The sequence below is a fragment of the Somniosus microcephalus genome, chromosome 27 (genome assembly GCF_052327205.1).
Source record: "Somniosus microcephalus isolate GS21.2 chromosome 27, FLI_Smic_1.0, whole genome shotgun sequence".
NCBI classification, from domain to species: domain Eukaryota; kingdom Metazoa; phylum Chordata; class Chondrichthyes; order Squaliformes; family Somniosidae; genus Somniosus; species Somniosus microcephalus.
The window spans coordinates 49,284,173-49,428,351 of NC_141013.1; the positions used below are offsets into that span (position 1 = coordinate 49,284,173).

The 144,179-nt window shown below is 48.9% G+C and overlaps 1 protein-coding gene across 8 annotated transcripts; it reads right to left on the reverse strand.

Annotated features, from left to right (window-relative positions):
- Window positions 1-692: 692 nt before the first annotated feature.
- spg21 (SPG21 abhydrolase domain containing, maspardin) lies at window positions 693-81,620 on the reverse strand. Of its 8 annotated transcripts, none has more exons than XM_085968945.1 (11): window positions 81,536-81,620; window positions 79,891-79,980; window positions 65,480-65,580; window positions 55,432-55,525; window positions 41,351-41,512; window positions 38,783-38,863; window positions 35,911-36,056; window positions 17,067-17,175; window positions 15,081-15,188; window positions 6,940-7,080; window positions 693-1,880 (listed from the first exon to the last, which is right to left on the reverse strand). In XM_085968945.1, the coding sequence occupies exons 4-11, from the start codon at window positions 55,492-55,494 to the stop codon at window positions 1,761-1,763; spliced, it is 930 nt and encodes a 309-aa protein (XP_085825071.1). In that variant the 5' UTR covers window positions 55,495-55,525; window positions 65,480-65,580; window positions 79,891-79,980; window positions 81,536-81,620; the 3' UTR covers window positions 693-1,760. The 8 variants fall into 8 exon arrangements, with proteins under 8 accessions (XP_085825071.1, XP_085825070.1, XP_085825068.1 ...); XM_085968944.1 differs by having other exon boundaries at window positions 79,891-80,090; window positions 81,536-81,610; XM_085968942.1 differs by having other exon boundaries at window positions 65,480-65,630; window positions 79,891-80,090; window positions 81,536-81,610.
- Between the last annotated feature and the right edge of the window lie 62,559 nt (window positions 81,621-144,179).

Consider the following 144,179-nt stretch of genomic DNA (forward strand, 5'->3'; position numbering starts at 1 on the left):
AGGTGGAGTTTAACCAGAGAGCTTCAAAAAGCTTGAAGATGCTGGTGTTAGTACAAGCGCAAAGAAGGGAGGCAGCTGGAGTCCGCAATACATCGGAACATGCCATTCAGTCCCAAGCTTGTTCCTGCATTCAGCTAGATCATGGCTGATCTCTACCTCAACTCCACTGACCTGCTTTTGCACCATACCCCACGATATATCCAAGAAATATCGACTGATCTCACTCCTGAAAATTTCAGTCGACTCCCAGCATCCACAACCTTTTGGGGAAGAGAATTCCAGATTTTCACTACTCTGTGATGAAGTGCTTCCTGATTTCATTCCTAATTAGCCTATCTCTAATTTTAAGACTATGCCTCGTTTCCCCACTAGAGTCAATAGTTTCTCTGTATCTACCCTATCAAATCCCTTTATCTTAAGATTACCCCTCAACCGTCTAAACTCAAGGGAATACAACCCAAGTTTATGTGACCTATCCTCATAATTTAATCCTTTTAGCATTTAAGTAGTTAAATCATTCTGGTGAATCTGTGCTGCACCCCCACCAAGGGGGAGGGAAAGAGGGGGCGCGGCGAGAAGAGGGGGTGCGAAAGAGGGGGCCCTGGGGGCGCAGGATTCACCGAATGACGGAAAGTAGTCGTGAATCTTGAATCTTCAAACAGCAGATTTAAATGAGAAATAAAAACAGAAAATGCTGGAAATACTAAGCATCTGTGGAGAGAGAACTAAAGATGCTGTTTTACTATCAACATTTACTACGACATTCCACATTTAAACAATCAGACAATTTATTAGTCAGCATAATGCACTAATGCAAAATCCTCTGAGAGGGGCTCAGCCCCCAAAGATATTTTTAAAAGTTCTGGATTCTAGTTATTGCAGGTTAAACGTGCCCTTCATTCACAGAATGCAGCAACACATCGATGGTATTCGTACACCATAGTATAATCTGGACAACTGCTTCCAGCAAGTTATTTTCTCCCAATACAAATATTCAGCAAAGCTCAACATGTTCAACAATAGGTTTACAGAACAGAGTATTTACACTTCAAACCATTGTCTTGTAAGTAATCAAAGCTATACACACAGCAAGTTTTCAAATCCTAGCTTTATATTTGCAGGAACTGCAAACAGAATCACTGGTGAATGAAAATGAAAGGTTAATGACATTACAACCTATTATGTGCATTTATTTTAATAGATTATTTACATGAACTTCAAAACAAATTATGGCAACATTTTAAACAATAAATGACTTAAAATATTTGCAGTGTAAGAAATCAAATCAGGCACAAGTACAAAAAGAAAAGCTCCAACATTACCATTTCAGGTACCTAACTAAAATATAATCCAGTACCAAGGAACCATAAGGCGATTGGCCCACAGGCAAGTTGCATCGGAAACATTTAACTGGTCACATGTCGTATCAAAGAGTGAATTCATACAAAATGGGCTTGAACAAAATGGAATTGATGTAAGGAGAGTTTGTACTTTGCATTCAGAGTTGGTTACCTATGGCTTCGGTTGCATAGCTCTAATGAGACAGATTGTCTAACACTGCCCACAAAGCAGGGTTGGTAACAGATACTTTCTGGGACTAAATTCATTAGAATTAAAGAACAAAAATAATCGGACAGACATCTCAACTGCTGTGCCACAAATACACCTTTAAAAAAGGCACTGCTGACACTTCAAAAAAACCCGCAGAGTTCACAGTTCAGTGCCTTCATGTGGAAAATTGCTCCTTTCTTCAAGGGAGGTCACAGCTCTTCCTCATTCCCATTTTCAACCCTGGCTTTGTGTACCTCAAGCTCTTCAGCACTCACCATTGTCGGGTCAATTGCAGCAAATCGTGTGCCATGGAACTGGCGCAGGTGGATCTGAAAATAAAGGTGAGAACAAGTTGAGGTTAGAACATAAGAAATAAGAGCAGGAGTCGGCCACACGGCCCCTCCAGCCCGCTCCGCCACACAGCCCCTCCAGCCCGCTCCGCCACACGGCCCCTCCAGCCCGCTCCGCCATTCAATAAGATCAGGGCTGATCTTCGACCTCATCTCCACTTTCCTGCACTATCCCCATATCCCTTGATCCCCTTAATATTCATAAGGTTAAACATCCTGATGCATTGTGCCTTTACTGACCCAAGTTACTGCAGTATTCAACAAACCAAGAAGCAAAAGCTTTTAGAGCATTAACAAAATTAAATTAAATCTAATTACGATTAGAAACAAGACTACTGTGGTTGCCCACTTAAACAGTTGTGAATTCCCGTATTACCCATTATATATCCATCTGAACTAGTAAAGAAAATAGGAAATGTAGGCAACCTTTATTAATGGGTATGGCATGGTGGGACAGATTACCAGATGAAATAAAAAACCAGGGCAGAGTTCAAATAAAAGACTGGAGGGTACGGGGTTACTGAGGGGACAGGGTTACGGGGTTATTGAGGGGACGGGGATACGGGGTTATTGAGGGGACGGGGATACGGGGTTATTGATTCCAGGACCACAATTCCAGGAGGCTTCACTGCTTGGTGAAGCATTTCCGATCGAAAGTAACTTGCATTCCAGAGATTCTCACACATGGTAAGCACAATGATGACACAGTAACACACTGCATTTCAGATTCTGGATAAACAGCAGCAAAACGCAATTCCATTTTGTTTAAATTGCTTCCTATACCAATTTCATAAATCCTAACAGTCCAAGTTAATTAGGGGAGTCCAAGAAGCCACTTAATTTTTTTCATTAGTTCTTGGGATGTGGGCGTCGCTGGCAAGGCCAGCATTTATTGCCCATCCCTAACTGCCCTCAAGGTGTTGGTGAGCCGCCTTCTTGAACCGCTGCAGTCCGTGTGGTGAAGGTGCTCCCACAGTGCTGTTAGGTAGGGAGTTCCAGGATTTTGACCCAGTGACAGTGAAGAAACGGTGATATATTTCCAATGCAGGATGGAGGGTAACTTGGAGGTGGTGCTGTTCCCATGCGCCTGCTGCCCTTGTCCTTCTAGGTGGTAGAGGTCGCGGGTTTGGGAGGTGCTGCCGAAGAAGCCTTGGTGAGTTGCTGCAGTGCATCTTGTAGATGGTACACACTGCAGCCACGGTACGCCGGTGGTGGAGGGAGTGAATGTTTAAGGTGGTGGGTGGGGTGTCAATCAAGCGGGCTGCTTTGTACTAGATGGTGTCAAGCATCTTGAGTGTTGTTGCAGCTGCATTAATCTAGGCAAGGAGAGTGTTCCATCACACACCTGACTTGTGCCTTGTAGATGGTGGAAAGGCTTTTGGGAGTCAGGTGGTGAGTCACTCGCCGCAGAATATTCAGCTTCTGACCAGCTCTTGGTTGGTCCAGTTAAGTTTCTGGTCAATGGTGACATAAGAACATAAGAAATAGGAGCAGGAGTCGGCCATTTGGTCCTTTGCACCTGCTCCGCCATTCAATGAGATCATGGCTGATCTTCGACCTCAACTCTACCTTCCCGCCTGTCCCCATGTCCCTTGATTCCCTTAGTACCCAAAAATCTATCGATCTCTGTCTTGAATGTACTCAACAACTGAGCATCCACAGCTCTCTGGGGTAGAGAATTCCAAAGAGTCACAATCCTTTGAGTGGATACATTTCTCATCTCAGTCTTAAGTGGCCAACCCTTTATTCTGAGACTGTGACCCCTAGTTCTAGACTCCCCAGCCAGGGGAATCACTCCCAGCATCTGCTTGGTCAAGCCCTTTAAGAATTTTATGTTTCAATTAGATAACCTCTCATCCTTCTAAACTCTAGGGAATATAGACCTAGACTACTCAATCTCTCCTCATTCCAGGCATCAGTCTGGTGAACCTTCATTGCACTCCCTCTATGGCAGGTATATCCTTCCTTAGGTAAGGAGACCAAAACTGTACACAATACTCCAGGTGTGGTCTCACCAAGGGCCTACATAAGTGTAAGACTTTTTTACTTTCATATTCCAATCCCTTTGTAATAAAGGCCAACATACCATTTGCTTTCCTAATTGCTTGCTGTACCTGCATATTAACTTTTAATGATCCGTGTTCAAGGACACCCAGGTCCCTCTGAACACCAACATTTCCCAATCTCTCACCATTTAAAAAATACTCTGCTTTTCTATTTTTCCTACCAAAGTGGCTAACTTCACACTTCTCCACATTATATTCCATTTGCCATGTTCTTGCCCACTCACTTAACCGGTCTATATCCCTTTGCAGCCTCTTTGCGTCCTCCTCACAGCTTACCGTCCCTCCTAACTTTGTATCGTCAGCTAACTTGGATACATTACACTCTGTCCCCTCATCTAAGTCATTGATATAGATTGTGAATAGCTGAGGGCCAAGCACCGATTCTTGCGGTACCCCACTAGTTACAGCCTGCCAACCTGAAAATAACCCGTTTATTCCTACTGTTTTCTGTCCATTAACCAATCCATGCTAGTATATTACCCCAAACCCCTTGAGCCCTAATTTTATGTAATAACCTCTTGTGTGGCACCTTATCAAATGCTTTTTGAAAATCCAAATGCACTACATCCACTGGTTCCCCATAACTACCCTGCTAGTTGCACCCTCAAAAAATTAAGAGATTTGTCAAACACGATTTCCCTTTCATAAATCCGTGCTGACTCTACCCAATCTTATGATTTTCTAAATGCCTTGTTACCACGTCGCTAATAATAGATGTAGCATTTTCCCTACTACTGTTGTCCGGTTAACTGACCGATAGTTCCCTGTTTTCTCTCTCCCTCCTTTCTTGAATAACGGGGTTACATTTGCTACCTTCTAATCTATAGGGACCATTCTAGAATCTAGGGAATTCTGGAATATCAAAACCAATGCATCCACCACCTCTGTAGCTACCTCTTTTAAATTCTTAGTATGTAGGCCAGCAGGTCCAGGGGGTTTGTCGACTTTTAGTCCCATTAATTTCTCCAGTACTATTTCTTTACTAATACTAATTTCTTAAGTTCCTCATTCTCGCTAGACCCTTAGTTCCCCACTATTTCCATAATGTTTAATTTCTCTGCCATTTCCTTATTCCCCATTATAATTTCTCCTGTCTCTGCCTTTAAGGGACCCACGTTTACTTTCGTTAATCTCTTTTTACATACCTATAGAAGTTTACAATTATTTTTAATTTTCTTGCTAGTTTACTCTGGTATTCTCTTTCTTTATCAATTTCTTGGTCATCCTTTGCTGAAGTCTAAAATCCTCCCACTCAAAAGCTTTCCATTTTTGGCAACATTGTAGCCCTCTTCCTTTAATTGAATACTATCTTTAACTTCTCGTTGGACTACTTTTCCCGTGGGGTTTTTATTCCTCGACGGAATATGTATTTGTTGTGAATTATGAATTGTTTCTTTAAATGTTTGCCATTTTCCACTGATGGGTGAGACTAGAACTAGGGGGCATAATCTTAGAATAAGGGGCTGCCCTTTCAAAACTGAGATGAGGAGAAACTTCTTCACTCAGAGGGTAGTAAATCTATGGAATTTGCTACCCCAGAGAGCTGTGGAAGCTGCAACATTAAATACATTTAAAATGGAGATAGACATTTTCCTAGCAGATAAGGGAATTAGGGGTTACGGGGAGAGGGCAGGGAAGTGGACGTGAGTCTAGATTCAGATCAGCCATGATCCTATTGAATGGCGGAGCAGGCCCAAGGGGCTGTATGGCCTACTCCTGCTCCTATTTCTTATGTTCTTATGCTCATCTACCGTCATATTTTTAAATCTACCATAGCCTACTTGCCTCTCATACCTACGCAATTTGCTTTGTTCAGATAGAAGACCCTAGATTCGGACTTAACTAAATCACCTCAAACTCAATATAGAATTCTATATTATGATCGCTCTTCCCCAGAGGCTCCTTTACTACAAGGTTATTAATGAACCCTTTCTCATTGCTCTAAACTAGATCTAAAATAGTCTGTTCCCTAGTTGGTTGCTCGGCATACTGATCTAGAAAACTATCTTGTATACATGCCACAAACTTGTCTTCCACGCTATTACTGCAAATTTGGTTTGCCCAGTTAGAGAAAATTAATGTCCCCCATGATTACTGTATGACCCTCGTTACAGGTACCTCTAATTTCCTGATTTGTACTCTACCCGACACTACATTGACTGTTAGGGGGCCTATAAACTACTCCCACCAGTGTTTGCTGCCCCTTGTTTTCTTAGCTCCACCCAAACTGATTCTACATCTTGATTTTCAGAGCTAGATCCATTCTCCCTACTGTCTTTATCCCATCCTTTATTAACAGGGCTACCGCAAGCACCCCCCCCCCCACCCTACCTTTTTTATTTTGCCTACTTCTTCTAAAAGTCAAATAACCTGGAATATTTAGTTCCAAACCTTGGTCACTCTGCAACCACGCCTCTGTAATGGCCATTAGCTCAAACTCATTTATTTCTATCTGCGCAATTAATTCATCTATCTTGTTGCGAATGCTTTGTGCATTAATATAGTGCCTTTAGCTTTAACTTTTTTCCCTGATGTTACCTTAGTTACTGATGGCCTATTACCTTTGTTAAGCTCTTTGCCCCTTCCTGACCCACTCTGCTTATTTTTTGTACCCAAATCACTACTCTGCCCTTGACATTTCTCTTACTGCTTTTGAATTTACCCTTTCCTGAATCCTCCCACCCTCTCCATTAGTTTAAAGCCGTTATCTATTGCACTAGTTATTTGATTTGGCAGGACACTGGTCCCAGCCCTTTAAGCAGAGCCCATCCCAGAATGTTGTGGTGGGGGATTCAACTATAGTAATGCCGTTTAATGTCACGGGGAGGTGATTGGACTCTCTCTAGTTAGAGATGGTCATTGCCTGGCACTTGTGTGGTGCAAATGTTACTTGCCACTTATCAGCCGAAGCTGTCTGTGACTTCATGTTCTTAGATTATGTGCATGATAAGAAAAACTTTTTGACATTTCACCTGTACGTAAAGGTTAACTTCAGCACTCCGACACAAATAGGGAAAGTTGCCACCAGTTTTAAGATGTGCCCGCCTCGCGTTTGGGTACAATTTGTACATTTCTTCTTTGGCTTCTTGAGAAAGTGCACTGTGGTCAAAGACCTGAAACAGAAGAGTTGGAACAAGAGGCTTGAATTCTCAGAAGATACTCAGAGATTTTTTATAAACATAGAAAGAGTAGGATAGTCAAAGGAAGGGTGGGGCCAATAAAGGGCCAAAAAGGAGATCATCTTGTAAAGGCAGGGGGCATGGCTGAGTTACAAAATAAGTACTTTGCATCTGTCTTCACTAGAGGAGCGGATGTTGCCAATGTACCAGTAAAGGAGGCAGCAGCGACATTGGACAGGATAAAACTAGATAAAGAGGTGGTACTTAAAAAGTTGGCACTGCTCAAAGTAGAAAAGTCACCCGGTCCGGATATGATACATCCTCGGTTACTGAGGGAAGGGTGAAAATTGCAGGGACTCCGGCCACAATCTTCCAAACCTCCTTGGATATGGGAGTGGTGCCAGAGGATTGGAGGATTTCATATGTTACATCCCTGTTCAAGAAAGGGATAAACCCGGCAACTACAGGCCAGTTAGCCTAACATCGGTGGTGGGGAAACTTCCAGAAAGCATATTCCAGCACAAAATTAATTGTCATTTGGAAGGAAATGGGTCAATAAATGACGGCCAACACAAATCTGTTAAACAGAGGCCCCCGTCTGCCCGCTCAGGTGGACGTCACTGATTCCATGGCACTGTTTAATGCACTGAAACATTACGACACCCCCCCACCTCACTCTCAGCCCTCCTCCACCCCCACACCGCGCTCGCGACCCTCCTCCACCCCCCACCTCACTCTCAGCCCTCCTCCACCCCCACACCGCGCTCGCGACCCTCCTCCACCCCCCACCGCGCTCGCGACCCTTCCCCAACCCCCACACCGCGCTCGCGACCCTCCTCCACCCCCCCACCGTGCTCGCGACCCTCCTCCACCCCGTCACCGCGCTCGCGACACTCCTCCAACCCCCACACCGCGCTCGCGACCCTCCTCCACCCCCCCACCGTGCTCGCGACCCTCCTCCACCCCGTCACCGTGCTCGCGACACTCCTCCAACTCCCACACCGCGCTCGCGACACTCCTCCACCCCCCACACCGTGCTCGCGACACTCCTCCACCCCCCACACCGCGCTCGCGACACTCCTCCACCCCCCACACCGCGCTCGCGACCCTCCTCCACCCCCCCACACCGCGCTCGCGGCCCTCCTCCACCCCCCCACACCGCGCTCGCGGCCCTCCTCCACCCCCCCCACACCGCGCTCGCGGCCCTCCTCCACCCCCCCACACCGCGCTCGCGACCCTCCTCCACCCCCCCCACACCGCGTCCGCGACCCTCCTCCACCCCCCCCCACCGCGCTCGCGGCCCTCCTCCACCCCCCCACACCGCGCTCGCGGCCCTCCTCCACCCCCCCACACCGCGCTCGCGGCCCTCCTCCACCCCCCCACACCGCGCTCGCGGCCCTCCTCCACCCCCCACACCGCACTCGCGGCCCTCCTCCACCCCCCACACCGCGCCCGCGACACTCCTCCACCCCCCACACCGCGCTCGCGACACTCCTCCACCCCCCACACCGCGCTCGCGACCCTCCTCCACCCCCCCACACCGCGCTCGCGGCCCTCCTCCACCCCCCCACACCGCGCTCGCGGCCCTCCTCCACCCCCCCCACACCGCGCTCGCGGCCCTCCTCCACCCCCCCCACACCGCGCTCGCGACCCTCCTCCACCCCCCCCACACCGCGTTCGCGACCCTCCTCCACCCCCCCCCACCGCGCTCGCGGCCCTCCTCCACCCCCCCACACCGCGCTCGCGGCCCTCCTCCACCCCCCCACACCGCGCTCGCGGCCCTCCTCCACCCCCCACACCGCGCTCGCGGCCCTCCTCCACCCCCCACACCGCGCTCGCGATCCTCCTCCACCCCCCCCACCACGCTCGCGATCCTCCTCCACCCCCCCCACCACGCTCGCGATCCTCCTCCACCACCACCCTCCCCAACCTGAAAGGGTGGTAGAAGCAGATTCAATAGTAACTTTCGAAAGAGAATTGGATACTTAAAGGGAAAAAATTGCAGGGCTCTGGGGAAAGAGGTGAGTGGGACTAAGTGGAGAGCTCGTTCAAAGAGCCGGCACAGGCACGATAGGCCGAATGGCCTCTGTGGGAGTGAAAGTCCGTATTGCCTGAATACCTCACTCTTCTTTCTGCGCAATGTGCGAGACCAGCACACGCTGGGTTAAAAGTTAAAACAGCTTTCTGCTGAGCCTGGGTTGTAAATTGGGGAAGAGATCGAAGCAGAGGAAGTCTCAGAGGAAGTCTCACAGGAAAGAAGATACTCGAAGGTGTAAGAGCCATTCAGCCATATCCAAATGTGTCAACTTGATCACTGTGTTAGGGAGGGGAAGGTTTTATTGCAGCAGTAAAACAATGAGAAAAGTTGAGTGCCTCGATGTTTAGTTGATGTTTTTCTGTTGCCATTTGTATGGAGCAGGATTTATTGATAGTATGCAGGAAATGTAGTGATCAAAGGCAAGATTTAGTATAAGAAATGTAAGGAATAGTGGTCCAACCGTGGCTAACAAGAGAAGTTAACGATAGTATTCGATCAAAGGAAGAGGCTTATAAAGTTGCCAAAAAGAGTCGTCAGCCTGAAGATTGGGAGGATTTTAGATTTCAGCAAAGGAGGACCAACAAAGGGAAAATAGAATGAGTAAACTAGCGAGAGACATAAAAGCAGACTGCAAAAGCTTCCATAGGTATGTAAAAAGGGAAAGATTAACGAAAGTAAATGTGGGTCCCTTACAGACTAAGACAGAAGTTATAATGGGGAATAAGGAAATGGCGAGAAATTAAACAAATACACGGAAGAAGACGCAAAACAATTCCTGGAAATAGTGGAGAACCCATGGTCTAGCGAGAACGAGGAACTGAAAGAAATTATTAGTAAAAACATAGTACTGGAGAAATTAATGGGGCTGAAAGCCGATAAATCCCCTGGACCTGATGGCCTACATCCTAGGGTTTTGAAAGAGGTGGCTATAGAGATAGTGGATGCATTGGTTGTCATTTTCCAAAAATCCATTGATTCTGGAACGGTTCCCGCAGATTGGAAGGTGGCAAATGTAACCCCACTATTTAAGAAAGGAGGGAGAGAGAAAACAGGAAACTACAGACCAGTTAGCCTGACATCAGTAGTAAGGAAAATGCTAGAACCTATTAAGGACGTGGTAACATGGCACTTAGAAAATAATAATAGGATTGGGCAGAGTCAACACGGGTTTATGAAAGGGAAATCATGTTTGACAAATCTGTTGGAGTTTTTTGAGGTTGTAACTAGCAGAATTGATGGGGGAACCAGTGGATGTGGTGTATTTGGATTTTCAGAAGGCATTCGATAAGGTGCCACACAAGAGGTTATTAAACAAAATTAAGGCTCATGTGATTGGGGATTGGTTAATGGACAGAAAACAGAGAGTAGGAATGAACAGGTCATTTTTGGGTTGGCAGGTTGAGGTACCACAAGGATCAGTGCTTGGGCCTCAGCTGTTCACAATCTATATCAATGATGGATGAGGGGACCAAATGTAATATATCCAAGTTTGCTGATGATATAAAGCTGGGTGGAAATGTAAGTTGTGAGGAGGATTCAAGGAGGCTTCAAGGGGATATAAACAGGCTAAGTGAGTGGGCAAGAACAAGGCAAATATAATGTGGAGAAATGTGAAGGTATCTACTTTGGTAGGAAAAATAGAAAAGCAGAGTATTTTTTAAATGGTGAGAGATTGGGAAATGTTGGTGTTCAGAGGGACCTGGGTGTCCTTGTACACGAATCACTGAAAGTTAACATGCAGGTACAGCAAGCAATTAGGAAAGCAAATGGTATGTTGGCCTTTATTACAAGGGGATTTGAGTATAAGAGTAAAGACGTCTTACTGCAATTACATAGGGCCCTGGTGAGACCACACCTGGAGTATTGTGTACAGTTTTGGTCTCCTTACCTAAGGAAGGATATACTTGCCATAGAGGGAGTGCAACGATGGTTCACCAGACTGATTCCTGGGAGAGATCGAGTAGACTAGGCCTATATTCTCTAGAGTTTAGAAGAATGAGAGGGGATCCCATTGAAACATACAAAATTCTTACAGGGCTCAACAGGGTAGATGCAGGGAGGATGTTTCCCCTGGCTGGGGAGTCTAGAACCAGGGGTCAGAGTCTCAGAATAAGGGGTCGGCCATTTAGGACTGAGATGAGGAGGAATTTCTTCACTCAGAGGGCGGTGAATCTTTGGAATTCTCTACCCCAGAGGGCTGTGGAGGCTCAGTCGTTGAGTATATTCAAGACAGAGATCGATAGATTTTTGAATATTAAGGGAATCAAGGGATATGGGGATAGTGCAGGAAAGTGGAGACGAGGTAGATGATCAGCCATGATCTTATTGAATGGTGGCGCAGGCTCAAGGGGCAAAATGGCCGACTCCTGCTCCTATTTCTTATGTTCACTGTTCAGCAGCTCACTCACTGGAATCGGACAGTGTGTCTCAGCAGCTCACACTGGAATCGGACAGTGTGTCTCAGCTCACTCACACTGGAATCGGACAGTGTGTCTCAGCAGCTCACACTGGAATCGGACAGTGTGTCTCAGCTCACTCACACTGGAATCGGACACTGTCTCAGCAGCTCACACTGGAATCGGACAGTGTGTCTCAGCAGCTTACACTGGAATCGGACACTGTCTGAGCAGCTCACACTGGAATCGGACAGTGTGTCTCAGCAGCTCACACTGGAATCGGACACTGTCTCAGCAGTTCACACTGGAATCGGACACTGTCTCAGCAGCTCACACTGGAATCGGACACTGTCTCAGCAGCTCACACTGGAATCGGACAGTGTGTCTAAGCAGCTCACACTGGAATCAGACAGTGTGTCTCAGCAGCTCACACTGGAATCAGACAGTGTGTCTAAGCAGCTCACACTGGAATCAGACAGTGTGTCTCAGCAGCTCACACTGGAATCGGACACTGTCTCAGCAGCTCACACTGGAATCAGACACTGTCTCAGCAGCTCACACTGGAATCAGACAGTGTGTCTCAGCTCACACACACTGGAATCGGACAGTGTGTCAGCAGTTCACTCACACTGGAATCGGACACTGTCTCAGCAACTCACACTGGAATCGGACACTGTCAGCAGTTCACTCACACTGGAATCAGACAGTGTGTCTCAGCTCACACACACTGGAATCGGACACTGTCAGCAGTTCACACACACTGGAATCGGACAGTGTGTCAGCAGTTCACTCACACTGGAATCGGACACTGTCTCAGCAGCTCACACTGGAATCGGACACTGTCTCAGCAGCTCACACTGGAATCAGACACTGTCTCAGCAGCTCACACTGGAATCGGACACTGTCTCAGCAGCTCACACTGGAATCGGACAGTGTGTCTCAGCTCACACACACTGGAATCGGACAGTGTGTCAGCAGTTCACTCACACTGGAATCGGACACTGTCTCAGCAGCTCACACTGGAATCGGACACTGTGTCTCAGCAGCTCACACTGGAATCGGACACTGTCTCAGCTCACTCACACTGGAATCGGACACTGTCTCAGCAGCTCACACTGGAATCGGACACTGTCTCAGCAGCTCACACTGGAATCGGACACTGTCTCAGCAGCTCACACTGGAATCGGACACTGTCTCAGCAGCTCACACTGGAATCGGACACTGTCTCAGCTCACTCACACTGGAATCGGACAGTGTGTCTCAGCTCACACACTGGAATCGGACAGTGTGTCAGCAGTTCACTCACACTGGAATCGGACACTGTCTCAGCAACTCACACTGGAATCGGACACTGTGTCTCAGCTCACTCACACTGGAATCGGACAGTGTGTCTCAGCTCACTCACACTGGAATCGGACAGTGTGTCTCAGCTCACTCACACTGGAATCGGACACTGTCTCAGCAGCTCACACTGGAATCGGACAGTGTCTCAGCTCACTCACACTGGAATCGGACAGTGTGTCTCAGCTCACTCACACTGGAATCGGACAGTGTGTCTCAGCTCACTCACACTGGAATCGGACACTGTGTCTCAGCAGCTCACACTGGAATCGGACAGTGTCTCAGCTCACTCACACTGGAATCGGACAGTGTGTCTCAGCTCACTCACACTGGAATCGGACAGTGTGTCAGCAGTTCACTCACACTGGAATCGGACAGTGTGTCTCAGCTCACTCACTGGAATCGGACAGTGTGTCAGCAGTTCACTCACACTGGAATCGGACAGTGTGTCTCAGCTCACTCACACTGGAATCGGACAGTGTGTCTCAGTTCACTCACACTGGAATCGGACAGTGTGTCTCAGCTCACTCACACTGGTTGTGTGTAGTCTGACAAGACTTGTGCACTCTAACTGGTTGTGGATGGTATGTGGTTTCAATAAAGTCCTGATCCTGCATTGCTACAACGGAGTGTGTGTGTAATCTGGCATTTAAAGCAACAAAACGAAAAAGAAGAAAGTAGTCCAACAGCCTCCTGCTGTGCTGGATCATTCTATGATTGGGAGTCCTGGCCAATATTTATCCCTCAACCAACATCAATAAAATAGATTATCTGGTCATTATCACATTGCTATACACAAATTGACTGCCGCGTTTCCTACATCACAACAGTAACTACACTTCAAAAGTACTTCATGGGCTGCAATGCCCTTTGGACGACCGGTGGTCATGCAAATCTTTCTTTCTCTTCAATGAAATAATGGAGAGGGTTGATGAAGGTAGTGCAGTTGATGTTGTGTCTATGGACTTTCAGAAGGCATTTGAAAAAGTGCCACATACTAGACCTGCTAGAAAAATTGAAGTCCGTGAGATTAAAGGAGCTGTCAGCTGGACACTAAACTGGCTAAGGGACAGAATGCAGAGAGTGGTGGTGACGGCTTTTCTCAGACTGGAGGGAAGCGTGCAATGGTGTTCCCCAGGAGTCAGTATTAGGACCACTGCTCTTTTTGCTGCATATTAATGATCTAGACTCGGGTATACAGGGCTTGGAAATGTAGTAAATAGTAAGGTGGATACTAACAGACTTCAGGAGGATGTAAACTGGTGAATTGGGCAGACATGTGGTGGATAACATTTAATGTGATGTTTGAACTGATGCATTTTGGTAGGATGAACGAGGAGAGGCAATATAAATTAAACGGTACAGTTTTAAAGGGGATGCAGGAAGAGAGAGACCTGGGCTTCACATACACAAATCGTTGAAGGTGACAGGACAAGTTGATAAAACTGTTAAAAAAGCATCCGGGGTCCTGGGCTTTATAATTAAAAGTTGTGCTAAACCAATATAAAACACTGGTTAGGCCCCAGCTGGAGAATTGTGACCAATTCTGGACTCCGCACTTTAGGAAGGATGTCAAGGTTTTGGAGAGGGTACAGAGAAGATTTACTAGAATGAGGGTCTTCAGTTATGTGGAAAGACTAGAGAAGCTGAGATTGTTCTCCTTAAGCAGAAGGTTAAGGGGAGATTTAATTTAGGTGTTCAACATTATGAGTGGTTTTGATCGAGTAGATAGGGAGAAACTGATTCCAGTGGCAGAAGGCTTGGTAACCAGAGGACACAGATTGAAGGTAATTGGCAAAAAAGCCAATGGGGGAAGATGAGGAGAATGTGTGTTTTTACACGACTTATGATCTGGAATGCACTGCCTGAAAGAGTAGTGGAAGCAGATTCAATAGTAACTTTCAAATGGGAACTGCATAAATACTTCAAAGGAGAAAGTTGCAGGGCTCTGGGGAAAGAGTGGGACTAATTGGAGAGCTCTTTCAAAGAGCTTTCAATGGGCTGAATGGCCTCCTTCTGTGCTGTCTGATTATATAAATACACTTAACAGATAATTACAAAGCATTACAGGAAATCTGAAGATGAAAGAGATAAAGAGAAGTAACACTTCTCAAAGCTTCACCAGATCAGTCAGTTAATGCATCGACAAATGTGCAGCTCCCAGCAGCTGGGGGAATTCAGACTCCTGGATACAGGAAAACAAACTCACACATACTTACATCCATTATGGTTACAGGAACGTCTTTGATCTTGTGAGGCTCTACATAGGAATTCTGGCAATTAAGAGTGAGACGAGAGGCCAACTCACCCTGTCCTAAACTCTCCAACTGTTTTTGCACAAAATGAGAGAGAAATTAGGGAAGTCCATGAGACAAGCAATACAAAGTATGGGTTCGTTAAGTAAACACCCTGCACTGCACAGTAACTCGTGGCTCTCCCTGTAGATTGATGCCCTGTTTTATAATACTAGGGGAGTTAATGCATTGTGCATTACATGACCTATCAGAGTCACTGCTTCAGAGTTCAAGAAATTATGGCGAATGAACATGAATAGACTTAACAAGTGGGGGGGGGGGGGGGGGGGGGGGAAAGAGAGAGCACACACGAGGGAGCGGGGTACACACCCCACAGCGCACACCCGCCCTCCCAACAGCTCACAGACCCCTCCGACGGCACACAGGCTCGCAAAGTACTGTGAGCTAAAATTAAAGTTCATGGAATTGAAGATAAATTATTGACCTGGTTAGGAGATTGGTTAGGCAGTAGAAGACAGAGTAGGGATAATGGGTATGTACTCAAATTGGAAAGAAGAACTGGTGTCTAACAAGGATCCACACTGGGAGCTCAAATATTCATTAATGTCTTAGATAACACAATAGAGAGCCGTATATCCAAGATTGCCGTGACACAAAGATTGATGGTAGAGTAAGTAGTGCAGATGCGAGCATAAAATTACAATGACACATTGACAGATTAAGTGAGTGGGCAAAACTGTGGCAGATGGATTTCAAAGCAGGATGGATTTGATTATTATTTAAATTGTGAAAAGCTAGGAGCAATGAAGGTCCAAAGAGATGTAGGGGCCGTGACCGCTGCTGCGACTTCTGCCCGGGACAGGGGCTCGGACCCGGGGCCCGGGGGCTCGGACCCGGGGCCCGGGGACAGCGGCTCGGACCCGGGGCCCGGGGACAGCGGCTCGGACCCGGGGCCCGGGGACAGCGGCTCGGACCCGGGGACAGCGGCTCGGACCCGGGGACAGCGGCTCGGACCCGGGGCCCGGACCCGGGACAGCGGCTCGGACCCGGGGCCCGGACCCGGGACAGCGGCTCGGGCCCGGGGCCCGGACAGCGGCTCGGGCCCGGGGCCCGGACCCGGGACAGCGGCTCGGACCCGGGGCCCGGACCCGGGACAGCGGCTCGGACCCGGGGCCCGGACCCGGGACAGCGGCTCGGGCCCGGGGCCCGGACCCGGGACAGCGGCTCGGACCCGGGGCCCAGACCCGGGACAGCGGCTCGGACCCGGGGCCCGGACCCGGGACAGCGGCTCGGACCCGGGGCCCGGACCCGGGACAGCGGCTCGGACCCGGGGCCCGGACCCGGGACAGCGGCTCGGACCCGGGGCCCGGACCCGGGACAGCGGCTCGGACCCGGGGCCCGGACCCGGGACAGCGGCTCGGACCCGGGACAGCGGCTCGGACCCGGGGCCCGGGTCTTTTGGTGTGGGGATTTGCTTGGCCCATTGCATTTGATCGGCCCATTGCATTTGATCTGCCATCGGCTCAAGTGTTGTAGTACAGTGGTTTAAGAAGCTCCCTTGGATACATCACTGGTCCCAGTCTTGTTCACAGAAATCACAGAAACCCCACAGTGCAGATAAGAGGCCATTTCGGCCCATCGAGCCTGCACCGACACATATCCCACCCAATCCCCGTAACCCCACATATTTAATCCCCCTAACACTAAGGGTCAATTTATCATAGCCAATCAACCTAACCCGCACATCTTTGGACTGTGGGAGGAAACCGGAGCACCCGGAGAAAACCCACGCAAACACGGGGAGAATTGTTCTTGGTCTTGTTCTCTCCATGTTTGTTTTCATGCTCAGTGGATTACTAGCTGCAGGTTTTATGCTCAACCGATTCAGACTCGAACACTTGGATATGGCAGCATTTTAGATAGCAAACTCTGTTCAATTATTTGGCTTACCCGATCCACCATGAAATCGATTGCGTCTGCCATTTTTGGATCCACGGGACCAGTTGTGAAGTTTCCAAGAACAATCTTTTTTAGCATAAATCCAGGCATCAGCCAAAAGCTAAAAGAAAAGTTTCAGTAAACATCAGAGTCCCACAGAGAGAGCACATTGAATAAAATAGACAAACAATTAACACAAAAATCTTAGTGGGGAAACAGATCAAAATGTGTTTACAGATGGTGCACGAAGGTCACCGTGAAGAACCAAATCGGAGTAAACTGACCATCAGATGTTTCTGCAATATATCACTTAGGCTGGAAAAAGCAAGATTTCATAAATTCTTCTGCCTCGCAATAAATTTGAGCTGTACAAAAATTGCATGATTTGTCAGGCAAGGTAAAATAAAGAATGTATTGAAATGCAGAAGCACGATTACATCGTGTGGGCTGTGAGCAGAGTCGGATTAAACTCGATGTGGATTGGCCCATTTCTGTGCTGAACATTCTGATTCTATATATTACACAGAACTTGGGGGCAAAGAGGGAAGGCCAAGTGTGACAAAAACAAAGCAGTTTGGTCCATGTATTGACCTCTTGTTGGTCACAGGATTCAAGTTAGACATCGTTAGATAATTCATTAATGTAGAATACATGTAGGAAACTCGTTTAAACGGCACCTAATTATCTGGAATTCTCTAATAACCGGCAAAATTCTGGAGTAGGTTTTGAGGCTTCCGTATACTGTATCCCCGCGCTTGGTGGGACGGGGCTCCGGCCCCCGCGCCTGGTGGGACGGGGCCCCGGCCCCCGCGCCTGGTGGGACGGGGCCCCGGCCCCCGCGCCTGGTGGGACGGGGCCCCGGCCCCCGCGCCTGGTGGGACGGGGCCCCGGCCCCCGCGCCTGGTGGGACGGGGCCCCGGCCCCCGCGCCTGGTGGGACGGGGCCCCGGCCCCCGCGCCTGGTGGGACGGGGCCCCGGCCCCCGCGCCTGGTGGGACGGGGCCCCGGCCCCCGCGCCTGGTGGGACGGGGCTCCGGCACTTGTGGCTGTGGAATGGGGCTCTCGTACCTTGGGCCATTGTCACTCCATGTCCCTTCTTCGTTATACGGAATTTTTAATCAACCGGCACCATCCCGGTCCCCTAGGTGCCAGATACGAAAGTGTTTCTTTCCTGTATATAGTCGGATATGCTGATGCCATGGATGTGTATTTGTCATTTGTTCCTATGGGATTAATATGCCAATGTCATAGAATCATAGAAACTTACAGCACAGCAGGAGGCCAGTCAGCCCATCGTGCCTGTGCTGGCCCATTGAAAGAGCAGTTGTGCTCAGTCCCACACCCCCGCTTTTTGTCCGTGACCCTGTCAGTTTCTCACCCTCCAGAACCGTCCAACTCCCTTTAAAATTATTGATGGAATCAGCTCCCACCACCTTTACAGGTCGAGCGTTCCAGGTCCCCAGAACTCTCCGAGTGAACACATTCTCCTCATCTCCCCTCGAGATCTTTTGCCAGTGATTTTGAATCGATGGCCTCTGGTTATTGATTCACTCACCAGAGGGAATAGTTTTTCTCTCTCTACTCTATCGAAAGCTCTCACCATCCTGTAAACCTCGATTCGGTCGCCTCTTCACCTTCTCTGTTCCAAGGAGAAAAGTCCGAACTTGTCCAACCTCTCCTCAGAACTGAAGTCCCTCATCCCTGGGAACATCCTGGTAAACCTCCTCTGTCCCCTTTCTAAGGCCTTTACATCTTTCCTGAAGTGTGGAGCCCAGAATTGTCCACAATACTCCAGCTGAGGCCTAACCAGTGATTTATAAAGTTCCAGCGTGATCTTTGCTTTATATTCTATTCCTCTATTTATAAACCCAACTAACCCAGAGGCTTTTTTAGCCACAACTTGTCCTGCCATCTTTAAGAATTTGTGTATCTGGACACTAAGGTCTCTCTGCTCATCTGCACTTTTCAAAATCGTGCCATTTATTGTCCAGTCTTTCCATATCAGTCCTTCCAAAGTGCATCACTTCACACTTCTCCACATTGAACTCCATCTGCCATGCTTCTCCCCATTTCACCATCCTGTCTATGTCACCCTGAAGCCAATAACTTATCTACTATCTACTACATTACCAAGTTTCGTACCATCTGCAAACTTTATAATTCTGCTCCCTACACATGAGGATTTGTGTATAGAATCATAAGAATGGTTACAGCACAGAAGGCGGCCATTCAGCCCATCATCCCGTACCGGCTCTCTGTAAGAGCACTTCAACTCGTCCCACTCCCCCACCCCTTCCCCACAGCCCTGCAAATTTCTTTGCTTCAGATACTTATCCAATTTCCTTTTGAAAGCCACGATTGAATCTGCCTCCAACACCCTTTCAGGCAGTGCATTCCGGATCTTAACCACTCACTGCGTAACAAAGGTTTTTTCTTACATCGCCTTTGGTTCTTTTGCCAATCACCTTAAATCTGTGTCCTCTGATTCGCGACCCTTCTGCCAATGGGAACAGTTTCTCTCTGTATCTGTCCAGACCCCTCATGATTTTGAACACCTCTATCAAATCTCCTCTCAATCTTCTCTGCTCCAAGGGAGAGCAACACCAACTTCAGTCTATCAACATAACTGAAGTCCCTCATCCCTGGAATCATTCTCGTAAATCTTTTCTGCACCCTCTCTAAGGCCTTAACATCCTTCCTAAAGTGTGGTGCCCAGAATTGGACACAATACTCCAGTTGGGGCCGAACCAGTGTTTTATACAGGTTCATCATAATTTCCACACTTTTGTACTCTATATTTATGAAGCCCAGGATCCCTTAAGCTTTTTTAACTGCTTTCTCAACCTGCCCTGCCATCTTCAACGATTTGTGCACACATACCCCCAGGTCTCTGTTTGTGCCCCCCCCTTCAGGATTGTATCATTTAATTTATATGTCCTTTCCTCATTCTTTCTACCAAATTGTATCACTTCACACTTTTCTGCGTTAAATTTCATCTGCCACGTGTCCACCCAGTTCACCAGCCTGTCTCTTCCTGAAGTCTATCACTCTCCGCCTCACTGTTCGCTATACTGCCAAGTTTTGCCTCACATGCAAATTTTGAAATTGTGCCCCATACACCCACGTCCAAGTCATTAATATATATCAAGAAAAGCAGTGGGCCTAGACCGACCCCTGGGGAACACCACTGTATACCTTCCTCCAGTCCAAAAAACCAACCGTTCACCACTACTCTCTGTTTCCAGTCACTTAGCCAATTTCATATCCATGCTGCCACTGTCCCTTTTATTCCATGGGCTTCAACTTTGCTGGTAAGCCGATTATGTGGCACTTTGTCGAACACCTTTTGGAAATCCATGTACACCACGTCAACTGCATTACCCTCATCAACCCTCTCTGTTACCTCATCAAAGAACTCAATAAAGTTAGTTAAACACAATTTGCCTTTAACAAATCCAGGCTGGCTTTCCTTAATTAATCCACACTTGTCCAAGTGACTGTTAATTTTGTCCCTAAAAGTTTCCCCACTACCGAGGTCAAACTGACTGGCCTGTAGTTGCTGTGTTTATCTTTACACCCTTTTTTGAACAATGGTGTAATATTTGCAATTCTCCAGTCCTCTGGCACCACCCTTGTATCGAAGGAGGATTGGAAGATTATGGCCAGTACCTCCGTGATTGCCTTCCTCAATTCGCTCAGCATCCTAGGATGCATCCCATCTGCTCCTGGTGGTTTATCTACTTTAAGTACAACTGGCCTTTCTAATACCTCCTCTTTATTAATTTTTATCCCATCAAGTATCTCCACTACCACCTCCTTTATGTTTATGGCAGCATCCTCTTCCTTGGTGAAGACAGATGCAAAATACTCGTTTAGTACCTCATCCATACCCTCTACCTCCATGCATAGGTCTCCTTTTTGGTCCCTAATTGGCCCCACCCCTCCTCTTACTACCCTTTTGCTATTTATATGCCTATAGAAGACTTTTAGATTACCTTTTATGTTGGCTGCCATAGAAACATAACATAGAAGATAGGAGCAGGAGTAGGCCATTCGGCCCCTCGAGCCTGCTCCGCCATTCAATGAGATCATGGCTGATCATCCAAATTCAGTACCCTGTCCCTGCCTTCTCCCCATATCCCTTTAGCCTTAAGAAATATATCCAACTCCTTCTTGAATATATTTAATGAATTGGCCTCTACTGCCTTCTTTGGCAGAGAATTCCACAGGTTCACCACTCTCTGGGTGAAGAAATTCCTCATCTCTGTCCTAAATGGCTTACCACTTATCCTTAGACTGTGACCCCTGGTTCTGGACACCCCGACCATCGGGAACATCCTTCCAGCATCCAGTCTGTCTAGTCCTGTTAAAATTTTATAAGTTTCGATGAGATCCCCTTTCATTCTTCTGAACTCCAGCGAGTACAAGCACAATCAACCCAATCTCTCCTCGTACGTCATTCCTGCCATCCCAGGTATCAGCCTGGTGAATCTTCACTGCACTCCTTCCATGGCAAGAACATCCTTCCTCAGATAAGGCAACCAAAACTGCACACAATACTCCAGATGTGGTCTCACCAAAGCCCTGTACAACTGGAGCAAGACATCCTTGTTCCTGTACTCAAACCCTCTCGCTACGAAGGCCAACATACCATTTACCTTCTTAACCGCCCGCTGCACCTGCAGGTTTACTTTCAGCGACTGGTGCACAAGGACGCCCAGGTCTCGTTGCACTTCCCCTTCTCCCAATCTATTGCCATTTAGATAATAATCTGCCTTCCTGTTTTTGACACCAAAGTGGATAACCTCGCATTTATCCACATTATATTGCATCTGCCATGCTTCTGCCCAATCACCCAACCTGTCCAAATCATCCTGGAGTTTCTTGGCATCCTCCTCTCAGCACACACGCCCACCTAGCTTTGTGTCGTCTGCAAACTTGGAGATATTACATCTAGTTCCTTCGTCCAGATCATTAATATATATTGTGAATAGCTGGGGTCCAAGGACCGATCCCTGCAGTACCCCACTAGTCACTGCCTGCCACTCGGAAAAAGAGCCATTTATTCCAACTCTTCGCTTTCTGTCTGCCAACCAGTTCTCTATCCAAGTCAACACCTTGCCCCCAATCCCATGTGCCTTAATTTTACATGCTAATCTCTTATGCGGAACCTTATCGAAAGCCTTTTGAAAATCCGAATACACCACATCCACTGGTTCTCCCTTATCTGTTTTACCAGTTACATCCTCAAAAAATTCCAGTAGATTAGTCAAGCACGATTTGCCTTTTGTAAAGCCATGTTGACTTTGTCCGATCCGGTCACTTTTTTCCAAGTGCTCTGCTATTACATCCTTTGTAATGGACTCTAGCATTTTCCCCACTACCGATGTCAGGCTTACCGGTCTGTAATTCCCCGTTTTCTCTCTACCACCCTTTTTGAACAGTGGGGTAACATTAGCTACCCGCCAATCCATGGGTACTGTTCCAGTGTCTATCGAATTTTGGAAGATGACCAGCAATGCATCTACTATTTCTAGGGCCACTTCCATAAGTACCCTAGGATGTAGATTATCAGGCCCTGGGGATTTATCGGCCCTCAATCCCATCAATTTCCCCAACACCATTTCCCTACAAATAGTGAATTCTATCAGTTCCTCCCTTTCATTAGACCCTATGTTCCCCGACATCTTTGAGAGATTATTTGTGTCCTCCTTTGTGAAGACAGAACCAAAGTATGTATTTAATTGGTCTGCCATTTCTTTCTTCCCCATTATAAATTCCCCCGATTCTGACTGCAAGGGACCTACGCTTGACTTCGCCAATCTTTTTCTCTTCACATATCTATAAAAGCTTTTACAGTCAGTTTTTATGTTCTCTGCAAGCTTACTCTCATACTCTATTTTCGCCCTCTTAATTAATCCCTTTGTTGGATCCTAAACTGCTCCCAATCCTCAGGTTTACTGCTTTTTCTGGCCAATTTGTATGTCCTCTCCTTGGATCTTATACTATCCCTAATTTCCCTTGTTAGCCACGGTTGAGTCACCTTTTTTGTTTTATTTTTATGCCAAACAGGGATGAACAAATTCTGTAGTTCATCCATGCGATCTTTGAATGTTTGCCATTGCCCATCCACCGTCAACCCTTTGAGTGACATTCCCCAATCAATCCTACCCAACTCGCACCTCATGCCATCGTAGTCTCCTTTATTTAAATTCAGGACCCTAGTCTCTGAGTCAACTATTTCACTCTCCATCTTAATGAAGAATTCTATCATATTATGATCGCTCCAACCCAAGGGGCCTCGCACAACAAGATTGCTAATTAATCCTCTCATTACATAATACCCAGTCTAAGATGGCCTGATCTCTAGTTGGTTCCTCGACATATTGGTCCAGGAAACCATCCCGTATACACTCCAGGAATTCCTCCTCCACAGTATTGTTACTAATTTGGTTAGCCCAATCTATGTGTAGATTAAAGTCAACCATGATAACGGCTGTGCCCTTATTGCACGCTTCTCTAATTTCCCGTGTAATGCCATCCCCGACCTCCGCATTACTGTTTGGAGGTCTATATACCACTCCCACTAACGTTTTCTGCCCCTTGGTATTTCTCAGTTCTACCCATACAGATTCCACATCATCAGAGCTAATATCCTTCCTTTCAATTGTGTTAATCCCCTCTTTAACCAGCAATGCTACCCCACCTCCTTTTCCTTTGTGCCTATCTTTCCTGAATATTGAATAACCCGGGATATTGAGTTCCCAGCCTTGGCCACCCTGGAGCCATGTTTCCGTAATCCCAATCATATCATATTCGTTTACCTCTATTTGCGCAGCTAATTCATCCACCTTATTACGAATGCTGCTCGCATTAAGACACAAAGCCTTCAGGCTTGTTTTTTTAATGCTCTTAGATCTTTTAGAATTATTATTTACTGTGGCCACGTTTGATTTAAACCCTTGATTTCTCTGCCTGTCACTTTTGTTTTTCTCCTTCCTGTCTTTTGCTTTTATCCTCGTTTCCCCTTCCTCTGTTCCCCCGCTCAGGTTCCCAACCTCCTGCCATTTTAGTTTAAACCCTCCCCAATAGCACTGGCAAACACTCCCCATAGGACATCGGTCCCGGCCCTGCCCAGGTGCAAACCGTCCGGTTTGAACTGGTCCCACCTCCCCCAGAACCGGTTCCAATGTCCCAGGAATTTGAATCCCTCCCCCTGGCACCATTCCTCTCGCCACGTATTCATCTGAAATATCCTTCTATTTCTACTCTGACTAGCAGGTGGCACTGGTAGCAATCCTGAGATTACTACCTTTGAGGTGCTTTTTTAAAATTTACCTCCCAACTCCCTACATTCAGCTTTTAGGGCCTCATCCCGTTTTTTACCTATATCGTTGGTACCTATATGCACCACGACAACTGGTTGTTCACCCTCCCCCTCCAGAATGCCCTGCAGCCGCTCCGAGACATCCTTGACCCTTGCACCAGGGAGGCAACACACCATCCTGGAGTCTCGTTTGCGGCCGCAGAAACGCCTATCTATTCCCCTTACAATAGAATCCCTATTACTGTAGCTCTCCCCTTTCTGCCTGTGCCACCTTTATCTGCGGTGTGACCAACTGATTAAACGTGCTATTCACGACGTCCTCAGCATCGCAAATGGTCCAGTATGTATCCAATCGCTGCTCCAGCACCGCAATGCGGTCTGCCAGTAGCTGCAGCTGGACACACTTCCTGCACACATAGTTGTCAGGGACACAGGAAGTGTCCCTGAATTCCCACATAGCGCAAGAGGAGCATACCACAGGGCCAAGCTGTCCTGACATGACTTACCCTTTAATTAATTGAAATTAAATGAAATCAGATCAATCCGACCAATTACACTACAGATAAATGATATATTTTAGGGCCCTGGTTTCCCGCCGCCGCTGCTGATGCTATGAGGCCTACCTGGTCTCTGGGGGCGTTTCCCGCTGACGCTATTAGGCCTACCTAGTCTCTGGGGGCATTTTAACCCGCCGCTGCTGCTGCCGACTTCTCCTCTGACCTTTCTAGATGTATTTGCAACCTGACATCCGTCATACGCACTCTTTTTCTGCTTCATAATATTCTCTATGGCCCAGAAATTCGGCTCTCCACTGGTGAGTACGCACAGGGTACTCACCCGTAGGCCGAATGGAAATGCCGGTTTCCTGCATGCACTGCCCATGCGTGGGAAACCGGCACTTCCGATCCTCTGAACGAAGGGGTTCAGACGTCGAACGTGCGCGCAGGGGAGGCTGCGCGTGCGCTTTGAACTTAGTTTTTTTTTTTGCAGGTTTTCATGCGAGGTTAAGCCTGCAGGATTTACACATTTAAAAAGCAGGCGTAAGGCCTGCTTTTCACAAGGTAAGTGGTCAATTAATTAAAATTGAAACATTTTTTCCCACAGGTTTATTATTTTTAAATACTTTAAAGCAAGGTAAGTTTATTTTTAGCCCTGTTTTTTTATAAAATTATTTTTCAAAAATTTAAATGATTGTTTAAAATAGTTATTTAATGTAATTTATAGTTTATTTAAAAAGTGTGATTTAAAAAAAAAATTATTTGAAGGTTTACTGCTATTTTGGGACCCGTAGTATTCATAAGTTTTCACAGGTCTTCCCGTCAATCTTATGAATGGGCTTTTCCCTCCTTCGATTGGCTGCCCATGGCTCACGTGATCCCAGGGGACGCATCGCACTAACTACGCCCCGGGACACGCAAGCACAGCGCGCCGGCAGCTGGGCCAGGCCCCGGAGCGGAATTCCACGGGGCCCTAGAGTTCAACTGCCGGCGCGCAAGTTAAGTGCAGGTCGGGGGCTTGCACCCGTGGGAAGCCCCCGACCCGAATTTCTGGGCCTCGCTCTTTCCTCATCCAGAGAGCCCTGACTTTTTCCCCCTAGTGGGAATGTACCTTAACTATCTCCTCTTTAAAGACAGCCCATTGTTCCATTACAGTTTTGCCTGCCAATCTTTGATTCCAGTTTACCTGGGCCAGATCCATTCTCATCCCACAGAAATTGCCTTCCCCCAGTTAAACATTCTTGCTCCCTGTCTTTTACCATAGTTAATCTAAACCTAATGATACTATGATCACTGTATAAGAGTAAAGACATCTTACTGCAATTATATATGGTGCTGGTGAGACCACACCTGGAGTATTGTGCACAATTTTGGTCTCCTTACCTAAGGAAGGATATACTTGCCATAGAGGGAGTGTAGCAAAGGTTCACCAGACTGGTTCCTGGGATGGGGGGATTGTCCTATGAGGAGAGATTGAGTAGACTAGGCTTATATTCTCTAGAGTTTAGAAGAATGAGAGGTGATCTCATTGAAACATACAAAATTCTTACAGGGCTTGACAGGGTAGATGCATAGAGGATATTTTCCCCTGGCTGGGGAGTCTCGAACCAGGGGTCACAGTCGCAGAATAAGGGGTCAGCCATTTAGGACTGAGATGAGAAATTTCTTCACTCAGAGGGCGGTGAATCTTTGGAATTCTCTACCCCAGAGGGCTGTGGAGGCTCAGTCGTCGAGTATATTCAAGACAGAGATCGATAGATTTTTGGATATTAAGGGAATCAAGGGATATGGGGATAGTTCAGGAACGTGGAGATGAGGTAGATCAGCCATGATCTTATTGAATGGCGAAGCAGGCTCCAGGGGCCAAATGGCCGACTCCTGCTCCTATTTCTTATATTTTTGAGAGTCTAGGTCGATCATAAAAATTGAAAAGTGCAATGGACCCAAAACTAACCACGGGGAACACGACTGCAAACCATCCCTCCCCCATCACCCTTTGCTTCCTGTCAGAGCTAATTTTGTATCCATACCGCCACTTTCCTCTTAATTCCATCTTGTTAACAAGCCTCCTGTGTGGTATTTTGTCAAATAACTTCTGAAAGTCCATATATACATCTACTGCACTACCTTGAGCAACCTTCTCTGTTACCCCATCAAAGAATTCAATCAAGTTAGTCAGACACGATTTGCCTTTAACAATTCCATGCCAGCTATCCTCGATTAACCCATTCCTTTCCAAATGAAAGTTTATTTTGTCCCTGATAGTGGTTTCCAATAACTTCCCCACCACTGATGTTAAGCTGACTGGTCTGCAGTTTCCTGGTTTATCCCTCTCCCCTTTCTTGAATAGTGGTATAACATTAGCAACCCTCCAGTCCTCCACCACTACTCCTGTATCCAATGAGGATCCAACAAGCTGGCCACCAAACTCCAAACTCTTGGCCTGAACACTTCCCTCTGCAACTGGACCCTGGACTTCCTAACAAACAGACCCGTCTGTCAAATTAGGTAACCACACCTCCCCCCCCCCCCCCCCCCCCGACCCTGAACACGGGGGCCCCACAAGGATGTGTGCTGAGCCCCCTCCTCTACTCCCTCTTCACCCACGACTGTGTGGCTGTTAATGGTTCCAACACCATCATCAAGTTTGCGGATGACACCACGGTAGTAGGCCAGATCACCAACAGCGATGAGTCAGCCTACAGGGAGGAGGTCCAGCATCTCGTGAAGTGGTGCGCCGATAACAACCTGGCCCTTAACACCAAGAAAACAAAAGAAATCATTGTGGACTTCAGAAAGTCCAAAGGCGGAAGTCACACCCCCATCCACATCAATGGGGCTGTGGTGGAAAGGGTGGACAGCTTTAAGTTCCTTGGAGTCCACATCACGGAAGACCTCTCCTGGTCCCTCAACACCTCCTCTCTGGTGAAGAAGGCCCAGCAGCACCTATATTTCCAAAGGAGGCTGAAGGGATGTAATCTGTCACCCCTGATCGTCTCTAACTTTTACCGCTGCACTATAGAGAGCATCCTGACAAACTGTATCTCAGTATGGTATGGCAGCTGTAGCTACTATGACCGGAAGGCCCTGCAGCGGGTAGTCAAAACTGCCCAACGCATTACCGGCACCCGGCTACCGACCATAGAGCACATATACCAGAAACGTTGTCTACGGAGGTCACGGTCCATCATCAAAGACCCTACCCACCCCAGCCACAGTCTGTTCGCCCTCCTGCCATCTGGGAGACGCTACAGATGCATTCGCACCCGTACGACCAGATTTAGAAACAGCTTCTTTCCCAGGGCTGTCATCCTACTGAACTCCACAAATAAACTCTAAAGCCTGCACATCTGCCAATGCACTTTATTATGGTTATATTTATGTTAATATACTACAAGCCAAATGTATGTTGAATGTTTAAATGTCTTAATCCAAATGTACACTCTCGGGAGCCGCAAGCCTACATTTCGTTGTACTGCACTTGTGCACTAACAATGACAATATAAGTTGATTTGATTTTTTTTTTTGATTTGATTTTTGTTGATGAGCTGGAGTCCGAGCTTCAAACACTGCGACACATCAGGGAGGGGGAAGAGTTACCTGGACTCTGTGTTCCAGGAAGTAGTCACGCCAATTAGATTAACTAATTCAGATGTAGTGGTCAGGGACAGGAGGGTGTGACTATGAGTGAGGCAGGTACGGGGGTCCAGGAGGTAGTGTTGTAGGAGCCGCAGCCCTTGCTCTTGTCCAACAGGTTCAAGGCTCTTACTCCCTGTGAGGACGGGAACGGGGACTGCAGGGAGGATGAGCAACCTGGCAACAGCACCGTGGAATGAGGGGCCATTCAAGTGGGGGGAGTAAAAAGAAATGTTGTAGTGGTAGGGAATAGTATCATTAGGGGGATAGATAGTTCTTTGCAGCCGAGAGCGAGAGTCCCGAAGGCTGTGTTGCCTGCCCGGTGCCAGGGTTAAGGACATCTCCTCTGGGCTGGAGAGAAACTTGGAGTGGGTGGGGAAGGATCCAGTTGTCATGGTCCATGTTGGTACCAACGACATAGATAGGACAAGGAAAGAGGCTCTGCTGAGGGAGTATGAGCAGCTAGGGGCCAAATTAAAAAGCAGAACCACAAGGGTAATAATCTCTGGATTACTACCTGAGCCACGAGCAAATTTGGCTAGGGTAAATAAAATCAGAGAGTTAAATGCGTGGCTCAAAGACCGGTGTGGAAGAAATGGGTTTTGCTTCTTGGGACACTGGCACCAGTACAGGAGAGAGCTGTTCCGTTGGGACAGATTTCACTTGGCCAGTGCTGGGACTAGAATCCTGGCGAATCGAATAACTAGGGCTGTAGAGAGGGCTTTAAACTAATTACTGAGGGGGGGGGGGGGGGGGGGTTTCAAGAGAGCGAAAAATAAAAATGTCAGCAGAGAAGGCAATAGAGCAAGGTAGCAGTGGGGGAATTAAAAACCAGAGCGTGTCAGGAAGGGACAGAATGTATAAAGATAAAGGTAAAGGAGTAAAGGGGGTAAAAGCAGGAATAAATTGTCACAAAACATATTTAAAAGTTCTTTATCTGAATGCACGCAACATTCGTAACAAAATAGACGAGTTGACGGTACAAATAACTACACATGGGTATGATCTGGTGGCCATTACAGAAACATGGCTGCAAGGTGACCATGACTGGGAACTAAACATCCAGGGGTATTTGACTATTAGGAAGGACAGACAGGAAGGAAAGGGAGGTGGGGTGGCTATGTTAATAAAGGATGGAATCACTGCAATAGTGAGAAATGATATTTGGTCAAAGGATCAGGATAGTGAAACAGTTTGGGTGGAGATAAGGAATAATAAGGGGAAAAAGTCACTAGTGGGCGTAGTCTACAGGCCTCCTAACAGTTGCAGCTCTATTGGTCGGAGTATAAATCAGGAAATAGTTGGGGCTTGTAATAAGGGAACAGCTATAATCATGGGAGATTTTAACTTTCATATTGACTGGACAAATCAAATTGGGCAGGGCAGCCTTGAGGAAGAGTTCATAGAGTGCATTAGGGACGGGTTCCTTGAGCAGAATGTTACTGAACCAACCAGGGGGCAGGCAATCTTAGATCTGGTCCTGTGTAATGAGACAGGATTAATAAAAAATGTCCTAGTAAAGGATACCTTGGAATGAGTGACCATAACCTGGTTGAATTCCAAATTCAGTTGGAGGGAGAGAGAGTTGGATCTCAAACCAGCATACTAAGCTTAAATAAAGGAGACTATGAAGGTATGAGAGCAGAGTTGACTAAAGTGGACTGGGAAAATAGATTAAGGTGTAAGACGGTACAGGAGCAGTGGTGTACATTCAAGGAGATATTTCACAACTTTCAAGTAAAATATATTCCACTGAGGAAAAAGGGGCGTAAAAGAAAAAAGACAGCCATCCGTGCCTAAGTAAAGTAATTAACGATAGTATCTGACTGAAAACAAGGGCATATAAAGTAGCCAAATCTAGTGGGAGGATAGAAGAATGGGACGCATTTAAAAGCCAGCAAAGAATAACTAAAAGATTAATTAAGAAAGAGAAGATAGATTATGAAAGTAAACTAGCAAAAAATATAAAAACAGATAGCAAGAGTTTCTACAGTTATATAAAAAGAAAAAGGGTGGCTTAAGTGAATGTTGGTCCCTTAGAGGACGAGACCGGGAAATTAGTAGTGGGGAACATGGAGATGGCAAAAATGCTGAAGAAATATTTTGTATCAGTCTTTACAGTAGAGGACACTAAAAATATCCCAACACTGGACAAACAGGAGGCTACAGGAGGGGGGGGGGGGGGGGGGGGGAAAAAGAGCTAAACACAATTAAAATCACTAAGGAGATGGTACTCGGTAAGATAATGGGACTTAAGGCGGATAAATCCCCTGGACCTGATGGCTTACATCCTAGGGTCGAGAGAAGTGGCGGTAGGGATTGCGGATGCATTGGTGGTAATTTTCCAAAACTCCCTGGATTCAGGAAAGGCCCCAGCAGATTGGAAAACTGCTAATGTACCGCCCTTATTTAAAAAGGGAGGTAGACAAAAGGCTGGAAACTATAGACCAGTTAGCCTAACATCTGTGGTTGGTAAAATGTTGGAGTCCATTATTAAGGAAGCAGTGACAGGACATTTGGATAAGCATAATTTAATCGGACAGAGTCAGCATGGTTTTATGAAGGGGAAGTCACGTTTGACAAATTTGCTCGAATTCTTTGAGGACGTAACAGGGTGGATAAAGGGGAACCAGTAGATGTGGTGTATTTGGACTGCCAAAAGGCATTTGACAAGGTGCCACACAAAAGATTACTGCACAAGATAAAAAATCACAGGATTGGGGGTAATATACTGGCATGGGTGGAAGATTGGCTATCTAACAGAAAACAGAGAGTTGGGATAAATGGTTCATTCTCGGGTTCGCAATCAGTAACTAGTGGTGTTCCGCAGGAGTCAGTGCTGGGACCCCAACTCTTTACAATCTAGATTAACGATTTGGAGGAGGGGACCAAGTGCAACATATCCAAGTTTGCCGACGATACAAAGATGGGAGGGAAAGCAGTGAATGAGGAGGACATAAAAAACCCGCAAAAGGACATAGACAGGCTAAGTGATGGGTGGAAATTTGGCAGATAGAATATAATGTTGGAAAGTGTGAGGTTATGCACTTTGGCAGAAAAAAATCAAAGAGCAAGTTATTATCTAAATGGAGAGAAACTGCAAAGTGCTACAGGACAAAGGGATCTGGGGCTCCTGGTGCATGAAACACAGAAGGTTAGTATGCAGGTACAACAGGTGATCAGGAAGGCCAATGGAACCTTGGCTTTTATTGCAAGGGGGATGGATTGTAAAAGAAGGGAAGTCTTGCTTCAGTTATACAGGGTACTGGTGAGGCCACACCTGGAATACCGAGTACAGTTTTGGTTTCCATATTTAAGAAAAGACATACTTGCTCTCGAGGCCGTTCAGAGAAGGTTCACTCGGTTGATTCCGGAGATGAGGGGGTTGACTTATGAGGAAAGGTTGAGTAGGTTGGGCCTCTACTCATTGGAATTCAGAAGAATGAGAGGCGATCTTATCGAAACATATAAGATTGTGAAGGGGCTTGATCGGGTGGATGCGGGGAGGATGTTTCCGCTGATGGGTGAAACTAGAACTAGGGGGCATAATCTTAGAATAAGGGGCTGCCCTTTCAAAACTGAGATGAGGAGAAACTTCTTCACTCAGAGGGTGGTAAATCTATGGAATTTGCTACCTCAGAGCTGTGGAAGTTGCGACATTAAATAAATTTAAAACGGAGATAGACAGTTTCCTAGCTGCTAAGGGAATTAGGGGTTACGGGGAGCGTGCAGGGAAGTGGACGCGAGTCTAGGTTTGGATCAGCCATGATCCTATTGAATGGCGGAGCAGGCCCGAGGGGCTGTATGGCCTACTCCTGCTTCTTATGTTCTTATGTACTGCCCCTCCGACAGTGCGGCGCTCCCTCGGTACTGCCCCTCCGACAGTGCGGCGCTCCCTCGGTACTGCCCCTCCGACAGTGCGGCGCTCCCTCGGTACTGCCCCTCCGACAGTGTGGCGCTCCCTCGGTACTGCCCCTCCGACAGTGCGGCGCTCCCTCGGTACTGCCCCTCCGACAGTGCGGCGCTCCCTCGGTACTGCCCCTCCGACAGTGCGGCGCTCCCTCGGTACTGCCCCTCCGACAGTGCGGCGCTCCCTCGGTACTGCCCCTCCGACAGTGCGGCGCTCCCTCGGTACTGCCCCTCCGACAGTGCGGCGCTCCCTCGGTACTGCCCCTCCGACAGTGCGGCGCTCCCTCGGTACTGCCCCTCCGACAGTGCCGACTAAAGCCATTCCCCTCAATTCCACACATCCTGTGGGACTGTTACAGGGCAGGTGATTTGGATACCACATTGTGTAGCTGTTTTTAATCCTATGACATTTTGACCACCTCTTACTTGTTTGGTTTGAATCCGGAGCTTTGTATTGGCAGTGTTGCAAGCAGAAGTCAATGAGACTCACAAAACTAACCAGTCGGCTCATTGCAGCAGCTTATTATGTAAATAGTGAGCTGCTGTACTTCAAGGGTCAATGGTGCAGTTAACGGACACAAAGCATCTTTGTTGCCTAGATATTGAGGTGAACAATGATGTTTATAACTGCTTGCTGCTCATTAAAATCTTTCGGTTTCAACTTGAGCCGCAGTCTGATAAAAATGTACATTGATCGGCAGACGGGCAGCGCGCCCTTACATGGCAGACGGGCAACGTGTTTTGATACTGCAATAGCCAGAGTGCAGTGACAAGAGCTCTGTTCGTGATCCCAGGGAGTTTTATATTTATGCAATACAGGACAGGTAATGACTTACTCTTGTATGGGGGAACCTGTGGTTTGATATGCAATTGGTCAGTGATACTGAACGCAAAGTAAATATCGAGCATAGAAACCCAAACACTTAACACAGAGATCATTTAAACCTTGTTTATCAAGGAACAGGATTTTGCCAAAGCCATGGTAAATGAGGAGGCTGCCGAGATACTGGACGAGGTAAAAACAGCAGGTACCAGAAAGGCTGGCGGTAATTAAAGTGGCTAAGTCTCCTGGTCCGGATGGGATGCAGCCTCAGTTGCTGAAGGAAGGGTAGAAATTGCAGAGGTGCTGGCCACAATCTCCCAATCCTCCTTAGATACAGGGGTGGTGCCAGAGGACTGGAGGAATGCAAATGTTACATCCTTGTTTAAAATGGGGAGAAGGATAAACCTTAGGCCAGTCAGTTTAACGTCGGTGGGGAAGCTTCTAGAAATAATCATCTAGGAGAAAATTAACAGCCGCTTGGACAAGCATGGACTAATAAAGGAAGGCATTTGTTAAGGGCAAATTGTGTTTGACTAACTTGATTGAGTTTTTTTGATGAGGGCAGTGCATTTGATGTATATATGGATTTTTAAAAGGTGTTTCTAACCAGGCTGCTGCACCATATGCCAGAATTTGGAATTTTTGTAACAAATTTCGAGAGACTTTATTGAACAGATTTGAAAATCCATATACACAGCTACTGCATTCTTTATCTATCCAATCAGTCATCCTTTCAACACTGTACCCACGTCTCACTTTGGTGCCTTTTGATGCCATCTCTGCCATTATCGATGCCCCATTACCACCACTGCTACTCCCAGCACACCCATCGCCAATGTGCCCTTGGCCATTAGCCAGGGGTTACAGCATGAAGTATATGTTCATCTCTGAACACCCCAAGTCTGAGGGACTGCTGGACACCATTTCAACATTGGTGCAAAAAAGGCCGCGTCCTGGTTGGTTTAAAGGCACCAATCACAGAACAGCCTTTTCTAGTGCACAAGGCAGACAGTCTTGGCTGTGCACAAACTAATAGGATTCGGGTGAAATGAGCCCTGTGGCAGACTCGGCCCACAGGCCACGCCTTGAGCCCCAGTGAATCCAGAAATGCTCTCAGATAAACGAAAGCAGCAGGACAAGAGAGCACAGCTTCAGGACTGCACAGGGAAAGGTTAGGACAGATGTTAGGACTTATAAAGTTAGGACTTATAAAGCGCTGGTTAGGCCACAACTGGAGTATTGCATCCAGTTCTTTAGGAAGGATGTGAAGGCCCTTGAGAGGGTGCAGAGATTATTTACCAGAATGGTCCCAGGGATGGGGGATCTTAGCTATAAGGACAGGTTGGAGAAGCTGGATTTGTTTTCATTAGAGCAAAGGAGGTTGAGGGGTGATTTGATAGAGGTGTACAAGATTATGACAGGTTTGGATAGGCTAGACAGGGAAAGGCTGTTCCCACTAGTTGATGGTACAAGGGCCAGGGGACACAGATTTAAGGTTTTGGGCAAGAGATACAATGTGGGGATGTGAGGAAAACCTTTTTACACAGCGAGTGGTGAGGACCTGGAACTCGCTGCCGATGGAAGTGGTGGAAGCGGAGACACTCAATGTTTTCAAGGGGAGGCTGGATAGGCACTTGAGGGAAATAAATTTGCAGGGCTCCGGGGATAGAGCGGGGGAATGGGACTGGCTGGATTGCTCTACAGAGAGCCGGCACGGACTCGATGGGCTGAATGGCCTCCTTCTGTGCCGTTATGACTATGTGAGAAGGTATTCCTTTTCATAAAGTTCAACAGCTGGAATGGGCTCCCAGGAGTGGGGGCTTGAAGGCAGGACACTGAAATCATTTAAGAAATAGTTTGATGCTGTAATCGGGAGGCAGTCAGGTTGGTGTTCTGCAAGAATGAAATCAAATGGGATGAAAGGTCTTCTTCATCCAAACCCAAATAGGCCAGAAGAGATTGAGGGAGTTGATGACAAGGGAAGGTTGAGAGTAATGAAACAAAGGCCAGTTTTCCAAGCCAAAATACCCAAGTCCATTTCTCATCAACCATCATTATGGCCTCAAGTTTTTCTTCAAAAACAATACTGTGGCTTGTAGCTACTAGACGCAGTATTGAACTTACAACGCTGCGAAACAACGAGATTCTAATGAGGTGACGGACGACTGCACATGTGCAGTGAAACGCTGAAATCAGGGATTTGCTGTCCGAGTTGCCCTGTCCCTCCTAAAGCTGCGTGCTAACAGTATCTCGCTGAGAGGCTCACCACTGAAATACATTGAACAGCGTGAAGTTGCTGTACTTACCTGATATATATGCACTAAACTCAACAGAAAAAGTTGGGGCTAGTCCATTCCAGTGGAAGTACTCTTAATGGCGTGATAAGTGTTGATTACTGCCAAACAACCTCTCTGGCAATGAAAATTAACTTTTACAAGTGTGGATTCTCATTCCTTCAGATTTTAATTATTGTTGAGATTTATAGTAAAAAAAAAACACAATTAGAGGGCAAACCCGGGGTTGGGGGTGATTTCACAATTAGAGGACAAAACACCCGGCAGAATGCAAGATTCGACAATGCTACCTTATCCAAATGGGTTCCTGGAGATGATTAGAAGTAAATGATTATACGAGCAAGATAAAAACTTTACCATTAATTTCTTACCTGTTGGCAGTCCAAGACTGGTTGAAGATAGATGTGTCGCTGAATGAGTTGCACAGGATGAGAGAATGAACTCTGGGTGATTTATATGCATATTCTGCAAACTTCTGTGCCAAAAATCCTCCCAAGGAAGCACCAAAAATGTGAACCTACACAAGATAGATTTGGCTGGCGTTAGTTTATTAAGGACTTGCGGCTATTTTGACATTAAGTCTTAGGTCAACTTCTACAATTTATCTTTTCAAAGGAATTCCACTTCATCCGATTTTAACAAAAGGTTACGTCGAGTCTACAGCCCAGAAACAGGCCATTCGGCCCAACCAGTCCATATCCTTCTTGTTCCTCTCTCCCTCATGTTTATCGAGATTTCCCTTAAATGTATCTCTGCTATTTGCCTCAACTACTCCCTGTGGTGGTAGCGAGTTCCACATTCTCACCACTCTCTGGGTAAAGAAGTTTCTTCTGAATTCCCTAATGGATAGGAAAATTGGTGTTAGGAAAATTGATGGGACTGAAGGCCGATAAATCCCCAGGGCCTGATAATCTACATCCCAGGGTACTTAAGGAAGTGGCCCTAGAAATAGTAGATGCATTGCTGGTCATCTTCCAGAACTCAATAGACTCTGGAACAGTACCCAGGGATTGGAGGGTAGCTAATGTTACCCCACTATTCAAAAAAGGTGGTAGAGAAAAAGCGGGGAATTATAGACCGGTAAGCCTGACATCGGTAGTGGGGAAAATGCTAGAATCTATTATAAAAGATGTAACAGCAGAGCACTTGGTAAGCAGTGACAGGATCGGACAAAGTCAACATGGATTTACAAAAGGTAAAGCATGCTTGACTAATCTACTGGAATTTTTTGAGGATGTAACTGGTAAAATAGATAAGGGAGAACCAGTGGATGTGGTGTATTTGGACTTTCAGAAGGCTTTCGATAAGGTCCCGCATAAGAGATTAGCGTGCAAAATTAAGGCACATGGGATTGGGGGCAAGGTATTGACTTGGATAGAGAACTGGTTGGTGGACAGAAGGCAGAGAGTTGGAATAAACGGGTCGTTTTCCGAGTGGCAGGCAGTGACTAGTGGGGTACCGCAAGGATCGGTCCTAGGACCCCAGCTGTTCACAATATATATTAATGATCTGGACGAGGGAATTGGATGTAATATCTCCAAATTTGCAGACGACACAAAGCTGGGTGGGAGGGTAAGCTGTGAGGAGGATGTCGTGAAACTCCAATACGATTTGGACAGGTTGGGTGATTGGGCAGAAACATGGCAAATGCACTATAATGTGGATAAATGTGAGGTTATCCACTTTGGTGGCAAAAACAGGAAGGCAGATTATTATTTGAATGGCAATAGATTGGGAGAAGGGGAAGTGCAAAGAGACCTGGGTGTTCTTGTGCACCAGTCGCTGAAGGTAAGCATGCAGGTGCAGCAGGCGGTTAAGAAGGCAAATGGTATGTTGGCCTCCGTAGCAAGAGGGTTCGAGTACAGGAACAAGGATGTCTTGCTACAGTTGTACAGGGCCTTGGTGAGACCGCACCTTGAGTACTGTGTGCAGTTTTGGTCGCCTTACCCGAGGAAGGACGTTCTTGCCATGGAAGGAGTACAGCGAAGATTCACCAGGCTGATACCTGGGATGGCGGGAATGACGTATGAGGAGAGATTGTGTCGATTGGGCTTATACTCACTGGAGTTTAGAAGATTGAGAGGGGATCTCATCGAAACCTATAAAATTCTGTCAGGCCTGGACAGACTAGATGCAGGAAGGATGTTTATGATGGCCGGGGAGTCCAGAACCAGGGGTCATAGTCTAAGGATAAGGGGTAAGCCATTTAGGACTGAAATGAGGAGGAATTTCTTCACCCAGAGAGTGGTGAACCTGTGGAATTCTCTGCCACAGAGGGCAGTGGAGGCCAGTTCATTAAATATATTCAAAAAGGAGTTGGATATATTTCTTAAGGCTAAAGGGATCAAGGGATATGGGGAGAAGGCAGGGACAGGGTACTGAATTTGGATGATCAGCCATGATCTCATTGAATGGCGGAGCAGGCTCGAAGGGCCGAATGGCCTACTCCTGCTCCTATCTTCTATGTTTCTAGATATAGTAGTTATAGACTATAGATTAGATTAGATATAGAATTGGATATAGTGACTATCTTATATTGATGGCTCCTAGTTTTGGACTCCCCCACATATTCTCCACATCTACCCCATCAGAGCCTTACATTACCTTAAAAATCTCGAACAGGTTGCCCCTCAACTTTTTCTTTGCTAGAGAAAAGAGCCCCAGTCTGTTCAGTCTTTCCTGATTGTTATACCCTCAGTTCTAGTAACATCCTTGTAAATCTTTTTTGCACCTTCTCCAATGCCTCTATATCCTTTTTGTAATATGGAGACCAGAACAGTGCAAGTGTGGTCGAACCAAGGTTCTATACAAGTTTAACATAACTTTGCTGCTTTTCAATTCCACTCCTCTAGAAATGAACTCTTGTGCTTGGTTTGCTTTTTTAAAAATGGCCTTATTAAAATTTGTCGTTATTTTTAGTGAATTGTGTCTCTGTACCCCAGACCGCTTTGCTCCTCTACCCCATGCAGTATGGAACCTCCTTATTCCTCCTACCAAAATGCATCACCTTACACTAACCTATATTGAAATTATTTGCCAATGAAATGTCCATTCCGCAAGTTTATTAACGTCTTGTATTTTGTTGCATTCTTCCTCTGCATTAACTACACCCCCAATTTGGTGTCATCAGCAAATTTAGAAACTGTACTTCCAATTCCCGAGTCCAAATCATTAACGTATCCGACCAAATATGTTTTGTAACCTAATGAAGCCGACACAAATCCAGTGGTCACTTGTACTGACCTTATCCAGCTGTAGATGATCTAAAAGCTTCCTGAATCCATCACAAAATTCAAGGAGGTCCCAGTAAACAGGATACTGGAGCTGTGAGATATTTAAAAATAGTAAAACAGGTCTTGTGTGCAGTTCAAAGAAATGTGCGCAAGCTATAGAATTTCCAGTACAAAAGGAGGCCATTAGGCCCCTGCACTGGAGCCGTCTATTCTTATTTCCTGCATCCTTTTATATTCTTCCTTTTCAAAGACTTATCCAATTTGCTGTCTCAATAGCCCCTTGTGATAAAGCATTCCATGTGCTAATAACCATTGGGACACAAGTACTCATTTAGTTATCTGATTGTAATTGGCGGCAGATTGATTCCACTTCAGCTGTTCTATATTAAGAGCTGTTCAAACCTGTTTATTTGGTACCTCAGCTGTAGGTTGGTTTGAGCTGGTACTCTTAATTATTTGATTAACTAGGTGAGCTAAACTGCAAGGGAGCAGAGGAGTGTAAGAAACAAGAGTGGGTAGTTCAACCTCAGTAGGTGTTCACACATTATAGAAAAACTGCTCAGTTGAAGTGAGCAAGAGGCATTTGATTTTAGAGAGTTAATTGGTGGTGGGAGTTCACGTTAACATTGTCTCATTTGTAAGTTAAACACAGATATGGGGGTGCAGGGATCCCGCGTGGTGTGTGTGGTATGTAATATGGGGGCCAGTGTGGATTCTCAGTGTACAGCACAGAAAGAGGCCATTCGGCCCATCGAGTCTTCGCCACCCTTTCGAAGAACAATCCAGTAAGATCCATTCCCCCCGGCTCTTTCCCCAAAACCCTGCAATTTTTTCTCCTTCAAGTGTTTCTCCAATTCTCGTTCAAAGGCTACTATTTAATCTGTTTCCACCACCCAATCAGGCAGCGCATTCCCAATCCTAACCACTCGTTGCTTAAAAAGGTTTAAAAAGTGGAAGTGGGGCACTACATTTACACTAAGTATCGGAAACTTGAATCCCTGGAGCTGAGGATCTCTGCTCAAGGAGCAACAGGCCGCACTCCGCAGCTGAGATTGTACTCTCCGGAATGTGGTCACCCGAGAGACCATGCCCGACAGTTCAGAGCACTGGGATAGTGAAGAGCGAGAGAGAGAAGTGAATGACAATCCACCGGGGGAGACGGCACTGACCGGGGAGGGGGGGTCGGGGGAGACGGCACTTACCGGGGATTTGGGGGGGGGGGGGAGACGGCACTGACCGGGGAGAGGGAGGGGGAGGGCTGGGGGAGAGACGGCACTGACTGGGGAGAGGGAGGGGGAGGGCTGGGGGAGAGACGGCACTGACTGGGGAGAGGGAGGGGGAGGGCCGGGGGAGAGACGGCACTGACCGGGGAGGGGGGGCCGGGGGAGACGGCACTGACCGGGGAGGGGGGGCCGGGGGAGACGGCACTGAGCGATGCCTGAACTACTAGAACTGTCCCATAGATACAGTTTGGGACCTGCGTGAGGTGAAGACGAAGGCAACAGTTTTAAGAATTTTTTTTTTTCGTTTATGGGATGTGGGTGTCACTGGCAAGGCCAGCATTTATTGCCCATCCCTAGTTGCCCTCGAGAAGGTGGTGGTGAGCCCCCTTCTTGAACCGCTGCAGTCCGTGTGGTGAAGCTGCTCCCACAGTGCTGTTAGGTTGGGAGTTCCAGGATTTTGACCCAGTGACAGTGAAGGATCGGCAATATACTCATAAGTCAGGATGGGGTGTGATCTGAGGGGAACTTGGAGGTGGTGGTGTTCCCATGCACCTGCTGCCCTTGTCCTTCTAGGTGGAAGAGGTCGCGGGTTTGGGAGGTGCTGCCGAAGAAGCCTTGGCGAGTTGCTGCAGTGCATCTTGTAGATGGTACACACTGCAGCCACGGTGCGCCAATGGTGGAGGGAGTGAATGTTTAAGGTGGTGGATGGGGTGCCAATCAAGCGGCCTGCTTTGTCCTGGATGGTGTCGAGCTTCGAGTGTTGTTGGAGCTGCATTCATCCAGGCAAGTGGAGAGTATTCCATCGCACTCCTGACTTGTGCCTTGTAGATGGCAAAGGCTTTGGGGAGTCTCATCATTCCAAATATATCAACACACCACCCATGGAAGGCATTCACTCGGTTACTAATTAGCATGATGCTTACAGACAGAACATTGCGATTTGGTTTACATAAGGAATACCCTCAAGTGGTTGAGTATTAGATCAACATAACCAAGTAATTCCTTTCCTTGTTTTCGTATCTTACTACACTTAAATAGTAACGGCTGCAATTAAATGGAATTTAACATTACTAGTTCAGTAACAATCTGAACTTCCTGTGTAAATGTTGTTGAAATGTAAAGTCACACATAACTATTATTATATACCTCAAGACATGCACCAATGCAGGTTACTGTAGTAGTCCCTATTAAGTATCTTAAATAATCACTGCTTTAGTATGTCAGAATTATCAAAGCCAAGATTGTTAATCTGTGGTTAAATGATCATTTGGAACAAAGCAACTAAGTTCTCTTCTAAGATTATTATACCTCATAGAATGATACAGTCAGGAGGCCGCCATTCTGCCCATACTTACCGCGATAACTCTATAACCCCATCCAGTTAGGGCCAAAATCTGCTGGAAAAACACATCTGAAGTTCCACTGACCGGGGGGAGAAATATAACCGGGCACCTTATGTTTCTGGGCCCTGCATCATAAAGGGACCAGACTTTACTGTCATCATCATCCACTATTATCTGTAAGATGGAATACAATTAAAAGCAAGTTATTCAAAACCTGAACTAGATACAGACTCAAAATACCCCAAAACAGTGTTTAGTTCTGGATGAAGGCATTGTGGAAACTGTCCGAAAGTTCGCAGATGACACAAAGATTTATGCTGGTGATAGAAACTTGGATGAGAAAAATCAGATCTAGTTGCAATGGGCCCACGTCTGGTAGACGAGATTTAATGTAGATTAATGCAGTGTTAGGCATGTGGGTGGAGCTAAAGCCAAGCTCGAGGCTAAAGTTTGTTAAGTGGGAAAGAGTGTTATAATGCATGGGTCTCTAAAGGTTTATGATCACTGCCGTGAGGCTATAGTAAGGCTAACAAAGTACTGGAATGGATTGTGAGGAGAATCCAATATAAAACAAACATTTAGTGTCCTTGGTTAGGTCTCATCTGGAATATGGTGTCCAGTTTCGGTCCCTTCATAAGGTCGATGATAGCATGGTCCTACAAAAGGTCCAGAGGCATGCCACTAGATTGATAGCTAGTTTAAAAGCTCTGAAAGTGATGTTAGACATTAGGAGGATTTTCTTGCGCAGAGGGTCACTGACCTCTGGAACAAGTTCACTGCTAACGTTCAAAAGGGAGCTGGGTGAGTTTGTGGCGGATATCTGCGTGTAGATGTTGGGTGATGTGCCTCACAGTCGCTGCAACTCGTTTGGATTGCCTTTGGTGGTTGGAGAGAGGGTTTCCCAGAATTCTTCTACCCTGAATTGGCCAAGGGTTTTTTTGGTCTGGTTTGTGCCTCTCGGGAGAATGCACAGCTGCTGGTGGCTGGGAGCACCAGGTCATGATGCTTAATCACATGACTGCAAGGGACAAGCTTGATGGACTAGCTGGTCTTTCTTGGCAATCATTTTTGTAGGTTTGCTTTGAACCTTTTTGTGCCAAGTATGTGTTCTCAAAACAGCCAAGCTATTGGTAAAGTGTGTGCCACTACAGATCAAATAAACAATGCCACCAGCTTCACTTTATAAAGGAATCTTGGCTAAACATTTGAATATAGTGCAGCACAAACACTTAAAATCACATTCCCACTAGCTTCTTTAAGCAGCTGTGAGCCTTGAGCTGTAAATAGTGCTTCAATAGGATGCTGCTTATGAGGTTTACACGATATCTTTGAATTCCAGTAAAAGAGGTCCCGTTTACAAAAATGCTTGTGGTTAAAAACATATTGCAACCCAATGTTCTCCATCTCTTCTCTGGTTTGACAATCGAGAGCGCTTCCCCCACTCATTCAGCATCTCGGAGGCTGAGGCTAGCGTGAGCAGTCAAGATGGCACGCTTATGACTTGCTAAGGCGTTCTCTGCATCCGAATTACAATCAGTACCAGTCTCACTTGGCACTGCATGTAAGGGGTGGTGTTACATCATTTATTGGATAAATAAAAGAGCTTTAACCAGATGTCTCAATGTTTCCTCGTCCACAAACTTGTTTTAGGGGTAGAGGATAAATGAGTATCCTATAATAACGCAACATAAGGACAAAGGATACATGACAATATCCTAGAATACCCAACAGTTAGTCTGTGTGGTTAGAGACCACTCACTTTAATTCTGCACGTAATCACTTCTCTCCCTCACTCGCAGTTCCCCTTTTAGAGAACTATGCAGAGAGGGTTAAATTGAGGTGCTTGGAAGGTGTTCAATTTCCCAGGCTGAAATTCTCAGAAGCATGGATGCTGCATTCATGAGCTCGACGGCCCAACAGCCTTGGCTCCAAGGAAATTCCTCTTCAGATTCAGAAACATCGAAGGGAATTTTAGCCCCAGAGGACACCAGTGACCCTGTTTGCCCACACTGAATTTCAGCCCCGCTCAGAAACTGATTTTACACACTCTCATTTTCCTCCTCTTTCCCAGACCATCTTATATTCTCCTTCGTTAAATAATTCTCCAGCACCTTTAAATGCTGAAATTAATGTGACAATGCATTCCATATTCTGATAACTGCATAAAAACAATTCTTCTAATCTCTAGCTCCTTTTATTGTATACAGTTCATCTTCAATCTCTCTGCTTTACTGGTCTATTCTGTTTATCATTTATAACTTATCAAATCCTGGCCAATCCCTCAACCAACATAACAAAAATAGATTATCTGGTCATTATCATATTGCTGTTTGTGGGAGCTTGCTGTGCACAAATTGACTGCCACGTTTCCTACATTACAACAGTGACTCCACTTCAAAAATACTTCATTGGCTGTAAAGTGCTTTGAGACGTCCGGTGGTCATGAAAGGTGCTATATAAATGCAAGTCTTTCTTTCTGTCAAATCCCTCCTCAATTCTAGTTTTCCTTTGCACCTTTCTCTCAGACTTCTCTCCTATAGCCTGGAGTCCAAAATTACAAAGTATCCCAGATGTGACCCAGCCATTACTGTGTACAGGAAGCTTTGTGTTATCCGGAGGCTAAATGTCCGGCAAGCTCAAGCCACCGGCAAAAATCAGGAGCCGTTTCGTTAGGTTCTTTTTCTTTTTGTTGCTTTTTCTTTTTGTTGCTTTTTTCTCAACAGTCAAGCTCTACAAGGTCTCGCTGAAGCTGTTGCTAAGCTACAGAGACGCTTGCAAGGTACGGCCGACTGTTTAGAAGCTGTTGCTAAGCAACAGGGTTTGTTGCCAGATATGGAGCTCAAAATCTCCGTATGTTTCAACATTAGTGCTGGTTTGTCCACCAGTTTTGATGGGACGGCAACAGCTCGGTCCTGTCGGTGCCGGATAGCACAAAGTTTCCTGTATATATTTGTGGCTTCTTTGCTTTTGTATTCAGACCCCCTCAGCTTTTGTATTCAGACCCCCTTGGAGAGGCAAGGATTAATCGGGGATAGTCAGCATGGCTCTGTCAAGGGTAAATCATGTCTGACCAATCTGATTGAATTTTTCGAGGGGGTGACTAGGTGTGTGGATGAGGGAAATGCTGTGGATGTGGTTTACATGGACTTCAGTAAAGCTTTTGACAAAGTCCCGCATAGGAGACTGGTCAAGAAGGTAAGAGCCCATGGGATCCAGGGTGCCTTGGCGCGTTGGATCCTAAACTGGCTGAGTGGCAGGAGGCAGAGGGTGATGGTCGAAGGTTGCTTTTGTGACTGGAAGCCTGTGTCCAGTGGGGTACCTCAGGGATCGGTGCTGGGTTCCTTGCTGTTTGTGATCTACATAAATGATTTGGATGAGAATGTAAAAGGTATGATCAGTAAGTTCGCAGATGACACGAAAATTGGTAGGGTGGTAAATTGCGAGGAGGAAAGCCTCAGGCTACAGGACGATAAACGGGTTGGTCAGATGGGCGGAAAAGTGGCAAATGGAATTTAACCCTGAAAAGTGCGAGGTGATGCATTTTGGACGGACAAATAAGGCAAGGGAATACACAATGAGTGATAGGACCCTAGGAAGTACAGAGGGTCAGAGGGACCTTGGTGTACATGTACATAGATCCCTGAAGGCAGCGGAACAGGTAGATAAGGTGGTTAAAAAGGCATATGGGATACTTGCCTTCATTAGCCGAGGCATAGAATATAAGAGCAGGGAGGTTATGATGGAGCTGTACAAAACGCTGGTGAGGCCACAGCTGGAGTACTGTGTGCAGTTCTGGTCGCCTCACTATAGAAAGGATGTGATTGCTTTGGAGAGGGTGCAGAGAAGATTCACCAGGATGTTACCTGGGATGTAGCGCCTCAGCTATGAAGAAAGGCTAAACAGGCTGGGGTTGTTTTCCTTGGAGCAAAGAAGGCTGAGGGGGGACCTGATTGAGGTGTACAAAATGATGAGGGGCATAGATAGGGTGGATAAAGAGGAACTTTTCCCCTTAGTAGGGGGGTCAATAACAAGGGGGCATAATAACAAGGGGGCATAGATTCAGGGTAAGGGGCAGGAGATTTAGAGGGGATTTGAGGAGGAACTTTTTCACCCAGAGGGTGGTTGGAATCTGGAACTCACTGCCTGAAAGGGTGGTAGAGGCAGGAACCCTCACAACATTCAAGAAGCATTTGGATGAGCACTTGAAATGCCATTGCATACAAGGCTATGGACCAAATGCTGGAAAATGGGATTAGACTGGACAGGGATTGATGGACGGCGCAGACACGATGGGCCGAAGGGCCTCTTTCTGTGCTGTAAAACTCTATGACTATGAGTACAAGCCCTAAAATACCACTTTTTTTTAACCTGTCCATCCACATTTCTGCATTTGTATGCCTAGATCTGGTTGCTCCTCCACTGTATAGAGAAATTCACCCTTTGAGGAATATTTCCACCCTCTTGTTCTCAAACTATCTTACCGCACATTTTCCGGCATTAAACTGCACCTGCCATTCTGCTAGCCTATTTACATCATCCTGCATTTCTGGCAGTTTGGCATCCTTACCAAGCTTTGACATTCACCCTTCATGTTCAAATTCAGATAACATAGGGAAAAAGTGATCCCAACACTCATTGTTGATCAGTCCACTAGTCGCTGCCTGCCAGTCTGAGAAAACACCTGTTACTGCAATCCTTTACTGTCTGCCTTTCAGCCAACTTATACAAACCCTTTCACTTTTGTTATGGGCTCTAATTTTCCCAACCAATTTCTTACATGACCCTGTAGCAAATGCTTCCTAGAAGTCCAGCTGACCATGTTCCCTGTCGATACTTCGTTGTTGTCTCAAACTTCTAGTCAAACATGACCTACCCTTACAAATCCACTTCCCAAACTGGCTAATACCATGTCCAGACAATCCATCGCTAAGCTACCAGATGCAGTTAGACTGTCATACCCTGGTATAAACCCATCCCCATTAATAAACAAACAGCAACATTCTGTTGAGATGTTTGGAGAAAGTTCATTTGTCCCTCACCCCCTTATCAAGTGTTCATCTTATGAAACAAAAGCACTATATCAAACAATCTAGGGGTCCAAAGGGTCAGTGCTGTGGGGGCCAGGGGTCAGTGCTGTGGGGGGGCAGGCCCTGGGGTCAGCGCTGTGAGGGGGGGAGGGGGGGGGGGCAGGCCCAGGGGTCAGTGCTGTGGGGGCCTAAACTGCTCCCAATCCTCAGGTTTGCTGCTTTCTCTGGCCAAATTATATGTCCTCTCCTTGGGTCTTATGCTATCCCTAATTTCCCTTGTTAGCCACGGTTGAGTCACCTTTTTTGTTTTATTTTTATGCCAAACAGAGATGAACAAATTCTGTAGTTCATCCACGCGACCTTTAAATGTTTGCCATTGCCGATCCACCGTCAACCCTTCAAATAACGTTCCCCAATCTATCCTAGCCAACTCGTGCCTCATACCATCGTAGTTTCCTTTATTTAAATTGAGGACCCTAGTCTCTGAGTCAACTACTTCACTCTCCATCTTAATGAAGGATTTTATATTATGATCGCTCCTCCCCAAGGGGCCTCGCACAACAAGATTGCTAATTAATCCTTTCTCATTACATAATACCCAGTCTAAGATGGCCTGATCTCTAGTTGGTTCCTCGACATATTGGTTCACAAAACCATCCCGTATACTCTAGGAATTCCTCCTCCACAGTATTATTACTAATTTGGTTAGCCCAATCTATATGTAGATTAAAGTCCCCCATGATAACTGCTGTGCCCTTATTGCACGCATCTCTAATTTCCCGTTTAATGCCATCCCCAATCTCAGCATTACTCTTTGGGGGTCTGTATACAACTCCCACTAACGTTTTCTGCCCCTGGGTATTTCTCAGCTCTGCCCATACAGATTCCACATCATCAGAGCTAATATCCTTCCTTATTATTGTGTTAATCTCCTCTTTAACCAGCAATGCTACCCCACCTCCTTTTCCTTTTTCCTGTCCTTCCTGAATATTGAATACCCCTGGATGTTGAATTCCCAGTCTTGGTCACCCTGGAGCCATGTCTCCGTAATCCCAATTATATCATATCCGTTTACATCTATTTGCACAGCTAATTCATCTCCCTTATTACGAATGCACCTCGCATTAAGACACAAAGCCTTCAGGCTTGATTTTTTAACACTCTTAGTCCTTTTAGAATTCTTATTTACTGTGGCCCTGTTTGATTTACACCCTTGATTTCTCTGCCTTCCACTTTTGCTTTTCTCCTTCCTGTCTTGTGTTTCTATCATTGCTACCCATTCCTCTGTCTCCTTGCACAGGTTCCCAACCCCCTGCCATTTTAGTTGAAACCCTCCCCCAGAGCACTAGCAAACACTCCCCCTAGGACATCGGTTCCGGTCCCGCCCAGGTGCAAACCGTCCAGTTTGTACTGGTCCCACCTCCCCCAGAACCAGCTCCAATGTCCCAGGAATTTGAATCCCTCCCCCTTGCACCATTCCTCTAGCCACGTATTCATCTGAAATATCCTTCTATTTCTACTCTGATTAGCACGTGGCACTGGTAGCAATTCTGAGATTACTACCTTTGAGGTCCTATTTTTTAAATTAACCTCCTAACTCCCTATATTCAGCTTTTAGGACCTTATCCCGTTTCTTACCTATAGCGTTGGTACCTATATGAACCATGACAACTGGCTGTTCACCCTCCCCCTCCAGAATGCCCTGCAGCCACCCAGAGACATCCTTGACCGTTGCACCAGGGAGGCAACATACCACCCTGGAGTCTCGTTTGCAGCCGCAGAAACGCCTATCTATTCCCCTTACAATAGAATCCCCCATCACGATAGCTCTCCCACTCTTTTTCCTCCCGTCCTGTGCAGCAGGACCACCCATGGTGCCAGGAAGTTGACTGCTGCTGCCTTCCCCTGATAAGCCATCTCCCTCAACAATATCCAAAGTGATATATCTGTTTGAGAGGGGGATGGCCACAGGGAACTCCTGCACTACCTGCCTGTGCCTACTACTCTGCCTGGTGGGCATCCATTCCCTTCCTGCCAGGCCCAGGGGTCAGTGCTGTTTGGGGGGGGGGGGGGGGCAGGCCCGGGGTCAGCGCTGTGAGGGAGAGGGGGGGGGCCGGCCCGGGGGCCAATGCTGGGTGGGGGCTGATAATGAGTCTGCACAAGGCACAGGTACCCCACACATCGAGCACTGGGTACAATCCTGGGCATAGTTACCATACACCTGGAGCACTGGGTGCAATCCTTGGCACAGGTACCCCACACCTGGAGCACTGGGTACAATCCTGAACACTGGTACCCCACACCTGGAGCACTGGGTACAATCCTGGGCACAGGTACTCCACACCTGGAGCACTGGATACAATCCTGGGCACTGGTACCCCACACCTGGAGCACTGGATACAATCCTGGGCACTGGTACCCACACCTGGAGCACTGGATACAATCCTGGGCACAGGTACCCCACACCTGGAGCACTGGGTACAATCCTGGGCACTGATACCCAACTCCTGGAGCACTGGGAACAATCCTGGGCACTGGTAAGCACACCTGGAGCACAGGGTACAATCCTGGGCACTGGTACCCCACAGCTGGAGCACTGGGTACATTCCTGGGCACTGGTACCTGTAGTGCATGTACCTCCTGTTCCTGGGACTAGGGACAGGGTCACTGGCAAGGCTTGGAAGCTAAGCAGAGCCAGGCCTGGTTAGTACCTGGAGGGGTGACTATCAGGGAAGACCAGGTGCAGAAGGTCACGGAAGGAGCCCCGAGGAGGGGCGGTTGGTGAGAAGGTCACGGAAGGAGCCCCGGGAGGGGCGGCTGGTGAGCAGGCCCGGGCGTTGGGCTGAAGATTGTCGGACAGGAGGAATGGTGGAAATGGAATGGCGGCGCGCACAGACGCAGCGGCTTTGCTTCTCCCAGGACGGTGCTATTTACGTTTAATGTTAATGTTATTTGTACTGGACTCATGGGAGCTTGCAAGATCACATTTCGTTGTTCATGTACTTGTGCATTGTACAATGACAATAAAGTTGAATTATTATTATTATTTAAGAGGAACTATGTTTTTGAAGCCCCTGTATACTGTAGTACCAGTAGTGACCACTCGGGTATATAAGCCTGTGTAGCATCTTGTGTTGTTAGTTCACCTCCAGACTTTGTTCAGTAAACACTTGTTAAATCAACTCCTGCATTCCGTGTCTCCATTAACACACGGATCTAACAGTGGCGACGAGTTAGAAACGAACTTACCTGCAATTCGGCAGCACCTCAAGGGGATCGATTCCTCAGACGAAGGTCGAAGCCAGAAAAAAAAAATAACTCGAAGAAACTCGAAAACGAGGGCCAGGCTTGGTCTCCAGTCTGTGGTTTCCCCAGCTAAACGGGCTGGTGGCAGGTAGTGCACTGATCCTTCCTGGGCTGCGGCGGGCTAGAGCTCGATCGGGTGGCTCTGCAACGGGGCCGGGCAGCGAGTCGGGAAACAGAAGCAGAGAGAGAGAGAGAGGGTGGAGCACTCAGGGCGCAGCCGGTGCTGCAAAGCAGGTCGGCGTTCGGACCGAGCAGAGGGAGGGGAAAGTCCCAGAGGGTCCGCTCCACGACGGGAACGGTTCTCCAAGTAACGGAGAAACTACTGAAGCGATATATAAAAAAAAATAGAAATACCGCGAAAAGCTGCAGGTCGCAACGGGAACCGCGGAGAACAGCGTTGGCAGCAGCGGCAGCGGCGGGAAAGCGCGGGAGGCACCATCTTAACTCGGCGGGGAAGAAAGAAAAGCGCGGGAAGCGCCATTTTAGATTTTCAAGATGCCGAAGGCTGGCAATATTACTGCTTTCGATAGTGATATAGAAGATTGGACCACATATGTGGAAAGAGTGGAGGTATATTGCAAGGCGAATGAAGTAGCGGATGATAAAAAGGCATCGGTACTTCTAAATCTGATGGGCGCAAGGACATACGGGCTGTTACGAAACTTGATCACTCCAGCCAAACCGATGGACAAGAATTTTAAGGAGATTGTTGATACCTTACAGGAGCACTTAAACCCAACACCGCTGCTGATAGCAGAACGATTCAAATTCTTCAGGAGGAATCAGCACAAGAATGAAAGTAACGCTGATTACCTCACCGAATTACGAAAGCTGTCAAAGCACTGCCAATTCAGGGCAGGACTGGCAGATTCTCTACGAGACAAATTCGTCTGCGGTCTCCTAAGCGAAGGAACACAGAAAAGACTACTTTCTGAGAAAGATTTGACACTGGACAAGGCTTTCAGTGTGGCTGTATCATACGAAGCAGCAGCAAGAGGAGCTGCAGAGATACAGCAAAAGCCACAGGACTTCGGCACCCATGAAATGACACGGGGTTTCGACAGATGTTATCGCTGCGGCAGATCCACCCATGACCAGAAGGACTGCTGGTTCAAGGACAAAGCATGCAGGCAATGCGGAAAGATGGGACACATTGCACGTGTATGCAGATCTGGAAAAAAATCCGCTGACATTAAAAAGGTCAATAAGGAAAAGTACAGAAAGGTACAAATGATGACGGACAGTAGCTCCGAAGACCAGAAGAACGATAGCGACTCCGGAAACAAGAGACTAAGCTGTCTCAAATTAAATAATGTAATTGCCAAAGAAGATTACCAGACCATTTGGGTTACCCTCACGATAGCGGGGTCCCCAGTCAAAATGGAGCTAGATACAGGATCAGCTCTAACTGTCATGAGTCGACGGGATTACGAGCGGCTATTTCCGCATATACCTTTGAAAGACACATCCATTGTCTTGAAGACATATACGGGGCAGAAAGTATACCCCAGAGGGAAAATAAGGGTGCCTGTTGTATACAACGGCAAGGAAATACAGAAGTTGTATTTATACGTTCTGCAAGATGGTGGTCCGCCGTTGTTGGGACGTGAATGGATCAGAAAGATACGTTGAGACTGGCAGTCCATTCAGGCACTGACGGTGACCAGTAAGACAAAAAACGATGATGACGTCATACCTGGACGATTAAAAGAAATCTTGGTTAACGCCAAAGAAGTGTTTCAACAGGAACTAGGAACCCTGAAAGGCGCCACCGCCTCAATAAAAGTGGAAGATGCGGCAATTCCCAAGTTTTTTTTAAGGCAAGGCCGGCGCCATACGCAATTCGTCCAGCCGTCGAGGCAGAGCTGGAGAATTTGGAAAAAGCAGGCGTATTATCCAAGGTAGATTGGAGCGAGTGGGCAACACCCATCGTCCCAGTCATGAAGAAAACATTGAATAATGATAAATCTGAAGAACAAGAGAAAAGTTCGCATCTGTGGGGACTTCAAGGTGACTGTAAACCTGGTTCTTCACACGGTACAGTATCCTCTTCCGAGGATAGAAGATATTTTTGCCTCACTATCCGGAGGGAAACGTTTCACCAAAATTGACTTAGCACAGGCATATCTACAGGTGGAGGTTGAGGAGGCCTCTAAAAAGTATCTCACGATAAACACACACAAAGGCCTGTACCAGTACAATCGACTGGTTTTCGGAGTGGCATCAGCTCCGGCTATCTGGCAAAGAGCTATGGAGCAAGTCCTGCAAGGGATTCCGGGGACTCAATGCTACCTAGACGACATCCTTGTAACAGGAGAAAACGACAACGAGCACCTTGCCAACTTGGAGCAGGTGCTCACGAGGCTGAAAGAACGGGGCCTATGAGCAAATCGCCCCAAATGCGAATTTTTCCAGAAACAAATATCATATTGTGGCCATGTCATTAACGAAGAAGGGTTGCATAAGTCACCTGAAAAAATTGAAGCGGTCGTAAAGGCCCCAGCGCCTGAAAATGTCTCACAATTAAGGTCGTTCCTGGGATTAGTAAATTACAATCATAAATTTTTACCAAACTTTATGTCGACGGTTCTGCACCCGCTTAACGCACTGCTACAAACAGGAGTAGTTTGGAAATGGAGCGAAGACTGTAAACGTGCCTTCCATAAATGCAAAGGCTTGATCATGTCCAGGGAAGTGTTGGCTCATTACAACCCATCACTGCCAATCAGACTGGCGTGCGATGCATCCCCTTATGGCGTGGGAGCGGTATTATCGCATAGATTCCCTGATGGCTCGGAGCTGCCGATAGCTTTTACGTCACGCTCATTGAACTCAGCTGAGCGTAACTATGCCCAGATCGACAGGGAGGCACTCAGCCTGGTGTGGGGGGTGAAGAAATTCAACCATTACCTACACGGACAAAAGTTTACCTTGTTGACTGACCATCAACCCCTCGTCTCCATATTCAACCCTAAAAAGGGCGTTCCCATTATGACAGCGCAAAGGCTACAGAGGTGGTCCCTTTTCCTAGGGGCACACCAATATGACAGAGTACAAAGGAACAAAACAGCATGGGAATGCTGACGGGTTATCGCACCTACCGTTGCCAACGGTGGAAGAGGCGCCTACAGTGGACCCAGTGGAGATATTCCACTCGATCATAGTGGAATGTCTACCGGTGACAAATTCGACCATTGAAAAGGAAATGCGACTCTCTCACGAGTCTACGATTTAACAGTGAAGGGATGGCCAGCACATGGCGAACCACTGTTGCCAGCATTCTCGCAAAGAGGAGAACAGCTGTCAGTGTGCCGAGGAACCTTGATGTGTGGATCCAGAGTGGTGATTTCACCCAAACTCAAGGATAGAGTGCTAAAGGAGCTTCACGAGGGGCATCTGGGTGGAGTGAAAATGAAGAACTTAGCCAGAGCATTTGTGTGGTGGCCAGGTATCGATGGAGACATCGAAGAAATGACCAAGAGCTGTCTAGGATGCCAGAAGGTCCAAAACGCCCCACCACAAGCCCCTCTACATCCATTGGAGTGGCCCTCATCTCCATGGCAAAGGGTACATATCGACTTTGCTGGTCCATTTATGGACTCAATGTTCTTAATCGCAGTGGATGCACACTCCAAGTGGCCGGAGGTAATAAAGATGTCCTCCACCACCACGGAAAAAACCATCACAGTATTAAGGACCACATTCGCCAGGAATGGGCTGCCTGAACAGATCTGTTCTGATAATGGACCGCAATTTGTATCCGAAGAATTCAGGAAGTTCTTAAAAAACAATGGGGTTAAGCACTACACGTCCGCCCCATACCATCCCGCCACCAATGGATTGGCTGAAACGTTTGTCCAGACCTTCAAGAAGGCCATAAAGGCCATGGGTAATAAAGACATAAATCTACAACATAAGGTAGATAACTTCTTGTTTGCGTACAGGAATGCTACACATGTGGTTACAAACCAAACCCCCGCCATGATGTTTTTCAATAGAAGACTAAGATGCCGGCTGGATTTGGTCAAGCCAAACGTCAGAAGGGACGTAGAGAACCGGCAATTTCAAAGCATGAATGAAAGGCCAACTAGAACCTTCCAGATAGGTCAACCAGTTTTGGCCCGGGACTACCGTACCGAGAAATGGCAGCCTGGAACTATTTGCACACGACTAGGACCGCTGATGTATACCGTGGACATTGGAGAAAGCATAATAAGGCGCCATGCTGACCAGATCATAGAGTCATCCGAAAAAGGACAACCTACACCACAACTCTATACGCCTAGTGATGAAGCAGAGATACCCATAGTATCTACCTCCGATCCGGTGATACTGGAACCAGATGAACCCGACACTAGCATTGAAGCCGAATCGACCTTGCCAAAAGAACCTACTACACCACCGAGGCGTTATCCGGACCGAGTCAGGAAGCCTCCAGAGAGACTGAATTTGTAATTGATTAACTTCAGCAAATGTGTATATTATTGTTCTTGTAAAAATGTTATTTAATGATTACTTAAAATGTTATGTACTATTTATCTAAAAGGGGAGGAATTGTAGTGTATGTACCTTTAAGAGGAACTATGTTTTTGAAGCTCCTGTATACTGTAGTACCAGTAGTGACCACTCGGGTATATAAGCCTGTGTAGCGTCTTGTGTTGTTAGTTCATCTCCAGACTTTGTTCAGTAAACACTTGTTAAATCAACTCCTGCATTACGTGTCTCCGTTAACACACGGATCTAACAGTGCCCCACACCTGGAGCACTGGATACAATCCTGCGCACAGGTAGCCCACACCTGGAGCACTGGGTACAATCCTGGGCACTGGTACCCCACACCTGGAGCACTGGGTACATTCCTGGGCACTGGTACCCCACACCTGGAGCACTGGATACAATCCTGGGCACTGGTACACACACCTGGAGCACTGGGTACAATCCTGGGCACAGGTACCCCACACCTGGAGCACTGGGTACAATCCTGGGCACAGGTACCCCACAACTGGAGTACTGGGTACAATCCTGGGCACAGGTACCCCACACCTGGAGCACTGGGTACAATCCTGGGCACAGGTACCCCACACCTGGAGTACTGGGTACAATCCTGGGCACAGGTACCCCACACCTGGAGCACTGGGTATAATCCTGGGCACAGGTCCCCATACCTGGAGCACTGGGTACAATCCTGGGCACAGGTACCCCACACCTGGAGCACTGGGCACAATCCTGGGCACTGGTACCCACACCTGGAGCACTGGGTACAATCCTGGGCACAGGTACCCCACACCTGGAGCACTGGGTACAATCCTGGGCACAGGTACCCCACACCTGGAGCACTGGATACAATCCTGGGCACATGTATCCCACACCTGGAGCACTGGGTAAAATCCTGGGCACATGTATCCCACACCTGGAGCACTGGGTACAATCCTGGGCACAGGTACCCCACACCTGGAGCACTGGGAACAATCCTGGGCACAGGTACCCCACAGCTGGAGCACTAGGAACAGGTACCCCACACCTGGAGCACTGGGTACAATCCTGGGCACTGGTACCCTATACCTGAAGTACTGGGACGAATCCTGGGCACAGGTACCCTATACTTGAAGCACTGGGTATACACGCAGATGCCATTTGATCAGTTTTCATGTAAAAGAAGTACAGAAAAACAAAAATTAATGATACTTTATACAAAATTAGTAGAGCTCATCCCTCTGGGATCAAACAATCACATCGAGGGGAACAAAAAGTAGTACTTGCCTTTTTCAGTGGAACTGTACTCCGGAACCAGTTATAATCAGGGGAGACCTTTATCTCACCCATTGTGACTGGAACATCTAACGTTGCAGAAAATCTGTATAAAGCACAACAAAATACAAGGTATTGTGTTATTTATTTCAAATCGTAATTTAAAAAATATTTAGTGGGATTGATTGATTTAATTTAAACTCAATTAATTAAAGGGTAAATCATGGCAGGACAGCCCGGCCCCGTGATCTGCTCCTCCTGCTATATGTGGGAACTCAGGGACGCTTCCTGTGTCCCTGACAACTACGTGTGCATGGAAGTGCACCCAGCTGCAGCTACTGACAGACCGCATTGCGGTGCTGAAGCTGCGATTGGATGCATACTGGAGCGTTCCACAGGTAGAGGTTGGACAGGAAGAAAGGGAACGGGTGACCAACAGGCAGAGTACTAGGTGCAGGCAGGTAGTGCAGGGGTCCCCTGTGGCCATCCCCCTCTCCAACAGATATACCACTTTGAGTACTGTTGGGGGGGATGGCTTATCGGAGGAAGGCAGCAGCAGCCAACTTCCTGGCACCAGGGGTGGCTCTGCTGCACAGAATGGGAGGAAAAAGAGTGGTAGAGCTATAGTAATAGGGGATTCAATTGTAAGGGGAATAGATAGGCGTTTCTGCGGCCGCAAACGAGACTCCAGGGTGGTGTGTTGCCTCCCTGGTGCAAGGGTCAAGGATGTCTCCGAGCGGCGGCAGAACATCTTGGAAGGGGAGGGTGAACAGCCAGTTGTCGTGGTGCATATAGGCACCAACGATGTAGGTAAAAAGCGGGATGAGGTCTTAAAAGCGGAATATAGGGAGTTAGGAGGTAAATTAAAAAATGGGACCTCAAAGGTAGTAATCTCAGGATTGCTACCAGTGCCACGTGCTAGTCAGAGTAGAAATAGAAGGATACTTCAGATGAATACGTGGCTAGAGGAATGATGCCAGGGGGAGGGATTCAAGTTCCTGGGACATTGGAACCAGTTCTGGGGGAGGTGGGACCAGGTCAAACCGGATGGTCTGCACCTGGGCAGGGCTGGAACCGATGTCCTAGGGGGTTTGTTTGCTAGTGCTGTGGGGGAGGGTTTAAACTAAAATGGAAGGGGGTTGGGAACCTGAGCAGGGAGACAGAGGAAAGGGAAACAAGGATAAAAGCAAAAGATAGGAAGGAGAAAAACAAAAGTGGCAGTCAGAGAAATCAACGGTTTAAATCAAACATGGCCACAGTAAATAATAATTCTAATAGGTCTAAGAGCGTTAAAGAAACAAGCCTGAAGGCTTTGTGTCTTAATGCGAGGAGCATTTGTAATAAGGTGGATGAATTGGCTGCGCAAATAGAGGTAAATGAATATGATTTGGTTGGGATTACGGAAACGTGGCTCAAGGATGGCCAAGACTGGGAACTCAACATCCAGGGGTATTCGATATTCAGGAAAGATAAGCAAAAAGGAAAGGGAGGTGGGGTAGCATTACTGGTTAAAGAAAGGATTAACACAATTGTAATGAAGGATATTAGCTCTGATGATGTGGAATCTGTATGGGTAGAATTGAGAAATACTAAGGGGAAAAAAACATTAGTGGGAGTGGTATATAGACCTCCAAACAGTAAGGTGGAGGTTGGGGATGGCATTAAAAGGGAAATTAAAGAAGCGTGCAATAAGGGCACAGCAGTCATCATGAGTCATAGAGTTATACAGCACAGAAAGAGGCCCTTCGGCCCATCGTGTCTGCGCCGTCCATCAATCCCTGTCCAGTCTAATTCCATTTTCCAGCATTTGGTCCATAGCCTTGTATGCAATGGCATTTCAAGTGCTCATCCAAATGCTTCTTGAATGTTATGAGGGTTCCTGCCTCTACCACCCTTTCAGGCAGTGAGTTCCAGATTCCAACCACCCTCTGGGTGAAAAAGTTCCTCCTCAATTCCCCTCTAAACCTCCTGCCCCTTACCTTGAATCTATGCCCCCTTGTTATTGACCCCCCTACTAAGGGGAAAAGTTCCTCTTTATCTACCCTATCTATGCCCCTCATCATTTTGTACACCTCAATCAGGTCCCCCCTCAGCCTTCTTTGCTCCAAGGAAAACAACCCCAGCCTGTTTAGTCTTCCTTCATAGCTGAGGCGCTCCATCCCAGGTAACATCCTGGTGAATCTTCTCTGCACCCTCTCCAAAGCAATCACATCCTTCCTATAGTGAGGCAACCAGAACTGCACACAGTACTCCAGCTGTGGCCTCATCAGCATTTTGTACAGCTCCATCATAACCTCCCTGCTCTTATATTCTATGCCTCGGCTAATGAAGGCAAGTATCCCATATGCCTTTTTAACCACCTTATCTACCTGTTCCGCTGCCTTCAGGGATCTATGTACATGTACACCAAGGTCCCTCTGACCCTCTGTGCTTCCTAGGGCCCTACCACTCATTGTGTATTCCCTTGCCTTATTTGTACGTCCAAAATGCATCACCTCGCACTTTTCAGGGTTAAATTCCATTTGCCACTTTTCCGCCCATCTGACCAACCCGTTTATATCGTCCTGTAGCCTGAGGCTTTCCTCCTCGCAATTTACCACCCCACCAATTTTCGTGTCATCTGCGAACTTACTGATCATACCTTTTACATTCTCATCCAAATCATTTATGTAGATCACAAACAGCAAGGGACCCAGCACCGATCCCTGAGGTACCCCACTGGACACAGGCTTCCAGTCACAAAAACAACCTTCGACCATCACCCTCTGCCTCCTGCCACTCAGCCAGTTTAGGATCCAACGCGCCAAGGCACCCTGGATCCCATGGGCTCTTACCTTCTTGACCAGTCTCCTATGCGGGACTTTGTCAAAAGCTTTACTGAAATCCATGTAAACCACATCCACAGCATTTCCCTCATCCACACACCTAGTCACCCCCTCGAAAAATTCAATCAGATTGGTCAGACATGATTTACCCTTGACAATGCCATGCTGACTATCCCCGATTAATCCTTGCCTCTCCAAGTGGAGACTAATTTTGTCCCTCAGAATTTTTTCCAATAATTTCCCTACCACAGATGTTAGGCTCACTGGCCTGTAATTCCCTGGTTTATCCCTGCTACCCTTCTTGAATAATGGTACTACGTTAGCTGTTCTCCAGTCCTCTGGTACATCCCCTGTGGCCAGAGAGGTTCTGAAAATTTGTGTCAGAGCCCCTGCAATCTACTCCTTTGCCTCACACAACAGCCTGGGATACATCTCGTCCGGGCCTTGGGATTTATCCACTTTTTGGCCTGCTAAAACCGCGAGTACCTCCTCCCTCTCGATGCTAATATGTTCAAGTATGTCACAGTCCCCTTGCCCAATTTCTATGTCTACATCATCTTTCTCCATAGTGAACACAGATGCAAAAAATTCATTTAAAACCCCGCCTACATCATCTGGCTGTACACACAGATTGCCACTTTGGTCCCTAATGGGCCCTACCCTTTCCCTGGTTATCCTCTTGCCCTTAATATACTTATAAAACATCTTAGGATTTTCCTTTATTTTGCTCACCAGTGTTATTTCATGGCCCCTCCTTGCCCTCCTAATTTCCTTTTTAAGTATGCCCCAGCACTTTTTATACTCCTCTGGGGCTTCCTCCGTCTTTAGTCTTTTGTAACTGCCAAAAGCCCCCCTTTTTTTCCTAATGCATTTTTGTATATCCCTTGTCATCCAAGGTTCCCTTTGCTTGTTGGTCCCACCCTTGACCTTTACAGGAACATGTTGGCGTTGTACTCTATTTCCCTTCTGAATGTCTCCCACTGCTTTGATGTGGATTTTCCTATAAGTAGCTGCTCCCAGTCCACTTTGGCCAGATCCTGCCTTATCATATTAAAATCGGCCTTCCCCCAATTTAGAACCCTTATTTCCGGGCCGTCTTTGTCTTTTTCCATGACCACCTTAAATCTCACCGAATTATGGTCACTGTCACCAAAATGCTCTCCTACTGACACTTCCACCACTTGCCCGGCTACATTCCCTAGAATTAGGTCCAGTACCGCCCCCTCTCTTGTAGGACTTTCTACATGTTGGCTCAAAAAGCTCTCCTGGATGCACTTTAAGAATTCTGCACCCTCTAAGCCTTTCACACTCTGACTATCCCAATTTATATTGGGGAAGTTGAAATCCCCCACTATTATTACCCTATTATTTTCGCACTTCTCTGAGATTTGCCTACATATCTGTTCCTCTATCTCCCCCTGACTGTTTGGGGGCCTATAGTACACTCCCAGCAAAGTGCTTGCCCCCTTTTTATTTTTAAGTTCTACCCATATGGCCTCATTAGAGGAACCTGCTAATATATCATCCCTCCTTACAGCAGTAATTGATTCCTTAATTAATATTGCAACAGCCCCTCCCCTTTTACACCCCCCTCTGTCTCGCCTGAAGATTCTATACCCCGGAATATTGAGCTGCCAGTCCTGACCCTCCCTCAACCATGTCTCTGTGATAGCAACAATATCGTACTCCCATGTGTTCAACAACAACTTCAGTTCATCCACCTTATTTGCAAGACTCCTTGCATTAAAATAAATGCCTTCCAGCCTTGCCATATTCCCTTTTGCCTTCACATATTTGCTCTGCCTTCCCAGCTGACTTGTTTTTTTCCTCTGTATTTAGCTGTAAATCACCCCCTACTATAGTTCCACTCTGTATCCCATCCCCCTGCCAAGTTAGTTTAAACCCCCCCCAGCAGTGCTAGCAAACCTCCCCGCAAGGATATTGGTCCCCCTCTGGTTCAGGTGTAAACCGTCCGACTTGTACAAGTCCCACCTTTCCCAGAAGCAGACCCAGTGATCCAGGAAACTAAAGCCCTCCCGTTCATCTGTTCTATCTTCCTATTCCTATACTCACTAGCACGTGGCACCGGGAGTAATCCAGAGATTACAACCTTTGAGGGGTGACTTTAATCTACATATAGATTGGGCTAACCAAATTGGTAACAATACTGTGGAGGAGGAATTCCTGGAGTGTTTACGGGATGGTTTCCTGGGCCAATATGTCGAGGAACCAACCAGAGATCAGGCCATCTTAGACTGGGTATTATGTAACGAGAAAGGATTAATTAGCAATCTTGTTGTACGAGGCCCCTTGGGTCGGAGCGATCATAATATGATCGAATTCTTCATTAAGATGGAGAATGAAGTAGTTGACTCAGAAACAAGGGTCCTCAATTTAAATAAAGGAAACTACGATGGTCTGAGGAGCGAGTTGGGTAGGATTGATTGGGGAATGGCACTCCAAGGGGTGACGGTGGATAGGCAATGCCAAACATTCAAAGACCGAATGGATGAACTGCAGAAGTTGTTCATCCCAGTTTGGCATAAAAATAAAACAAAATAGGTGACCCAACCGTGGGTAACAAGGGAAATTAGGGACAGCATAAGGAGAGGACATACAAATTGGCCAGAAAAGGCAATAATCCTGAGGATTGGGAGCAGTTCAGGATTCAACAAAGGAGGACAAAGGGATTAATTAAGGGCAAATAGAATATGAGAGTAAGCTTGCAGGGAACATAAAAACTGACTGTAAAAGCTTTTATAGATATGTGAAGAGAAAAAGATTGGTGAAGTCAAGCGTAGGTCCCTTGCAGTCAGAATCGGGGGAATTTATAATGGGGAACAAAGAAATGGCAGACCAACTAAATGCATATTTTGGTTCTGTCTTCACAAAGGAGGACACAAATAACCTCCCAGAAATACCAGGGAACATGGTGTCTGATGAAAGGGTGGAACTGAAAGAAATCAGTATTTGTAGGGAAATGGTGTTAGGAAAATTGATGGGACTGAAGGCCGATAAATCCCCAGGGCCTGATAATCTACATCCCAGGGTACTTAAGGAAGTGGCCCTAGAAATAGTAGATGCATTGCTGGTCATCTTCCAGAACTCGATAGACTCTGGAACAGTACCCATGGATTGGAGGGTAGCTAATGTTACCCCACTATTCAAAAAAGGTGGCAGAGAAAAAGCGGGGAATTATAGACCGGTAAGCCTGACATCGGTAGTGGGGAAAATGCTAGAGTCCATTATAAAAGATGTAATAGCAGAGCACTTGGAAAGCAGTGACAGGATCGGACAAAGTCAACGTGGATCTACAAAAGGTAAATCATGCTTGACTAATCTACTGGAATTTTTTGAGGATGTAACTGGTAAAATAGATAAGGGAGAACCAGTGGATGTGGTGTATTTGGACTTTCAGAAGGCTTTCGATAAGGTCCCACATAAGAGATTAGCGTGCAAAATTAAGGCACATGGGATTGGGGGCAAGGTATTGAATTGGATAGAGAACTGGTTGGCGGACAGAAAGCAAAGAGTTGGAATAAACGGGTCGTTTTCCGAGTGGCAGGCAGTGACTAGTGGGGTACCGCAAGGATCGGTCCTAGGACCCCAGCTGTTCACAATATATATTAATGATCTGGACGAGGGAATTGGATGTAATATCTCCAAATTTGCAGACGACACAAAGCTGGGTGGGAGGGTATGCTGCGAGGAGGATGTCATGAATCTCCAGTACGATTTGGACAGGTTAGGTGATTGGGCAGAAACATGGCAAATGCACTATAATGTGGATAAATGTGAGGTTATCCACTTTGGTGGCAAAAACAGGAAGGCACATTATTATTTGAATGGCAATAGATTGGGAGAAGGGGAAGTGCAAAGAGACCTGGGTGTTCTTGTGCACCAGTCGCTGAAGGTAAGCATGCAGGTGCAGCAGGCGATTAAGGCAGCAAATGGTATGTTGGCCTTCGTAGCAAGAGGGTTCGAGTACAGGAACAAGGATGTCTTGCTGCAGTTGTACAGGGCCTTGGTGAGACCGCACCTTGAGTATTGTGTGCAGTTTTGGTCGCCTTATCTGAGGAAGGACGTTCTTGCCATGGAAGGAGTGCAGCGAAGATTCACCAGGCTGATACCTGGGATGGCAGGAATGACATATGAGGAGAGATTGTGTCGATTGGGCTTACACTCACTGGAGTTTGGAAGATTGAGAGGGGATCTCATCGAAACCTATAAAATTCTGTCAGGCCTGGACAGACTAGATGCTGGAAGGATGTTCCCGATGGTCAGGGAGTCCAGAACCAGGGGTCATAGTCTAAGGATAAGGGGTAGGGCATTTAGGACTGAAATGAGGAGGAATTTCTTCACCCAGAGAGTGGTGAACTTGTGGAATTCTCTACCACAGAAGGCAGTAGAGGCCAATTCATTAAATATATTCAAGAAGGAGTTGGATATATTTCTTAAGGCTAAAGGGATCAAGGGATATGGGGAGAAGGCAGGGACAGGGTACTGAATTTGAATGATCAGCCATGATCTCATTGAATGGCGGAGCAGGCTCGAAGGGCCTACTCCTGCTCCTATCTTCTATGTTTCTATGTTTTCATATACCAATGACTGTTAAAAGTGCAAAAGTGTCAGAATATATGCAAGAGCAGAGGGACCTGGGGATGCATATTCACAAATCCTTGAAGGTGGCAGGGCAAGTTGATAAGGCGGTTAAGAAAGCGTATGGGATACTTGGCTTTGTAAATAGGGGCATTAAATACAAAAACAAGGGAATCGTGCTAAACCTTTACAAATCACAGCAGAAATAGTGTGTCCAATTCTGGACACGACACTTTAGGGAGGATGTCAAGGGCTTGTTGAGGGTACAGGGGAAGTTTGCCAGGTTGATACCAGGGATGAGGGACTTCAATGATGTGGAGAGATTGGAGAAGTGGAGATTGTTCTCCGCTGAGCAGAGAAGGTTAAGGGGAGACCTAATCGAGGTATTCACAATTATGAGGGGTTTTGATAGAGCAAGTAGGGAGAAACTGTTTCCTCTGGCAAGTGGGTCGGTAACCAGGGGTCACAGATTCAAAGTAATTGGCAAAAGAACCAGAAGGGAAAGGAGGAGAAAGTCCTTCACAGAGGGTTGTTAAGATCTGGATCGCACTCGCTGAAAGGGTGGTGGTAGCAGATTCCATTAGAACTTTCAAGAGGCAAATGAACATGTACTTGAAGAGGACTAATTTGCAGTGCTGATGGGAAAAGGCTGGGCGTAGGACTACATTGGAGAGCTCTTTCAAAGAGTCAGCACAGGCAGGACAGGCTGAATGGCCTCCTCTTGTGCTGTAAGATTCTATGAATATTAGGAACAACTGTGGGAATGGGAGCAGCACAGCCCCAATAGGCAGCCGATAGACTTCACACATGCCAGGTTCAACTCTGCTTCGTTCCACTCAACTCCACTCTCAGTCTGCTCGCTGCCTACCCACTTTACAGGGCGGGGGAAGTCGAAGTCATCGAGGATGAAAACATCTAAAAATCACCTAACGGGTACCCAGGAACAGATCTGCTTCAGGTATCCAACCTGGAATTCCCTGCCTAAACCTCTCCGCATCGCTACCTCTCTCCTCCTTTAAGACGCTCCTTAAAACCTACCTCTTTGACCAAGCTTTTGGTCACCTGCCCTAATTTATCCTTATGTGGCTCGGTGTCAAATTATTTGTCTTAAAATACTCCTGTGAAGCGCCTTGGGACATTTTACTACATTAAGGGCACTATATAAATACAAGTTGTTGTTGTTGTAACTGTACTGGAAGGAATATTTTATACCCTTTAACCAGGGGAAACAGCAAGATTTTCTACTCTTTAACTCCCAGTACCAGACTCCTGCAGTTGTAGATTTTACTGGTGCAAATTGCACTAATATCTTGTCCAGAACATCATATAAGAATTAGGAGCCAGAGTAGCCCATTTGGCCCTTCGGGCCTGCTCCGCTATTCAATATGATCATGGTTGACCTTCTACCTCAACTTCACCTTTCCGCACTATCCCCATATCCAATCCCTTTGGATCGCTGTCTTCAATAAACTCAACGACTGAGCATCTGCAGCTCTCTGGGGTAGAGGATTCCAAAGATCACAACCCTTTGAGTGAAGAAATTTCTCCTCATCTCAGTCCAAAATGGCCGACCCCTTATTCTGAGACTGTGACCCAGAGTTCTAGGCTCCCCAGCCAGGGGAAACATCCTCCCATCATCTATCCTGTCAAGCCCATTAAGAAGTTTGTATGTTTCAATCAGATCACCCCTCATTCTTCTAACATCTAGGGAATATAAGCCTAGTCCACTTAGTCTCTCCTCCGAAGACAATCCCCTCCTGCCAGGAATCAGTCCAGTGAACCTTTGTTGCACTCCCTCTAAGGTAAGTATATCCTTCCTTCAGTACTAGCCCATAACTGTACACAGTACTCCAGGTGTGGTCTCACCAAGGCCTTATATAATTGTACTAAGACTTCTTTACTCTTATAATCCAATTCCTTTGTAATAAAGCCCAGTCTCTCACCATTTAAAAAAATATTCTGCTTTTCTAATTTTCCTACCAAAATGAATAATTTCACACTTCTTCACATTATATTCCACCTGCCATGTTCTTGCCCACTCACTTAACCTGTCTATATCACTTTGCAGCCTCTTTGCATCCTCCTCACAACTTACTGTCCAACCTAACTTTGTATTGTCAGCAAACGGATACATTACACTCTGTCCCCCTCATCTAAGTCATTGATATAGATTGTAAATAGCTGAGGCCCAAGCACTGATCCTTGCGGTACCCCACTAGTTACAGCCTGCCAACCCGAAAATGACCTGTTTATTCCTACTCTGTTTTCTGTCCGTTAACCAATCCTCAATCCATGCTATTATATTACCCTCAACCTCATTAGCCCTAATTTTGTGTAATAACCTCTTGTGTGGCACCTTACCGAATGCTTTTTGAAAATCCAAATACACCACATCCACTGGTTCCCCTTATCTATTCTGCTAGTTACACCCTCAAAAAACTCACAGATTTGTCAAACATGATTTCCCTTTCATAAATCCGTGTTGACTCGGCCCAATCTTCTGATTTTCTAAGGCCCTGTCACCACGTCCCTAATAATAGATTCTAGCATTTTCCCGACTACTGATCAGGATAACTGGTCTACAGTTCTGTTTTCTCTTTGCCTCTTTCTTTGAATAGTGGAATTACGTTTGCTACCTTCCAGTCCACAGGAACCGTTCTAGAATCTCAGGAATTCTGGAAAATCAAAACCAATGCATCCACCATCTCAAAAGCAAAATACCGTGGATGCTGGAAATCTGAAATAAAAACAGAAAATGCTGGAAATACTCAGCAGGTCAGGCAGCATCTGTGGAGAGAGAAACAGAGTTAATGTTTCAGGTCGACGACCCTTCGTCAGAACTAGCTCTGCAGCCACCTCTTTCAGAACCCTAGGATATAGGCCATCAAGTCCAGGGGATATGCCAACTTTCAGTCCCATTAATTTCTCCATACCAATTGCTTTCCTAATACTAATTTCTTTAAGCTCCTCAGTCTCACTGGACCCTTGGTTCACCACCTTTTTCGGAATGCTATTTGTGTCTTCTACTGTAAAGACAGATACAGGTAGACTATCCTTTATCCGAAAACCTCGGGACCAGCCGTGTTTCTGTTTTCGGAGAATTTCGGATTTCGGAAGGTGGGTCGGCAGGGGTCCGCGGGGGGGTCGACGGGGGGTCGTGCGCACGACCCCCCGCCGACCCCCCTACCGGCCCCGACCCCCGCCGACTTACGGTCGGGGTCGGCGGGGGGGGGGGGGTCGGGGCCGGCGGGGGTCCGCGGGCACGACTTACACTGACGCTCAGCGTAAGTCGGCGGGGGTCGGGGTCGGCGGGGGTCCGCGCGCACGACTTACACTGACGCTCAGCGTAAGTCGGCGGGGGCCGGTCCGCGCGCACGACTTACGCTGACGCTCAGCGTAAGTCGGCGGGGGTCGGGGTCGGCGGGGGTCCGCGGGGGGGGGGGTTGGCGGGGGTCGGGGCCGGCGGGGGGGGTCGGCAGGGGTCCGCGGGGGGGGTCGTGCGCACGACTTACGCTGGACTTACACTGACCGAAAAAACCTTCGGTTTTTAGAGGGTTTCGGTTTTCGGAAGTCCGGATAAAGGGTAGTCTACCTGTACAAAGTGCTTGTTTAACATCATAATGCTAGGGTAAAGAGAAAGGAGGGGAGGAATTTCTGAAATGTGTTCAGGAGAATTTCCTTGACCAATATGTTCTTGGCCCAACTAGGAAGGAGGCATTGCTGGATCTGGTGCTGGGGAGTGAGGTGGGCCAGGTCGACCAAGTGTCTGTGGGAGAACACTTGGGTACGAGTGATCATCGTATCATAAGATTTAGATTAGCAATGGAGAGGAGCAAGGACCAATCTAGAGTGGAACTTCTAAACTGGAATAGGGCTAACTTCAATGGGATGCGAAAGGATCTAGCCAGAGTAAAATGGAACCAAAGACTGACAGGAAAAACTATTATGGAACAATGGGTGATCTTTAAGGAGGAGATGTTCCAAGTACAGGCTAGGTACATTCCAGCAAGAGGGAAGGGTAAGGGAACCAAAGCAAGGGCTCCTTGGATGACAAGGGAGATAGAGATGATGAAACAAAAAAAAAGGGTGTATGATGCATGTCAGGTGAATTCTTCAAGGGAGAACCAGACCAAATACAATAAGTTGAGAGGGGATGCGAAGATGAAAAGAAGATTGGCAAAGAGAGAATGAGAGTAGAATGGTGGTCAACATAAAAGGGAACCCAAAAATCTTGTAAACAGTAAGCGGGTAGTAAGAGGCGGGGTGGGGCCTATTAGAGACAAAGAAGGTGATATATGTTTAGGAGCGCAGGGCAAGGCTAGAATACTCAATGAGTACTTTGTATCGGTGTTTACTAAGGAGGTGGATGCTGACAAAATATCGGTAGAAGTGGAAAAGGTAGAAGCAATGGAAGGGGTGAAAATTGATAGACAGGATGTACTAGAAAGGCTGGGCATGCTTAGAGTGGACAAGTCACCTGGTCCAGATGGCTTGCATCCCAGGTTGCTAAGGGAATTGGGGGAGGAGATAGCAGAAGGGCTTGCCATAATTTTCCAATCTTCCCTAGATGCGGGGGATGTGCCCGAGGATTGGAAAGTGGCAAATGTGACACCATTGTTCAAGAAAGGGTGTAAGGACAATCCTAGTAACTACAGGCTGGTCAGTTTAACATCAGTGGTGGGTAAAGTTTTAGAAACAATAATCAAGGAAAAATTTAACGGGCATTTGGAGAGGTTTAAGCTAATTAAGGAGAGCCAACATGGGTTTGTAAAAGGAAGATCGTGTTTGACTAATCTAAATGAATTTTTTGATGAAGTAACAGACGATTGATGAAGGGAATGCAATGGATGTTGTCTACATGGATTTTCGGAAGGCGTTTGACATAGGAGGCTGGTTAACAAAATTGAGGTTCATGGAATAGGTGGGTCAGTGGCAGCTTGGATAAGGAATTGGCTTAAGGACAGAAAACAGTGAGCTGTGGTAAATGGCTGTTTTTCAGACTGGAGGATGATAGACAGTGGTGTTCTCCAAGGGTCAGTGCTGGGGCCACTGCATTTTTTGATATATGACCAGGATATTGGAATAGAGTAGAATTTCTAAATTTGCCGATGACACCAAACTTGGGGGTGTGGCAAACAGTGAGGATGATACCAATCGACTGCAACAGGACATAGTAAGGCTAGCAGAATGGGCAGATGGAGAAGAACAGGGAGAGGCAATATACACTTAATGGCACAGTTTTACAGAGTGTGCAGGGACAGAGGGACCTGGGAGTTAATGTGCATAGGTTCCTGAAGGTGGCAGGATATATTGAGAGAGTGTTTAACATAGAAACATAGAAGATAGGAGCAGGAGTAGGCCATTCGGCCCCTCAAGTCTGCTCCGCCATTCAATGCGATCATGGCTGATCATCCAAATTCAGTACCCTGTCCCTGCTTTCTCCCCATACCCCTTGATCCCCTTAGCCTCAAGAAATATATCCAACTCCTTCTTGAATATATTTAATGAATTGGCCTCTACTGCCTTCTGTGGTAGAGAATTCCACAGGTTCACCACTCTCTGGGTGAAGAAATTCCTCCTCATTTCTGTCCTAAATGGCTTACTCCTTATCCTTAGACTGTGACCCCTGGTTCTGGACTCCCCGACAATTGGGAACATCCTTCCTGCATCTAGTCTGTCCAGTCCTGTCAGAATTTTATAAGTTTCAATGAGATCCCCTCTCATTCTTCTAAACTCCAGCGAGTACAAGCCCAATCGACCGAAATCTCTCCTCATACGTCATTCCTGTCATCCCAGGTATCAGCCTGGTGAATCTTCACTGAACTCCTTCCATGGCAAGAACATCCTTCCTCAGATAAGGCGACCAAAACTGCACACAATACTCAAGATGTGGTCTCACCAAGGCCCTGTACAACTGGAGCAAGACATCCTTGTTCCTGTACTCAAACCCTCTCACTACGAAGGCCAACATACCATTTGCCTTCTTAACCGCCTGCTGCACCTGCATGCTTACCTTCAGCGACTGGTGCACAAGGACACCCAGGTCTCGTTGCACTTCCCCTTCTCCCAAGCAATTGCCAGATAATAATCTGCCTTCCTGTTTGACACCAAAGTGGATAACCTCACATTTATCCACGTTATATTGCATCTACCATGATTCTGCCCAATCACCCAACCTGTCCAAATCATCCTGGAGTTTCTCGGCATCCTCCTCACAGCACACACGCCCACCCAGCTTTGTGTCGTCTGCAAATTTGGAGATATTACATCTAGTTCCCTTGTCTAGATCATTAATATATTGAGAATATAGATTAACAAAGCATATGGGATCTTGGGCTTCATAAATAGAGGTATTGAGTACAAAAGTAGAGAAGTTATGCTGAATCTTTATAAAGCGTTGGTTAGGTCACAACTGGAGTATTGCGTCCAGTTCTGGTCACCACACTTTAGGAAGGATGTGAAGGCCCTTGAGAGATTGCAGAGGAGATTTACCAGAATGGTTCCGGGGATGGGGGATCTTAGCTACAAGGACAGGTTGGAGAAGTTGGATTTGTTTTCATTAGAGCAAAGGAGGTTGAGGAGTGATTTGATAGAGGTGTACAAGATTACGACGGGTTTGGATAGGCTAGACAGGGAAAGGCTGTTCCCATTAGTTGACGGTAGAAGGACTAGGGGACACAGATTTAAGGTTTTGGGCAAGAAATACAGGGGGGATGTGAGGAAAAACTTTTTTTTTTTTTTTACACCGCGAGTGGTGAAGACCTGGAACTCGCTGCTGACGGACATGGTGGAAGCGGAGACACTCAATGTTTTCAAGGGGAGACTGGATAGGCACTTGAGGGAAATAAACTTGCAGGGCTCCGGGGATAGAGCGGGGGAATGGGACTGACTGGATTGCTCTAGAGAGCCGGCACGGACTCGATGGGACGAATGGCCTCCTTTTGTACCGTTAGGACTATGACTCTGCCATTTCCTTATTCGCCATTGTAGTTTCTCCTGTCTTTGCCTCTAAGGGACCCATGTTTACTTTCGCTAATCTCTTTCCTTTTATATATCTAATAATAAATAAGAAGCTTTTACAATCTGTTTTTATGTCTCTAGCTAGTTTACTCTCATATTCTCTGTCAATTTCTTGGTCATCCTTTGCTTAATTCTAAAATCTTCCCAATCCTCAGTCTTACTACTCTTTCTGGCAACATTATAAGCCTCTTCCTTTAATCTAATACTATCTTTAACTTCTTTTGTTAGCTACTGTTGGACTACTAAGCCCATGGGTTTTTTGATCCTTCGTGGAATGTATATTTGTTGCGAATGATGAATTGTTTCTTTAAATATTTGCCATTGCTGATCTACAGTCATATCTTTTAATCTAGTTTCCAAATCTACCTTAGTGTCAGCTGTGGCTCAGTGGGTACGGTACCACTCTCACCTCTGAGTCAGAAGGTTGTGGGTTCAAGTCCCACTCCAGAGACTCGAGCACAAAAATCTAGGCCGACACTCCAGTGCAGTACTGAGGGAGTGCTGTACTGTTGGAGGAGCTGTCTTTCGGGTGGGACGTTAAACCGAGGCCCTATCTGCTCTCACAGGTGGATGTAAAGGATTCTATGGCAGTATTTCGAAGAACAGGGGAGTTATCCCCGGTGCCCTGGCCAATATTTATCTCTCAACCAACATCTAAAAAAAGATTATCTGGTCATTATCACATTGCTGCTTGTGGGAGCTTGCTGTTCGCAAATTGGCTGCTGTGTTTCCTACATTACAATAGTGACTACACTTTAAAAAGTACTTCACTAGCTGTAAAGCGCTTTGGGACGTCCAGTGGTCGCGAAAGGCGCTATATAAATGCAAGTCTTTTTAGACAACTCGCCTCTCATGCCTACCTAGTTTGCTTTGTTCAGATATACAAGACCTTAGTTTTGGACTTAACTGAATCACTCTCAAATGTAATATAAAATTCTATCATATTATGATCACTCTTCCCCAGAGGCTCCTTTACAACAAGGTTATTAATTATTAAAGGAGAAACTACAATACTTGATCTAGTTGGTACCTCAACATACTGATCTAGAAAACTATCTTGAATACATTCCATGAACTCATCCTCCACACTATTACTGCGAATTTGGTTTGCCCAGTCTACATGAAGATTAAAGTCCCCCAGGATTATATTACCCTTGTTAAATGCACATCTAAGTTTCTTGATTTATACTCTGCCCGACACTAGAACTACTGTTAGGAGGCCTATAAACTACTCCCACCAGTGTTTTCTGCCCCTTGTTGTTTCGTAGCTCCACCCAAACTGATTCTACATCATTTTCTGAGCTAAGATCCTTTCTCTCTACTGTCTTTACCCCCCCACCCCACCTCGCCTATTTCCATTTTGTCTGTCTCTTCTAAAAGTCAAGTACACTGGAATATTTAGTTCCCAACCTTGGTCACTCTGCACCATGTTTCCGCAATGGCCATTAGATCAAACCCTTCACACACGAGCTCAGACACAAGAGTGTTGGTAGACTATTCAATCCGAGGGGCTGGGAACATTTACTAGCAATCTCAATCCTCTCCTCCTCACACCCACTTGCTGTCAGGTCCGTGGAAAACTCATCAAAAGCAGGAACCCAGGAACGTTGGCTAATTACACATCATCACCAGTCAGCTAACTCAGTACAGACCAGGAATCTGTACAGCTCAGGTAGACTTTACCAACTGAACCAACAGGGAGCTAGACTTCTACTCAAACACATCAAAATCTACTGGACTTCCCTTAAATGTTGCCATTTAATTTCTTTATTTAAAGTTTGCACCCACAAATTGTCACTGATAAACTACCCAGTAAAGAGCACTTCAGTTATTAGTTAACGTAATGTGAGTGAAAGTGGTCGAATACCAGGGAAAGTTTAAATTAAACACGCTTTTTACCACCAGTTGACGTACATTCTTGTAAAGATAGGAGAGTGACTACTTTTGTGCCAGGACAAACCACTTTCACTCACAGCATTGATGGTTTAAAAAGTGTTGGGAGTCCTCAGGCACATATAGACTTAAATCTCGGGACACTGACTAACACCTGCATTCTTCAAATAAAGTCACCTTAAAGCAGTAGGCAGCCAAGCAACATTCCCGGTCAGTTTTTTGGGGCCGCGCGACATGTGCTGTTTTTGCTTTTAAAAGCTGCTGAGCTGGCTGCACAGGAGCTCCAAACAGCTGCCGCACAGCTTAAAGGGAACATTGCAGCTATGTCCTTCAGGACTCAGCCAGCTCGGTCAGTGGTGGTGCTACCGAGCCACTCTTGGTGATGGACATTAAAGTCCCCACCCAGAGTACATTCTGTGCCCTTGCTACCCTCAGCGCTTCCTCCAAATGGTGTTCAATGTGGGAGTACTGATTCATCAGCTGAGGGGGCAAGTTGGTGGTAATCAGGAGGTTTTGTTGCCAAGTTTGACCTGAAGCCATGAGTCTTCATATAAATTCTCTCAAATATTATTTTCTGAAAGAAGTCTATCTAATTTGCATTTGAATGAACCAACAATATCTGCTTCCATCGTCTCCCTAGGGAGCCTGTTCTAAAGATCGATCACTGAAATATTTCTGCAGATTGGTTTTGAATTTTGTCCCCTTCAAGTGCAGTGGCATAACACTTAACCACAGGGCACCGGAATAAAATACAAAGGAGATACCAGACAAACCAGTGAAGATTGAGGTGGACAAGACCCCAGGTGCAGATGGATTGCACCTGTGGAGTCAGAGGCAGTAGTACCCATATATAAAAATTCTATAGAAAAATAGTGCCAGAGGACTGGCGAATGTAATTACTATCTGAAAAATGTAGCAACAGAACTAACCCAGGGAACTATAGACCAGTCAGCTTAATGTGAGTAGTAGGAAAGATGCCAGAACCTTTTCATAAAAGATCAGATAACAAAACATAGACAAGACAGATAATATAATTTTAAAAAGTCAGCATTGATTTCTAGGTCATATTTAACCAACGTTATTGTATTCTTTGATGAAGTAACAGAAAGAGTAGACAAGGGCACTGCAGTGGATGTAGTACACATGGACTTTCAGAAGGCCTTTGAAAAGGTGCCACATAAGAGACTGATGACAAAGGTTCCCATCTGTGCTGGGAACACTCTTGTTCACCATATACAGAAATTACAAACTCAGAAATTGGATGTATGGTGTCGAAATCTGCAGATTGGAGCCAGGGTGGGGGAGTTAGCTAATAATGTGGAGACTGCACCATTACCCAGGAAGACAATCAGGCTTGCAGAGTGAGTGGAGAAATGGTAAATTTTGATTCAATGTAGTGAAGTGTGAGGTGGTTCATTATGGTGGGAGGCACGTATTGCTTGGAAGATAAAAAACTAAATGGAAATAAAAATACATAAATCGCTAAAGGTAGCAACATAAGGCTGTAAAGAATATAAACAAGGTACTAGAGGAATAGAATACAAAAGCAGGGAGGTACTGTTCAATTTATATAGAACCTTGGTTAGACCATACTTGTTACTGTGTGCAGTTCTGGTCTCCTTACTACGAAAGGATATAGAGGCACTGGGGAAAGTGCACAGAAGAATTACTGAAGGATGTTACCAGAATTGAGAGGATACAACTTTCAGGAAAAATTTAACAGGCTGGGCTCTTTTCTGCAGAAAAGGGAGGGCGAAAAGATGTTCAAAAGCATGAGGAGTTCTGATAAAGTGATGAGAAACTGTTTCCAGTGGCAGAAGGGTTGGTAACCAGAGGACACAGATTGAAGGTCAATTGGCAAAAGATACAGAGGCGACATGAGGAAAAAAAATGTACACAGCGTGTTATGATCGGGAATGCGCTGCCTGAAAGGGCGGTGGAAGCAGATTCAATCGTAACTTTCAAAAGGCAATTGAATAAATACTTGAAGGGGAGAAAATTGCAGAGCTCTGGAGAAAGAGCGGGGAATGGGAGTGGATAGCTCTTTCAAAGAGGCATGATGGGCCAAATGGCCTCTGTCTGTGCTGTATGATTCTATGAGGAGACCCAATAGGTCTTTAAATTGATGAAGGGGTTTGATAGAGTGGAAAAACTGCTTCCACTTCTGGGTGAGCCCAGAACAAAAGAGTATAAATATAAGATAGTCACTAACAGAGCAAATAAGGAATTTTTTCACAGAGTGGCATATGGGTTACAGTCGGGTACTTGCTGTCACATGCAGTGGTTGAAGCAGAAAGCACCGACACATCCAAGGGGAGGCTTGATGCATACATGAGGGAGAAAGGAATAGTGGGATGAGGTAATTAGAGTGGCAGGAGGCTCGCGTGCAGCATAGACACCAGTTTGGCCAATGGAACATTTCTGTGCGGCAGATTCTATGCATGTAGTTCTATGTATGGAATAACAACTTAAAGTAGTAAAATGTTCCAATACGCTTCACAAGAGCGTAATAAGACAAAAATTGACATCAAGCCAAAGGAGGAGATATTAGGACAGGTGACCAAACGCTTGGTGAAAGAGGTTTTAAGGAGCATCTTAAAGGAGAGAGAGGTAGAGAGGTTCAGGGAGGGAATTCCAGAGCTTAGGGCCTAGGCAACTGAAGGCACGGCCGCCAATGATGGGACGAAGGAACTGGGGGATGTGCAGGCGACCACAATTGGAGGAGCAGAGATCTCGGAGGGTTGTAAGGCTGGAAGAGGCATGGCGAAGGTGGGAATTAAACATGCAGATGAGAATTTTAAAATGGAGGCGATGCCGGACCGGAAGCCAATGTGGGTCAGCGAGCACAGGGGCGATGGGTTTATGGAGGTAGGTCAGCCAGGAGAGTATTGGAATAGTCGAGTCAAGAGGCATGGATGAGGGTTTCAGCAGCAGGTGAGCTGAGGCAGGGTTAGAGACGGGCGATGTTAGAGGTGGAAGTCGGCGGTCTTGGCGATGGAGGACACGGAGTCGGAAGCTCAGCTCAGGGTCAAATGACACCAAGGTTGAGAATAGTCTGGTTCAGCCTCAGACACTGGCCAAGGAGGGGGAGAGAATCAGTGGTTAGGGAATGGATTTTGTGGCAAGGACCGAAGAGAATGGCTTCAGTCTTACAATGTTTAATTGGAGGAAATTTATGCTCATCGGACAAATAGCATAACAAACCAGAGGCAGTGGAGGGGTCGAGAGAGGTGGTGGTGAGGGAGAGCTGGGTGCCGTCAGCGAACATGTGGAAACGGACGTCCTGTTTTCGGATGATGTCACCAAGAGGCAGCATGTAGATGAGGAATAGGAGGGGCCAAGGATAGATCCTCGGGGGACTCTAGAGGTAATGGTGCAGGAGCAGGAAGCGGTGCCATTGCAGATGATTCTCTGGCTATGACTGGATAGACAGGAATGGAACCAGACAAATGCAGTCCCAGCCAGCTGGACAACAGAGGAGAAGCGTTGGAGGAGGGTGGAGTGGTCAACCGTGTCAAAGGCACCAGACAGGTCGAGACGGATGAGGAGGGGTTGTTTACCACAGTTACAGTCACACTGGATGACATTTATGACTTTAAGGACCGTTTCGGTGCTGAGGCAAGGGTGGAAACCCTATTGGAGAGGCTCAAACAAGTAGTTGTGGGAAAGATGGGCATGGGTTTGGGAGGTTCAAGGACCTCGGAGAGGAAAGGCAGTTTGGAGGTGGAGAGTAGGTTGCAAGGACAGAGGGGTCAAGGGAGGGTTTTTTGAGGAGGGGGTGATGACAGCAGATTTGAAAGGGAGGGGGACAGTACCCGAGGAGAACCGTTAACAATATGGTGAAAATGTGGATCTCGCTACCACAGGGAGTGGTTGAAGCGAATCATATAGATGCATTTAAGGGGAGGCTAAACAAGCATATGAGGGAAAAGGGTTATGCTGCTAGAGCTAGATGAGGAAAGATGGGAGGAAGCTCGAGTGGAGCATAAATGCCGGCATGGACTGGTTGGGCTGAATGGCCCGTTTCTGTCCCGTATATCCGATGTAATCCTGTGTAATATCAGCTAACATGGGGCCAGGAAGGGAAGTTGGGTGGTCAGCAGTTTAGTGGGAATAGGGTCAAGGGAGCAGGAGGTGGGTCTCATGGACAAGATGAGCTCCGAGAGGGCATGACGGGAAATAGGAGAGAAATTAGAGAAAGATGCGAGTTCCGGAATCGGGAGGGATGAGCCTTGGGGGATGTTCAGATTGTTGGGGTAGGGGAAGGGAGGGAAGTGGCAGAGACAGCTGGTCTCAATCTTCGTGTCAAAGTTCACTTGTTGTTGGAGGCAAGGGTGGAGGAGGCAGGGGAGAGAGGATTAAGGAAACAGTTGGTAGTGGAAAAGAAACCAGGGATTATCTTTGCATTCCAGGATGATCCTGGAACAGTGAGCAGTTTTGGCTGAGGAGAGCAGGACCAGATAGTGCTTCATGTGGTCCAGCCAGATCTGACGATGAATGGCTACACCAGTTGACCGCCATAAATGTTTGTTTGCGTCCCTTGGACTTAAAGGAACGGAGATGTGAGCTGTACCAGAAGAATGAGCAGCGTCGGAAAGAGTCATGGTTTAAATAGGGACAGAGGCGTCAGAGGTGGAGGAGAGGGTGTGATTGAGCCAATCGGTGGCTGCAGAAATGTCCTGGTGAATGGAGGGCAAAAGGCTAGACAGTTGGGATTTTAAAGTGCAGTTATAAGAAACTTAGGGGAGAGTTTTTTCCCAGGGTCAGACACAGAAGGAAGTGGGGTTGGAAGAGGGGAGGGGGTGTGGGTGGAGCACGATACAAGGAAGTGGTCGGAGATGGCCTTGTCTGAGATTGAGACGATAGGTGTAGAGTCCACGTGAGACGGCAAGGGGGCCATCAATATGATTAGGGGAGTTTACGTGGAATAAGAGATTAAAGGATAGGAGGGCAGTGGACTCAGAGGAGAGAGACTATGATGAGTTGAGATGGAGGTTGAAATCACTGAGGATCAGAAGCTGCTTGATGTAGAGGCTGAGGGAGGAAAGCAGTGAAGATATCTCAGTGAGAAACTTGCCGTGGTACTTGGGTGGCCAGTAGAGAGCGATGATTTTAAATGTGGCGAGAGGGGTGGAACAAGGTGAGCTGCTCACCACAGCGGTCTGAACGGGGCAAGTGGTGGAAGGTGTAGCCAGGCGGGGAGGCTTCATTAAGGGAGAAGGTGTCACTACCCGTCAGCCAGGTTTCCGTCAAGGCCATGATGTCGATGCAATCATCCACAAAAGTTCATGGATGGCAAGGGCCTTGTTCACTAGTGAACAGACATTCTGGAGGGAGATGCAGAGAGGGTCTGTGATGGCTGATCCAGTGGCAGAGTCCACAGTGTCAGCACTGCAAGGGGTGAGTTGGACAGGAAGGAGAGCGTCAAGATTAGCCCCCAACGGGTGCGCTGAGTGGGAAGGTCGGCATGTGAGTAGGATGGGGCAGTTGGCATTGCAAGTCGTAAGGAGGCAGTGACGAGTGCCTCGAAGAGCCCTTCGGAAGATGCCGAGAGGTAGAGGGAAGCTCTGGGCTTATGTAAGAGCGCATCAAGCCTGGGACGGCGGCAGGAGAGTAGGAAGGTCAAGGAGTAGCGAAGGGTTGGGGTAGGGATTTGGGGCAACAAAGTACCACAGAGGGAAGAAATAAAAAGGAGACGTGACCGGGTAACGGGAAGCGGAAGAGACAGGGAACAGAAAGAAAAAAGGGAGATAGAAGTAATGGGCTCGGGTCCGGAGTGGCAGCCACAATGCGGACACGAATGGACACAGGGACTTGAGCAGCAGCAGCGGCGGAGGCAACAGAGTATAAACGGAGCGAGCGGCAGATGACAGCGCGGACCTGAGCGGCGGCAGCACCGAGGCAGCAGTACAATTCTGGCGAATTCAAAAATGGCACCGGCACCAGTATTGGGACAGGAAGGAACTGTACCATTGGGACAGGCTCCTCCTGAAGCGGTCTGGCCCTGGGTCACAGAATCACAGAAACCCCACAATGCAGATAGAGGCCATTTCGGCCCATCGAGCCTGCACCGACACATATCCCACCCGATCCCCGTAACCCCTACACCAACACATATCCCACCCTATCCCTGTAACCCCACGTATTTAATCCCCCTAACACTAAGGGTCAATTTATCATAGCCAATCAACCTAACCCGCACATCTTTGGACTGTGGGAGGAAACCAGAGCACCCGGAGGAAACCCACGCAAACACGGGGAGAATGTGCAAACTCCACACAGTCACCCGAGGCCGGATTCGAACCCGGGTCCCTGGCGCTGTGAGGCAACAGTGCTCACCACTATGCCACGTGCTGCCCTAGTAGAAAGGTGGTCACAAGGACTTTAAACTACTGGGGGGGGGGGGGGGGGGGGGAGGAAAGAGGGCTCAGGTGGAAATAGTACAAATAATAGTTCAAAAACAAACAAAAGGGAAGAGAGTAGAGTAACAGTCAGAAATTGTGCTTTCGACACTGCAGGTAAAGGGAAAACTAAAAGATGTGAAGTGATTAAACCAGGAGTCAGAAATACGAAACAAGTGAGTAAAACATTCGAGCTGAAGGACGGGCCAGGGGGTGTGGCCCAAATAAGCTTTCTTTAAAGAAACGCAAGGAGTATAAGGAATAAATTAAATGAACTGTAGGCGTGAATTCAAATTGGAGGGTATGACATGGTGGCTATTACTGAGACATGGCTGCAAGACGGTCAGAACTGGGAACTAAATATACCAGGTTATAAGGTCTACAGGAAAGATCGGGAAAATAGCAGAGGGGGAAGGAGTAGCCTTCATAATTGAGGATGAAAACACTTCAATGATAAGAGAGGATACAACGAGAGGTAAGCAGGCAGTGGAGACTTTATGGGTAGAATTAAGAAATAGGAAAGGATTTAGGACTGTAGTGGGAGTTGTGTATAGGCCCCTTGGTACCAGCTGTGAAGTGCTAGATTGTATAAATGCAGAGATTAGACAAGCATGTAGCAAAGACAGAGTGGTTTTAATGGGGGATTTTAACTTTCATATAGATTGGGATAAGCAGAGTAGCACCTGTCAGAAAGGTAGTGAATTTCTTGAGTATGTCTGGGATAGTTTTCTACAACAATGTGTCCTAGAAGCAACAAGGAGGCATGCCATATTAGATTTAGTAATGAGTAATGAGCCAGATTTAGTTAACAGCCTAACTGTGCGTGAACATTTATCCAATAGCGATCATAGCATGATTGAGTTCAACGTAGTGTTTGAAAGGGAGAAACGCTAAACCGATACTAAGATTCTAGATTTGGGTAAGGCTGACTTCAAAGCGATGAGACAGAGACTGTCCACAGTAAACTGGGCAAATCTGTTAATGGGTAAAATGACAGAAGATCAGTGGGAGGTGTTCAAAAAAGAATTTGTGATACAGAACCAGTTTATAACCCTGAGGGGCAAGAGCTCTACTTGTCAAAAAAAAAGCCATGGATGACTAAAGAGGTAAGGGACAGCATAAAACTAAGAAAAAGCAGACAAAAATGTAAAAAATAGCATAGATCCTGGCGAATGGGAAAGATACAAAGAACAGCAAAGGGTCACAAAACAGATAGTAAGAGCTACAAAAAGGGAGTATGAAAAGAAACTTGCAAAGGCCATCAAACTAAACACAAATAATTTTTACAATTATATTAGAAAGGGTGTGGTCAGGAGCAATACTGGCCCAATAAAAACTGATATGGGTGATATTGTCAATGATAAGGAAATGGTGGACATGTTGAATAATTATTTTGCGTCAGTGTTTACAGTAGAGGAAGAGGATAGCATGCCGGAAATCCCAAGGAAACTAATATTGAATCAGGGACAGGGACTCAATAAAATTAACAAGTAAAGTAACAGTAATGAAAAAAATAATGGCACTAAAGAGTGACAAATCCCCAGGGCCAGATGGTTTCCATCCCAGGGATTTAAAGAAAGTAGGCACCAGATCACCACGACACCCCGGGGCACCGGATCCGCCATGCCACCCCAGGGCAGTGGCAACTATAGCACATCATGGTACATTAGTACAAGAAACGTTAAGCCATTTGAACAATTCAAAAAGAGAGGTTATTAATACGACATACTAACCGTACAATGCCAGCTGTTTTTTTTCTCCCAAAAGTAAGTAATTTATCACCAGCGGTCACAGGACTCACTCAGCATATTGGGACCAGCGCACTAGAGTACAACAAAACAAAGCTTGTGATACTGTTTGTAAAGCCTGAACAGCCAGCTTGGAAGGACACAATCTGTAGCTACGATAGCAAAATACTGCAGATGCTGGAAATCTGAAATAACAGAAAATGCTGGAAAAACTCAGCAGGCCAGGCAACATCCGTGGAGAGAAATTAGAGTCGACGTTTCGGGTGAACCCTTTTTCAAAACTGGAAAGGAAAACCTGTAGCTATGTTGGTTTTGAGGAAGTATTCTTCCAAATATCAGCAAATCTTGCAAATAAATACCTTTGCCAGCTTTACCACATTATGCACACCAATGGGCTTGTACTCCCAACAAACATAACTTGCATTTATATAGAATTATACAACAAAGGAGGCAATTCGGCCATTGTGCCTGCTCTCTGAAAGAGCTCTCCAATTAGTCCCACTCTTACGCGCACTTTCCCTGCAGCCCTGCAAATATCTCCCTTTCAAGTTTTTATCCAATTCCCTTTTGAAAGTTATTATTGAATCTGCTTCCACCATCCTTTCAGGCAGCGCATTCCAGATCATAACTCGCTGCGTAAAAAAAATTCTCACCTCCCCTGGTTCTTTTGTCAATTACCTTAAATCTTTGTCCTCTGGTTACTGATACTTCTCCCACTACTCTGATCAAAACCATTCATAATTTTGAACACCTCTATTAAATCTCCCCTTAATAGATTACCTGGTCATATCACAGAGCTGTTTGTGGGATCTTGCTGTGCATAAATTGGATGCTGCATTTTCGACATTACAACAGTGACTATACTTCTAAAAGTACTTCATTGGCTGTAATGCGCTTTGGGACATCCTGAGGTTGTGAAAGGTGCTATAGAAATACAAGTCTTTCTCTCAATCTTCTTTGCTCAAAGGAGAACAATCCCAGCTTCTCCAGTCTTTCTACGTAACTGAACCCTGGAACCATTCAAGTAAATCTCAGCACCCTCTCCAAGGTCTTGACATCCTTCATAAAGTGTGGTGCCCAGAATTGGCCAAATACTCCAACTGAGGCCTAACCAGTGAATTTCGACGGTAACTTCCTTGCTTTTGTACTCTATTACCTCTATTTATAAAACCAAGGGCACGGAACTTTTTAACAACTTTATCAACTTGTCCTGCTACCTTCAAAGATCCAGCCCAGGTCTCTCTGCACCAATTGTTCATGTTGCCTCTCTTCACTCTTCCAACTGCATCACCTTTAAGGTAGAAAAAATGTCGAAAGCGCTTCATGGAGGTGGGAGTAAATCAGGAACAGGGACAAGCCAGGCGGGATTAAAGATTGGGGTTCAAGGAGCATCAGCTCAGCCCAGCAGCGCATCTCCTCGGGATTGACCCGACCATCACCCGGACCCGGGGGGCAGATCAGGGCCGCCCCGCGGGGGGTATTGTGGCTCGGTGACCGGGGGTCTCTCCCCCACCCGGGGGTCCGGGGTCGGTGGGTGGATGCGGGGGGGGTGTCGGTGTGTGTGTATCTCTCTCTCTCTCTCTCTCTCTCTCTCTCTCTCTCTCTCTCCCGCCCTCCCCGGGCCGCTCACCTCCGTTCACAACAACTCCGCTGCAACCGGAACTCGCCGACCCCTCAGTAACCCACGCTCAGCACTTCCGGCCACACCATGGGCGGAGCTACAGCTGGGGGCGGGGCTCCCGGTCCGTGCGCGCCTCTGGCCCCGCCCCCACACCCTCTGACCCCACTCCCCCCAGCCCAGGGCCCACTCCCCCTGCCCCCACTCCCTCAGCCCTGCCCCCACACCCCCCAGCCCAGGGTCCACTCCCCCTGCCCAGCCCAGCCCCCACTCCCCCAGCCCAGGGCCCACTCCCCACACCCCCCACACACCCCCCACACCCCCAGCCCTGCCCCCACACCCCCAGCCCCCACACCCCCTGCCCAGCCCCCACTCCCCCAGCCCAGGGCCCACTCCCCCTGCCCAGCCCCCACTCCCCCTGCCCAGCCCCCACTCCCCCAGCCCCCCACTCCCCCCAGCCCCCACACCCCCAGCCCAGGGCCCACTCCCCCCTGCCCCCACTCCCCCAGCCCTGCCCCCACACCCCCAGCCCAGGGCCCACTCCCCCTGCCCCTGCCCCTGCCCCTGCCCCTGCCCAGCCCCCACTCCCCCAGCCCAGCCCCCCACTCCCCCAGCCCAGGGCCCACTCCCCCTGCCCCAGCCCCCACTCCCCCAGCCCAGGGCCCACTCCCCCAGCCCCCACACCCCCAGCCCAGGGCCCACTCCCCCTGCCCCCACTCCCTCAGCCCTGCCCCCACACCCCCAGCCCAGGGTCCACTCCCCCTGCCCAGCCCCCACTCCCCCAGCCCAGGGCCCACTCCCCCAGCCCCCCCACACCCCCAGCCCAGGGCCCACTCCCCCAGCCCAGGGCCCACTCCCCCTGCCCCCACTCCCTCAGCCCTGCCCCCACTCCCCCAGCCCAGGGTCCACTCCCCCTGCCCAGCCCCCACTCCCCCAGCCCCCACTCCCCCAGCCCAGGGCCCACACCCCCAGCCCCCACACCCCCAGCCCTGCCCCCACACCCCCAGCCCAGGGCCCCACTCCCCCTGCCCAGCCCCCACTCCCCCAGCCCAGGGCCCACTCCCCCAGCCCCCACTCCCCCAGCCCAGGGCCCACTCCCCCAGCCCCCACTCCCTCAGCCCTGCCCCCACACCCCCCAGCCCAGGGCCCACTCCCCCTGCCCCCAGCCCAGGGCCCACTCCCCCTGCCCAGCCCCCACTCCCCCAGCCCAGGGCCCACTCCCCCAGCCCAGGGCCCACTCCCCCTGCCCAGCCCCCATTCCCCCAGCCCTGCCCCCACACCCCCAGCCCAGGGCCCACTCCCCCAGCCCAGGGCCCACTCCCCCTGCCCCCCAGCCCAGGGCCCACACCCCCAGCCCAGGGCCCACTCCCCCTGCCCAGCCCCCACTCCCCCAGCCCAGGGCCCACTCCCCCAGCCCCCACACCCCCTGCCCAGGGCCCACACCCCCAGCCCAGGGCCCACACCCCCCAGCCCAGGGCCCACTCCCCCTGCCCCCAGCCCAGGGCCCACTCCCCCAGCCCAGTGCCCACCCTCCCCCCCACCCAGAGCCCACACCCCCAGCCCCCACACCCCCAGCCCAGGGCCCACTCCCCCAGCCCAGGGCCCACTCCCGCCCCAGCCCCCACACCCCCAGCCCAGGCCCACTCCCCCTGCCCAGCCAGGGCCCACTCCCCCTACCCCACACCCCTTGCACCCACTCTCAGCCACACCCCACTCTCCGTGCCCACACTCCCAGCCCGGGACTAAAAGCTGACAAATCCCCTGGACATGACAGCCTACATCCTAGGGTTCTAAAATAGGTGGCTGCAGAGATAGTGGTGCATTGGTTTTGACCTTCCAAAATTCCCTGGATTCTAGAACGGCGCCAGCGGATTGGGAGGTAGTAAATGTAACACCGCTATTCAAGAAAGGAAGGAGAGAGAAAACAGGGAACTACAGGCCAGTTAGCCTGACATCAGTCGTCGGGAAATTGCTGGAATCCATTGTTAAGGAAGTAGAAACGGGGCACTTAGAAAATCATAACCTGATTAGGCAGAGTCAGCATGTTTTTATGAAAGGAACATCGTATTTGACAAATAGTTTTTTGAGGGTGTACATAGCAGGGTAGATAAAGGGAACAAAGGGATGTAGTATATTTGGATTTCCAAAAGGCATTCGTTAAGGTTCCACATAAAAGGTTATTACACAAGATAAGGGCTCATGGGGTTGGGGGTAATATTGTAGCATAGATAGAGGATTGGTTAACGGACAGAAAACAGAGAGTAGGCATAAACAAGTCTTTTTCAGGTTAGCAGGCTGTAATTAGTGGGGTGCCGCATGGATCAGTGCTGGGGCCTCAGCTATTTACAATCTATATTAATGGCCTAGATGAAGGGACCGAGTGTAATGTATCCAAGTTTGTTGACGATACAAAGCTAGGTGGGACAGTAAGCTGTGAGGAAAACACAAAGGGCAGGATTTTCATTGAGCCATGGAGGTGAGATTGGAGGCGTGCGGGAGGGTTAAAATCGCAAAAACTGGCGTGCGGGACCACCCCCACACCCCCGGCCTGGTTCCCAACTCCGAGCAATTTTAACTCAGTCGTGTCTGATGGTACCGACTCCATCCCGCATCCAACAGGCGGGACTGGTCGTTAAGACCCTTAACAACCACTAAATGGCCTCTATAATCCTATTTTAAAAGGCCCTTGCGATTTTAACCCTTTTCCCACGTGAAACACACCTGGTGGGAAACACGATGGTGAAACCTGGCGGGAGCACTATTGGATTGCTGACTATCAACTGCAAGTCAACCATTAAAGAGGAGATTTGATCAGCCATGATTTGCAGATGGCAGGACTTAGTGGTCTCAGGCCTGGGGCAACTTTTAGAAGGCTTAACCACACCTGTGGAAGGTTGGCGCCTGAAACCTATCTCCAGTTTGACCTCCTGGGAAACCAATCTCGCCACCTTCACTGAGCGTTTCCTCAACTGAGGCATATACCAGAAGCATGGGAGCCATTTATTTCCTTCCCATCTGGGCATTAGAGGAGCTCGAGCACCAGCCGCGGCACCAGCAGAACCAGAAACAACAGCAGCACCAACAGCCGCCTAACCTCAAACAGACCATCGTTCACAGCAAATTACCCAGCTTTCAGGAGAACAGCGACCACGACACCACACAACCCTCCCACGGCACCCTCTGCAAGACATGCCAGATCATCAACACAGATACCATCATCACATGTGAGGATACCACCCACCAGGTACATGGTACATACTCATGTGACTCGGCCAACGTTGTCTACCTCATACGTTGCAGGAAAGGATGCCCCGGAGCATGGTACATCGGCGAGACCATGCAGACACTGCGACAACAGATGAACGGACACCGCGCAACAATCGCCAGGCAGGAGTGTTCCTTCCCAGTCGGGGAACACTTCAGCAGTCAAGGACTTTCAGCCTCCGATCTTTGGGTAAGCATTCTCCAAGGCGGCCTTCGAGACACAAGACAACGCAAAATCGTAGAGCAGAAACTGATAGCCAAGTTCCGCACTCATGAGGACGGCCTCAACCGGGATCTTGGGTTCATGTCACGCTACATGGAACCCCACCTGACGTAGGGTCATCCAGACTCGAGTCGTCGTTGGCTGGTTCTCTCTACACAGATGCGACCGGACCTGCTGTGATTTCCAGCAAAAAAAATGTTTTTTGTTTTTCATACAGACCCCAGCATCTGCAACATTTGACCCCTTGTGACCCCACCTCATTGTTCTTTGATGTAATGTTTTCCTGACTAACCTGTTTGGACACCATTCACACCTTTGATTGCTGTGATTATCTCTGCCGAGGTGTGATAAATGGCAGTTAGAACGATTACCTGTAATCATCTGTCATTATTCTCTGACTATATAAGCTGTGTCTTTATGCATCTCTCCACTTCACCTGACGAAGGAGCAGTGCTCCGAAAGCTTGTGATTTCAAATAAAACTGTTGGACTATAACCTGGTGTTATATTTGTCCACCCCAGTCCAACACCGGCATCTCCACACCATGCCTACTATCGACACCACAAATTGCCGGCTCAAAGTGGAGAGGATCTCCAAGAAGATTGCGCATATCGACACAGACATCAAGTTTCTACAGAGATGCAAGAAAGCAGACAAGATCCCGAAAGGACTACAGATCACGAACCCACTCAAGCCGACCTACAACACAGACTACGCTGAGAGACTCTGCCGTCGTACCTCTCGCACACTCCTCAACCATCTTGTACACCAGCTCTACAGCAGACGCCGCAACCTCAAAACCGAGATAGAGTCCATGTTCTCAGCCTGTGCTCAGGACACAGCAGACCAGCTATGAGACACTGCCAAACAGATGAGGCAACGGAACTACACTGCCTACATGCACACCAAGAACAGGAAGCTTGAGAAACTTGGCATCACCACCAGCAGCAACCAAGCCTCCCCCGGTACCACGGTTGAAACCACAGGGAAGTCCATCGTCAACTTGTCTGTCCACACCCTTCAACCAGACAAAATTGAAGTTCTCAGCCGAGGGCTCAATTTCTGCCCCACCACCAAAATGGACCCCATCGGCCTCGCGGAAGACTCATTGTACAGGAAGAATTCATCAGGAGAATGAGGCTCCGGGAATTCTTCCACAAATCCCAAGATGTCAGCAGCGAACCCAATGAGACAACCAATGATCTGGAACAGTAGACAGAGGGATCCGCAGTGCAGCAACCGAAGAAGAAAGACTCAAATTGGACCCCTCCGGAGGGTCGCTGCCCTAAGCTTGACATGTATGCTCAAGCTGTCAGGAGATGCATCAACGCCAGATTCATCAGCCGCACTCACAAGACAGTCCAGAATGTCACCTGAGCACAACGCAACACCATCCACGCTCTCAAGACCAACCGCAACATCGTCATCAAACCAGCAGACAAAGGAGGAGCCATCGTCATACAGAACAGAACGGACTATTGCAAAGAAGCATACCGACAACTGGACAACCAGGAACACTACAGACAGTTACCCGCAGATCCGACCAAAGAACACACCTGCCAACTCAACAGACTGATCAAGACCTTCGATCCAGACCATCAAAGCATCCTACGTGCTCTCATCCCACGTACTCCCTGCGTGGGAGACTTCTACTGCCTCCCAAAGATACACAAAGCCAACACACCCAGACGTCCTATCATATCAGGCAACGGAACCCTGTGTGAGAACCTCTCTGGATACGTCGAGGGCATCCTGAAACCCATTGTACAGGGAACCCCCAGCTTCTGTCGCGACACTACAGACTTCTTACAGAAACTCAGCACCCACGGACCAATTGAACCAGGAACACTCCTCGCCACGAAGGACGTCTCGGCACTCTACACCAGTATCCCCCACGATGACGGCATCGCTGCGACAGCCTCAGTACTCAACACCAACAACAGCCAATCTCCAGACGCCATCCTACAACTCATCCGCTTCATCCTTGACCACAATGTCTTCACCTTCGACAACCAGTTCTTTACCCAAACGCACGGAACAGCCATGGGGACCAAATTCGCACCTCAATACGCCAACATCTTCATGCACAAGTTCGAGCAAGACTTCTTCGCTGCACAGGACCTCCAACCAATGCTATACACCAGATACATCGATGACATTTTCTTCCTATGGACCCACGGCGAAGAATCACTGAAAAGACTACACGATAACATCAACAAGTTCCATCCCACCATCAAACTCACCATGGACTACTCCTCAGAATCGGTTTCATTCTTGGACACACAAATCTCCATCAAAGACGGACACCTCAGCACTTCACTCTACCACAAGCCCACGGACAACCTCAGGATGCTCCACTTCTCCAAGCTTCCACCCTAACCACGTTAAAGAAGCCATCCCCTATGGACAAGCCCTGCGAATACACAAGATCTGCTCAGACGAGGAGGAATGCGATGGACACCTACAGACGTTGAAAGACGCCCTCGTAAGAACAGGATATGACGCTCGACTCGTAGATCGACAGTTCCGACGGGCCACAGCAAAAAATCGCAAAAATCTCCTCAGAAGACAAACACGGGACACAACCAACAGAGTACCCTTCGTCGTCCAGTACTTCCCCAGAGCGGAGAAACTACGCCATGTTCTTCGCAGCCTTCAACATGCCATCGATGACAATGAACACCTCGCTAAGGCCATCCCCACGCCTCCACTACTCGCCTTCAAACAGCCGCCTAACCTCAAACAGACCATCGTTCGCAGTAAATTACCCAGCTTTCAGGAGAACAGCGACCACGACACCACACAACCCTGCCATGGCAACCTCTGCAAGACATGCCAGATCATCAACACAGATACCATCATCACACGTGAGGACACCACCCACCAGGTACATGGTACATACTCATGTGACTCGGCCAACGTTGTCTACCTCATACGTTGCAGGAAAGAATGCCCCAGAGCATTGTACATCGGCGAGACCATGCAGACACTGCGACAACGGATGAACGGACACCGCACAACAATCGCCAGGCAGGAGTGTTCCCTCCCAGTCGGGGAACACTTCAGCAGTCAAGGACATTCAGCCTCCGATCTTCGGGTAAGCATTCTCCAAGGCGGCCTTCGAGACACACGACAACGCAAAATCGTAGAGCAGAAACTGATAGCCAAGTTCCGCACTCATGAGGACGGCCTCAACCGGGATCTTGGGTTCATGTCACGCTACATGTAACCCCACCTGACGTAGGGTCATCCAGACTCGAGTCGTCGTTGGCTGGTTCTCTCTACACAGATGCGGCCAGACCTGCTGTGATTTCCAGCAAAAAAAATGTTTTTTGTTTTTCATACTGTGGTAAACCACTGTTATACCTGCCTGTGTGGGTGTTTGTATTCCACTGTGTACATGTCTGTACGTGCCTCGGCTGACTCCTCCCACGAGTCCAGGTATAAAGGTGACTGCTCCACAGTCCCTCTGTATTCTGGACTGGTCGACCACTCGAGGCACACCTTCATTCTCTTGTTAATAAAAGCCTGTTAGTTACTCGCTTAACCTCAGTCTTTTGAGTAATTGATAGCGCTTCAATTTTATTAACAAGAGTTTTTTATAATGGAGAAGATCCTCACACCAGCATGCCTGGACTTAGACCATCGGGAGACGGACGCATCCACCAAGTTTGCTCACTGGCTTAGGTGCTTTGAAAGATTCCTGATCGCCTCCGCTGCAACGGTCAAATCGGATGAGGACAAACTGGATGTCCTGACCTTCAAAGTGAACCACCGAGCGTACTCGGTCATCCAGGACGCGACCTCATACACGGCTGCTCTCAAGCTCCTCAAGGACCAGTACACGCGCCCAGTGAACGAGGTGTACGCCAGGCACCTCCTGGGGAGTCGTAAACAACAACCTGGGGAATCGACCGAGGAATACCTTCAGGCACTGTCTGTGCTTGGCCGGGCCTGTGGTTGTAAGGATGTAAAGGCCGCCGTGTACACAGAGGACTTATCTGGGACGCTTTTGTAGCAGGCCACAGGTCCAATTACACCCGACAGCGACTGTTGGAGCAGAGTGACCTCGACCTCAAAAAGGCCTCTGAACTCGCACTATCATTGGACGCAGCCTACCGGGGCATGGATGCCTACTCCTCTGCACCGTGGACGCCGCGGGGAGCGACAGCCTGGGACACGGTAGGACCGTCTCATAGCGCCGTGCCACCCCAGCCACATCCCAGCAACGGCCCAACTACCGCAGCAGTGTCCCAAGGCCAGAAATGCTACTTCTGTGGCCAGGCCAAACACCCCAGAGCGCGCTGCCCAGCGAAAAATGCGATCTGCTCGGGCTGCGGGAAGAAGGGACACTACGCCAGCATCTGCAGGGCCAAAGCCACCCCGAACCCCAGCAGCGCCGCGTGTGGGCCGTGCGGGCCGCCATCTTGGGCCTCCCCAGCCATGTGCGAACCACCGGAACAGCAGCCATTTTGGATGCCTCCAGCCACATGGGGATCATGGACGCCGCCATCTTGGACGCCAGCCGGGACGCAGCAGGCCCCCAACACCGCCTCATCTGATACCCGCAGCGACACACCGACCCCTACGCTGGCCTCCATTACGCTGGACCAAGCGAGACCGCACCAACTGGCCCGGTCCACAATGGACATTAAGGTAAATGGTCACGAAACAACCTACCTTTTTGACTCTGGGAGCACGGAGAGCTTCATCCACCCCGACACGGTGCGGTGTTGCTCTCTCCCAGTCCTGCCTGCGCACCAGCGGATTTCTATGGCCTCCGAGTCCCAGTCGGCGGACATTGGCGGCTACTGCGCGGTGACACTCTTAGTAGACGGGACTGTGTACGATAATTTTAAACTTCTGGTCCTGCCCCACCTCTGCGCTGCCGTTCTACTGGGGTTAGATTTTCAGTGCCACCTTAAAAGTGTTACGATGGCGTACGGTGGACCACTACCCCCACTCACAGTCCGCAGCCAGCAGCTCCCAAATTGCCCGCCGCGCACCAGGTGCAACCTCTCCACACTCAGAGTCACCCCCCCCCCCCACTGTTCGCTAACCTCACCCCCGACTGTAAGCCCATCGCCACAAAGAGCAGGCGATACAGTGCCGGGGACAGGGTTTTCATTAAAACCGAAGTGGAGCGGCTCCTGAAGGAGGGGATTATTGAGGGCAACACCAGCCCCTGGCGAGCCCAGGTTGTGGTCGTTAAGACCGGCGAGAAGCAGCGCCTGGTCATCGACTACAGCCAGACAATAAATCGCTACACCCTGCTGGACGCTTACCCACTCCCCCGCATAGCTGATATGGTCAACCAGATCGCGCAGTACCGCATCTTCTCGACCATTGACCTGAAATCAGCGTACCACCAGCTCCCTATCCGCCCTGAGGACCGCCAGTATACTGCCTTTGAGGCAAACGGCCGCCTCTATCACTTCCTTAGGGTTCCCTTTGGCGTCACCGACGGGGTCTCCGTCTTCCAAAGGGAGATGGACCGAATGGTCGATCAAAATGCGTTGCAGGCCACTTTCCCATATCTGGACAATGTGACCATCTGCGGCCATGACTTGCAGGACCATGACGCAAACCTCGAAAAATTCCTCTGCACCGCCCAACTCCTGAACCTGACGTATAACAAGGAGAAGTGCATATTCCGCACAACCCGCCTCGCCATCCTTGGCCGTGTTGTGGAACACGGAGTCATCGGTCCCGACCCCGACCGGATGCGTCCCCTTATGGAACTCCCACTGCCCCACTGCCTCAAGGCCCTGAAGAGGTGCCAAGGGTTTTTCTCCTATTACGCCCAGTGGGTCCCCTACTATGCGGACAAGGCCCGTCCGCTGATCAAGTCCACCTCTTTTCCCTTGACGGCAGAGGCCCGCTTAGCCTTCCACTGTATCAAGGAAGACATTGCCAAAGCCACCATGCACGCAGTGGACGAATCCATCCCCTTCCAGGTGGAAGGCGGCGTGTCCGACTTTGCCCTGGCCGCTACCCTTAATCAGGCGGGGAGACCCGTGGCCTTCTTTTCACGAACCCTCCAGGGCCCGGAGACCAGACACTCCGCTGTTGAGAAGGAGGCCCAGGCTATTGTGGAGGCTGTGCGTCATTGGAGGCACTACCTGGCCGGAAAACGATTTACCCTGCTCACTGACCAGCGTTCAGTTGCTTTTATGTTTAACAACAAGCAGAGGGGCAAAATCAAAAACGACACGATCTTGAGGTGGAGAATCGAACTTTCCACCTACAATTACGAGATCTTGTACCGGCCCGGGAAGCTCAATGAATCCCCGGATGCTCTATCACATGGCACCTGTGCCAGCGCGCAGATCGATAGACTGCGGGCCCTCCACAATGACCTCTGCCACCCGGGGGTCACCAGGTTCTTCCACTTCATCAAGGCCCGCAACCTGCCTTACTCCATTGAGGAGGTCAGGACCATGACCAGGAACTGCCAAGTCTGCGCTGAGTGCAAACCGCACTTTTATAGACCAGACAGGGCTCACCTGATAAAAGCCACTCGCCCCTTCGAGCGCCTGAGCGTTGATTTTAAAGGGCCTTTCCCCTCCTCCGACCGCAATGTGTACTTCCTCAACATTATTGATGAGTACTCCCGTTTCCCGTTCGCCATCCCCTGCCCGGACATGACCAGTGCCACAGTCATTAAATGTCTGAACGACCTCTTCACCCTGTTCAGTTTCCCCAGCTATATCCATAGCGACCGGGGCTCATCGTTTATGAGCGACGAACTCCGCCAGTACCTGCTCGCTAGGGGTATTGCCACAAGCAGGACCACCAGTTACAACCCCCGGGGGAACGGACAGGTGGAAAGAGAGAATGCGACAGTTTGGAAGGCCACCCTGCTAGCCTTAAAGTCTAGGGGCCTTCCGACCTCCCGCTGGCAGGATGTGCTCCCCGATGCGCTCCACTCTATTCGGTCACTGCTCTGCACTGCCACTAACGCCACCCCTCATGAGAAAATGTTTGTCTTCCCAAGGATGTCCACATCGGGGACATCGCTACCGCCATGGCTGACGTCCCCAGGGCCGGTCCTACTGAGAAGACACGTGAGGACCCATAAAACGGACCCCCTGGTCGAGAGGGTCGACCTCCTCCACGCCAACCCCCAGTATGCTTACATTGCGTACCCGGACGGGCGGGAGGACACAGTCTCCATACGAGACCTCGCACCCTCGGGGGCCCCAGTAACCCACTACCCACTACCACCCCCCCCCCACGATCCAATATCCAACCCCAGCAGACGGCACGCCTGGGCCCCGCGACCCGCTCGACACCCACGAGGACTACACACCAGTGCCCCAGCCTACGCGGGACTCGACGCCGGAAGCTTCCCTACCCCTGCCGTCGCCACGTCGATCACAGCGGCAGACAAGACCTCCGGAGAGACTCCAATACACAAACTTTTAATACACTTCACCCCGCCGGACTCATTTTTAAACAAGGGGTGAATGTGGTAAACCACTGTTATACCTGCCTGTGTGGGTGTTTGTATTCCACTGTGTACATGTCTGTACATGCCTCGGCTGACTCCTCCCACGAGTCCAGGTATAAAGGTGACTGCTCCACAGTCCCTCTGTATTCTGGACTGGTCGACCACTCGAGGCACACCTTCATTCTCTTGTTAATAAAAGCCTGTTAGTTACTCGCTTAACCTCAGTCTTTTGAGTAATTGATAGCGCTTCACATACAGACCCCAGCATTTGCAACATTTGACCCCTTGTGACCCCACCTCATTGTTCTTTGATGTAATGTTTTCCTAACTGACCTGTTTGGACACCATTCACACCTTTGATTGCTGTGATTATCTCTCTGCCGATGTGTGATAAATGGCAGTTAGAACGATTACCTGTAATCATCTGGCATTATTCTCTGACTATATAAGCTGTGTCTTTATGCATCTCTCCACTTCACCTGACGAAGGAGCAGTGCTCCGAAAGCTTGTGATTTCAAATAAAACTGTTGGACTATAACCTGGTGTTGTGTGACTTCTTACATTTGTCCACCCCAGTCCAACACTGGCATCTCCACACCATGGCACCAACAACAGCAGCAGCAGGAGCGCCAGGCTCGTCGGCACAGGAGATACCCCCCAAACAGGGTCATCAGACACAGGGTCAGCTATCTCAACATGTCTGAGCAGCAGTGCCAAAGGCGGCTCCGACTTTTGCGAGAGGTAGTGACTGACATCTGCGCAATGCTACAGCAAGACCTGCTGCCCAGAGGACCAGGTGGACAAGCATTACCAGTGGCTGTCAAAGTCACCACTGCACTCAACTTTTTTGCCTCAGGCTCATTCCAGGGATCAGTAGCAGACATCAACGGCATCTCCCAGGTGGCCGCACACACTTGCATAACGCAGGTAATCAATGCCCTCTTTGCCCTCGTGCACAATCACATCCATTTCACCAAGGATCGAGCAAGTGTCACGGTGCGAGCGGTTGGATTAGCTCATCTGGCAGGCTTTCCAAGGGTGCAAGGCGTCGTTCACTGCACACATGTGGCCCTTAGGGCACCCCATTGCAATCCAGGTATTTTTGTCAACCGCAAGGGCTTCCACTCCCTTAATGTTCAGCTGGTGTGTGACCAGAAGAAGGAAATTTTGCATGTTTGTGCCAAGTAACCTGGCAGTTGCCATGACTCCTTCATACTGCGTCAGTCCAGTGTGCCTCCACTATTCAGTCCGCCAGACCAACTTAACGGATGGCTACTTGGAGACAAGGGCTATCCCCTGAGGATGTGGCTAATGACGCCATTGAGGAGACCAACGAAGCTGAGGAGAGCTACAACTCCAGCCACATGTCCACCAGAGCCATAATCGAGCAAACCATCGGTTTGCTGAAGATGTGCTTCAGATGCCTTGATAGATCAGGTGGAGCCCTGCAGTACTCAGCGGCCAGGGTCTCCAGAATCGTCGTGGTTTGCTGTGCACTTCACAACGTGGCACAGCGTCGTGGCTTGCAGATTCCTGAGGACCAAGTGGCTCCTCACATATCCTCCTCAGATGAGGAGGAGGAGGCGTGTGAAAACGAACATCCTGCAGAGGCCCATCAACCAGCGGCAGCATTACGCGAGAACACTGCTGCCCGGGATGCAATGAACGCTCTCATCCTGGCCAGATTTGCTTAGCCTAGTCAATGAAACACTCTTGCCTCGCAGCTTCTTACCAGAGCATTGACAATGGCCAAGAACCAGAGGATTCCTAGCACTCTGACCGCCATACTGACAGTTGCAAGTATTCCTAAGCCCTCAATGTGGAAGTCCCAATAGCGAAATGACAGACGCCACAACTGCAACATTTGCCATCAGAATTTTTATGGACAATAACGAAGTGATGGCATTTTTACAGTAAACACAAAATTGCACCCAAGCGACTACCCTTGTGACTATTTGTGCAGAATTTTCCTCTTATGTGTGCTTCTACGTGGTGCCTCCCCTGTGGCTTCAGCAGATGTGGAGGCCCTTTGCTCACTTTGCTGCTGCTCCTGTCTCGACACCTTTGGCGGGCATCCTCTGGGGTTACGAGCCTGTGAGGGCTCGTCAACAGTCTGCTGCTTCCTCGGCTGTGCAGGGGTTGAGACGCCTATCTCACTTGGGTGTGGACTCTGGTGGGGCTCTGACCGAGGGCTTTGCAGTGGCATGGAACTGTGAGCGCTTGAGGAGGAGCCCCCACTTCCTTGAAGTCTGCCACCAACCTCCCTCTCATGGGTCAGGTCCCCCTCAGTGCCTGCAAGTGGCTGGAGAGCACCTTGCTGCACATTAGGGGGGCCATGGGGACCCGTAACTGCAATGGCAGTCCTACTCAGAAGGACTTCCATGAAGGTCTGGTTTCTCTGTTCAATAGATGCCCATCGCTCCTCAAGAGATTCTATTCTGAACAATGACCATGTTTTCCATACCCTGGTGACTAAGCTCCTCCATGGCCGTAGCCATCCTCTCCTCTACCATAGCCTTCCTCTCCTCTACGGTAGACATCCTTTCCGTGGTGATGCGTTCATGCGCCAATGACTCCACAAAAGCTCTGGTCATATTTGCTATGGACTCCTCCATTCGCTCCACACTCACAGCGACCCCAGAGACAAAACCTGCCAGAGACTCCGGCATCTGTGCCTGGAATTCCATCACCGCTGATATCATGGATGGACCCAGATGCAGAGGGTCGACATGCTGCTGAGCCGAGCTGGCAGAGTCCTGCACCCTCCAACTAGGACTCTCCACTGCTGTCCCTGTCTCCGCAATCTGCTGATGCTCACTTGTGAGCTGTGATACACCAGGTAACAACACTACTCTATGTCCCGAAGGTCCCACCGAGCTGTGAGTGTCTGCGCTGGTGCTGGGTGCGCAGATTTCTGGTGACGCTGCGCCCTCAGAGGTTGCAGCTTCTTCTGAGTAGTCTGGCTGCTCAGCCTCTTCTTCCTGGCTAGGGGGGACGGATGCTTGTGATGGTCCTGTGGGGGAGTAAAGGAAAGAGTCAGAGATGTGATGCCAAGGCTACATGCACATTGCTTTTTGCAGATACTCATAAGTCCACCTGATAGAGCTTCACAATCATTATCAGCGACTCATGCAATGTCAAAGAGAGATGGGAAACTTTTCTGTCACCAGCTTACTGTGTCGCACCCGTCTGTCCATCCTCCATGTGCGCATCATCCTCCATTCCCACTATTTCCAGTACCGCATCCTCCCAGGGGGTCAGGTGGGCTATTGAGGCTGTCCCTCCTCCTGTCCTCTCTCGCTCTCTTTTGTTGTGAGCTCTCTTTTCCTGCAATGAGGGAGAAAAGTGGAGGTTGAGTGAGAATGAAGGAGGGAGTGTAGAGATTGCATAGCATAGATACTTAGAAGGAGACAAAGATTGAGTGAGGTTGCAAAACCAAGGGCCCTCCCTGTGTGTTGTCAGTTGTGTTCAAAACATCACAGTGATAGGGAGTGTGAGGGCTGCATGGTCGAATAGTTATGTGAATGTGAGCATAGAGAGAGAGGGAATGGGTAAGGGTGCATGGATGTCAGTGTCAAGTGGGATGTGGAGGAAGAGATTGCTGAAGCTGAGTGCTGGTGAGGAGAGGCAATGGGGATCAGATTGAGGGTGACGGGAAATTCATACTCACTTTTCCAGTGCGCTGAAGGTCATGAAATAGTTTCCTGCACTGAATCCAGGTTCTGCGGGTGACTCCCAAGGAGTTGACCTCCTCAGCCACCTGCAACTACACTGCCTTAGTCTGCTTGGGAGGCCTCTTCCTCCCTGAGGAAGGGAAGAGCACCTCCCTGTTGGCCCTAGCCCCATCCACCAATGCCTGCAGGGCCACCTCGTCGAAGCGAGGAGCTGATCTGGGCCTCCCGCTTGTCATCTTTCCTGCAGGTGTCTCACACCAAACGGAGAAAGCTTGGCAGCCTGCAGAAGAAGCAAGGATTGCTGTAGACCTTAAATGCAGCAGCAATGATGACGTCATCGGAGGGGACTTTCAGTCAGGAAAAACTCATTGGCCATGGGTTCCCACACGTTGGAAATCAATTGGACAATTAAGTTAAAATTGCATCAATCTCCCACATCCATTTAGATTCGGGTGGATAACACGAAATGCGGATAACACAACACCATAATGCACCTGAGTTAAAATCCTGCCCAGAGAGTCTGCAAAGGGATATCGATAGACTGAGTGAGTGGGCAGTAAGGTGGCAGATGGAGTATAATGTAGGGAAATGGGAGGTTAGTCACTTTGGTAGGAAGAATAGAAAAACAGAATCTTTTTTAAATGGTGAGAAATTTTCGAATGTTGGTGTTCAGAGAGATTTGGGTGTCCTCGTGCAAGAAACACAGAAAGAGTGCAGGTACAGCAAGCAATAAGGAAGGCAAATGGCATGTTGGCCTTTATTGCAAGGGGGTTGGAGTATAAGAGTAAGGAAGTCTTGCTCCAATTGTACAGGGCCTTGGTGAGACCACACCTGGAGTACTGGGCACAGTTCTGGTCTCCTTATCTAAGGAAGGATATACTTGCCTTGGAGGCGGTGCAACGAAGGTTCACTAGATTGATTCCTGGGATGAGAGGGCTGTCCTATGAGGAGAGATTGTGTGGAATGGGCCAATACTCTGTGGAGTTTAGAAGAATGAGAGGTGATCTCATTGAAACATACAAGATTCTGAAGGGGATTGACAGGGTAGATGCTGAGAGGTTGTTTCCCCTGGCTGGAGTGTCTAGAACTAGGGGGCATAGTCTCAGGATAAGGCCATTTAAGACTGAGATGAGGAGGAATTTCTTCACTCAGAGGGTTGTGAATCTTTGGAATTCTCTGCCCCAGAGGGCTGTGGATGCTGAGTCTTTGAGTATATTCAAGGCTGAGATCGATAGATTTTTGGACTCTAGGGGAATCAAGGGATATGGAGATCGGGCGGGAAAGTGGAGTTGAGGTTGCTGATCAGCCATGATCTTATTGAATGGCGGAGCAGGCTCGAGGGGCCGTATGGCCGACTCCTGCTCCTATTTCTTATGTTCTTATACCCAGGCCTCACACCCTGCCCGGGCCCCCCACACCCTGCCCGGGCCCCCCACACCCTGCCCGGGCCCCCCACACCCTGCCAAGGCGCCACACCCTGCCCGGGCCCCCCACACCCTGCCCAGGCCCCCCACACCCTGCCCGGGTCCCCCACACCCTGCCCAGGCCCCACACCCTGCCCGGGCCTCTCACACCCTGCCCGGGACCCCCACACCCTGCCCGGGACCCCCACACTCTTCCCAGGCCCCCCACACCCTGCCCAGACCCCACACCCTGCCCGGGCCCCCCACAACCTGCCCGGGCCCCCCACACCCTGCCCGGGACCCACACCCTGCCCAGACCCCACACCCTGCCGGGGCCCCCCACACCCTGCCCAGGCCCCACACCCTGCCCAGACCCCACACCCTGCCGAGACCCCACACCCTGCCGGGGCCCCCCACACCCTGCCCAGGCCCCACACCCTGCCCAGACCCCACACCCTGCCGAGACCCCACACCCTGCCCGGGCCCCCCACACCCTGCCCGGGCCCCCCACACCCTGCCCGGGACCCCCACACCCTGCCCAGACCCCACACCCTGCCCAGACCCCACACCCTGCCCGGGACCCCCACACCCTGCCAAGGCCCCACACCCTGCCCAGACCCCACACCCTGCCCGGGACCCCCACACCCTGCCCGGGACCCCCACACCCTGCCCGGGACCCCCACACCCTGCCCGGAACGCCCACACCCTGCCCGGGCCCCCCACACCCTGCCCGGGACCCCCACACCCTGCCCGTGCCCCCCACACCCTGCCCAGGCCCCACACCCTGCCCAGGACCCCCACACCCTGCCCGGGACCCCCACACCCTGCCCGGGACCCCCACACCCTGCCCAAGCCCCCCACACCCTGCCCAGACCCCACACCCTGCCCGGGCCCCCCACACACTGCCCGGGCCCCCCACACCCTGCCCGGGACCCACACCCTGCCCAGGCCCCACATCCTGCCGGGGCCCCCCACACCCTGCCCAGGCCCCACACCCTGCCCAGACCCCACAACCTGCCGAGTCCCCACACCCTGCCGGGGCCCCCCACACCCTGCCCAGGCCCCACACCCTGCCCAGACCCCACACCCTGCCGAGACCCCCCACCCTGCCCAGGCCCCCCACACCCTGCCTGGGCCCCCCACACCCTGCCCGGGCCCCCCACACCCTGCCCGGGACCCCCACACCCTGCCCAGGCCCCACACCCTGCCCAGACCCCACACCCTGCCCGGGACCCCCACACCCTGCCCAGGCCCCACACCCTGCCCAGACCCCACACCCTGCCCGGGACCCCCACACCCTGCCCGGGACCCCCACACCCTGCCCAGGCCCCACACCCTGCCCAGACCCCACACCCTGCCCGGGACCCCCACACCCTGCCCGGGACCCCCACACCCTGCCCGGGACCCCCACACCCTGCCCGGAATGCCCACACCCTGCCCGGGCCCCCCACACCCTGCCCGGGCCCCCCACACCCTGCCCGGGACCCCCACACCCTGCCCGGGACCCCCACACACTGCCCAGGCCCCACACCCTGCCCGGGACCCCCACACCCTGCCCGGGACCCCCACACCCTGCCCAGGCCCCCCACACCCTGCCCGGGACCCCCACACCCTGCCCAGGCCCCACACCCTGTCCGGGACACCCACACCCTGCCCGGGACCCCCACACACTGCCCGGGACCCCCACACCCTGACCGGGACCCCCACACCATGCCCGGGACCCCCACACACTGCCCAGGAGCCCCACACCCTGCCCGGGACCCCCACACCCTGCCCGGGACCCCCACACACTGCCCTGGAGCCCCACACCCTGCCCGGGACCCCCACACCCTGCCCGGGACCCCCACGCACTGCCCGGGACCCCCACACCCTGCCCGGGACCCCCACACACTGCCCAGGAGCCCCACACCCTGCCCGGGACCCCCACACCCTGCCCGGGACCCCCACACCCTGCCCGGGACCCCCACACACTGCCCAGGAGTCCCACACCCTGCCCGGGACCCCCACACACTGCCCGGGAGCTCCACACACTGCCCGGGACCCCCACACCCTGCCCGGGACCCCCACACACTGCCCGGGCCCCCCACACCCTGCCTGTATGGCCCAGGTCCCCTGTTGAAACCTGGGTTGAGCCAGAGAGCAGTACTGACTGGAGCAGCTGTGATCTGAGCGGTTGATCCTTTCAAATCCTTTAATCATCTTAAGCACCTCAATTAGTTCACCCCTTAGTTTTCTATATTCAAGGGAAACAAAACTAGTCTATGCAACCTCTCCTCATAATTTTGGCCCCAGTATCATTCTGCTGAATTTGCGGTGCCTGGAACTGAATGCAGTAACGACAACATAACTTAGAGTGTCAGCCTTGGCCCAGTGGGCAGCACCCTCGCCTCGGAGTCAGAAGGTTGTGGGTTCAAGTCCCACTCCAGAGAGATTGAGCACAAAAATCTAGGCTGACACTTCCAGTGCTGTACTGAGGGAGTGCTGCACTGTCGGAGGTGCCGTCTTTCGGATGAGACCAAAGTATGAGACCAAAGTCCTGTCTGCTCTCTCAGGTGAATGTAAAAGAAGAGCAGGGGAGTTCTTCCTGGGGCCAATATTTATCCCTCAATTAATATCACTAAAACAGATTATCTGGCCATTATCGTATTGCTGTTTATGGGAGCTTGCTGTGTGCAAATTAGCTACCGTGTTTCCTACGTTACAATAGTGATTACACTTCATAAAGTACTTCATTGGTTGTAAAGCGTTTGGGACGTCTGGCAGTTGTGAAAGGCGCTATAGAAATGCAGGTCTTTCTTCTTTCCATCCCTTTGTATTCGAGCCCCCTTGAGATAAGGGCCAGGAGGTAGCTGCTGTCTCCTGAGGAAACCGGCCGCCACACTGAGAGGGTCTGGCTGGAAGGGTCAGGAAAGGTGAGCACACGGCTCTATTCACCCAGACCCTGCATTGCACCCCCTCTCACTCAGTCGTGTCAATCCTACTCCATTCACACCCTACATCACTCAACACCACCAATCACACCTCCTCACCCTCACTCCCTTCACACACTCACCCTCACTCCCTTCACACACTCACCTCCTCACACTCACTCCCTTCACACACTCACCTCCTCACCTTCACACACTCACCTCCTCACCCTCACTCCCTTCACACACTCACCCTCACTCCCTTCACACACTCACCTCCTCACCCTCACTCCCTTCACACACACCTCCTCACCCTCACTCCCTTCACACACTCACCTCCTCACCCTCACTCCCTTCACACACTCACCTCCTCACACTGACTCCCTTTACACACTCACCTTCTCATCCTCACTCCCTTCACACACTCACCTCCTCACCCTCACTCCCTTCACACACTCACCTCCTCACCCTCACTCCCTTCACACACTCACCTCCTCACACTCACTCCCTTCACACACTCACCTCCTCACCCTCACTCCCTTCACACACTCACCTCCTCACACTCACTCCCTTTACACACTCACCTCCTCATCCTCACTCCCTTCACACACTCACCTCCTCACAGTCACTCCCTTCACACACTCACCTCCTCACCCTCACTCCCTTCACACACTCACCTCCTCACCCTCACCCCCTTCACACACTCACCTCCTCACACTCACTCCCTTTACACACTCACCTCCTCATCCTCACTCCCTTCACACACTCACCTCCTCACACTCACTCCCTTCACACACTCACCTCCTCATCCTCACTCCCTTCACACACTCACCTCCTCACACTCACTCCCTTCACACATTCACCTCCTCACACTCACTCCCTTTACACACTCACCTCCTCACCCTCACTCCCTTCACACACTCACCTCCTCACCCTCACTCCCTTCACACACTCACCTCCTCACCCTCACTCCCTTCACACTCACCTCCTCACCCTCACTCCCTTCACACACACACCTCCTCACCCTCACTCCCTTCAAACTCACCTCCTCACCCTCACTCCCTTCACACACTCACCTCCTCACCCTCGCTCCCTTCACACTCACCTCCTCACCCTTACTCCCTTCACACACTCACCTCCTCACCCTCACTCCCTTCACACACTCACCTCCTCACCCTCACTCCCTTCACACACTCACCTCCTCACCCTCACTCCCTTCACACACTCACCTCCTCACCCTCACTCCCTTCACACACTCACCTCCTCACACTCACTCCCTTCACATACTCACCTCCTCACCCTCACTCCCTACACACTCACCTCCTCACCCTCACTCCCTTCACACACTCACCTCCTCACACTCACTCCCTTCACACACTCACCTCCTCACCCTCACTCCCTTCACACACTCACCTCCTCACCCTCACTCCCTTCACACACTCACCTCCTCACCCTCACTCCCTTCACACTCACCTCCTCACCCTCACTCCCTTCACACACTCCCTTGGGGGATTCCGAGCTCCCTCGAGGGGATACCGAGCTCCCTCAGGATACCGAGTTCCCTCGAGGGGCTACCGAGCTCCCTCGATGTTGGCGATGGTGAGGATGGCCTCAACATGACCAGCTGTACACCCGGCTGCCACATAATGCGCCAGGTTGGCACTACCCCACACCAACACCATAAACAAAAGTCAACATGGATTTACAAAAGGTAAATCGTGCTTGACTAATCTACTGGAATTTTGTGAGGATGTAACTGGTAAAATAGATAAGGGAGAACCAGTGGATGTGGTATATTTGGACTTTCAAAAGGCTTTTTATAAGGTCCCGCATAAGAGATTAGCATGTAAAGTTAAGGCAAATGGGATTGGGGGCAAGGTATTGACTTGGATAGAGAACTGGTTGGCAGACAGAAAGCAAAGAGTTGGAATAAATGGGTCTTTTTCCGAGTGGCAGACAGTGACTAGTGGGGTACCGCAGGGATCGGTCCTTTTTTATTTATTTATTTATTTATTTTATTCATTGATGGGATGTGGGCGTTGCTGGCTGGCTAGGCCTGCATTTAGTGCCCATCCCTAATTGCCCTTGAGAAGATGGTGGTGAGCCGCCTTCTTGAACCGCTGCAGTCCATATGGTGTAGGTACACCCACAATACTGTTAGGAAGGGAGTTCCAGGATTTTGGCCCAGCGACAGTGAAGGAACGGCGATACAGGTCCAAGTCAGGATGGTGTGTGGCTTGGAGGGGAACTTGTAGGTGGTGATGTTCCCATGCGTCTGCTGCCCTTGTCCTTCTAAGTGGTAGAGGTCGCGGGTTTGGAAGGTGCTGTTGAAGGAGCTTTAGCGAGTTGCTGCAGTGCATCTTGTAGATGGTACACACTGCAGCCACACTGCGCCGGTGGTGGAGGGAGTGAATGTTGAAGGTGGTGGATGGAGTGCCAATCAAGCGGGCTGCTTTATCCTGAATGGTGTTGAGCTTCTTGAGTGTTGTTGGAGCTGCACTCATCCAGGCAAGTGGAGAGTATCCCATCACACTCCTGACTTGTGCCTTGTAGATGGTGGAAAGGCTTTGGGGAGTCAGGAGGTGAGACACTCGCCGCAGAATTCCCAGCCTCTGGCCTGCTCTTGTAGCCACAGTATTTATATGGCTGGTCCAGTTCAGTTTCTGATCAATGGTAACCCCCAGGATGTTGATAGCAGGGGATTCAGCGATGGTAATGCCATTGAATGTCAAGGGGAGATGGTTAGAGTCTCGCTTGTTGGAGATGGTCATTGCCTGGCAATTGTGTGGTGCGAATGTTACTTGCCACTTGTCAGCCCAAGTCTGAATGTTGTCCAGGTCTTGCTGCATATGGACACGGACTGCGTCAGTATCTGACGAGTCTCGAATGGTGCTGAACAGTGTGCAATCCTTGGACCCCAGCTATTCACAATATATATTAATGATCTAGACAAGGGAACTAGATGTAATATCTCCAAATTTACAGACGACACAAAGCTGGGTGGGCGTGTGTGCTGTGAGGAGGATGCCGAGAAACTCCAGTATGATTTGGACGGGTTGGGTGATTGGGCAAAAGCATGGCAGATGCAATATAATGTGGATAAATGTGAGGTTATCCACTTTGGTGGCAAAAACAGGAAGGCAGATTATTAACTGAATGGCAATAGATTGGGAGAAGGGGAAGTGCAACGAGACCTGGGTGTCCTTGTGCACCAGTCGCTGAAGGTAAGCATGCAGGTGAAGCAGGCGTTTAAGAAGGCCAATGGTATGTTGGCCTTCGTAGCGAGAGGGTTTGAGTACAGGAACAAGGATGTCTTGCTGCAGTTGTACAGGGCCTTGGTGAGACCACATCTTGAGTATTGTGTGCAGTTTTGGTCGCCTTATCTGAGGAAGGATGTTCTTGCCATGGAGGGAGTTCAGCGAAGATTCACCAGACTGATACCTGGGATGGCAGGAATGACGTATGAGGAGAGATTGGGACGTTTGGGCTTGCACTCGCTAGAGTTTAGAAGAATGAGAGGGGATCTCATTGAAACTTATAAAATTCTGACAGGACTGGACAGACTAGATGCAGGAAGGATGTTCCCGATGGTCGGGGAGTCCAGAACCAGGGGTCACAGTCTAAGGATAAGGGGTAGGCCATTTAGGACAGAAATGAGGAGGAATTTCTTCACCCAGAGAGTGGTGAACCTGTGGAATTTTCTACCACAGAAGGCAGTAGAGGCCAATTCATTAAATATATTCAAGAAGGAGTTGGATATATTTCTTAAGGCTAAAGGGATCAAGGGATATGGGGAGAAAGCAGGGACCGGGTACTGAAATTGGATGATCAGCCATGTTCGCATTCAATGGCGGAGCAGGCTCGAGGGGCCGAATGGCCTACTCCTGCTCCTATCTTCTATGTTTCTATGTTAAAGCATCCCTACAATGTCCAACCATTCTTTCCACACACATCAGCATTGCGAGGGGTACTGTTATGCCTCACCATTCAGGTGCACACAAATCTGTCCAAGAACGCAAAGTGTTGAAAATAAAGGTTTCAATGTTTGACACCACATTAACAGGAACTTTACATGAACATTGCATATAACACCCAAGTGCCTACCCTTGTGTGTTGCTAGTTGGTATGATTGGACCAGGATGAGGGCGAGTGTGAGGGGTGACTAGTGAGATGGGGATGTGATAATGGCCCAGATATTCTGATCCCTATGGATGGGTACGCGCCGTGTACCCACCCGTAGGGAAATCGGAAATGCCGGTTTCAGGCACGCACAGCGCATGCGCTGAAAACCGGCATTTCCGATCTGGCAAGAATGCTCTTGACAGATCCTCCGGCTGCCCTGATGAAGGGCCTCTGCGGGCGTATTGTTCCACTTTTTGGAAACATTCCACCTGCAGAAAACCCTTACAATTTTTATGCCTGGTAAAGACTGCTTTTACCAGGATAAGAGTTGAAAAAAGTAAAAAAAAATGTTTTCACTGATTTATCATTTAAAAATACTTTAAAAAAGGTAAGTTTATTTTTAGCCCTGTAAAAAACTTTAATTATTTTTTTAAAAAATTTAAATTTTTGTTTAAAATATTTAATTTATTATAATTTCAAGTCATTTTAAAAATGTGACTTTTAAAAAAAATTATTTAAAGTTTTACTATGTTTTTGGGGTGATCTCCATTCATATATTTGACAGGTCTATGGGGATAGTGCGAGAAGGTGGAGTTGAGGTAGAAGATCAGCCATGATCTTAATGTATGATGGAGCAGGCTCAAGAGGCCGATTTCTTATGTCCTTAAATTGGTGGGTGTAGTTAACACAAAGGAAGAATGCGACAAAATACAAGAGGACATTAATAAACTTGCAGTATAAGTGTGTAATTGGCAAATGAATTTCAATATAGATTAGTGTGAAGTGGTGCATTTTGGTAGGAAGAATGAAGATACTGCATATTGCTTGGTTAATACAAGTCTGAATGGGATAGAGGAGCAAAGGGATCTGGGGTTACACATTCACAAATGACTAAAGTAGTGATACAGGTCAATAAGGCCATAAAAAGTAAGCCAAGCACTGGGATTCATTTCTTGAGGGATAGAATTGAAAAGCAGAGAAGTTTATATTCAACTTGTATTGATTCTTGGTTAGACCACATTTGGAGTACTGTACAGTTCTGATCTCTATTATAAAAAAGATATAGAGGCACTGGAGAAAGTTCAAAAAAATCATAAGGCTGTGGAGGAGGAATTCCTGGAGTGTTTACGGGATGGTTTCCTGGACCAATATGTCGAGGAACCAACTAGAGATCAGGCCATCTTAGACTGGGTATTATGTAATCACAGAATCACAGAAACCCCACAGTGCAGATAGAGGCCATTTCGGCCCATCGAGCCTGCACCGACACATATCCCACCCGATCCCCGTAACCCCTACACCAACACATATCCCACCCTATCCCCGTAACCCCACGTATTTAATCCCCCTAACACTAAGGGTCAATTTATCATAGCCAATCAACCTAACTCGCACATCTTTGGACTGTGGGAGGAAACCGGAGCACCCGGAGGAAACCCACGCAAACACGGGGAGAATGTGCAAACTCCACACAGACAGTCGCCCGAGGCCGGATTCGAACCCAGGTCCCTGGCGCTGTGAGGCAACAGTGCTAACCACTATGCCACCGTGCTGCCCTTACCTTACCGATGTAATGAGAAAGGATTAATTAGCAATCTTGTTGCACGAGGCCCCTTGGGTTGGAGCGATCATAATATGATAGAATTCTTCATTAAGATGGAGAGTGAAGTAGTTGACTCAGAGACTAGGGTCCTGAATTTAAATAAAGGAAACTACGATGGTATGAGGTGCGAGTTGGCTAGGATTGATTGGGGAATGTCACTCAAAGGGATGACGGTGGATAGGCAATGGCAAACATTCAAAGACCGCATGGATGAACTACAGAATTTGTTCATCCCAGTTTGGCATAAAAATAAAACAAAAAAGGTGACTCAACCGTGGCTAACAAGGGAAATTAGGGATAGCATAAGATCCAAGAAGAGGACATATAAATTGGCCAGAAAAAGCAGTAAACCTGAAGATTGGGAGCAGTTTAGGATTCAACAAAGGAGGACAAAGGGATTAATTAAGAAGGGGAAAATAGAATATGAGCGTAAGCTTGCAGGGAACATAAAAACTGATTGTAAAAGCTTTTATAGATATGTGAAGAGAAAAAGATTGGTGAAGTCAAGCGTAGGTCCCTTGCAGTCAGAATCAGGGGAATTTATAATGGGGGACAAAGAAATGGCTGACCAATTAAATACATATTTTGGTTCTGTCTTCACAAAGGAGGACACAAATAACCTCCCAGAGATGTCGGGGAACATAGGGTCTGATGAACGGGAGGAACTGAAAGAAATCAGTATTTGTAGGGAAATGGTGTTAGGGAAATTGATGGGATTGAAGGCCGATAAATCCCCAGGGCCTGATAATCGACATCCTAGGGTACTTAAGGAAGTGGCCTTAGAAATAGTAGATGCATTGCTGATCATCTTCCAACATTCGATGGAATCTGGAACAGTACCCATGGATTGGAGGGTAGCTAATGTTACCCCACTATTCCAAAAAGGTGGTAGAGAGAAAACGGGGAATTACAGACCGGTAAGTCTGACATCGGTAGTGGGGAAAATGCTAGAGTCCATTATAAAAGATGTAATAGCAGAGTACTTGGAAAACAGTGACAGGATCGGACAAAGTCAACATGGATTTTGTAGGGGGGTGGCGCGTGCGCCCAGTCAGTTATGCCTCTGACTGTTTATGAGCAGTTCGAATCGCTCCCACGCCCCTGGGTTCTAGACACCGGACTTAGGTACAAGGCGACGATACAGAAAAGACTCGAGTAGACAGGTTGGATGTAAGCAAAACCAAGATTTTTATTGAAGAAGGAAATTAACACAATCTTATGAAAAAAGCTACTAGTATAAACTTTTACAGGCAAAATACAAAATAACTATATACTTATACGGGGAATGGGGAACACACGGCACATCGAGGGAAAACGACTATCTTAACAATACCCTTATCCTTATCCCACCCCCTATACCTAACTAGATTAAGCTATGAGGGGTCAGAATTCGTGCTCACCAATCAAAATAAAAACCAACTGTTAACGAGTGTGAGTTTTGAAGTCTGGTCTCTGGTCCTTCTAGGTACCCGTCGCCACGTGGTCTTCAAGGGCGCGGTGCTGGGTCTGCAACTGTGACACACCTTCTCCCCTCCGATACCGTCGTTGTCTCGTCTCGATGGGTACTCCTCTTCTTCTCCCTTGGGCGGTTGGCGGCGGTAACGTTATATTTATCGAACAGTCATCAGTCATTACCATCTAGATTTTACTAGCCATGCATCAAACGCCTGTATATTCGTTGCGGCGTAGATACCTGCGTTCTCGCAGTGTTTAACAAGGTGTTTGTCTTCACCGTCCACAAGGACTTTCTTCCCCAAGCGTCAGCTTATAACTAGGTGCTTGGTTTACTTATCGATACGTTTTTCGCTGCCCTGCTCTGCCCTTATTGAGTTATTATCGTCTTCTTCGTCTCCACTTGTCTCATCTCGTCGGACTACTATACAAGTCCTGGGCTACCTGCTCAACTTTGTCTCGCCCCTTTCTGCGGCCTGGGCGTCCTGGATGGCTATGGACTTGGGCCTTGTTCCCCTTCCTAGCAGTTAGTATGGTGTCCTTAGCTACTGAAAATCTGCTCTGGGGAGAGAACCCGCCACGAGGCCAGGGCACGAGTACGAGCGGCAGCCCAAGAGGACGGAGCCACAAGAGCAGAGAGCAGAGTCAAGAGAGCCAAGATTGCTACCCGAGGCCTGCAGTTATACTCCTTTCGATAGCCCTTATCTGCGCGCCAAATCAGGTTGGTTCATTGTCCCAATCTTGGCGGGCTAGTTTAAGTAATTGTAGCAATTTAAACTAACTGTTTTTAGATGGCCGGTAATCACATCTACTGGCCTGATAATTGACTTGTTTTGTTATTAATACATCTTAATGGGCCTGTCCAGTCTCGATGGCTTCCTTAAGCTGTTCCCGATTATTTATGCAAACTGCTTGATGGTCTTAACTATAGGCCTAACTGGGTTTTGATCCGTCTCTGATTTGGTCTAATACATAATTCAAAGTCCTGTCTGGTTTTCAAAATGCAAAGTCTCTCTTCACAAGAACTGCAGCTTTGGTTTCGATTTCCCAAGAAGCTGCCTGTGCCGCAGAGTCCAAGTTTTTAAAATCTCACAGGCTTTCTGCCACGAGGCGCGGACGCCATCTTGGGTACCCTTTTTCATTAAAATGTCCACGCAGGGTCCCTTTTCTTATTAATAACCTTTGGGGAAATGTAGAAATTTTGCGAATCTTACACTCCCCCCTGTGATACTAAAACTTGCTTGAAGTATCATACTTTTACAAGGTATAGCTGCTCTGTTTCTTTGGGACACCACTCTGGCAAATGTACCTCGGTGAGATTTAAAACCACGGAGGCTACCGCATAGTGTACCCCCCTGGTACAGTACCTGATCTGTAGGTACCAATACCAGCCCATTCCCTGGTCCCCTGGTGGTGGTGGGGCACCCCTCCTGCCGTGTCCTTGCTGCCTGAGTCGTGGGCAGGGGCTTTCGGGCGCGCGCCCTAGCTCAGTGGCTTTAACTGGGGCTGGGTACCGCGGGACTATGCATGTGTGTAGGTGGGAATCCCATTCTACCCCCTTCCCCTTATCCTGCCAGGCTGCAGAGAAGATGATAGATACGCCCGTAGGGCAGGCCCTTTTCGACCCCCACATACAGATGTAAATCCCCTGTTCCGATTCCCACCACTTGTCCCAACATACACTTGTCCCTTCTTGGGTCCCGGTGACCGTTCGGTGGGGGTCGTTTCCCATCCGTTCCCAGTCGGCGGTGTGATCTCCCATGTCCGTGCTCAGCTTCTTGAGCCACCACCATCTTCCCAGGGGAATCTGTCCTGTGCACGTCAGGCACACGTGTTTCCCCTCAGTGACCCCGATCTGCGAGGCCACGCTGGGGCAGGGGAGGGAGGCCTCCCCGTAGGTGAATCCGGTCTGGCTGGAGTACCGGGTGGAGTTGGATCCTAACCACCCGGGCCATCTTCCCTCGTGGGCGTAGACGGCAGGTCCCTCCGTGCCTTGTTTGCTGCTCCCGGCAGTCACCACTGGAGCCTTTTCTCCCGAGCACCCGTAGATCTGGGAGTCTTCCACATCGCCTCGCCTTCCGACGCTCATCCCTATCAGGACGAATAGGATCACAACCCCCTTCATCCTGAAAGTCCTTCTGCAAAAGATACAAAAACATGCAGTCAGGTCCCCAAGAGATTCTCTGGCTTGGTGAAGCATGGTCGGGTCCCGTGACCTCGACCCCAAAATATACACACTCTTTGCAGACTGCTTACTTAAAACTACCCATCACCTTTGTTTAACTTAAACTAAAACACCCAAGCTTATGCCAAATAATTAAACTTAACACTAAACATTAACCAAAACTTAAACTATACTATGTACATCCGCCGCCCGTCTCCGGGCGGCCAGGCTAACCCCTGGTTGGACTGCAGCTCACCGCCACCCCCGGCGTGACCGCATCGTCCTTCACTGTTGGTCCCTCGCAGCCCGTGGTTGCTGGCTGAGGACCTGTGTCCTTGGACCTTTCCCTGGCTCGAGGGGCGGCCCTTGGTAACTGGAGGGCTGGTGACCATGGCTTTCTCGGCTGGGGCATCCGTGGGGACCTTCTGGGGGCCTTGACGGGTGGGGCTTTCTTGGCCGCTGGGCCTTTTACCTGAGCCGCTGCTCCCCCAGGCTTGACCCCTCCTGAACCTGGGCTGGGGGCAGGTAACTTTTCGCAGCCTGCTGCTGCGAGCTGAGAGTCTCCGCCCCCCAGGTCCCATGGCTGGGTTAGGGGCGGGGTTTTCGCCCTCAGGTCCCTCCCCCTCGTCTGGGTCCCAGAAGAATGGGGGAGTGTCCCAATCGATGGGCGGGATGGCCCCTTCCTTTAAGCAAGCCACAGCGCCTGCCTGTGCAGTCTGTGAACTCGCTCCTGCTGCAGGCTGAGGATCTTTACCCTCAGACCTTTTCCCAACTGGCTGCTTTCCCCTTTCAGGTGTAAATAACTTACACTGGTTGATATAACCAGCAGCCTGTTTTAAAACCCATGCTAAAGGTTTGTCCACTGCCCTGGACGGGCCTTCTGGGACTCCCCGTTCTCTTCCCTTACCGGGATAGCCTCACAGACGGGATCCTGGGCCTGGACCTGCTTTAGGTCCGGGGCCAAAGCTACCCCCTGTGTGCCTCCCTTGTCCCAGACTGCGGCTACCTGACCTGCCCGATAGGGGTCCCAAGACTCTCCTTCCCTAGCCCTCTGCTCGGCTACCTCGTTGGTCCTTTGGTTACCCTCCCACGTGGTAGGGAGGGATCCCGAAAGTTTGGCCATTTTCCCAGCCTGCTTGTTCCCTGCGGCTCCCATTGGGCTAAATTGGACCTCGTTAGACCTGGGTGGACTGGTCGGGCCTTCCGAATGGACCACCGTGCTGGGAGCTCCAGTGTCCACCGAATATCTCCCCTGCACCATCTCCACCCGCATCTTAACACAGGGCCTGCTCCCCTCGTCGTTTTCAAGGGGACACAGGTCGACAGGCTGCGCTGGTTCTAGTCAGGGCTGTGGGTTGGATGGGGCTGATGGGGTCAGAGCACCGGTAGCGGCTGCTACCCTCCCTTGGCCAGTCAATATGGACCTCATGGTGTCCAAGAATGACTCGACCGCTGCGGGAGTGATTCCTGCCTCCGCCTTTTGGGCTGGGGCTATGGAATTCTTTCCCTTGTTATCTTTCCAAGGGTTTCAGCACTCTTTCCGCCAGTGACCATCCTTCCTACACCCGTAACAATTCACCTTTGCATTGGGGGGGTTATTCCCTTCCTGGTGCCACTCTTTCCTACCCGGTCCGGGTTTTACCTCATGCACCTTTCCCTTGGGTGGGTGTGCATCGGCTCCACTACCGTTTTTGTAAGCCAGAGTGAGCTGCCTAATTACCGTAAGTTCGGTGGTCTGGGGATTTTTGAGATCGAACCAGGCTTCGGCCTTGGCCCGGATCTGTGGCAAGCTGTTCGCCACCAGGCAACGGAGCCAATGCGTCAGGGAATCCCCGTTCAGGAACGTCCGGCCGGGCGTCCCCGGACAGGCCCTCCAGTACACCGGCCACAGCCGGTCCGCAAAAGCCTGCGGGGTTTCCCCTGAGAGCTGGATCGTCTTCTCCACATGGGAGAAAGGACTCCCCTCATCCATCTCCATGGCCCCCAGAACCGCATCTCTAAGCTCCTCATATCCGCACTGCCCCCTTTTGCACTCATCAGAGAGGGATTGGAGGAGACTACTCTCCAGGGAGAATAGCAGCATTTTGGCCTTCTCAGTGTCACCGCAGTCGTTGACATTGGCGGTTTGCTCAACTTCCCTGAAGTGGATCGAGGGGTCTCCCTTTTCGGAGAGCCTCGGGAGATGGTTGACCATGGCCCCAAGCTGTTGGGTGTTAAAGGGTAATACGAACTGGTTTTTGAGGGGTCCCTCAATGTCGCCATTGGCGGGTGGATCGAACCTCCGATGCCGTGCTGGGCACATCGGTCCCGGCTCCGACCCCTCTGGCGGGGGTTGCTCTACCTCCGCCTCCACCTCTGGCTCCACTCCGGGCTCCACCCCCCCTTGCTGCCAAACCTCGCTGAAACTTGGTGCTACGGGTGGTGATCGTGAGGTCTCCTCTCTCTCAACCGGGTTGTACCTAGACACTACCGGTGACGATGGAACTTTCCTCCCCTCGTTCCCCATAAAATCTGCCTGGCCTGCCTTTGGGCTTATGAGGCACACCATGCCTTTTGCCTTCCGGAGGGTCCGGCTCAGATTTTCTATCCTCTCTTTACTCAGACCTCCTCAGACCCCTGTTCGCTCGCTAGCTTATACGCTGCCTTTACCTCCTGTACTTTCTCTTCCTGTTCCCTAATCTGCCTTGCCAAGTGGGCGTTCTTCTCCCGCAACCTCAACTCGTTTCCCTTGGCCTCGGTGACTTGGCACCGTAGGTATTCCAACTGGGCCTTGTGTTCTCCCACTAAATGCACTCTCTCCTGATTCAGAGCCTGCAAAGCTACTAATAACTTCTCCCCTGCAAGAGCCTTATCCTGGATCTCCAGGGCTGACTCCTTTAACTCGACTGCCTGTGCTGCAACAAGCCTGTCCAAAAGCTGGACCTGCTTTTTAAAACACATCAGCCAAACAGCCTTCTCTAAGGACTTCTTGTGTTCCTTTCCCTCTGTCCACATAGCTGCTGCATCTACCGGACGCCCAGCCTTTAACAGAGTGGTGATCCACTTCTTAGTGATATTCACCTTGCTAAACACATAATCAGAAATCCTTTCCTCCATCATGGTTCGCTCATCCGAACCATTGTCTACTGCATCACAACCTTGTTGCCGGTGTCCTGCTGCGGTCACCATTTCTGTAGGGGGGTGGTGGTGGGGTGGCGCGTGCGCCCAGTCAGTTATGCCTCTGACTGTTTTGTGCGCGGTTCAAATCGCTCCCATGCCCATGGGTTCTAGACACCGGACTTAGGTACAAGGCGGTGATACAGAAAAGACTCGAGTAGACAGGTGGTTGGATGTAAGCAAAACCAAGATTTTTATTGAAGAAGGAAATTAACACAATCTTATGAAAAAAGCTACTAGTATAAACTTTTACAGGCAAAATACAAAATAACTATTATACTTATACAGGGAATGGGGAACACACGGCACATCGAGGGAAAATGACTATCTTAACAATCCCCTTATCCTTATCCCACCCCCTATACCTAACTAGATTAAGCTATGAGGGGTCAGAATTCATGCTCACCAATCAAAATAAAAGCCAACTGTTAACGAGTGTGAGTTTTGAAGTCTGGTCTCTGGTCCTTCTAGGTACCCGTCGCCACGTGGTCTTCAAGGGCGCGGTGCTGGGTCTGCAACTGCGACACACCTTCTCCCCTCCGATACCGTAGTTGTCTCATCTCGATGGGTTCTCCTCTTCTTCTCCCTCGGGCAGTCGTCGGCGGTAACTTTATATTTATCGAACAGTCATCAGTCATTACCGTTTAGATTTTACTAGCCATACGTCAAACACCTGTATATTTTCGTTGTGGCGTAGATACCTGCGTTCTCGCAGTGTTTAACAAGGTGTTTGTCTTCACCGTCCACAAGGACTTTCTTCCCCAAGCGTCAGCTTATAACTAGGTGCTTGGTTTAGTTATCGATACATTTTTCGCTGCCCTGCTCTGCCCTTATTGAGTTATTATCGTCTTCTTCGTCTCCACTTGTCTCACCTCGTCGGACTACTATACAAGTCCTGGGCTACCTGCTCAACTTTGTCTCGCCCCTTTCTGCGGCCTGGGCGTCCTGGATGGCTATGGACTTGGGCCTCGTTCCCCTTCCTAGCAGTTAGTATGGTGTCCTTAGCTACTGAAAATCTGCTCCGGGGAGAGAAACCGCCACGAGGCCAGGGCACGAGTACGAGCGGCAGCCCAAGAGGCCGGAGCCACGAGAGCAGAGAGCAGAGTCAAGAGTGCCAAGATTGCTACCCGGGGCCTGCAGTTATACTCCTTTCGATAGCCCTTATCTGCGCGCCAAATCAGGTTGGTTCATTGTCCCAATATTGGCGGGCTAGTTTAAATAATTGTAGCAATTTAAACTAACAGGACTAGAAATTCGGTGGGCTGCGCCACCAGTTAGTGCCTAAAGAGGGCACTCAGTGGCTTTAGCACCACTGACCGCGCCTCCCGCGATATTTAGCTGGGGCGCTAATGGCGGTGTTAACCTGTTGCGCTGCGCCACCTCCGATGACGTCATCGGTGTGCGCAGCGCCCCGATGTCGATATTTGGCAGCGACCGCCTCTGTAGCGCCGTTCGCAAATGGCGCCCGGTTCACGGGGCATTCCTGTGGCGGCAGTGGCGCAAATTAAGGTGGAGGTGCGGGGCGGCCGTTTTTTTCGGCAGCCGCCTGCCAGCACCTCCGTCCCTGGCCTCCTGATCGCCCCCCGCGGCATTGCCGGCTGTTTTCCGAGAGCCCGGCACTTCTCCTCGGTGCCGGACTCTTTTACCAGCACTCGCGATCGCTCATCGCGCTGGTGCAGGCCCCTCCCCCTTAAGAATGGGAGGAAGGCCTGCAGTACTGCAGCGCGCCACACGCTGCGGCACGTTGTGCTGCGATATTCAGTTTCAGCGCCCTAAGAGGGACGCGGAGTGCCTTGAGCCTCACCCCGTGTCCCTCTTGGGGTGCTCAAGCTGAATTTCTGGTGGTCGCTACTGCTACAAATGCTGCGCTAAATCCGGCGCCCAGGCGAGCTTGGCGCCCCGTTTGCGGCTCCACCCAATTTCTCCCCCACTGTTTTTAGATGGCTGGTAATCGTATCTACTGGCCTGATAATTGACTTGTTTTGTTATTAATACATCTTAATGGGCCTGTCCAGCCTCGATGGCTTCCTTAAGCTGGTCCCAATTATTTATGCAAACTGCTTGATGGCCTTAACTATAGGCCTAACTGGGTTTTGATCCGTCTCCGATTTGGTCTAATACATAATTCAAAGTCCTGTCTGGTTTTCAAAATGCAAAGTCTCTCTTCACAGAAACTGTAGCTTTGGTTTCGATTTCCCAAGGAGCTGCCTGTGCCGCAGAGTCCAAGTTTTAAAATCTCACAGGCTTTCTGCCACGAGGCGCGGACGCCATCTTGGGTACCCTTTCTCATTAAAATGTCCACGCAGGGTCCCTTTTCTTATTAGTAAGCTTTGGGGAAATGTAGAAATTTTGCGAATCTTACAATTTACAAAATGTAAATCGTGCTTGACTAATCTACTGGAATTTTTTGAGGATGTAACTGGTAAAATAGATAAGGGAGAACCAGTGGATGTGGTATATTTGGACTTTCAGAAGGCTTTCGATAAGGTCCCGCATAAGAGATTAGCGTGTAAAGTTAAGGCACATGGGATTGGGGGCAAGGTATTGACTTGAATAGAGAACTGGTTGGCAGACAGAAAGCAAAGAGTTGGAATAAACGGGTCTTTTTCCGAGTGGCAGGCAGTGACTAGTGGGGCACCGCAGGGATCGGTCCTTGGACCCCAGCTATTCACAATATATATTAATGATCTAGACAAGGGAGCTAGATGTAATATCTCCAAGTTTGCAGACGACACAAAGGTGGGTGGGCGTGTGTGCTGTGAGGAGGATGCCGAGAAACTCCAGGATGATTTGGACAGGTTAGGTGATTGGGCTAAAGCATGGCAGATGCAATATAACGTGGATAAATGCGAGGCTATCCACTTTGGTGGCAAAAACAGGAAGGCAGATTATTATCTGAATGGCAATAGATTGGGAGAAGGGGAAGTGCAACGAGACCTGGGTGTTCTTGTGCACCAGTCACTGAAGGTAAGCATGCAGGTGCAGCAGGCGTTTAAGAAGGCCAATGGTATGTTGGCCTTCGTAGCGAGAGGGTTTGAGTACAGGAACAAGAATGTCTTGCTGCAGTTGTACAGGGCCTTGGTGAGTCCACATCTTGAGTATTGTGTGCAGTTTTGGTCACCTTATCTGAGGAAGGATGTTCTTGCCATGGAGGGAGTTCAGTGAAGATTCACCAGGCTGATACCTGGGATGGCAGGAATGACGTATGAGGAGAGATTGGGTTGATTGGGCTTATACTCGCTGGAGTTATGAAGAATGAGAGGGGACCTCATTGAAACTTATAACATTCTGACAGGACTGGACAGACTAGAAGCAGGAAGGATGTTCCCGATGGTCGGGGAGTCCAGAACCAGGGGTCACAGTCTAAGGATAAGGGGTAAGCCATTTAGGATGTAAATGAGGAGGAATTTCTTCACCCAGAGAGTGGTGAACCTGTGGAATTCTCTACCACAGAAGGCAGTAGAGGCCAATTCATTAAATATATTCAAGAAGGGGTTGGATATATTTCTTAAGGCTAAAGGGATCAAGGGATCAAGGGCAGCACAGTGGCATAGTGGTTAGCACTGTTGCCTCACAGCGCCAGAGACCCGGGTTCGAATCCGGCCTCGGGTGACTGTCTGTGTGGAGTTTGCACATTCTCCCCGTGTTTGCGTGGGTTTCCTCCGGGTGCTCCGGTTTCCTCCCACAGTCCAAAGATGTGCGGGTTAGGTTGATTGGCTATGATAAAAAATTGACCCTTAGTGTTAGGGGGATTAAATACGTGGGGTTACGGGGATAGGGTGGGATATGTGTTGGTGTAGGGGTTACGGGGATCGGGTGGGATATGTGTCGGTGCAGGCTCGATGGGCCGAAATGGCCTCTATCTGCACTGTGGGGTTTCTGTGATTCTGTGATATGGGGAGAAAGCAGGGACAGGGTACTGAATTTGGATGATCAGCCATGATCACATTGAATGGCGGAGCAGGCTCGAGGGGCCGAATGGCCTACTCCTGCTCCTATCTTCTATGTTTCTATGTAAGGCTGATTATACTGAGAGGTTATACTTATCAGTAAAGGCTGAACAGACTGGGGCTCTCTTTCTCTAGAAAAGAGAAGGCTGAGGGTGAGAGTCTATACAGTGAGGGCCAGTACAGACCCTCACAGTACAGACCCTCGCTGTACAGACCCTCGCTGTACAGACCCTCACTGTACAGACCCTCGCAGTACAGACCCTCGCTGTACAGACTCTCGCTGTACAGGCCCTCGCTATACAGGCCCTCGCTGTACAGACCCTCACTGTACAGGCACTCGCTGTACAGGCCCTCGCTGTACAGACCCTCGCTGTACAGACAGTCCCATTGTCCCTTAATCAGAACCACAAGGTCTTTTTCATGCCCCCTGATCATAAAGGTTCCCCCCGCACTGCCGTGTCTTCTTCTTCTTCTTGGGCTGTCCCTCGGAACTGAGGATGACTTGCTTCCACATTAAAAATGAGCTTGCATTTGGCTGATTAGCCCAATGCGGGACCTACAGTCTCTGTCACAGGTGGGGCAGACGGTGGTTGAAGGGGCGGGTGGGTGGGGTGCTTGGGTTGACGTGCGCTGCTTGCGCTTGGCTTCTGCTTGCTCCCGGTGAAGGGACTCGAGGTGTTCGGCGCCTTCCCGGATACTTCTCCTCCACTTTGTGCGGTCTTGGACCAGGGATTCCCAGGTGTCGGTGGGGATGTTGCACTTTTTCAAGGATGCTTTGAGGGTGTCCTTGAAGCGTTTCCTCTGCCCACCAGGGGCTCTCTTGCCGTGCCGGAGCTCCGAGTAGAGCACTTATTTTGGGAGTCTCGTATCGGGCATGCGGACAATGTGACCCGTCCATCAGAGCTGATTGAGCGTGGTCAGAGCTTCGATGCTGGGGATGTTGGCCTGAGCAAGAACGCTGACGTTGGTGCGCCTATGAACTGCCGTGTGAACTGATTCCGACACTCCATGACATTCCTTGGGTGGTGAGTTGAGCCTCCAGCCTACCCGTGAGTGTCTGATAAGTGTGGAAGAATAACGTTAAGGCCCATCTCAACCATTGACTCCCCATGTGCACATTACAACCCTTCCTCCTGTAAGAAATAGCCCATGTTGTTAACCCAACTCCCGCTGGAACTTGGCAAGCTTTACAGGCCAACTACACAGGGAACTTGGCTCAGATACCCAGAGCCAGGTCTCTGTCCTGACGAAGGGTTTCGACATGAAACATTGACTCTATTTCTCTCTCCACGGATGTTGCCTGGCCTGCTGAGTTTTTCCAGCACTTTCTGTTAGTATCTCTTAGCTATTGTCAACTCTGTTCCACCTGCCACTTCACAGCCCTTGAACTGTGAAAGTTCTTTGAAGTTGGAGTATGTCTCGGGTAACAGACAGCATTAACAATACATTGTTTGTGGATCAGGTGATGGAGGAGATGAGCGCAATGCTGGGAATAGACCAGAAGCCGGGTTCAGGACCGAGCGGTGGAAATGGGAAAGGCGCACAGGAGAACGCGCAGAGCACAGCCAGGGCTCAAGGACTGAACAGCGTCCACGGGGAGAAGAAGGGAGAGCGCGGGAGACGCCATTGAGCCGCGGAGAAGAAGGGAGAGCGCAGGAGATGCCATTTTTAGAAGCCGCAGCGGAGAAGAAGGGCGAGCGCGGGAAGAAAGGAAAGCGCGGGAGATGCCATTTTGTGCCAGCGGAGAAGAGGGGAGAGCGCGGGAGACGCCATTTTTGACAGTTAAATCACAGCCGGGGATGCTGAAGAGTGGCAGTATCTCTGTGTTCGACAATGAAGTCGAAGATTGGGCGACATATGTGGAACGCATTGAGGTGTACTGCAGGGCGAATTAAGTGCCAGATGCTAGGAAAGCACTGGTTTTGTTAAATTCCATGGGTGCAAAAACTTATGGCTTACTGCGAAACCTAATAACCCCAGAGAAGCCCGTGGATAAGAATTTCGGAAGCATAGTAGAAATCCTACAGGACCACTTAAACACCACACCGCTGCTGATAGCAGAAAGATTTAAGTTCCACAAACGGAACCAGCATAAAGACGAAAGTAATGCTGAGTACTTAACGGAACTGCGCAAGCTATCGAAACACTGCCAGTTTGGAGTGGGACTAGCAGATACGTTAAGGGACAAGTTTGTGTGTGTGCTTCAAAGTGAAGGAACCCAGAAACGGCTTCTATCAGAAAAGGATCTTATGCTGGACAAGGCTTTCAGCATGGCAGTATCACACGAAGCAGCTGCAAGGGGCGCTGCAGAGATACAACGGAGACCGCAAGAATATGGCACCAATGAAATGTCATATGGAGCAGGGAAGTGTTATCGCTGCGGCAGAACAACACACGACCAGAAGGATTGTTGGTTCAAGGACCAAGTGTGCAGACAGTGTGGAAAAGCAAGACACATAGCAAGAGTCTGCAGGTCAGGGAAGAAAACCAACAGCAAGAAATCTCCACAGGAGAAGTACAAAAAGGTACATAAGGTGATGGACAGTAGTTCAGATGAACAGAAAAGTGATACAGACTCCGGAAGCAAGGAGCTGGGTTGTCTGAAACTACATAAGGTAACCAAAATGGAGGATCACCAGACTATCTGGGTCACACTCAAGATAGACGGAGTCCAAGTGAAAATGGAATTGGACACAGGATCAGCCCTAACAGTCATAAACCAAAGGGACTACAAGCGGCTATTTTCACATATACCCTTGAAAGCTACAGAGATTGTCTTGAAGACGTACACGGGGCAAAAAGTCTACCCCAAAGGAAAAATAAGGGTGAAAGTGATATACAAAGGCCAGGAAATACCTAAAATGGACCTATATGTATTGCCAGATGGAGGACCACCACTACTAGGACGTGAATGGATCCGGAAGATACAATTAGATTGGCATTCCATACAGGCACCGAAGGTTGAGGCAAAAAAGGATGATGACATCACACCTGGACGACTGTCAAAAATGCTAACTGACGCAAAAGAAGTGTTCCAGGAGGGACTCGGAACACTAAAAGGCATAACAGCAACGATTAAAATAGAGGAAAATGCAAGCCCAAAGTTTCTTAAGGCCAGACCAGTGCCTTATGCGATCCGACCAGCCGTCGAAGCAGAGCTGGAAGGGTTGGAACGTTCAGGAGTACTGTCCAAAGTAGACTGGAGCGAGTGGGCTACACCCATCGTTCCTGTAATGAAGAGGTCATTGAGTAATATGCCTGGGGAACCAAAGAAGGTCCGCATCTGTGGGGATTTTAAGGTGACAGTGAACCCAGTCCTTCACACGGTATAATATCCGCTTCCACGGATTGAGGATATTTTCGCCTCACTATCTGGAGGTAAACGCTTCACCAAAATTGATCTAGCCCAGGCGTACTTGCAAATGGAGGTAGAAGATGCCTCGAAATAATACCTCACGATCAACACTCATAAAGGTCTCTACCAATACAATCGGCTGGTGTTCGGGGTAGCATCGGCTCCGGCTATTTGGCAAAGGGCGATGGATCAAGTCCTGCAAGGGATTCCAGGGACACAGTGTTATTTGGAGGACATCCTGGTCGCGGGCGAAAATGACAGTGATGACCTCGCCAACCTGGAGAAGGTGCTCACTGGATTAAAGGAATATGGGCTACGAGCTAATCGCCACAAGTACGAGTTTGTCCAGAAGCAGATCTCGTATTGTGGCCACGTTATTGATGAAGAGGGGTTACATAAGTCCCCTGAAAAGATTGAGGCAGTAGTCAAGGCTCCAGCACCGGAAAATGTGTCACAACTGAGGTTCCTCGGGCTGGTGAACTACTACCATAAGTTCTTACCAAATTTGTCTACAGTATTACACCCACTGAACACCCTACTGCAAACGGGGGTACCATGGAAGTGGAATGACGAACGTAAACGAGCTTTCCAGAAGTGCAAAGAATTGATCACATCAAAAGAGGTGTTGGCCCATTTCAACCCAGCACTACCAATTCGTTTGGCATGTGATGCATCGCCCTATGGTATTGGAGTGGTGCTGTCGCACAAATTCCCAGACGGGTTGGAGAGGCCAGTAGCCTTTGCGTCTTGGTCACTAACGTCAGCCGAGCGCAACTACGCCCAGATTGACAGGGAGGCCCTCAGCCTAGTATGGGGAGTAAAAAAATTCAACCACTATCTGCATGGGCAGAAGTTCACCTTGCTGACTGACCACCAACCACTTGTCTCCATCTTTAATCCAAAGAAGGGCGTTCCGGTGATGACTGCGCAACGGCTACAAAGATGGTCCCTTTTTCTAGGGACGCACCAATATGAAATCGAGTATAATGGCACGAAACAGCATGGAAACGCTGATTGGCTATCACGCCTGCTACTGCCTACTAACATAAGAACATAAGAACATAAGAAATAGGAGCAGGAGTAGGCCAATCAGCCCCTCGAGCCTGCTCCGCCATTCAATAAGATCATGGCTGATCTGATCCTAACCGCCAATCTACTATCACAGAACCATCTCCTGAATCTAACAGAATTAGACACACGAAATAGGAGCAGGATCAGGCTACACGGCCCCTGGGCCCGCTCCGCTACCCACAGGGCCATGACCGATCCGAACCTAGACTCATGTCCAAATTCCTGCCCGATCCCCGTAACCCTTTATTCCCTTTACTTCTAGGAAACTGTCTATTTCTGTTTTAAATTTATGTAATGATGTAGCTTCTACAGCTTTTTGGGGCAGCATATTCCATGGACCTACCACCCTCTGAGTGAAGTAGTTCCTCCTCATCTCAGTTTTGAAAGAGCAGCCCCTTATTCTAAGACTATACCCCCTAGTTCCAGTTTCACCCATCATCGGGAACATCCTCCCCGCATCCACCCGATCCAACCCCTTCACAATCTTATATGTTTCAATAAGATCGCCTCTCATTCTTCTGAACTCCAATGAGTAAAGTCCCAATCTACTCAACCTCTCCTCATATGTCCATCCCCTCATCCCCGGGATTAACCGAGTGAACCTTCTTTGTACTGACTCGACAGCAAGTATGTCTTTTCTTAAGTATGGACACCAAAACTGTATGCAGTATTCCAGGTGCGGTCTCACCAATACCTTGTACAACTGAAGCAATACCTCCCTATTTTTATATTCTATCCCCCTAGCAATGAAAGCCAACATTCCATTGGCCTTCTTAATCACTTGCTGCACCTTGCATACTAACCTTTTGAGTTTCGTGCACCAGGACCCCCAGATCCCTTTGTACTTCCGTACTTTCCAGTTTCTTACCATTAAGATAATAACTTGCTCTACGATTTTTCCTGCCAAAGTGCATAACCTCACATTTTCCAGTATTGTATTCCATCTGCCAAATCTCTGCCCACTTACTTAGCCTGTCTATGTCCCCTTGCAGGTTTTTTATGTCCTCCTCACTCACTACTTTCCCTCCCATCTTAGTATCATCTGCAAACTTTGATATGTTACACTCGGTCCCCTCCTCCAAATTGTTAATATAGATTGTAAAGAGTTGGGGACCCAGCACTGACCCCTGCGGAACACCACTAGTTACTGATTGCCAGTCCGAGAATGAACCATTTATCCCAACTCTCTGCCTTCTGTTAGATAGCCAATCCTCTATCCATGCCAGAATATTACCCCCAATCCCGTGATTTTTTATCTTAAGCAATAATCTTTTGTGTGGCACCTTGTCAAATGCCTTTTGGAAGTCTAAATACACTACGCCCATTGGTTCCCCTTTATCCACCTTATATGTTACTTCCTCAAAGAACTTCAGCAAATTTGTCAAAAAGCCATCCCCTTCATAAAACCATGCTGACTTTGTCCTAGTAAATTATGATTATCCAAATGTCCTGTTACTGTCTCCTTAATAATGGACTCCAATATTTTACCTACCACAGATGTTAGGCTAACTGGTCTATAGTTTCCAGCCTTCTGTCTACTGCCCTTTTTAAATAAGGGCGTTACATTAGCAGTTTTCCAGTCTGCCGGGACCTTTGCTGAGTCCAGGGAGTTTTGAAAAATTATTACCAATGCATCCACAATCCCTACCGCCACTTCCCTCAAGACCCTAGGATGTAAGCCATCCGGTCCAGGTGATTTATCCGCCTTGAGTCCCATTATTTTACCGAGTACCACTTCCTTAGTGATTTTGATTGTGTTTAGCTCCTCCCCCGCTATAGCCCCCTGTTTGTCCAGTGTTGGGATATTCTTAGTGTCTTCTACTGTAAAGACTGATACAAAATATTCATTCAGTGTTTTTGCCATCTCCATATTTCCCACCATTAATTTCCCGGTCTCACCCTCTAAGGGACCAACATTTACTTTAGCCACCCTTTTTCTTTTTATATAACTATAAAAACTCTTACTATCTGTTTTTATATTTTTTGCTAATTTACTTTCATAATCTATCTTCCCTTTCTTAATCAAACTTTTTGTTATTTTTTGCTGTCTTTTAAAGTTTTCCCAATCCTCTATCCTCCTACTAGATTTGGCTACCTTATATGCCCTTGTTTTTAGTCGAATACTATCCTTAATTTCTTTACTTAGCCACGGATGGCTGTCTTTTCTTTTACACCCTTTTCTTCTCAGTGGAATATATATTTTTTGGAAGTTGTAAAATAACTCCTTAAAGTCATGTATCGTCTTACCCTTTAATCTATTTTCCCAATCCACTCTACTCAATTCCGCTCTCATACCTTCATAGTCTCCTTTATTCAAGCTTAGCATGCTTGTTTGAGATCCAACCTTTTCGCCCTCTAATTGAAGATGGAATTCAACCATGTTATGGTCACTCATTCCAAGGGGATCCTTTACTAGGACATTTTTAATTAATCCTGTCTCGTTACACAGGACCAGATCTAAGGTTGCTTGCCCCCTGGTCGGTTCAGTTACTTACTGCTCAAGAAACCCATCCCTAATACACTCAATGAACTCATCCTCAAGGCAGTCCTGCCCAATTTGATTTGTCCAATTAAAATGATAGTTAAAATCCCCCATAATTATAGATGCTCCCTTATTACAAGCCTCAACTATTTCCTGATTGATGCTCCGTCCAACAGAGTTGCAACTGTTCGGAGGCCTATAGACTACGCCCACTAGTGTTTTTTTCCCCTTATTATTCCTTACCTCCACCCAAACTGTTTCATTATCCTGATCTTTTGACCCAATATCATTTCCCTGTATTACAGTGAGTCCTTCCTTTATTAACATAGCCACCCCACCTCCCCTTCCTTCCTGCCTGTCCTTCCTGATCGTTAAATATCCTGGTATGTTTAATTCCCAGGCATTGTCACCCTGCAGCCATGTTTCTGTAATGGCCACAAGATCATACCCATATGTAATTATTTGTGCCATTAACTCGTCTATTTTGTTACGAATGCTACGTGCATTCAGATAGAGAGCTTTCAAATATGTTTTGTGACACTTAGTTCCTGCTATTGCCCTTTTTATTACTTTACCTTTTACTCCATACCTTCTACCCCTTCCTGACACGCTCTGGTTTTTAATTTCCCCACTGCTACCTAAGTCTATGACCTTCTCTGTTGTCATTTTTATTATTTGCTCTCTAGGAACCTCCCCCCCACTCGTTAGTTTAAAGTCCTCTCTACAGCCCTAGTTATATGATCCGCCAGGACTCTAGTCCCAGCACTGGCCAAGTGAAGCCCGTCCCAACGGAACAGCTCCCTCCTGCCCCAGTACTGGTGCCAGTGTCCCAGGAAGCAAAACCCATTTCTCCCACACCAGTCTTTGAGCCATGCATTTAACTCTCTAATTTTATTTGTCCTATCCAAATTCGCTCGTGGCTCAGGTAATAATCCAGAGATTATTACCCTTGAGGTTCTGTTTTGTAATTTGACACCTAGCTGCTCATACTCCTTTAACAAAACCGGCTTCCTAGTCCTATCTACGTCGTTTGTACCAACATGGACCACGACAACTGGATCCACCCCCTCCCACTGCAAGTTTCTTTCCAGCCCAGAGGAGATGTCCTTAACCCTGGCACCACAGCCTTCAGGACTCTCGCTCTCGGCTGCAAAGAACTCTATCTATCCCCCTAATAATACTATCCCCTACCACTACAACATTTCTATTTACTCCCCCCTCTTGAATGGCCCCCCGTTCCACGGTGCTGTGGCCAGGTTGCTCATCCTCCCTGCAGTCCCTGCTCCTGTCCCCACAGGGATTAAGAACCTTGAACCTGTTGGTCAAGAGCAAGGGCTGCGGCTCCTCCAGTTCGACCTCCTGGATCCCCGGACCTGCCTCACTCGTAGTCACACCGTCCTGTCCCTGACCATGGGCTACATCTGAATTACTTAACTTCATAGGTGTGACCACCTCCTGATACACAGAGTCCAGGTACTGCTCCCCCTCCCTGATGTGTCGCAGTGTCTGAAGCTCAGACTCCAGCTCATCAACACGGAGCTGGAGTTCCTGTAGCAGCAGACACTTGTCACAGACGTAATCACCGTGAGCGTCAATGGGGTTCACTGGCTCCCACATCTCGCAACAGTAACACATCACCTGCTCCATTCTATGTAATTAATTAAATTTTTTATTGTTAGTTATGGACACCCTCTGCCCGATTTTAGATGCTTGTATCCCCTTTAATTAATTGGATTTAAATTAAATCAATCCCTCTAGTTACACCAGATAAATGGTTTACCAACAGTCACTCTGCACCAGAAAGGCCTTGGTACACCACGGCAACCTTAAAAACGATAAACCACAGACTTAAAGTTTTAAAACGAGAGAAAAACTCCAACCAATCACCTACCTGTTTTGTGGTGACGTCACACCTTGAATACTTTTTACCTCTCTCCTTGCCTGAGATTGTAGATTGGTGAGGCCTACCTGAGCCTCTGGGGCCTTTTGTAGTCGCTCTGCCGCTCTGCTCCGCCTCCACCCGCTGCTGATGCCGCACTGAGGCCTACCTGAGCCTCTGGGGCCTCTTGTAGTCGCTCTGCCGCGCTGCTCCGCCTCCACCCACTGCCGATGCTGCACTGAGGCCTACCTGAGCCTCTGGGGCCTTTTGTAGTCGCTCTGCCGTGCTACTCCGCCTCCACCCGCTGCCGATGCCGCACTGAGGCCTACCTGAGCCTCTGGGGCCTTTTGTAGTCGCTCTGCCGCGCTGCTCCGCCTCCACCCGCTGCCGATGCCGCACTGAGGCCTACCTGAGCCTCTGAGGCCTCTTGTAGTCGCTCTGCCGCGCTGTTCCGCCCCCACCCGCTGCCGATGCCGCACTGAGGCCTACCTGAGCCTCTGGGGCCTCTTGTAGTCGCTCTGCCGCGCTGCTCCGCCTCCACTGTGGAGGAAGCACAAGCAGTGGACCCTATCGAGATATTTTATTCATCAATAATTGAACGATTGCCAGTAACTAACGCGGATATAGAGAAGGAGACCCGCAATGATCCGACACTGTCTCGGGTATATGATTTGACGGTGAGGGGATGGCCAACACATGGCGACTCACTGTTGCCAGCATTCTCATCCAGAAGAGAACAGCTGTCAGTATGCCAGGGGACAGTGATGTGTGGATCCCGAGTGGTAATTCCACCCAAGTTAAGGGAGAGATTGCTAAATGAGCTTCATGAAGGTCATCTGGGAGGGGTGAAAATGAAAAGCCTTGCTAGGGCTTATGTGTGGTGGCTGGGGATCGATCAACAAATTGAGGACCTAACCAAGAGCTGCTCAGGGTGCCAGATGGTCCAAAATGCACCACCACATGCCCCTCTACACCCATGGGAGTGGCCCTCCTCTCCATGGCAACGGGTGCATGTTGATTTTGCTGGTCCATTCATGGACTCAATGTTCTTAATAGCAGTGGATGCTCACTCAAAATGGCCTGAGGTGATAAAAATGTCCTCAACCACTACAGAGAAAACGATTGCAGTCCTACGGACCATATTTGCCAGGAACGGCTTGCCAGAGCAGATTTGCTCTGATAATGGACCACAGTTTGTGTTCGAAGAGTTTCGGAAATTTATGAGAAGGAATGGGGTAAGGCATTACACATCCGCCCCGTATCATCCAGCCACAAATGGATTGGCTGAGAGGTTCGTACAAACCTTTAAAAAGGCAATAAAGGCCATGTGCGATGATGAAATTCCACTACAGCATAAGGTGGACAATTTCCTGTTAGCCTACAGAAATGCGACACATGCAGTTACCAACCAGACCCCGGCCATGATGTTCTTTAACCGAAGGTTGAGATCTCGACTGGATTTGCTCAGACCAAATGTGCGAAGAAATGTTGAGGATAAACAATTCCAGCACATCAATGAGAAGCCGACAAGGAGCTTCAATGTAGGACAACCAGTCTTGGGCCGTGACTACCGAACAGAGAAATGGCAACCCGGAACGATATGCACACGGCAGTGGCCATTAATGTACACAGTGGATGTCGGGGAGAATATTGTGAGATGCCACGTCGATCAGATCTTAGCGTCACAGGAACGAGTCAACCCCACATCTCGCGTACTTGGGGATGAACCCGACATACCGGTAGCATCTACCTCAGAAACAGTAGCAGTGGAAACTGATGAACAAACCGACGAAAGGGGGCCAGAATCGCCTCCGCACCAAGAACAGGAACCTCAGGAAAGGTGCTATCCAGAAAGGATCAGGAAGCCGCCCCAAAGACTGAATCTATAAATGGACTATTTCTGTTTAATGTGCATGTTAAAGTGTTAATTGTTATTTGAATATTATGGGTACTGCTAATCTAAAAGGGGAGGAATTGTAGTGTATGTACCTTTAAGAGAGAACTACTTTTACAGCTCCTGTATACTGTAGTACCGGCAGTGACCACACCTGCATATAAGCCTTGAGCATGCCTCTGTACCCCCAGTCTTGAGACTACCCTACTCCAGTAAACACCTGTTGATTGTTAAGTTACGGCCTCCGTGTAGTTATTGGAAAACATCATACTCTAAGAATTACGGATCCAACAACACCTGTATATAAACCCTGAGTAGGGATCTGTACAGTTAGTTTTAGAGTAACCCTCATCCAGTAAACACCTGTTGATTATTCCCTGCAGTCTCTTGTCTCATTATTGAAGGACACACAACATCAAGATACACGGATCTAACATTGGCGATGAGAAGATTCAAACCTCCCAGGGATTCGCTCCTGGAGAACAGTGAAAGAAGAAGGCCGAGTCCAGAAGCACGGGCATCGACCATCCAGCGGAGATTTGAGCATCGCAGGGGAGGCTGTTGAGAGCTGGGCTTGGTTCTCCAGTCACGGTGGTCCAGCGAAACGGGCTGGCAACAGGTACGGCGCAGACCCTTCCCGGACAGTGGCGGCTGGAGCTGACCGACGGCACAGAAAAAGGACGAGCAGCATCGACGGGAGAAGAGAGAGGGTAGAGCGCACAGGGCACAGCCGGTGATCAGGACTGAGCGGCATCGACAGGAGAAGAGAGCGGGTAGAGCGCACAGGGCGTGGCCGGTGTTCAGGACCGAGCGGCGTCAGCGAGAGAGAGCAGAGCGCAGCCGGTGTTCAAGGGCCGAGCAGCGTCAACGAGAGAGAGAGGCGCGCAGGAAAACGCGCAGAGCGCAGCCGGTGTTCAAGGGCTGAGCAGTGTCAGCGGGGAAGAAAGGAAAGCGCGGGAGACGCCATTTTCAGCCGTAGCGGAGAAGAAGGGAGAGCGCGGGAGACGCCATTTTGAGCTGCAGTGGAGAAGAAGGGAGAGTGCGGGAGACACCATTTTAAGCCAGTCTAACCACACCCAGGGATGCCGAAGAGTGGCAGTGTCACAGCGTTCGACAATGAAGTCGAAGATTGGACGACATATGTTGAATGCATAGAAGTGTACTGCAAGGCGAATGAAGTGCCAGATGACAGGAAAGCGCTGGTATTGTTGAATTCAATGGGTGCAAAAACGTATGGCTTACTGCGAAACCTAGTAACCCCAGAGAAGCCATTGGAAAAGGATTTTGAAAACATAGTCTCAATCCTACAGGACCACTTAAACCCCACACCGCTGCTGATAGCAGAAAGATTTAAGTTTCACAAAAGGAACCAGCATAAAGATGAAAGAAATGCTGAATTTTTAACGGAACTGTGCAAGCTATCGAAACACTGCCAGTTTGAAACGGAACTAGCAGATACTTTAAGGGACAAGTTTGTGTGTGGGCTTCAAAGTGAAGGAACCCAGAAACGGCTTCTATCAGAAAAGGATCTTACGCTGGACAAGGCTTTCAGCATGGCAGTATCACATGAAGCAGCAGCACGGGGCGCGGCAGAGATACAACGGAGACCGCAAGAATATGGCACAAATGAAATGTCATACGGAACAGTGAAGTGCTTTCACTGCGGCAGAACAACACACGACCATAAGGATTGCTGGTTGAAGGACAAAGTGTGCAGACAGTGTGGGAAAGTAGGACACATAGCAAGAGTCTGCAGGTCGGGAAAGAAAACCAGCAGCAAGAAATCTCCACAGGAGAAGTACAAGAAGGTACATAAGGTGACGGAGAGTAGTTCAGACGAACAGAAAAGTGATACAGACTCCGGAAGCAAGGAGCTGGGTTGTCTGAAACTACATAATGTGATCAAAACGGAGGATCACCAAACTATCTGGGTCACGCTCAAGATAGCCGGAGTCCAAGTGAAAATGGAATTGGACACAGGATCAGCCCTAACAGTCATAAACCGAAGGGACTACAAGCGGCTATTCTCACATATACCCTTGAGAGATACAGAGATTGTCTTGAAGGCGTACACGGGGCAAAAAGTCTATCCCAAAGGAAAAATAAGGGTGAACGTTATATATAACGGCAAGGAAACACCAAAAATGGACCTATATGTATAGCCAGATGGAGGACCACCACTACTAGGATGTGACTGGATCCGGAAGATGCAGCTAGATTGGCATTCCATACAAGCACTGACTGTAGATGCCAAAAAGGATGACGACGTCACACCTGGACGACTGTCAAAAATACTAACTGACGCACAAGAAGTGTTCCAGGAGGAACTCGGAACACTAAAAGGCATAACAGCATCAATCAAAATAGAGGAAAATGCAAGCCCAAAGTTTTTTAAGGCCAGACCGATAGGTTAAGCGATCCGCCCAGCCGTCGAAGCAGAGCTGGAAGGTTTGGAACATTCAGGAGTACTGTCCAAAGTGGACTGGAGCGAGTGGGCTACACCCATCGTTCCTGTAATGAAGAGGTCGTTGAGTAATACGCCTGGGGAACCAAAGAAGGTTCGCATCTGTGGGGACTTTAAGGTGACAGTGAACCCAGTCCTTCACACTGTACAATATCCGCTTCCGCGGATTGAAGATATTTTTGCCTCGCTATTGTAGTGTATGTACCTTTTAAGAGAGAACTACTTTTACAGCTCCTGTATACTGTAGTACCGGCAGTGACCACACCTGTATATAAGCCTTGAGCATGCCTCTGTACCCCAGTCTTGAGACTACCCTACTCCAGTAAATACCTGTTGATTGTTAAGATACAGCATCCGTGTGGTTATTGAAAAACATCATACTCTCAGTATCACGGATCTAACAGCTATCTGGAGGGAAACGCTTCACTAAGATTGATCTGGCCCAGGCGTACCTGCAAATGGAGGTAGAAGAAGCCTCGAAACAGTACCTCACGATCAACACTCATAAAGGTCTCTACCTATACAACCGGCTGGTGTTCGGGGTAGCATCAGCTCCGGCTATTTGGCAAAGGGCAATGGATCAAGTCCTGCAAGGGATTCCAGGGACCCAGTGTTATTTGGACGACATCCTGGTCACGGGCGAAGATGACAGTGATCACCTCGCCAACCTGGAGCAGGTGCTCACTAGATTGAAGGAATATGGGCTCCGAGCTAATCGCCACAAATGCGAGTTTTTCCAGAAGCAGATCTCGTATTGTGGCCATGTTATTGATAAAGAGGGGTTACATAAGTCCCCTGAAAAGATTGAGGCAGTAGTCAAGGCTCCAGCACCGGAAAATGTGTCACAACTGAGGTCGTTCCTCGGGCTGGTGAACTACTACCATAAGTTCTTGTCGAATTTGTCTACCATACTACACCCACTGAACACCCTACTGCAAACGGGGGTACCATGGAAGTGGAATTACGAATGTAAGCGAGCTTTCCAGAAGAGCAAAGAATTGATCACATCAAAAGAGGTGTTGGCTCATTTCAACCCAGCACTACCAATTCGGTTGGTGTGTGATACATCACCCTATGGCATTGGAGCGGTGCTGTCGCACAAATTCTCGGACAGCTCAAAGAGGCCAATAGCCTTTGCATCACGATCACTAGCCTCAGCTGAGCGTAACTACGCCCAGATTGACAGGGAGGCCCTCAGCCTAGTGTGGGGAGTGAAAAAGTTCAACCACTATCTGCACGGGCAGAAGTTCACCTTGCTGACTGACCACCAACCACTTGTCTCCATCTTTAATCCAAAGAAGAGCGTTCCGGTGATGACTGCGCAACGGCTACAAAGATGGTCCCTTTTTCTAGGGACGCACCAATATGAAATCGAGTATAAGGGCACGAAACAGCATGGAAACGCTGATGGGCTATCACGCCTGCCACTGCCTACTGCGGAGGAAGCACCAGCAGTGGACCCTGTCGAAATATTGCATTCGACTATAATTGAACGCTTGCCAGTAACTAACGCTGGTATAGAGAAGGAGACCCGAAATGACCCGACACTGTCTTGGGTATATGACTTGACGGTGAAGGGATGGCTAACACATGGCGACTCACTGTTGCCAGCATTCTCATCCAGAAGAGAACAGCTGTCAGTATGCCAGGGGACCTTGATGTGTGGATCCCGAGTGGTAATTCCACCCGAGTTAAGGGAGAGAGTGCTCAATGAGCTTCACGAAGGTCATCTGGGAGGGGTGAAAATGAAAAGCCTTGCTAGGGCTTATGTGTGGCGGCCGGGGATCGATCAGCAAATCAAGGACCTGACAAAGAGCTGCTCAGGATGCCAGAAGGTCCAAAATGCACCACCACATGCCCCTCTACTCCCATGGAAGTGGCCCTCATCTCCATGGCAACGGGTGCATATTGATTTTGCTGGTCCATTCATGGACTCAATGTTTTTAATAGCCGTGGATGCGCACTCGAAATGGCCTGAGGTGATCAAAATGTCCTCCACCACCATGGAGAAAACTATTGCAGTCCTACGGACCATTTTGTCAGGAACGGCTTGCCAGAGCAGATTTGCTCTGATAACGGACCACAGTTTGTGTCCGAAGAGTTTCGGAGATTTATGAAAAGGAATTGGGTAAGGCATTACACATCCGCCCCTTATCATCCAGCCACAAATGGATTGGCTGAGAGGTTCGTACAAACCTTTAAAAAAGCAGTAAGTGCTGATGTAAGAAAAGGAGTCTTACACATCAAGTAATTTTAAGGTAAGCTTTAAGCAACTTACAAACACACTATATACAAGAGAGGTCTTTACCATGCCTCTGGTAGAAGCCTCTGACAATACTGAACAGTCCAGTATTTATACCAGTCCAACAGGAAGTGACATATGACAGGAAGTGAGGTATGTACACAGTTCATAGTTCATAGTTCATAGTTCACAGTTCACAGTTCACAGTTCACAGGAAGTGATGACATAACTTCCCGGAAGTGATGACATAACTTCCCGGAAGTTATTATTATTATCACAAGTGCCATGTGCGATGACGACATTCCACTGCAGCATAAGGTGGACAATTTCCTGTTAGCCTACAGAAATGCGACACATGCAGTCACCAACCAGACCCCGGCCATGATGTTCTTTAACCGAAGGTTGAGATCTCGTCTGGATTTGCTCAGACCAAATGTACGAAGAGATGTTGAGAATAAGTAATTCCAGCACATCAATGAGAAGCCGACAAGGAGCTTCAATGTAGGGCAACCAGTCTTGGCCCGCAACTACCGAACAGAGAAATGGCAACCGGGAACGATATGCACACGGCAGGGGCCACTAATGTACACAGTGGATGTTGGGGAGAACATTGTGAGACGCCATGTTGACCAGATCCTAGAGTCACAGGAACGAGTCAACCCCATGTCTCGCGTACCTGGTGATGAACCCAACATACAGGTAGCATCTACCCCAGAAGCAGTAGCATCGGAAGCTGATGAACCAACCGACGACAGGGGGCCAGAATCGCCTCCGCACCAAGAGCAAGACACTCAGGAAAGGCGCTATCCAGAAAGGATCAGGAAGCCGCTCCAAAGACTGAATTTGTAAATAGACTATTTTCAGTTAATGTTGCATGTTAAAAGTGTTAATTGTAATTAGTTGATATTTAATTGTTAAATGAATGTTATGGTACTGTTAATCTAAAAGGGGAGGAATTGTAGTGTATGTACCTTTAAGGGTGTTGGATCCGTGATTCTTAGAGTATGATGTTTTCCAATAGTACACGGAGGCTGTAACTTAACAATCAACAGGTGTTTACTGAAGTAGGGTAGTCTCAAGACTGACAGTACAGAGGCATGCTCAAGGCTTATATACAGGTGTGGTCACTGCCAGTACTACAGTATACAGGAGCTGTAAAAGTAGTTCTCTCTTAAAGGTGCATACACTACAATTCCTCCCTTTTTAGATTAGCAGTACCCATAATATTCAAATAACAATTAACACTTTAACATGCACATTAAACAGAAATAGTCCATTTATAGATTCAGTCTTTGGGGCGGCTTCCTGATCCTTTCTGGATAGCGCCTTTCCTGAGGTTCTTGTTCTTGGTGCGGAGGCGATTCTGGCCCCCTTTCGTTGGTTAGTTCATCAGTTTCCACTGCTGCTGTTTCTGAGGTAAATGCTACCGGTATGTCGGGTTCATCCCCAGGTACGCGAGACATGGGGTTGACTCGTTCCTGTGACGCTAAGATCTGGTTGACGTGGCGTCTCACAATGTTCTCCCCGACATCCATTGTGTACATTAATGGCCCCTGCCGTGTGCATATCGTTCCGGGTTGCCATTTCTCTGTTCGGCAGTCACGGCCCAAGACTGGTTGTCCTACATTGAAGCTCCTTGTCGGCTTCTCATTGATGTGCTGGAATTGTTTATCCTCAACATTTCTTTGCACATTTGGTCTGAGCAAATCCAGACGAGACCTCAACCTTCGGTTAAAGAACATCATGGCTGGGGTCTGGTTGGTAACTGCATGTGTCGCATTTCTGTAGGCTAACAGGAAATTGTTCACCTTATGCTGTAGTGGAATTTTATCATCACACATGGCCTTTATCACCTTTTTAAAGGTTTGTACGAACCTCTCAGCCAATCCATTTGTGGCTGGATGATACGGGGCGGATGTGTAATGCCTTACCCCATTCCTTCTCATAAATTTCCGAAACTCTTCGGACACAAACTGTGGTCCATTATCAGAGCAAATCTGCTCTGGCAAGCCGTTCCTGGCAAATATGGTCCATAGGACTGCAATCGTTTTCTCTGTAGTGGTTGAGGACATTTTTATCACCTCAGGCCATTTCGAGTGCGCATCCACTGCTATTAAGAACATTGAGTCCATGAATGGACCAGCAAAATCAATATGCACCCGTTGCCATGGAGAGAAGGGCCACTCCCATGGGTGTAGAGGGGCATGTGGTGGTGCATTTTGGACCTTCTGGCATCCTGAGCAGCTCTTGATAAGGTCCTCGATTTGTTGATCAATCCCCGGCCACCACACATAAGCCCTAGCAAGGCTTTTCATTTTCACCCCTCCCAGATGACCTTCGTGAAGCTCATTGAGCAATCTCTCCCTTAACTTGGGTGGAATTACCACTCGGGATCCACACATCACTGTCCCCTGGCATACTGACAGCTGTTCTCTTCTGGATGAGAATGCTGGCAACAGTGAGTCGCCATGTGTTGGCCACCCCCTCACCGTCAAATCATATACCCGAGACAGTGTCGGATCATTGCGGGTCTCCTTCTCTATATCCGCGTTAGTTACTGGCAATCGTTCAATTATTGACGAATAAAATATCTCGATAGGGTCCACTGCTGGTGCTTCCTCCACAGTAGGCAGTGGCAAGCGTGATAGCCCATCAGCGTTTCCATGCTGTTTCGTGCCTTTATATTCTATTTCATATTGGTTCACCCCTTGAAAAAGGGACCATCTTTGTAACCGTTGTGCAGTCATCACCGGAACGCCCTTCTTTGGATTAAAGATGGAGACAAGTGGTTGGTGGTCAGTCAGCAAGGTGAACTTCTCCCCATGCAGATAGTGGTTGAAGTTTTTTTACTCCCCATACTAGGCTGAGGGCCTCCCTGTCGATCTGGGCGTAGTTGCGCTCAGCTGAGGTTATTGACCGAGACGCAAAGGCTACTGCCCTCTCCAACCCGTCTGGGAATTTGTGCGACAGCACTGCTCCAATACCATAGGGTGACGCATCACATGCCAACGGAATTGGTAGTGCTGGGTTGAAATGGGCCAATACTTCTTTTGATGTGATCAATTCTTTGCACTTCTGGAAAGCTCGTTTACATTCGTCATTCCACTTCCATGGTACCCCCGTTTGCAGTGGGGTGTTCAGTGGGTGTAATACTGTAGACAAATTTGGTAAGAACTTATGGTAGTAGTTCACAAGATCGAGGAACGACCTCAGTTGTGACACATTTTCTGGTGCTGGAGCCTTGACTACTGCCTCAATCTTTTCAGGGGACTTATGTAACCCCTCTTCATCAATAACGTGGCCACAATACGAGATCTGCTTCTGGAAAAACTCGCACTTGTGGCGATTAGCTCGTAGCCCATATTCCTTTAATCTAGTGAGCACCTTCTCCAGGTTGGTGAGGTGATCACTGTCATTTTCGCCCATGACCAGGATGTCATCCAAATAACACTGGGTCCCTGGAATCCCTTGCAGGACTTGATCCATCGCCCTTTGCCAAATAGCCAGAGCCAATGCTACCCCGAACACCAGCCGGTTGTATTGGTAGAGACCTTTATGAGTGTTGATCGTGAGGTATTGTTTCGAGGCTTCTTCTACCTCCATTTGCAAGTACACCTGGGCTAGATCAATTTTGGTGAAGTGTTTACCTCCAGATAGCGAGGCGAAAATATCCTCAATCTGTGGAAGCGGATATTGTACCGTGTGAAGGACTGGGTTCACTGTCACCTTAAAATCCCCACGGATGCGGACCTTCTTTGGTTCCCCAGGCGTATTACCCAACGACCTCTTCATTACAGGAATGATGGGTGTAGCCCACTTGCTCCAGTCTACTTTAGACAGTACTCCTGAACGTTCCAACCCTTCCAGCTCTGCTTCGACGGCTGGTCGGATCGCATAAGGCACTGGTCTGGCCTTAAGAAACTTTGGGCTTGCATTTTCCTCTATTTTAATCGTTGCTGTTATGCCTTTTAGTGTTCCGAGTCCCTCCTGGAACACTTCTTTTGCGTCAGTTAGCATTTTTGACAGTCGTCCAGGTATGACGTCGTTATCCTTTTTGGCCTCAACCTTCAGTGCCTGTATCTAATTGTATCTTCCGGATCCATTCACATCCTAGTAGTGGTGGTCCTCCATCTGGCAATACATATAGGTCCATTCTAGGTATTTCCTGGCCTTTGTATATCACTTTCACCCTTATTTTTCCTTTGGGGTAGACTTTTTGCCCCATGTACTGTTGTGTATGTACATTTAAGAGAATAACTGGTCTCAGACTGCAGTACCGGCAGTGACCACCCCTGTATAAAAGGTGCTAGTGAGCCTCTGTTGTTTTCAGTTTCACTATTGACTTCCATCAGTAAAGACTTGTTTTGTTCAACTCCTGCTGTCCGTGTCGCAATCATTCACGGACATAATACTGGCGCCGACCAGATACGAACCTACCTACAGTCTGCACCACCTCCTGGGATCCATTCCTACAGCGAAGTGAGCAGAGGTCGAGGCCAGAAAGAAAAGAAAGTAAGAGGCAGTAGAAACGGGCGTCGACCATGGGCATCCGCCCCTGTGTTAGCGGAGTTGAAGATTGCTGGAGAAGCTGTCGGAAGTGGGGCCTGGTTCCTGTCGAAGGTGCTTCAGCTAATCGGGCTGGTGGCAGGTAGTACACTGATCCTTCCTGGGTTGCGGCGGTCGCGAACTCGAGCGGGTGGCTTGCAACGGGGCCGAGCAGCGTTGTCGGGAAGAAGAGAGAGAGAGGGTGGAGCACACAGGGCGCGGCCAGTGCTACGAAGCCGGGCTGCGTATAGACCCGAGAAGAGGGAGGCAAGAGTCCCACAGGGTTGTTCCACGACGGGAAAATAATAAAAAAAGAAATATTAAACGCGCAAGAAACCGCGAGGAGCTGCAGGTTGCAACGGGAACCACGGAAAGCAGCACTAGCAACAGCGGGGAAGAAGGCAAAGCACGGGAGGCGCCATCTTAATCAGCGGGGAAGAAGGCAAAGCGCGGGAGGTGCCATTTTGTTAAATCGGGGAAGAAGGCAAAGCGCGGGAGGCGCCATTTTAGATTTGCAAGATGCCGAAGACTGGCTGTATTACTGCTTTTGATAATACAAAAGAGGACTGGACCACGTATGTGGAAAGAGTCGAGGTATATTTCGAGGCAAACGAAATAGCTGAGGAGAAAAAGGCATCGATATTGCTAAACTTAATTGGCGCTAGAACGTACGGCCTATTGCGGGACCTGATTACTCCAGCCAAACCGAAGGCGAAGAGTTTTAACGAAATTGTTGCTGTCCTACAGGAACACCTAAACCCTGCACCGCTGTTGATAGCAGAAAGATTTAAATTCCACAGGAGAACTCAGCATAAAGATGAGAGCAATGCTGAGTACCTTACGGAACTACGCAAGCTATCAAAGCACTGCCAGTTCAGAGCAGGACTGGCAGATACCCTACGGGACAAATTTGTCTGTGGACTCCTGAGTGAAGGAACACAGAAGAAGTTACTCTCAGAGAAAGAGCTGACGCTAGATAAGGCTTTCAGCGTGGCAGTATCGTATGAAGCAGCAACCAGGGGAGCTGCAGAAATTCAACAAAAACCACAGGAATACGGCACCCACGAAATGACACGGGGATTTGCAAAATGTTATCGCTGCGGCAGACCTAACCATGACCAGAAGGACTGCTGGTCCAAAGACAAAATATGCAGGCAATGCGGAAAGATGGGACACATTGCACGAGTTTGCAGGTCTGGGAAGAAGACCAGCGACAACAAAAAGGCTACTAAGGAACCGTACAAGAAAGTACAAAAGATGACAGACAGTAGTTCCGAAGACCAGATGAGCGATAGTGAATCCGGGAACAGGAGACTAAGCTGTCTCAAACTTCACAATGTAATCGCAAAAGAGGATCACCGAACCATTTGGGTCACCCTCACGATAGCAGGGTCCCAAGTTAAAATGGAATTGGATACAGGATCAGCGCTAACCGTCATGAATCGACGAGACTACGAGCGGCTATTCTCACACATACCCTTGAGAGAGACATCCATCGTCTTGACGACGTATACGGGGCAAAAAGTATACCCCAGAGGAAAATTAAGGGTGCCTGTCGAATACAACGGCAAGATACGGAAATTGTATCTCTACATACTGCCAAATGGTGGACCACCGTTATTGGGACAGGAATGGATCAGGAAGATAAACTTAGATTGGCACTCCATTCATGCAATGATGGTGGACGGTAAAAAAGATGACGACGTCACTCCTGGACGATTGTCAACAATCTTAGCTAACGCCAAAGAGGTATTTCAACAAGAACTGGGCACGCTTAAAGGCGTAACCGATCCCTGAAGGCAGCGGAACAGGTAGATAAGGTGGTTAAAAAGGCATATGGGATACTTGCCTTCATTAGCCGAGGCATAGAATATAAGAGCAGGGAGGTTATGATGGAGCTGTACAAAACGCTGGTGAGGCCACAGCTGGAGTACTGTGTGCAGTTCTGGTCGCCTCACTATAGGAAGGATGTGATTGCTTTGGAGAGGGTGCAGAGAAGATTCACCAGGATGTTACCTGGGATGGAGCGCCTCAGCTGTGAAGAGAGGCTGGACAGGCTGGGGTTGTTTTCCTTGGAGCAAAGAAGGCTGAGGGGGGACCTGATTGAGGTGTACAAAATGATGAGGGGCATAGATAGGGTAGATAAAGAGGAACTTTTCCCCTTAGTAGGGGGGTCAATAACAAGGGGGCATAGATTCAGGGTAAGGGGCAGGAGATTTAGAGGGGATTTGAGGAGGAACTTCTTCACCCAGAGGGTGGTTGGAATGTGGAACTCAATGCCTGAAAGGGTGGTAGAGGCAGGAACCCTCACAACATTCAAGAAGCATGCGATCCATCTCCCTCTGAAAGACCGAGACCCCGTTCGTCACCCCAAAGGGGACTCTGAGGAATTGGTAGAGGCGTCCGTTCGCCTCGAAGGCGGTGTACGGGCGGTCCTCTGGTCTGATAGGGAGCTGGTGGTACGCTGACTTGAGGTCGATGGTGGAGAACACCCGGTATTGGGCGATTTGGTTCACCATTTCTGATATGCGGGGTAGCGGGTAGGCGTCTAGTAGGGTGTACCTGTTGATCGTTTGACTATAGTCGATCACCATCCGTTTCTTCTCGCTACCCCTTACCACTACCACTTGGGCGTGCCACGGGCTGTTGCTGTGTTCAATAATGCGCTCTTTCAGGAGCCTGTCTACCTCGGTCGCGATAAACCGCCTGTCCTCCCAGCTGTACCTCCTGCTTTTGGTCGCTATTGGCCGGCAGTTAGGGGTAAGGTTCGCGAATAGCGAAGGCGGCTTTACCTTCAGGGTAGCCAGACCGCACACTGTGAGGGGCGGCTGGGACCCACCGTACTTGAGCGTGATGCTTTGGTGGTTGCACTGGAAATCCAAACCCAAGATCACGCTCGCACATAGATTCTTCATGATTAATACTTTAAAATTATCATACACAGTTCCGTTAACGCACAATTGTACCGTGCAGTAACCCAGAATGGTCGATGTCTGGGTTTTATCGGCCATAGAGATGGTACCCTGAGCAGGGACCACCTTTAGGGAGAGTTGTTGTGCCAGTTCAGGACTAATCAGTAATCTTGTTGTACGGGGACCCTTGGGTCAGAGCGATCATAACATGATCGATTTCTCACTCGAAATGGAGAGCGAAGAAATTGACTCAGAGACTAAGGTCCTGAATTTAAACAAGGGGAATTATGATGCCATGAGACGGGAACTGAGTAGGTCTGATTGGACAACGTTCCTGGGAGGACTGGAGGTAGATAAACAATGGCAAACATTTAAAGATAGAATGACAAAATTGCAAAAATTGTTTATACCAATCTGGCATAAAAGGAAATCTAAAAAGGTGACTCAACCGTGGATAACAGGGGAAATTAGAGACAGCATAAAATCCAAAGATAGGGCGTATAAAATAGCCAAAAAAAGCGCCAGAGCGGAAGATTGGGAACAGTTTAAGATAGAGCAAAGGAGGGCAAAGGGCATGATCAAGAGGGGCAAAATAGCTTACGAAAACAAGCTGGCGGAAAATATAAAAACTAACTCCAAAAGCTTTTATAAATATATCAAAAGGAAAAGACTGGTGAAAACCAAAGTTGGTCCATTGCAGTCAGATACGGGGGAATATATAATGGGAAATAAGGAAATGGCAGATCAACTAAATGCATACTTTGGGTCAGTCTTTACGAAGGAAGACACAAAAAACCTCCCTGGGATATCGGGAAAAATAGGGACATTGGCAAAGGAGGAACTGACGCAAATCAATATCTCTAAGGATATGGTGTTAAGGAAGCTAAAGGGATTGAAGGTGGACAAATCCCCAGGGCCTGATAACATGCATCCTAGGGTACTGAAGGAGGTGGCCCTAGAGATAGCGGATGCACTAAGGATGATTTTTCAGAATTCATTAGACTCGGGAACAGTGCCGATGGATTGGAGGGTAGCTAACGTTACCCCACTATTCAAAAAGGGGGGTAGGGAAAAAGCAGGTAATTACAGACCTGTAAGCCTTACATCAGTTGTGGGCAAAATGCTGGAGTCCATCATTAAGGATGAAATAGCGGAGCACTTAGCAAATGGGGACAGGATAGGACAGAGTCAACATGGATTTACAAAGGGTAAATCGTGCTTGACTAATCTATTGGAATTTTTTGAGGGAGTAACTGGTAGAATAGATGGGGGAGAGCCAGTAGATGTGGTGTACCTGGACTTCCAAAAGGCCTTCGATAAGGTCCCACATAAAAGATTAGCATGGAAAATTGAGGCTCATGGGATAAAGGGGAAAGTTTTGGCGTGGATAGGGAACTGGCTGTCAGATAGAAAACAGAGAGTTGGAATAAACGGCTCATTTTCTGAATGGCAGGCAGTAACAAGTGGGGTACCACAGGGATCTGTCCTGGGCCCCCAGCTGTTCACAATTTACATTAATGACCTGGATCAGGGAGTCGGATGCAGCATTTCCAAATTTGCAGACGACACTAAACTAGGAGGGGGGGTGGGCTCAGAGGAAGAGACCAGGAAGCTCCAGAGCGATTTGGACAGACTGGGCGATTGGGCGGATAAATGGCAGATGCACTATAATGTGGACAAGTGCGAAGTTATCCACCTTGGGTGCAGGAACGGGAGGGCAAATTATTATTTAAATGGCAATAGATTGGGAGAGGGGGAAGTACAGAGAGACCTGGGTGTTCTTGTACACCAGTCACTGAAGGCGAGCATGCAGGTGCAACAGGCGGTCAAGAAGGCAAACGGTATGCTGGCCTTCATAGCAAAAGGGTTAGAATACAGGAACAGGGATACCTTGCTGCAGCTGTACAGGGCACTGGTGAGACCACACCTCGAGTACTGTGTACAGTTTTGGTCGCCTCATCTGAGGAAGGATGTTCTTGCCATGGAGGGGGTGCAGCGGCGATTCACCAGGCTGATACCAGGAATGGCGGGAATGACCTATGAGGAGAGACTATGTAGTTTAGGGATGTACACACTGGAGTTTAGAAGATTGAGAGGGGACCTCATAGAAGTGTATAAAATTCTGACAGGTCTAGACAGACTGGATGCAGAAGGAATGTTTCCCTTGGCGGGTGAGAACAGAACTAGAGGACATAATTTAAGGATAAGGGCTAAACCATTTAGGACAGAGATGAGGGGGAATTTCTTCACTCAGAGAGTGGTGAACCTGTGGAACTCATTGCCACAGAGGGCAGTGTACGCCAGCTCATTAAATATATTTAAGAGGGAATTAGATATATTTCTACGGGCAAAAGGGGTTAAGGGTTACGGAGAGAAGGCGGGGACGGGATACTGAATTAAAGGATCAGCCATGATCTCATCGAATGGCGGAGCAGGCACGAAGGGCCGAATGGCCTACTCCTGCTCCTATCTTCTATGTATCTATCTATGTATCTATGGATAAAACTCTCCGTGCTTCCACTGTCAATTAAGCATTTAACCCGGCACCCGTTTACCTCGATGTCCACCGTTGATTTGGATAGCGGGTGCGGCCTGGTCTGGTCCACTGTGACCGATGCCACTGTAGGGCCCTGATCGAGACAAGATGGCGTCCACGCTGTCTGCTCATAAGATGGCGGACCCCACGAGGTCGGGCGAGATGGCGTCCAAGATGGCCGCTCCCACGGCGCACACGCGGCGGTGGCAGGTTTTCCGGCGGTTGGTTTTCCGGCGGGGTTCCCTCTGCACACCTTCCCGAAGTGCCCCTTCTTACCGCACTTAAAGCAGGTGGTGCCTTTCGCCGGGCACAGGTTTCTGGTGTGCTTTGGCTGCCCGCAGAAGTAGCAGTTGGGTCCTTGACGCGTCGCGGCTGTCGTAGGGCTTCTGGGGGGAGAGCTGGGCCCCGCCGGTGTCGGGCTGCCGGGCGGGGAAGATGCCTTCCAAGCTGGCGGCACCCTCGGCGCACACGTGGCGGCGTGGGCGGCGCGGGCTGAAGAGTAGGCGTCTGAGTTTCTCTGGGCCATCTCCAGGGACCGCGTGGTGTCCGCAGCCTGTTTCAGGTCCAACTCCGTTTTTTCCAGCAGTCTTTGCCGGATGTGAGTGGAGCTGAGGCCTGTGATAAAGGCATCGCGAACAAGCTCGTCGGTGTACACTGCGGCTTTTACATCTCGGCACTTACAGTCCTTGCCAAGCTTTTTCAGGATGCTTAGGAACTCCTCCACCGATTCCCCAGGTCGCTGTGCACGAGTAGCGAGTAGATGCCTAGCATACACCTCATTCGTAGGCTGCTGGTAATGCGCCTTTAAGATGTTGCAGGCGGCCAGGTACGTATCGGCGTCTTGGATGAGGGGGTAAACCCGGTGGCTTACCCAATTCCGTAGCATTCCGAGTCTCATCTTCGCAGTGTCCGTAGCGTCTTTGACGGCTGCGGAATTGTCCAGGAAGAATTCCATACAGTCAAACCAGTGTCCGAAGCGTGCTGATGCATCCGGAGCATGTTGATCCAAATCCAAACGTTCGGGTTTCAGGAGTTGATCCATAGTGTTGAAAATTTAAGTTAATAAAATTGATGTGCCTCAATTATTCCGAGACTCGAAGTTAGCAGAACAAAAGTAAGGCTTTTATTAACTTAGAACATAACACACGTAAACTAGAGAGATGCCTTCCTTCAGGAGGCTGATGCCCGACTGACTTAGATTACAAAGGAGCCAGGTATGGGCGGAGCCCTGCACACAACCAATTCCAGCACATTCCAATACATAATACATGAGGACTGGGGGAAGGGAAAAGACACAGAAAGCAGGCAGTTACAAGACACAGAAAACAGGCAGTGATGAATGGAATATATTTCATCACACACTTGAAATGCCATTGCATACAAGGCTATGGACCAAATGCTGGAAAATGGGATTAGACTGGACAGGGATGGATGGGCGGCGCAGACATGATGGGCCGAAGGGCCTCTTTCTGTGCTGTAAAACTCTATGGCCTAGAAATTCACTGGCCTTAGCGCCGCTTTTGAGGCGCTAGAGGGCCTAGCGGCGAAGTTATGGCCAGTTTTGAAATTGACAGGGGCCCTAAATCGGCGTTAGGCCGGTAGCGCTGCGCCGGCACCGATGACGTCATCGGTGTGCGCAGCGTCCCGGTTGTCATGGTAACCCGCCCGAACTCGGAAATTGAGTTGCGGCCGCCTCGCCCGTGGCAGCCGCAAGCAACGTTCTGGCAGAGGTGCCTTACAGAACGTTGCGCCGGCGCATTAAAGGCCCCGCGGCGGCCGGCCGCTTTCCCGCCGCCCGCCTGGCCGCAGCTCCCTCCCCGGACTTCCCCACCCCCCCCCCGGAACAGAAGCAAGCCCGGCACTTGTCCGAGGTGCCGGGCTCATTTTTAAAAAGATTATCGCGGGC

Bases quoted from the DNA above. Each gene is read 5' to 3' on its own strand.
- spg21 (XM_085968940.1), bottom strand. From the start codon at position 55,494: ATGGGTGAGATAAAGGTCTCCCCTGATTATAACTGGTTCCGGAGTACA. The intron at 41,513-55,431 runs GCAAGTACTACT...TCCATCTTACAG, and splicing joins GTACAGTTCCACTGAAAAAG to ATAATAGTGGATGATGATGA. The intron at 15,189-17,066 runs GTAAGCCAAATA...GTGCAAAAACAG, and splicing joins TCGATTTCATGGTGGATCGG to TTGGAGAGTTTAGGACAGGG.